At 42.4% G+C, this 115,779-nt stretch overlaps 1 protein-coding gene and 323 pseudogenes across 1 annotated transcript; all 324 read left to right on the top strand.

Annotated features, from left to right (window-relative positions):
* Positions 1–101: 101 nt before the first annotated feature.
* Positions 102–220, top strand: LOC142725219 (5S ribosomal RNA; annotated as a pseudogene).
* A 67-nt stretch (positions 221–287) lies between these two features.
* LOC142725242 (5S ribosomal RNA) lies at positions 288–406 on the top strand (annotated as a pseudogene).
* A 67-nt stretch (positions 407–473) lies between these two features.
* LOC142725013 (5S ribosomal RNA) lies at positions 474–592 on the top strand (annotated as a pseudogene).
* Positions 593–659: 67 nt separating this feature from the next.
* LOC142725069 (5S ribosomal RNA) lies at positions 660–778 on the top strand (annotated as a pseudogene).
* Positions 779–844: 66 nt separating this feature from the next.
* LOC142725031 (5S ribosomal RNA) lies at positions 845–963 on the top strand (annotated as a pseudogene).
* Positions 964–1,030: 67 nt separating this feature from the next.
* On the top strand, positions 1,031–1,149 carry LOC142725220 (5S ribosomal RNA; annotated as a pseudogene).
* A 67-nt stretch (positions 1,150–1,216) lies between these two features.
* LOC142725148 (5S ribosomal RNA) lies at positions 1,217–1,335 on the top strand (annotated as a pseudogene).
* Positions 1,336–1,402: 67 nt separating this feature from the next.
* On the top strand, positions 1,403–1,521 carry LOC142725086 (5S ribosomal RNA; annotated as a pseudogene).
* A 67-nt stretch (positions 1,522–1,588) lies between these two features.
* Positions 1,589–1,707, top strand: LOC142725065 (5S ribosomal RNA; annotated as a pseudogene).
* Positions 1,708–1,774: 67 nt separating this feature from the next.
* Positions 1,775–1,893, top strand: LOC142725005 (5S ribosomal RNA; annotated as a pseudogene).
* Positions 1,894–1,960: 67 nt separating this feature from the next.
* On the top strand, positions 1,961–2,079 carry LOC142725014 (5S ribosomal RNA; annotated as a pseudogene).
* Positions 2,080–2,146: 67 nt separating this feature from the next.
* Positions 2,147–2,265, top strand: LOC142725117 (5S ribosomal RNA; annotated as a pseudogene).
* Positions 2,266–2,332: 67 nt separating this feature from the next.
* LOC142724980 (5S ribosomal RNA) lies at positions 2,333–2,451 on the top strand (annotated as a pseudogene).
* A 4,450-nt stretch (positions 2,452–6,901) lies between these two features.
* Positions 6,902–7,020, top strand: LOC142725098 (5S ribosomal RNA; annotated as a pseudogene).
* A 67-nt stretch (positions 7,021–7,087) lies between these two features.
* LOC142725206 (5S ribosomal RNA) lies at positions 7,088–7,206 on the top strand (annotated as a pseudogene).
* A 67-nt stretch (positions 7,207–7,273) lies between these two features.
* Positions 7,274–7,392, top strand: LOC142725128 (5S ribosomal RNA; annotated as a pseudogene).
* A 253-nt stretch (positions 7,393–7,645) lies between these two features.
* On the top strand, positions 7,646–7,764 carry LOC142725169 (5S ribosomal RNA; annotated as a pseudogene).
* A 67-nt stretch (positions 7,765–7,831) lies between these two features.
* On the top strand, positions 7,832–7,950 carry LOC142725163 (5S ribosomal RNA; annotated as a pseudogene).
* A 253-nt stretch (positions 7,951–8,203) lies between these two features.
* On the top strand, positions 8,204–8,322 carry LOC142725210 (5S ribosomal RNA; annotated as a pseudogene).
* A 67-nt stretch (positions 8,323–8,389) lies between these two features.
* LOC142725018 (5S ribosomal RNA) lies at positions 8,390–8,508 on the top strand (annotated as a pseudogene).
* A 67-nt stretch (positions 8,509–8,575) lies between these two features.
* Positions 8,576–8,694, top strand: LOC142725061 (5S ribosomal RNA; annotated as a pseudogene).
* A 67-nt stretch (positions 8,695–8,761) lies between these two features.
* LOC142725009 (5S ribosomal RNA) lies at positions 8,762–8,880 on the top strand (annotated as a pseudogene).
* Positions 8,881–9,319: 439 nt separating this feature from the next.
* Positions 9,320–9,438, top strand: LOC142725237 (5S ribosomal RNA; annotated as a pseudogene).
* Positions 9,439–9,504: 66 nt separating this feature from the next.
* LOC142725286 (5S ribosomal RNA) lies at positions 9,505–9,623 on the top strand (annotated as a pseudogene).
* Positions 9,624–9,690: 67 nt separating this feature from the next.
* Positions 9,691–9,809, top strand: LOC142725261 (5S ribosomal RNA; annotated as a pseudogene).
* A 67-nt stretch (positions 9,810–9,876) lies between these two features.
* Positions 9,877–9,995, top strand: LOC142725226 (5S ribosomal RNA; annotated as a pseudogene).
* Positions 9,996–10,062: 67 nt separating this feature from the next.
* LOC142725247 (5S ribosomal RNA) lies at positions 10,063–10,181 on the top strand (annotated as a pseudogene).
* A 67-nt stretch (positions 10,182–10,248) lies between these two features.
* Positions 10,249–10,367, top strand: LOC142725130 (5S ribosomal RNA; annotated as a pseudogene).
* Positions 10,368–10,434: 67 nt separating this feature from the next.
* LOC142725282 (5S ribosomal RNA) lies at positions 10,435–10,552 on the top strand (annotated as a pseudogene).
* Positions 10,553–10,619: 67 nt separating this feature from the next.
* LOC142724992 (5S ribosomal RNA) lies at positions 10,620–10,738 on the top strand (annotated as a pseudogene).
* A 253-nt stretch (positions 10,739–10,991) lies between these two features.
* LOC142725301 (5S ribosomal RNA) lies at positions 10,992–11,110 on the top strand (annotated as a pseudogene).
* Positions 11,111–11,177: 67 nt separating this feature from the next.
* On the top strand, positions 11,178–11,296 carry LOC142725202 (5S ribosomal RNA; annotated as a pseudogene).
* A 67-nt stretch (positions 11,297–11,363) lies between these two features.
* Positions 11,364–11,482, top strand: LOC142725184 (5S ribosomal RNA; annotated as a pseudogene).
* Positions 11,483–11,549: 67 nt separating this feature from the next.
* On the top strand, positions 11,550–11,668 carry LOC142725264 (5S ribosomal RNA; annotated as a pseudogene).
* Positions 11,669–11,734: 66 nt separating this feature from the next.
* On the top strand, positions 11,735–11,853 carry LOC142725060 (5S ribosomal RNA; annotated as a pseudogene).
* A 253-nt stretch (positions 11,854–12,106) lies between these two features.
* Positions 12,107–12,225, top strand: LOC142725010 (5S ribosomal RNA; annotated as a pseudogene).
* A 67-nt stretch (positions 12,226–12,292) lies between these two features.
* Positions 12,293–12,411, top strand: LOC142725239 (5S ribosomal RNA; annotated as a pseudogene).
* A 66-nt stretch (positions 12,412–12,477) lies between these two features.
* LOC142725149 (5S ribosomal RNA) lies at positions 12,478–12,596 on the top strand (annotated as a pseudogene).
* Positions 12,597–12,663: 67 nt separating this feature from the next.
* LOC142725231 (5S ribosomal RNA) lies at positions 12,664–12,782 on the top strand (annotated as a pseudogene).
* A 439-nt stretch (positions 12,783–13,221) lies between these two features.
* On the top strand, positions 13,222–13,340 carry LOC142725032 (5S ribosomal RNA; annotated as a pseudogene).
* A 67-nt stretch (positions 13,341–13,407) lies between these two features.
* LOC142725105 (5S ribosomal RNA) lies at positions 13,408–13,526 on the top strand (annotated as a pseudogene).
* Positions 13,527–13,593: 67 nt separating this feature from the next.
* Positions 13,594–13,712, top strand: LOC142725103 (5S ribosomal RNA; annotated as a pseudogene).
* A 67-nt stretch (positions 13,713–13,779) lies between these two features.
* On the top strand, positions 13,780–13,898 carry LOC142725084 (5S ribosomal RNA; annotated as a pseudogene).
* Positions 13,899–13,965: 67 nt separating this feature from the next.
* Positions 13,966–14,084, top strand: LOC142725050 (5S ribosomal RNA; annotated as a pseudogene).
* Positions 14,085–14,523: 439 nt separating this feature from the next.
* Positions 14,524–14,642, top strand: LOC142725080 (5S ribosomal RNA; annotated as a pseudogene).
* Positions 14,643–14,709: 67 nt separating this feature from the next.
* LOC142725048 (5S ribosomal RNA) lies at positions 14,710–14,828 on the top strand (annotated as a pseudogene).
* A 67-nt stretch (positions 14,829–14,895) lies between these two features.
* LOC142725087 (5S ribosomal RNA) lies at positions 14,896–15,014 on the top strand (annotated as a pseudogene).
* Positions 15,015–15,080: 66 nt separating this feature from the next.
* Positions 15,081–15,199, top strand: LOC142725214 (5S ribosomal RNA; annotated as a pseudogene).
* A 67-nt stretch (positions 15,200–15,266) lies between these two features.
* LOC142725222 (5S ribosomal RNA) lies at positions 15,267–15,385 on the top strand (annotated as a pseudogene).
* Positions 15,386–15,452: 67 nt separating this feature from the next.
* On the top strand, positions 15,453–15,571 carry LOC142725204 (5S ribosomal RNA; annotated as a pseudogene).
* A 67-nt stretch (positions 15,572–15,638) lies between these two features.
* LOC142725159 (5S ribosomal RNA) lies at positions 15,639–15,757 on the top strand (annotated as a pseudogene).
* A 67-nt stretch (positions 15,758–15,824) lies between these two features.
* On the top strand, positions 15,825–15,943 carry LOC142725263 (5S ribosomal RNA; annotated as a pseudogene).
* A 67-nt stretch (positions 15,944–16,010) lies between these two features.
* LOC142725152 (5S ribosomal RNA) lies at positions 16,011–16,129 on the top strand (annotated as a pseudogene).
* Positions 16,130–16,196: 67 nt separating this feature from the next.
* Positions 16,197–16,315, top strand: LOC142725215 (5S ribosomal RNA; annotated as a pseudogene).
* A 67-nt stretch (positions 16,316–16,382) lies between these two features.
* On the top strand, positions 16,383–16,501 carry LOC142725131 (5S ribosomal RNA; annotated as a pseudogene).
* Positions 16,502–16,753: 252 nt separating this feature from the next.
* LOC142725213 (5S ribosomal RNA) lies at positions 16,754–16,872 on the top strand (annotated as a pseudogene).
* A 67-nt stretch (positions 16,873–16,939) lies between these two features.
* Positions 16,940–17,058, top strand: LOC142725097 (5S ribosomal RNA; annotated as a pseudogene).
* A 67-nt stretch (positions 17,059–17,125) lies between these two features.
* Positions 17,126–17,244, top strand: LOC142725110 (5S ribosomal RNA; annotated as a pseudogene).
* Positions 17,245–17,311: 67 nt separating this feature from the next.
* LOC142725249 (5S ribosomal RNA) lies at positions 17,312–17,429 on the top strand (annotated as a pseudogene).
* Positions 17,430–17,497: 68 nt separating this feature from the next.
* On the top strand, positions 17,498–17,616 carry LOC142725122 (5S ribosomal RNA; annotated as a pseudogene).
* A 67-nt stretch (positions 17,617–17,683) lies between these two features.
* LOC142724988 (5S ribosomal RNA) lies at positions 17,684–17,802 on the top strand (annotated as a pseudogene).
* Positions 17,803–17,869: 67 nt separating this feature from the next.
* On the top strand, positions 17,870–17,988 carry LOC142725294 (5S ribosomal RNA; annotated as a pseudogene).
* A 67-nt stretch (positions 17,989–18,055) lies between these two features.
* LOC142725134 (5S ribosomal RNA) lies at positions 18,056–18,174 on the top strand (annotated as a pseudogene).
* A 67-nt stretch (positions 18,175–18,241) lies between these two features.
* LOC142725241 (5S ribosomal RNA) lies at positions 18,242–18,360 on the top strand (annotated as a pseudogene).
* Positions 18,361–18,427: 67 nt separating this feature from the next.
* LOC142725227 (5S ribosomal RNA) lies at positions 18,428–18,546 on the top strand (annotated as a pseudogene).
* Positions 18,547–18,613: 67 nt separating this feature from the next.
* LOC142725011 (5S ribosomal RNA) lies at positions 18,614–18,732 on the top strand (annotated as a pseudogene).
* Positions 18,733–18,799: 67 nt separating this feature from the next.
* On the top strand, positions 18,800–18,918 carry LOC142725161 (5S ribosomal RNA; annotated as a pseudogene).
* A 66-nt stretch (positions 18,919–18,984) lies between these two features.
* Positions 18,985–19,103, top strand: LOC142725150 (5S ribosomal RNA; annotated as a pseudogene).
* A 253-nt stretch (positions 19,104–19,356) lies between these two features.
* LOC142725033 (5S ribosomal RNA) lies at positions 19,357–19,475 on the top strand (annotated as a pseudogene).
* A 253-nt stretch (positions 19,476–19,728) lies between these two features.
* On the top strand, positions 19,729–19,847 carry LOC142725094 (5S ribosomal RNA; annotated as a pseudogene).
* A 252-nt stretch (positions 19,848–20,099) lies between these two features.
* Positions 20,100–20,218, top strand: LOC142724997 (5S ribosomal RNA; annotated as a pseudogene).
* A 67-nt stretch (positions 20,219–20,285) lies between these two features.
* Positions 20,286–20,404, top strand: LOC142725082 (5S ribosomal RNA; annotated as a pseudogene).
* A 67-nt stretch (positions 20,405–20,471) lies between these two features.
* On the top strand, positions 20,472–20,590 carry LOC142725146 (5S ribosomal RNA; annotated as a pseudogene).
* A 67-nt stretch (positions 20,591–20,657) lies between these two features.
* Positions 20,658–20,776, top strand: LOC142725160 (5S ribosomal RNA; annotated as a pseudogene).
* A 67-nt stretch (positions 20,777–20,843) lies between these two features.
* LOC142724956 (5S ribosomal RNA) lies at positions 20,844–20,962 on the top strand (annotated as a pseudogene).
* Positions 20,963–21,029: 67 nt separating this feature from the next.
* On the top strand, positions 21,030–21,148 carry LOC142725168 (5S ribosomal RNA; annotated as a pseudogene).
* A 66-nt stretch (positions 21,149–21,214) lies between these two features.
* Positions 21,215–21,333, top strand: LOC142725017 (5S ribosomal RNA; annotated as a pseudogene).
* Positions 21,334–21,400: 67 nt separating this feature from the next.
* On the top strand, positions 21,401–21,519 carry LOC142725164 (5S ribosomal RNA; annotated as a pseudogene).
* A 67-nt stretch (positions 21,520–21,586) lies between these two features.
* LOC142725004 (5S ribosomal RNA) lies at positions 21,587–21,705 on the top strand (annotated as a pseudogene).
* Positions 21,706–21,772: 67 nt separating this feature from the next.
* Positions 21,773–21,891, top strand: LOC142725267 (5S ribosomal RNA; annotated as a pseudogene).
* A 67-nt stretch (positions 21,892–21,958) lies between these two features.
* On the top strand, positions 21,959–22,077 carry LOC142725176 (5S ribosomal RNA; annotated as a pseudogene).
* Positions 22,078–22,144: 67 nt separating this feature from the next.
* LOC142725187 (5S ribosomal RNA) lies at positions 22,145–22,263 on the top strand (annotated as a pseudogene).
* A 439-nt stretch (positions 22,264–22,702) lies between these two features.
* On the top strand, positions 22,703–22,821 carry LOC142725212 (5S ribosomal RNA; annotated as a pseudogene).
* Positions 22,822–22,888: 67 nt separating this feature from the next.
* LOC142725106 (5S ribosomal RNA) lies at positions 22,889–23,007 on the top strand (annotated as a pseudogene).
* Positions 23,008–23,074: 67 nt separating this feature from the next.
* LOC142725104 (5S ribosomal RNA) lies at positions 23,075–23,193 on the top strand (annotated as a pseudogene).
* Positions 23,194–23,260: 67 nt separating this feature from the next.
* On the top strand, positions 23,261–23,379 carry LOC142725047 (5S ribosomal RNA; annotated as a pseudogene).
* A 253-nt stretch (positions 23,380–23,632) lies between these two features.
* Positions 23,633–23,751, top strand: LOC142725034 (5S ribosomal RNA; annotated as a pseudogene).
* A 67-nt stretch (positions 23,752–23,818) lies between these two features.
* Positions 23,819–23,937, top strand: LOC142725068 (5S ribosomal RNA; annotated as a pseudogene).
* Positions 23,938–24,004: 67 nt separating this feature from the next.
* LOC142724989 (5S ribosomal RNA) lies at positions 24,005–24,123 on the top strand (annotated as a pseudogene).
* A 67-nt stretch (positions 24,124–24,190) lies between these two features.
* LOC142725158 (5S ribosomal RNA) lies at positions 24,191–24,309 on the top strand (annotated as a pseudogene).
* A 67-nt stretch (positions 24,310–24,376) lies between these two features.
* Positions 24,377–24,495, top strand: LOC142724964 (5S ribosomal RNA; annotated as a pseudogene).
* Positions 24,496–24,562: 67 nt separating this feature from the next.
* LOC142725171 (5S ribosomal RNA) lies at positions 24,563–24,681 on the top strand (annotated as a pseudogene).
* A 67-nt stretch (positions 24,682–24,748) lies between these two features.
* On the top strand, positions 24,749–24,867 carry LOC142724986 (5S ribosomal RNA; annotated as a pseudogene).
* A 67-nt stretch (positions 24,868–24,934) lies between these two features.
* On the top strand, positions 24,935–25,053 carry LOC142724968 (5S ribosomal RNA; annotated as a pseudogene).
* Positions 25,054–25,120: 67 nt separating this feature from the next.
* Positions 25,121–25,239, top strand: LOC142725165 (5S ribosomal RNA; annotated as a pseudogene).
* Positions 25,240–25,306: 67 nt separating this feature from the next.
* Positions 25,307–25,425, top strand: LOC142725217 (5S ribosomal RNA; annotated as a pseudogene).
* Positions 25,426–25,492: 67 nt separating this feature from the next.
* On the top strand, positions 25,493–25,611 carry LOC142724995 (5S ribosomal RNA; annotated as a pseudogene).
* Positions 25,612–25,678: 67 nt separating this feature from the next.
* Positions 25,679–25,797, top strand: LOC142725072 (5S ribosomal RNA; annotated as a pseudogene).
* A 67-nt stretch (positions 25,798–25,864) lies between these two features.
* Positions 25,865–25,983, top strand: LOC142725028 (5S ribosomal RNA; annotated as a pseudogene).
* Positions 25,984–26,050: 67 nt separating this feature from the next.
* On the top strand, positions 26,051–26,169 carry LOC142725000 (5S ribosomal RNA; annotated as a pseudogene).
* A 253-nt stretch (positions 26,170–26,422) lies between these two features.
* On the top strand, positions 26,423–26,541 carry LOC142725081 (5S ribosomal RNA; annotated as a pseudogene).
* A 67-nt stretch (positions 26,542–26,608) lies between these two features.
* LOC142725208 (5S ribosomal RNA) lies at positions 26,609–26,727 on the top strand (annotated as a pseudogene).
* Positions 26,728–26,794: 67 nt separating this feature from the next.
* On the top strand, positions 26,795–26,913 carry LOC142725312 (5S ribosomal RNA; annotated as a pseudogene).
* A 67-nt stretch (positions 26,914–26,980) lies between these two features.
* Positions 26,981–27,099, top strand: LOC142725035 (5S ribosomal RNA; annotated as a pseudogene).
* Positions 27,100–27,166: 67 nt separating this feature from the next.
* On the top strand, positions 27,167–27,285 carry LOC142725043 (5S ribosomal RNA; annotated as a pseudogene).
* Positions 27,286–27,352: 67 nt separating this feature from the next.
* Positions 27,353–27,471, top strand: LOC142725243 (5S ribosomal RNA; annotated as a pseudogene).
* Positions 27,472–27,538: 67 nt separating this feature from the next.
* LOC142724982 (5S ribosomal RNA) lies at positions 27,539–27,657 on the top strand (annotated as a pseudogene).
* Positions 27,658–27,724: 67 nt separating this feature from the next.
* Positions 27,725–27,843, top strand: LOC142725088 (5S ribosomal RNA; annotated as a pseudogene).
* Positions 27,844–28,096: 253 nt separating this feature from the next.
* LOC142725300 (5S ribosomal RNA) lies at positions 28,097–28,215 on the top strand (annotated as a pseudogene).
* A 67-nt stretch (positions 28,216–28,282) lies between these two features.
* Positions 28,283–28,401, top strand: LOC142725304 (5S ribosomal RNA; annotated as a pseudogene).
* A 67-nt stretch (positions 28,402–28,468) lies between these two features.
* On the top strand, positions 28,469–28,587 carry LOC142725120 (5S ribosomal RNA; annotated as a pseudogene).
* A 67-nt stretch (positions 28,588–28,654) lies between these two features.
* LOC142725275 (5S ribosomal RNA) lies at positions 28,655–28,773 on the top strand (annotated as a pseudogene).
* Positions 28,774–28,840: 67 nt separating this feature from the next.
* On the top strand, positions 28,841–28,959 carry LOC142725147 (5S ribosomal RNA; annotated as a pseudogene).
* A 254-nt stretch (positions 28,960–29,213) lies between these two features.
* LOC142725037 (5S ribosomal RNA) lies at positions 29,214–29,332 on the top strand (annotated as a pseudogene).
* A 67-nt stretch (positions 29,333–29,399) lies between these two features.
* On the top strand, positions 29,400–29,518 carry LOC142725099 (5S ribosomal RNA; annotated as a pseudogene).
* A 67-nt stretch (positions 29,519–29,585) lies between these two features.
* Positions 29,586–29,704, top strand: LOC142724977 (5S ribosomal RNA; annotated as a pseudogene).
* A 67-nt stretch (positions 29,705–29,771) lies between these two features.
* On the top strand, positions 29,772–29,890 carry LOC142724969 (5S ribosomal RNA; annotated as a pseudogene).
* A 253-nt stretch (positions 29,891–30,143) lies between these two features.
* Positions 30,144–30,262, top strand: LOC142725108 (5S ribosomal RNA; annotated as a pseudogene).
* A 67-nt stretch (positions 30,263–30,329) lies between these two features.
* On the top strand, positions 30,330–30,448 carry LOC142725305 (5S ribosomal RNA; annotated as a pseudogene).
* Positions 30,449–30,515: 67 nt separating this feature from the next.
* On the top strand, positions 30,516–30,634 carry LOC142725121 (5S ribosomal RNA; annotated as a pseudogene).
* Positions 30,635–30,887: 253 nt separating this feature from the next.
* On the top strand, positions 30,888–31,006 carry LOC142725145 (5S ribosomal RNA; annotated as a pseudogene).
* Positions 31,007–31,073: 67 nt separating this feature from the next.
* Positions 31,074–31,192, top strand: LOC142724990 (5S ribosomal RNA; annotated as a pseudogene).
* A 67-nt stretch (positions 31,193–31,259) lies between these two features.
* Positions 31,260–31,378, top strand: LOC142725170 (5S ribosomal RNA; annotated as a pseudogene).
* A 67-nt stretch (positions 31,379–31,445) lies between these two features.
* LOC142725232 (5S ribosomal RNA) lies at positions 31,446–31,564 on the top strand (annotated as a pseudogene).
* Positions 31,565–31,631: 67 nt separating this feature from the next.
* LOC142725298 (5S ribosomal RNA) lies at positions 31,632–31,750 on the top strand (annotated as a pseudogene).
* Positions 31,751–31,817: 67 nt separating this feature from the next.
* LOC142724970 (5S ribosomal RNA) lies at positions 31,818–31,936 on the top strand (annotated as a pseudogene).
* Positions 31,937–32,003: 67 nt separating this feature from the next.
* LOC142725166 (5S ribosomal RNA) lies at positions 32,004–32,122 on the top strand (annotated as a pseudogene).
* Positions 32,123–32,375: 253 nt separating this feature from the next.
* LOC142725183 (5S ribosomal RNA) lies at positions 32,376–32,494 on the top strand (annotated as a pseudogene).
* Positions 32,495–32,561: 67 nt separating this feature from the next.
* LOC142725307 (5S ribosomal RNA) lies at positions 32,562–32,680 on the top strand (annotated as a pseudogene).
* Positions 32,681–32,747: 67 nt separating this feature from the next.
* Positions 32,748–32,866, top strand: LOC142724991 (5S ribosomal RNA; annotated as a pseudogene).
* Positions 32,867–32,933: 67 nt separating this feature from the next.
* LOC142725167 (5S ribosomal RNA) lies at positions 32,934–33,052 on the top strand (annotated as a pseudogene).
* Positions 33,053–33,305: 253 nt separating this feature from the next.
* LOC142725266 (5S ribosomal RNA) lies at positions 33,306–33,424 on the top strand (annotated as a pseudogene).
* Positions 33,425–33,676: 252 nt separating this feature from the next.
* On the top strand, positions 33,677–33,795 carry LOC142725021 (5S ribosomal RNA; annotated as a pseudogene).
* Positions 33,796–33,862: 67 nt separating this feature from the next.
* On the top strand, positions 33,863–33,981 carry LOC142725038 (5S ribosomal RNA; annotated as a pseudogene).
* Positions 33,982–34,048: 67 nt separating this feature from the next.
* Positions 34,049–34,167, top strand: LOC142725044 (5S ribosomal RNA; annotated as a pseudogene).
* A 67-nt stretch (positions 34,168–34,234) lies between these two features.
* Positions 34,235–34,353, top strand: LOC142725244 (5S ribosomal RNA; annotated as a pseudogene).
* A 67-nt stretch (positions 34,354–34,420) lies between these two features.
* LOC142724971 (5S ribosomal RNA) lies at positions 34,421–34,539 on the top strand (annotated as a pseudogene).
* A 253-nt stretch (positions 34,540–34,792) lies between these two features.
* On the top strand, positions 34,793–34,911 carry LOC142725109 (5S ribosomal RNA; annotated as a pseudogene).
* Positions 34,912–34,978: 67 nt separating this feature from the next.
* Positions 34,979–35,097, top strand: LOC142725308 (5S ribosomal RNA; annotated as a pseudogene).
* A 67-nt stretch (positions 35,098–35,164) lies between these two features.
* On the top strand, positions 35,165–35,283 carry LOC142725113 (5S ribosomal RNA; annotated as a pseudogene).
* Positions 35,284–35,350: 67 nt separating this feature from the next.
* LOC142725276 (5S ribosomal RNA) lies at positions 35,351–35,469 on the top strand (annotated as a pseudogene).
* Positions 35,470–35,536: 67 nt separating this feature from the next.
* On the top strand, positions 35,537–35,655 carry LOC142725197 (5S ribosomal RNA; annotated as a pseudogene).
* Positions 35,656–35,909: 254 nt separating this feature from the next.
* On the top strand, positions 35,910–36,028 carry LOC142725039 (5S ribosomal RNA; annotated as a pseudogene).
* A 67-nt stretch (positions 36,029–36,095) lies between these two features.
* LOC142725309 (5S ribosomal RNA) lies at positions 36,096–36,214 on the top strand (annotated as a pseudogene).
* A 67-nt stretch (positions 36,215–36,281) lies between these two features.
* LOC142725188 (5S ribosomal RNA) lies at positions 36,282–36,400 on the top strand (annotated as a pseudogene).
* Positions 36,401–36,653: 253 nt separating this feature from the next.
* Positions 36,654–36,772, top strand: LOC142725123 (5S ribosomal RNA; annotated as a pseudogene).
* A 253-nt stretch (positions 36,773–37,025) lies between these two features.
* LOC142725254 (5S ribosomal RNA) lies at positions 37,026–37,144 on the top strand (annotated as a pseudogene).
* A 440-nt stretch (positions 37,145–37,584) lies between these two features.
* Positions 37,585–37,703, top strand: LOC142725256 (5S ribosomal RNA; annotated as a pseudogene).
* Positions 37,704–37,956: 253 nt separating this feature from the next.
* LOC142725272 (5S ribosomal RNA) lies at positions 37,957–38,075 on the top strand (annotated as a pseudogene).
* A 253-nt stretch (positions 38,076–38,328) lies between these two features.
* LOC142724957 (5S ribosomal RNA) lies at positions 38,329–38,447 on the top strand (annotated as a pseudogene).
* A 67-nt stretch (positions 38,448–38,514) lies between these two features.
* Positions 38,515–38,633, top strand: LOC142725040 (5S ribosomal RNA; annotated as a pseudogene).
* Positions 38,634–38,700: 67 nt separating this feature from the next.
* LOC142725045 (5S ribosomal RNA) lies at positions 38,701–38,819 on the top strand (annotated as a pseudogene).
* Positions 38,820–38,886: 67 nt separating this feature from the next.
* On the top strand, positions 38,887–39,005 carry LOC142725216 (5S ribosomal RNA; annotated as a pseudogene).
* Positions 39,006–39,258: 253 nt separating this feature from the next.
* Positions 39,259–39,377, top strand: LOC142725100 (5S ribosomal RNA; annotated as a pseudogene).
* Positions 39,378–39,444: 67 nt separating this feature from the next.
* Positions 39,445–39,563, top strand: LOC142724978 (5S ribosomal RNA; annotated as a pseudogene).
* A 67-nt stretch (positions 39,564–39,630) lies between these two features.
* Positions 39,631–39,749, top strand: LOC142725092 (5S ribosomal RNA; annotated as a pseudogene).
* A 253-nt stretch (positions 39,750–40,002) lies between these two features.
* Positions 40,003–40,121, top strand: LOC142725111 (5S ribosomal RNA; annotated as a pseudogene).
* A 67-nt stretch (positions 40,122–40,188) lies between these two features.
* LOC142725016 (5S ribosomal RNA) lies at positions 40,189–40,307 on the top strand (annotated as a pseudogene).
* Positions 40,308–40,374: 67 nt separating this feature from the next.
* LOC142725124 (5S ribosomal RNA) lies at positions 40,375–40,493 on the top strand (annotated as a pseudogene).
* A 67-nt stretch (positions 40,494–40,560) lies between these two features.
* On the top strand, positions 40,561–40,679 carry LOC142725277 (5S ribosomal RNA; annotated as a pseudogene).
* Positions 40,680–40,746: 67 nt separating this feature from the next.
* Positions 40,747–40,865, top strand: LOC142725198 (5S ribosomal RNA; annotated as a pseudogene).
* A 440-nt stretch (positions 40,866–41,305) lies between these two features.
* On the top strand, positions 41,306–41,425 carry LOC142725139 (5S ribosomal RNA; annotated as a pseudogene).
* A 67-nt stretch (positions 41,426–41,492) lies between these two features.
* LOC142725285 (5S ribosomal RNA) lies at positions 41,493–41,611 on the top strand (annotated as a pseudogene).
* A 67-nt stretch (positions 41,612–41,678) lies between these two features.
* On the top strand, positions 41,679–41,797 carry LOC142725066 (5S ribosomal RNA; annotated as a pseudogene).
* Positions 41,798–41,864: 67 nt separating this feature from the next.
* On the top strand, positions 41,865–41,983 carry LOC142725195 (5S ribosomal RNA; annotated as a pseudogene).
* A 67-nt stretch (positions 41,984–42,050) lies between these two features.
* LOC142725070 (5S ribosomal RNA) lies at positions 42,051–42,169 on the top strand (annotated as a pseudogene).
* A 67-nt stretch (positions 42,170–42,236) lies between these two features.
* LOC142725001 (5S ribosomal RNA) lies at positions 42,237–42,355 on the top strand (annotated as a pseudogene).
* Positions 42,356–42,422: 67 nt separating this feature from the next.
* LOC142725180 (5S ribosomal RNA) lies at positions 42,423–42,541 on the top strand (annotated as a pseudogene).
* A 67-nt stretch (positions 42,542–42,608) lies between these two features.
* LOC142725119 (5S ribosomal RNA) lies at positions 42,609–42,727 on the top strand (annotated as a pseudogene).
* Positions 42,728–42,980: 253 nt separating this feature from the next.
* On the top strand, positions 42,981–43,099 carry LOC142725234 (5S ribosomal RNA; annotated as a pseudogene).
* A 253-nt stretch (positions 43,100–43,352) lies between these two features.
* On the top strand, positions 43,353–43,471 carry LOC142725083 (5S ribosomal RNA; annotated as a pseudogene).
* Positions 43,472–43,538: 67 nt separating this feature from the next.
* LOC142725228 (5S ribosomal RNA) lies at positions 43,539–43,657 on the top strand (annotated as a pseudogene).
* Positions 43,658–43,724: 67 nt separating this feature from the next.
* LOC142725053 (5S ribosomal RNA) lies at positions 43,725–43,843 on the top strand (annotated as a pseudogene).
* Positions 43,844–43,910: 67 nt separating this feature from the next.
* LOC142724966 (5S ribosomal RNA) lies at positions 43,911–44,029 on the top strand (annotated as a pseudogene).
* Positions 44,030–44,096: 67 nt separating this feature from the next.
* LOC142725287 (5S ribosomal RNA) lies at positions 44,097–44,215 on the top strand (annotated as a pseudogene).
* Positions 44,216–44,282: 67 nt separating this feature from the next.
* LOC142724958 (5S ribosomal RNA) lies at positions 44,283–44,401 on the top strand (annotated as a pseudogene).
* A 67-nt stretch (positions 44,402–44,468) lies between these two features.
* On the top strand, positions 44,469–44,587 carry LOC142725116 (5S ribosomal RNA; annotated as a pseudogene).
* A 67-nt stretch (positions 44,588–44,654) lies between these two features.
* On the top strand, positions 44,655–44,773 carry LOC142725101 (5S ribosomal RNA; annotated as a pseudogene).
* Positions 44,774–44,840: 67 nt separating this feature from the next.
* On the top strand, positions 44,841–44,959 carry LOC142725022 (5S ribosomal RNA; annotated as a pseudogene).
* Positions 44,960–45,026: 67 nt separating this feature from the next.
* LOC142725023 (5S ribosomal RNA) lies at positions 45,027–45,145 on the top strand (annotated as a pseudogene).
* Positions 45,146–45,212: 67 nt separating this feature from the next.
* On the top strand, positions 45,213–45,331 carry LOC142725125 (5S ribosomal RNA; annotated as a pseudogene).
* A 67-nt stretch (positions 45,332–45,398) lies between these two features.
* Positions 45,399–45,517, top strand: LOC142725278 (5S ribosomal RNA; annotated as a pseudogene).
* Positions 45,518–45,584: 67 nt separating this feature from the next.
* On the top strand, positions 45,585–45,703 carry LOC142725199 (5S ribosomal RNA; annotated as a pseudogene).
* Positions 45,704–46,143: 440 nt separating this feature from the next.
* LOC142725141 (5S ribosomal RNA) lies at positions 46,144–46,263 on the top strand (annotated as a pseudogene).
* Positions 46,264–46,330: 67 nt separating this feature from the next.
* On the top strand, positions 46,331–46,449 carry LOC142725230 (5S ribosomal RNA; annotated as a pseudogene).
* A 75-nt stretch (positions 46,450–46,524) lies between these two features.
* Positions 46,525–46,643, top strand: LOC142725054 (5S ribosomal RNA; annotated as a pseudogene).
* A 67-nt stretch (positions 46,644–46,710) lies between these two features.
* On the top strand, positions 46,711–46,829 carry LOC142725302 (5S ribosomal RNA; annotated as a pseudogene).
* Positions 46,830–46,896: 67 nt separating this feature from the next.
* Positions 46,897–47,015, top strand: LOC142725062 (5S ribosomal RNA; annotated as a pseudogene).
* A 67-nt stretch (positions 47,016–47,082) lies between these two features.
* Positions 47,083–47,201, top strand: LOC142725002 (5S ribosomal RNA; annotated as a pseudogene).
* Positions 47,202–47,268: 67 nt separating this feature from the next.
* Positions 47,269–47,387, top strand: LOC142725181 (5S ribosomal RNA; annotated as a pseudogene).
* A 67-nt stretch (positions 47,388–47,454) lies between these two features.
* LOC142725193 (5S ribosomal RNA) lies at positions 47,455–47,573 on the top strand (annotated as a pseudogene).
* A 253-nt stretch (positions 47,574–47,826) lies between these two features.
* On the top strand, positions 47,827–47,945 carry LOC142724960 (5S ribosomal RNA; annotated as a pseudogene).
* A 67-nt stretch (positions 47,946–48,012) lies between these two features.
* LOC142724972 (5S ribosomal RNA) lies at positions 48,013–48,131 on the top strand (annotated as a pseudogene).
* A 67-nt stretch (positions 48,132–48,198) lies between these two features.
* On the top strand, positions 48,199–48,317 carry LOC142725025 (5S ribosomal RNA; annotated as a pseudogene).
* Positions 48,318–48,570: 253 nt separating this feature from the next.
* Positions 48,571–48,689, top strand: LOC142725200 (5S ribosomal RNA; annotated as a pseudogene).
* Positions 48,690–48,756: 67 nt separating this feature from the next.
* LOC142725055 (5S ribosomal RNA) lies at positions 48,757–48,875 on the top strand (annotated as a pseudogene).
* A 67-nt stretch (positions 48,876–48,942) lies between these two features.
* Positions 48,943–49,061, top strand: LOC142724967 (5S ribosomal RNA; annotated as a pseudogene).
* A 67-nt stretch (positions 49,062–49,128) lies between these two features.
* On the top strand, positions 49,129–49,247 carry LOC142725288 (5S ribosomal RNA; annotated as a pseudogene).
* Positions 49,248–49,314: 67 nt separating this feature from the next.
* On the top strand, positions 49,315–49,433 carry LOC142724959 (5S ribosomal RNA; annotated as a pseudogene).
* A 67-nt stretch (positions 49,434–49,500) lies between these two features.
* On the top strand, positions 49,501–49,619 carry LOC142725042 (5S ribosomal RNA; annotated as a pseudogene).
* Positions 49,620–49,686: 67 nt separating this feature from the next.
* Positions 49,687–49,805, top strand: LOC142725102 (5S ribosomal RNA; annotated as a pseudogene).
* A 67-nt stretch (positions 49,806–49,872) lies between these two features.
* LOC142725020 (5S ribosomal RNA) lies at positions 49,873–49,991 on the top strand (annotated as a pseudogene).
* A 67-nt stretch (positions 49,992–50,058) lies between these two features.
* LOC142725026 (5S ribosomal RNA) lies at positions 50,059–50,177 on the top strand (annotated as a pseudogene).
* A 67-nt stretch (positions 50,178–50,244) lies between these two features.
* On the top strand, positions 50,245–50,363 carry LOC142725126 (5S ribosomal RNA; annotated as a pseudogene).
* Positions 50,364–50,430: 67 nt separating this feature from the next.
* LOC142725279 (5S ribosomal RNA) lies at positions 50,431–50,549 on the top strand (annotated as a pseudogene).
* A 67-nt stretch (positions 50,550–50,616) lies between these two features.
* Positions 50,617–50,735, top strand: LOC142725192 (5S ribosomal RNA; annotated as a pseudogene).
* A 67-nt stretch (positions 50,736–50,802) lies between these two features.
* On the top strand, positions 50,803–50,921 carry LOC142725077 (5S ribosomal RNA; annotated as a pseudogene).
* Positions 50,922–51,175: 254 nt separating this feature from the next.
* Positions 51,176–51,295, top strand: LOC142725142 (5S ribosomal RNA; annotated as a pseudogene).
* A 67-nt stretch (positions 51,296–51,362) lies between these two features.
* LOC142725289 (5S ribosomal RNA) lies at positions 51,363–51,481 on the top strand (annotated as a pseudogene).
* A 75-nt stretch (positions 51,482–51,556) lies between these two features.
* Positions 51,557–51,675, top strand: LOC142725056 (5S ribosomal RNA; annotated as a pseudogene).
* A 67-nt stretch (positions 51,676–51,742) lies between these two features.
* Positions 51,743–51,861, top strand: LOC142725303 (5S ribosomal RNA; annotated as a pseudogene).
* Positions 51,862–51,928: 67 nt separating this feature from the next.
* On the top strand, positions 51,929–52,047 carry LOC142725064 (5S ribosomal RNA; annotated as a pseudogene).
* Positions 52,048–52,114: 67 nt separating this feature from the next.
* Positions 52,115–52,233, top strand: LOC142725003 (5S ribosomal RNA; annotated as a pseudogene).
* A 67-nt stretch (positions 52,234–52,300) lies between these two features.
* On the top strand, positions 52,301–52,419 carry LOC142725182 (5S ribosomal RNA; annotated as a pseudogene).
* Positions 52,420–52,486: 67 nt separating this feature from the next.
* LOC142725194 (5S ribosomal RNA) lies at positions 52,487–52,605 on the top strand (annotated as a pseudogene).
* Positions 52,606–52,858: 253 nt separating this feature from the next.
* LOC142724961 (5S ribosomal RNA) lies at positions 52,859–52,977 on the top strand (annotated as a pseudogene).
* A 67-nt stretch (positions 52,978–53,044) lies between these two features.
* LOC142724973 (5S ribosomal RNA) lies at positions 53,045–53,163 on the top strand (annotated as a pseudogene).
* A 67-nt stretch (positions 53,164–53,230) lies between these two features.
* Positions 53,231–53,349, top strand: LOC142725027 (5S ribosomal RNA; annotated as a pseudogene).
* A 253-nt stretch (positions 53,350–53,602) lies between these two features.
* Positions 53,603–53,721, top strand: LOC142725201 (5S ribosomal RNA; annotated as a pseudogene).
* Positions 53,722–54,160: 439 nt separating this feature from the next.
* LOC142725057 (5S ribosomal RNA) lies at positions 54,161–54,279 on the top strand (annotated as a pseudogene).
* Positions 54,280–54,346: 67 nt separating this feature from the next.
* Positions 54,347–54,465, top strand: LOC142725073 (5S ribosomal RNA; annotated as a pseudogene).
* A 67-nt stretch (positions 54,466–54,532) lies between these two features.
* On the top strand, positions 54,533–54,651 carry LOC142725093 (5S ribosomal RNA; annotated as a pseudogene).
* A 253-nt stretch (positions 54,652–54,904) lies between these two features.
* LOC142725112 (5S ribosomal RNA) lies at positions 54,905–55,023 on the top strand (annotated as a pseudogene).
* Positions 55,024–55,090: 67 nt separating this feature from the next.
* On the top strand, positions 55,091–55,209 carry LOC142725075 (5S ribosomal RNA; annotated as a pseudogene).
* A 67-nt stretch (positions 55,210–55,276) lies between these two features.
* Positions 55,277–55,395, top strand: LOC142725127 (5S ribosomal RNA; annotated as a pseudogene).
* A 67-nt stretch (positions 55,396–55,462) lies between these two features.
* On the top strand, positions 55,463–55,581 carry LOC142725280 (5S ribosomal RNA; annotated as a pseudogene).
* Positions 55,582–55,648: 67 nt separating this feature from the next.
* On the top strand, positions 55,649–55,767 carry LOC142725203 (5S ribosomal RNA; annotated as a pseudogene).
* A 67-nt stretch (positions 55,768–55,834) lies between these two features.
* Positions 55,835–55,953, top strand: LOC142725046 (5S ribosomal RNA; annotated as a pseudogene).
* A 254-nt stretch (positions 55,954–56,207) lies between these two features.
* On the top strand, positions 56,208–56,327 carry LOC142725274 (5S ribosomal RNA; annotated as a pseudogene).
* Positions 56,328–56,394: 67 nt separating this feature from the next.
* Positions 56,395–56,513, top strand: LOC142725248 (5S ribosomal RNA; annotated as a pseudogene).
* Positions 56,514–56,580: 67 nt separating this feature from the next.
* LOC142725058 (5S ribosomal RNA) lies at positions 56,581–56,699 on the top strand (annotated as a pseudogene).
* Positions 56,700–56,766: 67 nt separating this feature from the next.
* On the top strand, positions 56,767–56,885 carry LOC142725071 (5S ribosomal RNA; annotated as a pseudogene).
* Positions 56,886–56,952: 67 nt separating this feature from the next.
* On the top strand, positions 56,953–57,071 carry LOC142724993 (5S ribosomal RNA; annotated as a pseudogene).
* A 253-nt stretch (positions 57,072–57,324) lies between these two features.
* LOC142725290 (5S ribosomal RNA) lies at positions 57,325–57,443 on the top strand (annotated as a pseudogene).
* A 253-nt stretch (positions 57,444–57,696) lies between these two features.
* On the top strand, positions 57,697–57,815 carry LOC142724976 (5S ribosomal RNA; annotated as a pseudogene).
* A 67-nt stretch (positions 57,816–57,882) lies between these two features.
* On the top strand, positions 57,883–58,001 carry LOC142725115 (5S ribosomal RNA; annotated as a pseudogene).
* A 67-nt stretch (positions 58,002–58,068) lies between these two features.
* LOC142725051 (5S ribosomal RNA) lies at positions 58,069–58,187 on the top strand (annotated as a pseudogene).
* Positions 58,188–58,254: 67 nt separating this feature from the next.
* On the top strand, positions 58,255–58,373 carry LOC142725246 (5S ribosomal RNA; annotated as a pseudogene).
* Positions 58,374–58,811: 438 nt separating this feature from the next.
* LOC142725235 (5S ribosomal RNA) lies at positions 58,812–58,930 on the top strand (annotated as a pseudogene).
* A 67-nt stretch (positions 58,931–58,997) lies between these two features.
* Positions 58,998–59,116, top strand: LOC142725089 (5S ribosomal RNA; annotated as a pseudogene).
* Positions 59,117–59,555: 439 nt separating this feature from the next.
* On the top strand, positions 59,556–59,674 carry LOC142725223 (5S ribosomal RNA; annotated as a pseudogene).
* Positions 59,675–59,741: 67 nt separating this feature from the next.
* Positions 59,742–59,860, top strand: LOC142725310 (5S ribosomal RNA; annotated as a pseudogene).
* Positions 59,861–59,927: 67 nt separating this feature from the next.
* On the top strand, positions 59,928–60,046 carry LOC142725224 (5S ribosomal RNA; annotated as a pseudogene).
* Positions 60,047–60,113: 67 nt separating this feature from the next.
* LOC142725311 (5S ribosomal RNA) lies at positions 60,114–60,232 on the top strand (annotated as a pseudogene).
* Positions 60,233–60,299: 67 nt separating this feature from the next.
* On the top strand, positions 60,300–60,418 carry LOC142725133 (5S ribosomal RNA; annotated as a pseudogene).
* A 67-nt stretch (positions 60,419–60,485) lies between these two features.
* Positions 60,486–60,604, top strand: LOC142725135 (5S ribosomal RNA; annotated as a pseudogene).
* A 260-nt stretch (positions 60,605–60,864) lies between these two features.
* LOC142725114 (5S ribosomal RNA) lies at positions 60,865–60,983 on the top strand (annotated as a pseudogene).
* A 67-nt stretch (positions 60,984–61,050) lies between these two features.
* LOC142725012 (5S ribosomal RNA) lies at positions 61,051–61,169 on the top strand (annotated as a pseudogene).
* A 252-nt stretch (positions 61,170–61,421) lies between these two features.
* On the top strand, positions 61,422–61,540 carry LOC142725236 (5S ribosomal RNA; annotated as a pseudogene).
* Positions 61,541–61,607: 67 nt separating this feature from the next.
* On the top strand, positions 61,608–61,726 carry LOC142725132 (5S ribosomal RNA; annotated as a pseudogene).
* A 67-nt stretch (positions 61,727–61,793) lies between these two features.
* LOC142725186 (5S ribosomal RNA) lies at positions 61,794–61,912 on the top strand (annotated as a pseudogene).
* Positions 61,913–61,979: 67 nt separating this feature from the next.
* Positions 61,980–62,098, top strand: LOC142725189 (5S ribosomal RNA; annotated as a pseudogene).
* Positions 62,099–62,165: 67 nt separating this feature from the next.
* Positions 62,166–62,284, top strand: LOC142725225 (5S ribosomal RNA; annotated as a pseudogene).
* A 67-nt stretch (positions 62,285–62,351) lies between these two features.
* On the top strand, positions 62,352–62,470 carry LOC142724983 (5S ribosomal RNA; annotated as a pseudogene).
* Positions 62,471–62,537: 67 nt separating this feature from the next.
* Positions 62,538–62,656, top strand: LOC142725153 (5S ribosomal RNA; annotated as a pseudogene).
* Positions 62,657–62,723: 67 nt separating this feature from the next.
* On the top strand, positions 62,724–62,842 carry LOC142725255 (5S ribosomal RNA; annotated as a pseudogene).
* Positions 62,843–62,909: 67 nt separating this feature from the next.
* On the top strand, positions 62,910–63,028 carry LOC142725209 (5S ribosomal RNA; annotated as a pseudogene).
* Positions 63,029–63,095: 67 nt separating this feature from the next.
* Positions 63,096–63,214, top strand: LOC142724962 (5S ribosomal RNA; annotated as a pseudogene).
* A 67-nt stretch (positions 63,215–63,281) lies between these two features.
* On the top strand, positions 63,282–63,400 carry LOC142725177 (5S ribosomal RNA; annotated as a pseudogene).
* A 67-nt stretch (positions 63,401–63,467) lies between these two features.
* LOC142725258 (5S ribosomal RNA) lies at positions 63,468–63,586 on the top strand (annotated as a pseudogene).
* A 67-nt stretch (positions 63,587–63,653) lies between these two features.
* LOC142725221 (5S ribosomal RNA) lies at positions 63,654–63,772 on the top strand (annotated as a pseudogene).
* Positions 63,773–63,839: 67 nt separating this feature from the next.
* On the top strand, positions 63,840–63,958 carry LOC142725233 (5S ribosomal RNA; annotated as a pseudogene).
* A 67-nt stretch (positions 63,959–64,025) lies between these two features.
* On the top strand, positions 64,026–64,144 carry LOC142725245 (5S ribosomal RNA; annotated as a pseudogene).
* Positions 64,145–64,211: 67 nt separating this feature from the next.
* LOC142724975 (5S ribosomal RNA) lies at positions 64,212–64,330 on the top strand (annotated as a pseudogene).
* A 67-nt stretch (positions 64,331–64,397) lies between these two features.
* LOC142725143 (5S ribosomal RNA) lies at positions 64,398–64,516 on the top strand (annotated as a pseudogene).
* A 67-nt stretch (positions 64,517–64,583) lies between these two features.
* Positions 64,584–64,702, top strand: LOC142725156 (5S ribosomal RNA; annotated as a pseudogene).
* Positions 64,703–64,769: 67 nt separating this feature from the next.
* On the top strand, positions 64,770–64,888 carry LOC142725178 (5S ribosomal RNA; annotated as a pseudogene).
* A 67-nt stretch (positions 64,889–64,955) lies between these two features.
* Positions 64,956–65,074, top strand: LOC142725259 (5S ribosomal RNA; annotated as a pseudogene).
* Positions 65,075–65,141: 67 nt separating this feature from the next.
* Positions 65,142–65,260, top strand: LOC142725190 (5S ribosomal RNA; annotated as a pseudogene).
* Positions 65,261–65,512: 252 nt separating this feature from the next.
* On the top strand, positions 65,513–65,631 carry LOC142725179 (5S ribosomal RNA; annotated as a pseudogene).
* Positions 65,632–65,698: 67 nt separating this feature from the next.
* On the top strand, positions 65,699–65,817 carry LOC142725260 (5S ribosomal RNA; annotated as a pseudogene).
* A 67-nt stretch (positions 65,818–65,884) lies between these two features.
* LOC142725191 (5S ribosomal RNA) lies at positions 65,885–66,003 on the top strand (annotated as a pseudogene).
* A 252-nt stretch (positions 66,004–66,255) lies between these two features.
* LOC142725268 (5S ribosomal RNA) lies at positions 66,256–66,374 on the top strand (annotated as a pseudogene).
* Positions 66,375–66,442: 68 nt separating this feature from the next.
* On the top strand, positions 66,443–66,561 carry LOC142725257 (5S ribosomal RNA; annotated as a pseudogene).
* A 67-nt stretch (positions 66,562–66,628) lies between these two features.
* On the top strand, positions 66,629–66,747 carry LOC142725269 (5S ribosomal RNA; annotated as a pseudogene).
* A 67-nt stretch (positions 66,748–66,814) lies between these two features.
* Positions 66,815–66,933, top strand: LOC142725281 (5S ribosomal RNA; annotated as a pseudogene).
* Positions 66,934–67,000: 67 nt separating this feature from the next.
* On the top strand, positions 67,001–67,119 carry LOC142724987 (5S ribosomal RNA; annotated as a pseudogene).
* Positions 67,120–67,372: 253 nt separating this feature from the next.
* On the top strand, positions 67,373–67,491 carry LOC142725154 (5S ribosomal RNA; annotated as a pseudogene).
* A 67-nt stretch (positions 67,492–67,558) lies between these two features.
* Positions 67,559–67,677, top strand: LOC142725067 (5S ribosomal RNA; annotated as a pseudogene).
* Positions 67,678–67,744: 67 nt separating this feature from the next.
* LOC142725250 (5S ribosomal RNA) lies at positions 67,745–67,863 on the top strand (annotated as a pseudogene).
* A 67-nt stretch (positions 67,864–67,930) lies between these two features.
* LOC142725024 (5S ribosomal RNA) lies at positions 67,931–68,049 on the top strand (annotated as a pseudogene).
* A 252-nt stretch (positions 68,050–68,301) lies between these two features.
* On the top strand, positions 68,302–68,420 carry LOC142725090 (5S ribosomal RNA; annotated as a pseudogene).
* Positions 68,421–68,487: 67 nt separating this feature from the next.
* Positions 68,488–68,606, top strand: LOC142725172 (5S ribosomal RNA; annotated as a pseudogene).
* A 67-nt stretch (positions 68,607–68,673) lies between these two features.
* Positions 68,674–68,792, top strand: LOC142725059 (5S ribosomal RNA; annotated as a pseudogene).
* Positions 68,793–68,859: 67 nt separating this feature from the next.
* LOC142725270 (5S ribosomal RNA) lies at positions 68,860–68,978 on the top strand (annotated as a pseudogene).
* A 67-nt stretch (positions 68,979–69,045) lies between these two features.
* Positions 69,046–69,164, top strand: LOC142725291 (5S ribosomal RNA; annotated as a pseudogene).
* A 67-nt stretch (positions 69,165–69,231) lies between these two features.
* LOC142725292 (5S ribosomal RNA) lies at positions 69,232–69,350 on the top strand (annotated as a pseudogene).
* A 67-nt stretch (positions 69,351–69,417) lies between these two features.
* Positions 69,418–69,536, top strand: LOC142725293 (5S ribosomal RNA; annotated as a pseudogene).
* A 67-nt stretch (positions 69,537–69,603) lies between these two features.
* Positions 69,604–69,722, top strand: LOC142725136 (5S ribosomal RNA; annotated as a pseudogene).
* A 67-nt stretch (positions 69,723–69,789) lies between these two features.
* LOC142725238 (5S ribosomal RNA) lies at positions 69,790–69,908 on the top strand (annotated as a pseudogene).
* Positions 69,909–69,975: 67 nt separating this feature from the next.
* On the top strand, positions 69,976–70,094 carry LOC142725015 (5S ribosomal RNA; annotated as a pseudogene).
* A 67-nt stretch (positions 70,095–70,161) lies between these two features.
* LOC142725252 (5S ribosomal RNA) lies at positions 70,162–70,280 on the top strand (annotated as a pseudogene).
* Positions 70,281–70,347: 67 nt separating this feature from the next.
* Positions 70,348–70,466, top strand: LOC142725036 (5S ribosomal RNA; annotated as a pseudogene).
* Positions 70,467–70,718: 252 nt separating this feature from the next.
* Positions 70,719–70,837, top strand: LOC142725091 (5S ribosomal RNA; annotated as a pseudogene).
* Positions 70,838–70,904: 67 nt separating this feature from the next.
* Positions 70,905–71,023, top strand: LOC142725175 (5S ribosomal RNA; annotated as a pseudogene).
* Positions 71,024–71,090: 67 nt separating this feature from the next.
* LOC142725137 (5S ribosomal RNA) lies at positions 71,091–71,209 on the top strand (annotated as a pseudogene).
* Positions 71,210–71,276: 67 nt separating this feature from the next.
* Positions 71,277–71,395, top strand: LOC142724981 (5S ribosomal RNA; annotated as a pseudogene).
* Positions 71,396–71,462: 67 nt separating this feature from the next.
* Positions 71,463–71,581, top strand: LOC142724965 (5S ribosomal RNA; annotated as a pseudogene).
* Positions 71,582–71,648: 67 nt separating this feature from the next.
* On the top strand, positions 71,649–71,767 carry LOC142724979 (5S ribosomal RNA; annotated as a pseudogene).
* Positions 71,768–71,834: 67 nt separating this feature from the next.
* LOC142725299 (5S ribosomal RNA) lies at positions 71,835–71,953 on the top strand (annotated as a pseudogene).
* Positions 71,954–72,206: 253 nt separating this feature from the next.
* Positions 72,207–72,325, top strand: LOC142725211 (5S ribosomal RNA; annotated as a pseudogene).
* Positions 72,326–72,392: 67 nt separating this feature from the next.
* Positions 72,393–72,511, top strand: LOC142724994 (5S ribosomal RNA; annotated as a pseudogene).
* A 67-nt stretch (positions 72,512–72,578) lies between these two features.
* On the top strand, positions 72,579–72,697 carry LOC142725205 (5S ribosomal RNA; annotated as a pseudogene).
* Positions 72,698–72,764: 67 nt separating this feature from the next.
* On the top strand, positions 72,765–72,883 carry LOC142725155 (5S ribosomal RNA; annotated as a pseudogene).
* A 67-nt stretch (positions 72,884–72,950) lies between these two features.
* LOC142725296 (5S ribosomal RNA) lies at positions 72,951–73,069 on the top strand (annotated as a pseudogene).
* Positions 73,070–73,136: 67 nt separating this feature from the next.
* Positions 73,137–73,255, top strand: LOC142725079 (5S ribosomal RNA; annotated as a pseudogene).
* A 67-nt stretch (positions 73,256–73,322) lies between these two features.
* Positions 73,323–73,441, top strand: LOC142724999 (5S ribosomal RNA; annotated as a pseudogene).
* Positions 73,442–73,508: 67 nt separating this feature from the next.
* On the top strand, positions 73,509–73,627 carry LOC142725144 (5S ribosomal RNA; annotated as a pseudogene).
* Positions 73,628–73,880: 253 nt separating this feature from the next.
* Positions 73,881–73,999, top strand: LOC142725297 (5S ribosomal RNA; annotated as a pseudogene).
* Positions 74,000–74,066: 67 nt separating this feature from the next.
* Positions 74,067–74,185, top strand: LOC142725253 (5S ribosomal RNA; annotated as a pseudogene).
* Positions 74,186–74,252: 67 nt separating this feature from the next.
* Positions 74,253–74,371, top strand: LOC142725095 (5S ribosomal RNA; annotated as a pseudogene).
* A 67-nt stretch (positions 74,372–74,438) lies between these two features.
* On the top strand, positions 74,439–74,557 carry LOC142725283 (5S ribosomal RNA; annotated as a pseudogene).
* A 66-nt stretch (positions 74,558–74,623) lies between these two features.
* On the top strand, positions 74,624–74,742 carry LOC142725271 (5S ribosomal RNA; annotated as a pseudogene).
* Positions 74,743–74,809: 67 nt separating this feature from the next.
* On the top strand, positions 74,810–74,928 carry LOC142725078 (5S ribosomal RNA; annotated as a pseudogene).
* A 67-nt stretch (positions 74,929–74,995) lies between these two features.
* LOC142725029 (5S ribosomal RNA) lies at positions 74,996–75,114 on the top strand (annotated as a pseudogene).
* A 67-nt stretch (positions 75,115–75,181) lies between these two features.
* LOC142725076 (5S ribosomal RNA) lies at positions 75,182–75,300 on the top strand (annotated as a pseudogene).
* Positions 75,301–75,553: 253 nt separating this feature from the next.
* On the top strand, positions 75,554–75,672 carry LOC142724984 (5S ribosomal RNA; annotated as a pseudogene).
* A 67-nt stretch (positions 75,673–75,739) lies between these two features.
* LOC142725157 (5S ribosomal RNA) lies at positions 75,740–75,858 on the top strand (annotated as a pseudogene).
* A 253-nt stretch (positions 75,859–76,111) lies between these two features.
* On the top strand, positions 76,112–76,230 carry LOC142724998 (5S ribosomal RNA; annotated as a pseudogene).
* Positions 76,231–76,297: 67 nt separating this feature from the next.
* On the top strand, positions 76,298–76,416 carry LOC142725049 (5S ribosomal RNA; annotated as a pseudogene).
* Positions 76,417–76,483: 67 nt separating this feature from the next.
* Positions 76,484–76,602, top strand: LOC142725138 (5S ribosomal RNA; annotated as a pseudogene).
* Positions 76,603–87,014: 10,412 nt separating this feature from the next.
* Positions 87,015–87,133, top strand: LOC142725006 (5S ribosomal RNA; annotated as a pseudogene).
* A 254-nt stretch (positions 87,134–87,387) lies between these two features.
* Positions 87,388–87,506, top strand: LOC142725265 (5S ribosomal RNA; annotated as a pseudogene).
* Positions 87,507–94,640: 7,134 nt separating this feature from the next.
* Positions 94,641–96,989, top strand: LOC142724955 (uncharacterized). Its single transcript, XM_075848969.1, has 4 exons — positions 94,641–94,697; positions 95,477–95,618; positions 95,895–96,048; positions 96,683–96,989. Exons 1-4 carry the CDS (start codon positions 94,641–94,643, stop codon positions 96,987–96,989), a joined length of 660 nt encoding a protein of 219 aa, XP_075705084.1.
* The last annotated feature ends 18,790 nt before the right edge of the window (positions 96,990–115,779 follow it).

Here is a 115,779-nt window from a genome sequence, read left to right on the forward strand (position 1 = left end):
GGAGACTGTCTGGGAATCCGTGGTGCGGTTGACTTTTTATTATGTTGTTTAGATTTTGTTTCACAATAGATTAAATAGGACTATAGATTAAGGCTTTTAATGTCAATGGCCATTCTAAGCTGAGTGTGCCTGCTCTCGTCAGATCGCAGAAGATACACAGCTTAAGGCCTCGCTAGTACCAGTGTGGGAGACTGTCTGTGAATCCGTGGTGCGGTTGACTTCTTATTATGTCGTTTAGATTTTGTTTCACAATCGATTAAAAAGGACTATGGATTAAAGCATTTAATGTCAATGGCCATTCTAAGCTGAATGTGCCTGCTCTCGTTAGATCGCAGAAATTACATAGCTTAACGCCTCGCTAGTACCAGTGTGGGAGACTGTCTGGGAATCCGTGGTGCGGTTGACTTCTTATTATGTCGTTTAGATTTTGTTTCACAATAGATTAAATAGGACTATGGATTAAAGCATTTACCGTCAATGGCCATTCTAAGCTGAATGTGCCTGCTCTCGTCAGATCGCAGAAGTTACACAGCTTAAGGCCTCGCTAGTACCAGTGTGGGAGACTGTCTGGGAATCCGTGGTGCGGTTGAATTTTTATTATGTCGTTTAGATTTTGTTTCACAATCGATTAAAAAGGACTATGGATTAAAGCATTTAATGTCAATGGCCATTCTAAGCTGAATGCCCCTGCTCTCGTCAGATCGCAGAAGTTACACAGCCTAAGGCCTCGCTAGTACCAGTGTGGGAGACTGTCTGGGAATCCGTGGCGCGGTTGACTTTTTATCATGTCGTTTAGATTTTGTTTCACAATCGATTAAAAGGACTATGGATTAAAGCATTTAGTGTCAATGGCCATTCTAAGCTGAATGTCCCTGCTTTCGTCAGATCGCAGAAGTTACACAGCTTAAGGCCTCGCTAGTACCAGTGTGGGAGACTGTCTGGGAATCCGTGGTGCGGTTGACTTTTTATTATGTCGTTTAGATTTTGTTTCACAATAGATTAAATAGGACTATGGATTAAAGCATTTAACGGCAATGGCCATTCTAAGCTGAATGTGCCTGCTCTCGTCAGAACGCAGAAGTTACACAGCTTAAGGCCTCGCTCGTACCAGTGTGGGAGACTGTCTGGGAATCCGTGGTGCGGTTGAATTTTTATTATGTCGTTTAGATTTTGTTTCACAATCGATTAAAAAGGACTATGGATTAAAGCATTTAATGTCAATGGCCATTCTAAGCTGAATGTGCCTGCTCTCGTCAGATCGCAGAAGTTACACAACTTAAGGCCTCGCTAGTACGAGTGTGGGAGACTGTCTGGGAATCCGTGGTGCGGTTGACTTCTTATTATGTTGTTTAGATTTTGTTTCACAATAGATTAAATAGGACTATGGATTAAGGCTTTTAATGTCAATGGCCATTCTAAGCTGAATGTGCCTGCTCTCGTCAGATCGCAGAAGTTACACAGCTTAAGGCCTCGCTAGTACCAGTGTGGGAGACTGTCTGGGAATCCGTGGTGCGGTTGACTTTTTATTATGTCGTTTAGATTTTGTTTCACAATCGATTAAAAAGGACTATGGATTAAAGCATTTAATGTCAATGGCCATTCTAAGCTGAATGTCCCTGCTCTCGTCAGATCGCAGAAGTTACACAGCTTAAGGCCTCGCTAGTACCAGTCTGGGAGACTGTCTGGGAATCCGTGGTGTGGTTGACTTTTTATTATGTCGTTTAGATTTTGTTTCACAATCGATTAAAAAGGACTATGGATTAAAGCATTTAATGTCAATGGCCATTCTAAGCTGAATGTGCCTGCTCTCGTCAGATCGCAGAAGTTACACAGCTTAAGGCCTCGCTAGTACCACTGTGGGAGACTGTCTGGGAATCCGTGGTGTGGTTGACTTTTTATTATGTCGTTTAGATTTTGTTTCACAATCGATTAAAAAGGACTATGGATTAAAGCATTTAATGTCAATGGCCATTCTAAGCTGAATGTGCCTGCTCTCGTCAGATCGCAGAAGTTACACAGCTTAAGGCCTCGCTAGTACCAGTGTGGGAGACTGTCTGGGAATCCGTGGTGCGGTTGAATTTTTATTATGTCGTTTAGATTTTGTTTCACAATCGATTAAAAAGGACTATGGATTAAAGCATTTATTGTCAATGGCCATTCTAAGCTGAATGTCCCTGCTCTCGTCAGATCGCAGAAGTTACACAGCTTAAGGCATCGCTAGTACCAGTGTGGGAGACTGTCTGGGAATCCGTGGTGCGGTTGACTTTTTATTATGTTGTTTAGATTTTGTTTCACAATAGATTAAATAGGACTATGGATTAAGGCTTTTAATGTCAATGGCCATTCTAAGCTGAGTGTGCCTGCTCTCGTCAGATCGCAGAAGTTACACAGCTTAAGGCCTCGCTAGTACCAGTGTGGGAGACTGTCTGGGAATCCGTGGTGCGGTTGACTTCTTATTATGTCGTTTAGATTTTGTTTCACAATCGATTAAAAAGGACTATGGATTAAAGCATTTAACCCCTTAAGGACGCAGCCTAGTTTGGGCCTTAAGGCTCAGAGCCCATTTTTCAAATCTGACATATTTCACTTTATGTGGTAATAACGTCGGAATGCTTAAACCTATCCAAGCGATTCTGAGATTGTTTTCTCGTGACACTTTGGGCTTCATGTTCGTGGTAAAATTTGGTCGATATATTCAGTCTTTATTTGTGAAAAATTGCAAAATTTAGAGAAAATTTACAAAAAATAGCATTTTTCAGAATTTAAATGCATCTGCTTGAAAAACAGACGGTTATACCACCCAAAATAGTTACTAGTTCACATTTCCCATATGTCTACTTTAGATTGGCATCGTTTTTTGAACATTATTTTATTTTTCTTGGACGTTACAAGGTTTAGAACATAAACAGCAATTTCTCATATTCTTAAGAAAATTTCAAAAGCCTTTTTTTGAAGGTGCCAGTTCAGTTCTGAAGTGGATTTGAGGGGCCTATGTATTAGAAACCCCCATAAAACACCCCATTTTAAAAACTAGACCCCTCAAAGTATTCAAAACAGCATATAGAAAGTTTTTTAACCCTTCAGGCATTTCACAGGAATTAAAGCAAAGTGGAAATGAAATTTGCAAATTTCATTTTTTCTGCTGAATTTCAATTTTATTCAATTTTTTTTTAGTAACAGAGAAGGTTTTACCAGAGAAACACTACTAAATATGTATTGTCCAGATTCTGCAGTTTTTAGAAATGTCCCACATGTGGCCCTATTGCGCTCGTGGACTAAAACACAAGCCCTAGAAGCAAAGAAGCACCTAGTGCATTTTGAGGCCTCTTTTTTATTAGAATATATTTTAGGCAGCATGCCAGGTTTGAAGAGGCGTTGAGGTATCAAAACAATGGAAACCCACCAGAAGTGACCCCATTTTGGAAATTACACCCCTCAAGGAATTCATTTATGGTTTTTGTTATCATTTTGACCGCACAGTTTTTTCACAGCACCTATTTGAATTGGGCTGTGAAATGAAAAAAATGATATTTTTTCCAATATGATGTCATTTTTGATCAAAATTTCTTATTTTCACAAGGAACAACATACCCCATTTTGTTGCCCAATTTGTCCTTAGTGCGGCAATCCCCCATTTGTGGTGATAAACTGCCGTTTGGGCCCATGGGAGGGCTCAGAAGGAAAGGAGCGCTATGTGTTTGTTGGAGTCCAGATTTTGCTGGATTGGTTTTCGGGTGCCATGTCGCATTTGCAGAGCCCCAGAGGTATCAAAGCAATGGAAACCCACCAGAAGTGACCCCATTTTGGAAACTACACCCCTCAAGGAATTCATTTATGGTTTTTGTTATCATTTTGACCGCACAGTTTTTTCACAGCACCTATTTGAATTGGGCTGTGAAATGAAAAAAATGATATTTTTTCCAATAGGATGTCATTTTTGATCAAAATTTCTTATTTTCACAAGGAACAACATACCCCATTTTGTTGCCCAATTTGTCCTTAGTGCGGCAATACCCCATTTGTGGTGATAAACTGCCCTTTGGGCCCATGGGAGGGCTCAGAAGGAAAGGACCACCATTTGGCCTACTGGAGCTTTTCTGGTGCTAAGTCATGTGTGCAGAAGCCCCTGAGGTACCAGTACAGTTGAAACCCCCGAGAAGTGACCCCATTTTAAAAACTACACCTCTTAAGACATTCATCTAGAGGTGTAGTGAGCATTTTGACCCCACAGGTACTGTGTAAAAGATAATGCGCAGCAGATGGTGCAGTGTGAGATTTGCAATTTTATATATGTATATGCCATTTCAGTGTCCAATATAGTGTGCCCAGCATGCGCCACCGGAGATATACACCCCTTAAATTGTAATGTGGGTTCTCCTGGGTACGACAATACCCTACATGTGGCTGCTATCAGCTGCCTGGGCATACGGCAGGGCTCAGAAGGGAAAGATGAGGGGGGTAAGCTGTGCGGAGTGCATCAGGGTAAATTAAAAATCAAGGGATGTATGATACATTTTAAAACAATCTTTTATACAGAGCCCTGGTTTTTCGGGACACGTGTCACATTGGTATATTGTGTTCTTCCTTATCCCCCTCTTATAGCAGACTCTGCACCTCTTTTGACTCTTTCCCTTTCCACCGGTTTGGGGACCTTCTCCTGGAAAGTGTTGCCCTGGTACGATGCGTGTGGCCTCGCTTCCAGAAGTACTGGGTGCCCCCCCTTCCTGGTCCCTAAAGATTAGATCTTGAAATTCCAGGAAAGTTCCCCTCTGGCCTGCACATCGACGTAGCACATACGCATTGTACAAAGCCATCTGTATGATGTGCCCGGCCAGCTTCTTATACCACACCGCATGGCGCTGTAGGGCTTCAGGACTTGATTTGACAAGTCCATCCCTCCCATGTACCTATTGTAGTCCAGGATGCAGTCTGGTTTGGGGGTGGCCTTTCCTTCATATATCCTAAACCTGTAGGTATACCCTGATGCACTCTCGCAGCTTATACATCTTCACGCCATACCTTGCCCTCTTACCCGGCAGGTACTCGCGGAATTGAACCCTCCCTTTAAAATGTACCAGGGACTCATCAATAGAAAAACACTTCTCGGGGGTGTATGCTTGGGAAAACCGGGCACTGGAACGGTCTAATAGGGGTCTCCGTTTATACAAACGGTCAAAACTGGGGTCATCTCGGAGTGGGCACGGCTCATTATCAGTATAATGTAAGAAGCGAAGTATTGCCTCATTTATTTATTTTTTTAGGTTCCAGTTCATTTCTGAAGTTGCTTTGAGGGGCCCATATATTAGAAACCCCTATCAAACACCCCATTTTAGAAACTAGACCCCTCAAAGTATTCACAACAGCATTTAGAAAGTTTATGAACCCTTTAGGTGTTTCACAGAAATTTAGAGCAAAGTAGAGGTGAAATTTACTCTTTTTATACAATTTTTTTTATAACACAAAAGGATTTATCAGAGAAACGCAACTCAATACTTATTGCCCAGATTCTGCAGTTTAGAGAAATATCCCACATGTTGCCCTCGGGCGGTAATGGACTGAAGCACCGGCCTCCGAAGCAAAGGAGCACCTAGCGGATTTTGAGCCCTCTTTTTTATTAGGCACCATGTCCGGTTTGAAGAGGTCTTGTGGTGCCAAAACATTGGAAACCCCCCAAAAGTGACCCCAATTTGGAAACTAGACCCCTTGAGGAATCCATTGTAGTTTTCTTGGGGTGCATGCGGCTTTTTGATCAGTTTTTATTCCATTTTTAGGTGGCGTGGTGACTAATAAACAGCAATTCTACTATTGTTTTTGTATACTTTTTTTTTTACAGCGTTCACCGTGCGCTATAAATGATATATTAACTTTATTCTGCGGGGCGATACGATCACGGCGATACCAGATGTTTATAGTTTTTTTTTATGTCTTATGGCGTTTGCACAATAAAATACGTTTTGTAAACAATCATTCACTTTTTGTGTTACCTTATTCTAAGAGCCATAACGTTTTTATTTTTCAATCAATAAAGCCGTGCGAGGACTTATTTTTTGCGTAACGAACTGTATTTTCCATCAGTACCATTTTTAGGTACATGCGACTTTTTGATCTCTTTTTATTCCATTTTTTGGGAGGTGAAGTGACCAAACAATTGTGATTGTGGTACGGTTTATTAATATTTTTTTTTACGGCGTTCACCGTGCGGGATAAATAACAAAATAATTTTGTAGTTCAGGCCGTTACGGACGCGGCGATACCAATTATGTATATTTTATTTGTTTGTTTATATATTTTTATTAATAATAAAGGCCTGATAAGGGAAAAAGTGGGACTTTTACTTTTATTACTTTTAAAACTTTTATTTTCTTATTTTTACACATCTTTTTTTAACTTTTTTTTTACTTTATTACTTTGTCCCACTAGGGGACATGAGGGCAGGAGGCCCTGATCGCTATTCTAATACACTGCACTACATGCGTAGTGCAGTGTATTAGAACTGTCAGCTACTCACTGACAGCAAGCATAGTGGGTCCTGACGTTGTCAGGACCCACTAGGCTTCCGTCTATGGCATAGCCGGACGCCATTGTTTGGTGTCCGGTTGCCATAGTCACCATCGCCGGCCGCTATCGCGTAGCAGGCCGGCGATGGCAGCTTAACCCCTAAAAAGCCGCGATCTCTATAGAACGCGGCTTTTAAGGGGTTAATCAGCGGGGACACAGCGATCGGTCCCCGCTGTAGGAGCTGTGACAGCTGCTGAACAAGACAGCAGCGTCACAGCTCCTGTATGTGTCGGGAGGACGGCCGAAACGGCCGTTACTCCCGAGACGTACTATTACGGCATGGAGCGCGAACGATACAGCTGCCATGACGTAATAGTACGTCAAGGAGCGGGAAGGGGTTAATGTCAATGGCCATTCTAAGCTGAATGTGCCTGCTCTCGTCAGATCGCAGAAGTTACACAGCTTAAGGCCTCGCTAGTACCAGTGTGGGAGACTGTCTGGGAATCCGTGGTGCGGTTGACTTTTTATTATGTCGTTTAGATTTTGTTTCACAATAGATTAAATAGGACTATGGATTAAAGCGTTTAAAGTAAATGGCCATTCTAAGCTGAATGTGCCTGCTCTCGTCAGAACGCAGAAATTACACAGCTTAACGCCTCGCTAGTACCAGTGTGGGAGACTGTCTGGGAATCCGTGGTGCGGTTGACTTTTTATTATGTCATTTAGATTTTGTTTCACAATAGATTAAATAGGACTATGGATTAAAGCATTTAACGTCAATGGCCATTCTAAGCTGAATGTGCCTGCTCTCGTCAGATCGCAGAAGTTACACAGCTTAAGGCCTCGCTAGTACCAGTGTGGGAGACTGTCTGGGAATCCGTGGTGCGGTTGCATTTTTATTATGTCGTTTAGATTTTGTTTCACAATCGATTAAAAAGGACTATGGATTAAAGCATTTAATGTCAATGGCCATTCTAAGGTGAATGTCCCTGCTCTCGTCAGATCGCAGAAGTTACACAACTTAAGGCCTCGCTAGTACGAGTGTGGGAGACTGTCTGGGAATCCGTGGTGCGGCTGCCTTTTTATTATGTTGTTTAGATTTTGTTTCACAATAGATTAAATAGGACTATGGATTAAGGCTTATAATGTAAATGGCCATTCTAAGCTGAATGTGCCTGCTCTTGTCAGATCGCAGAAGTTACACAGCTTAAGGCCTCGCTAGTACCAGTGTGGGAGACTGTCTGGGAATCCGTGGTGCGGTTGACTTTTTATTATGTCGTTTAGATTTTGTTTCACAATCGATTAAAAAGGACTATGGATTAAAGCATTTAATGTCAATGGCCATTCTAAGCTGAATGTGCCTGCTCTCGTTAGATCGCAGAAGTTACACAGCTTAACGCCTCGCTAGTACCAGTGTGGGAGACTGTCTGGGAATCCGTGGTGCGGTTGACTTTTTATTATGTCGTTTAGATTTTGTTTCACAATAGATTAAATAGGACTATGGATTAAAGCATTTAACGTCAATGGCCATTCTAAGCTGAATGTGCCTGAGCTCGTCAAATCACAGAAGTTACACAGCTTAAGGCCTCGCTAGTACCAGTGTGGGAGACTGTCTGGGAATCCGTGGTGCGGCTGAATTTTTATTATGTCGTTTAGATTTTGTTTCACAATAGATTAAATAGGACTATGGATTAAAGCATTTAACGTCAATGGCCATTCTAAGCTGAATCTGCCTGCGCTCGTCAGATCGCAGAAGTTACACAGCTTAAGGCCTCGCTAGTACCAGTGTGGGAGACTGGCTGGGAATCCGTGGTGCGGTTGACTTTTTATTATGTCGTTTAGATTTTGTTTCACAATCGATTAAAAAGGACTATGGATTAAAGCATTTAATGTCAATGGCCATTCTAAGCTGAATGTCCCTGCTCTCGTCAGATCGCAGAAGTTACACAGCTTAAGGCCTCGCTAGTACCAGTGTGGGAGACTGTCTGGGAATCCGTGGTGCGGTTGCCTTTTTATTATGTCGTTTAGATTTTGTTTCACAATAGATTAAATAGGACTATGGATTAAAGCATTTAACGTCAATGGCCATTCTAAGCTGAATGTGCCTGCGCTCGTCAGATCGCAGAAGTTACACAGCTTAAGGCCTCGCTAGTACCAGTGTGGGAGACTGTCTGGGAATCCGTGGTGCGGTTGACTTTTTATTATGTCGTTTAGATTTTGTTTCACAATAGATTAAATAGGACTATGGATTAAAGCATTTAACGTCAATGGCCATTCTAAGCTGAATGTGCCTGCTCTCGTCAGATTGCAGAAGTTACACAGCTTAAGGCCTCGCTAGTACCAGTGTGGGAGACTGTCTGGGAATCCGTGGTGCGGTTGACTTTTTATTATGTCGTTTAGATTTTGTTTCACAATCGATTAAAAAGGACTATGGATTAAAGTTTTTAATGTCAATGGCCATTCTAAGCTGAATGTGCCTGCTCTCGTTAGATTGCAGAAGTTACACAGCTTAAGGCCTCGCTAGTAACAGAGTGGGAGACTGTTTGGGAATCCGTGGTGCGGTTGAATTTTTATTATGTCGTTTATATTTTGTTTCACAATAGATTAAATAGGACTATGGATTAAAGCATTTAATGTCAATGGCCATTCTAAGCTGAATGTGCCTTCTCTCGTCAGATCGCAGAAGTTACACAGCTTAAGGCCTCGCTAGTACCAGTGTGGGAGAATATCTGGGAACCCGTGGTGCGGTTGAATTTTTATTATGTCGTTTAGATTTTGTTTCATAATAGATTAAATAGGACTATGGATTAAAGCATTTAACGTCAATGGCCATTCTAAGCTGAATGTGCCTCCTCTCGTCAGATCGCAGAAGTTACACAGCTTAAGGCCTCGCTAGTACCAGTGTGGGAGACTGTCTGGGAATCCGTGGTGTGGTTGACTTTTTATTATGTTGTTTAGATTTTGTTTCACAGTAGATTAAATAGGACTATGGATTAAGGCTGTAATGTTAATGGCCATTCTAAGCTGAATGTCCCTGCTCTCGTCAGATCGCAGAAGTTACACAGCTTAATGCCTCGCTAGTACCAGTGTGGGAGACTGTCTGGGAATACGTGGTGCGGTTGAATTTTTATTATGTCGTTTAGATTTTGTTTCACAATCGATTAAAAAGGACTATGGATTAAAGCATTTAATGTCAATGGCCATTCTAAGCTGAATGTCACTGCTCTCGTCAGATCGCAGAAGTTACACAGCTTAAGGCCTCGATTGTACGAGTGTGGGAGACTGTCTGGGAATCCGTGGTGCGGTTGACTTTTTATTATGTTGTTTAGATTTTGTTTCACAATAGATTAAATAGGACTATGGATTAAGGCTTTTAATGTCAATGGCCATTCTAAGCTAAATGTTCCTGCTCTCGTCAGATCGCAGAAGTTACACAGCTTAAGACCTCGCTAGTACCAGTGTGGGAGACTGTCTGGGAATACGTGGTGCGGTTGAATTTTTATTATGTCGTTTAGATTTTGTTTCACAATCGATTAAAAAGGACTATGGATTAAAGCATTTAATGTCAATGGCCATTCTAAGCTGAATGTGCCTGCTCTCGTTAGATCGCAGAAGTTACACAGCTTAAGGCCTCGCTAGTATGAGTGTGGGAGACTGTCTGGGAATCCGTGGTGCGGTTGCCTTTTTATTATGTCGTTTAGATTTTGTTTCACAATAGATTAAATAGGACTATGGATTAAAGCATTTAACGTCAATGGCCATTCTAAGCTGAATGTCCCTGCTCTCGTCAGATCGCAGAAGTTACACAGCTTAAGGCCTTGCTAGTACGAGTGTGGGAGACTGTCTGGGAATCCGTGGTGCGGTTGACTTTTTATTATGTTGTTTAGATTTTGTTTCACAATAGATTAAATAGGACTATGGATTAAGGCTTTTAATGTCAATGGCCATTCTAAGCTGAGTGTGCCTGCTCTCGTTAGATCGCAGAAGTTACACAGCTTAAGGCCTCGCTAGTACCAGTGTGGGAGACTGTCTGGGAATCCGTGGTGCGTTGAATTTTTATTATGTCGTTTAGATTTTGTTTCACAATCGATTAAAAAGGACTATGGATTAAAGCATTTAATGTCAATGGCCATTCTAAGCTGAATGCCCCTGCTCTCGTCAGATCGCAGAAGTTACACAGCCTAAGGCCTCGCTAGTACCAGTGTGGGAGACTGTCTGGGAATCCGTGGTGCGGTTGACTTTTTATTATGTTGTTTCGATTTTGTTTCACAATCGATTAAAAAGGACTATGGATTAAAGCATTTAACGTCAATGGCCATTCTAAGCTGAATGTGCCTGCTCTCGTCAGAACGCAGAAGTTACACAGCTTAAGGCCTCGCTAGTACCAGTGTGGGAGACTGTCTGGGAATCTGTGGTGCGCTTGCCTTTTTATTATGTCGTTTAGATTTTGTTTCACAATCGATTAAAAAGGACTATGGATTAAAGCATTTAATGTCAATGGCCATTCTAAGCTGAATGTGCCTGCTCTCGTCAGATCGCAGAAGTTACACAGCTTAAGGCCTCGCTAGTACCAGTGTGGGAGACTGTTTGGGAATCCGTGGTGCGGTTGACTTTTTATTATGTCGTTTAGATTTTGTTTCACAATAGATTAAATAGGACTATGGATTAAAGCATTTAACGTCAATGGCCATTCTAAGCTGAATGTGCCTGCTCTCGTCAGAACGCAGAAATTACACAGCTTAAGGCCTCGCTAGTACCAGTGTGGGAGACTGTCTGGGAATCCGTGGTGCGGTTGACTTTTTATTATGTCGTTTAGATTTTGTTTCACAATCGATTAAAAAGGACTATGGATTAAAGCATTTAATGTCAATGGCCATTCTAAGCTGAATGTGCCTGCTCTCGTCAGATCACAGAAGTTACACAGCTTAAGGCCTCGCTAGTACCAGTGTGGGAGACTGTCTGGGAATCCGTGGTGCGGCTGACTTTTTATTATGTCGTTTAGATTTTGTTTCACAATAGATTAAATAGGACTATGGATTAAAGCACTTAACGTCAATGGCCATTCTAAGCTGAATGTGCCTACTCTCGTCAGATCGCAGAAGTTACACAGCTTAAGGCCTCGCTAGTACAAGTGTGGGAGACTGTCTGGGAATCCGTGGTGTGGTTGACTTTTTATTATGTTATTTAGATTTTGTTTCACAGTAGATTAAATAGGACTATGGATTAAGGCTTTAATGTCAATGGCCATTCTAAGCTGAATGTCCCTGCTCTCATCAGATCGCAGAAGTTACACAGCTTAAGGCCTCGCTAGTACCAGTGTGGGAGACTGTCTGGGAATTCGTGGTGCGGTTGACTTTTTATTATGTCGTTTAGATTTTGTTTCACAATCGATTAAAAAGGACTATGGATTAAAGCATTTAATGTCAATGGCCATTCTAAGCTGAATGTGCCTGCTCTCGTTAGATCGCAGAAGTTACACAGCTTAACGCCTCGCTAGTACCAGTGTGGGAGACTGTCTGGGAATCCGTGGTGCGGTGGCCTTTTTATTATGTCGTTTAGATTTTGTTTCACAATAGATTAAATAGGACTATGGATTAAAGCATTTAACGTCAATGGCCATTCTAAGCTGAATGTGCCTGCTCTCGTCAGATTGCAGAAGTTACACAGCTTAAGGCCTCGCTAGTACCAGTGTGGGAGACTGTCTGGGAATCCGTGGTGCGGTTGACTTTTTATTATGTCGTTTAGATTTTGTTTCACAATAGATTAAATAGGACTATGGATTAAAACATTTAACGTCAATGGCAATTCTAAGCTGAATGTGCCTGCTCTCGTCAGAACGCAGAAGTTACACAGCTTAATGCCTCGCTAGTACCAGTGTGGGAGACTGTCTGGGAATACGTGGTGCAGTTGAATTTTATTATGTCGTTTAGATTTTGTTTCACAATCGATTAAAAAGGACTATGGATTAAAGCATTTAATGTCAATGGCCATTCTAAGCTGAATGTCCCTGCTCTCGTCAGATCGCAGAAGTTACACAGCTTAAGGCCTCGCTTGTACGAGTGTGGGAGACTGTCTGGGAATCCGTGGTGCGGTTGACTTTTTATTATGTTGTTTAGATTTTGTTTCACAATAGATTAAATAGGACTATGGATTAAGGCTTTTAATGTCAATGGCCATTCTAAGCTGAATGTGCCGGCTCTCGTCAGATCGCAGAAGTTACACAGCTTAAGGCCTTGCTAGTACCAGTGTGGGAGACTGTCTGGGAATCCGTGGTGCGGTTTACTTTTTATTATGTCGTTTAGATTTTGTTTCACAATCGATTAAAAAGGACTATGGATTAAAGCATTTAACGTCAATGGCCATTCTAAGCTGAATGTGCCTGCTCTCGTCAGAACGCAGAAGTTACACAGCTTAAGGCCTCGCTAGTACCAGTGTGGGAGACTGTCTGGGAATCCGTGGTGCACTTGACTTTTTATTATGTTGTTTAGATTTTGTTTCACAATAGATTAAATAGGACTATGGATTAAAGCATTTAAAGTCAATGGTCGTTCTAAACTGAATGTGCCTGCTCTTGTCAAAACGCAGAAATTACACAGCTTAAGGCCTCGCTAGTACCAGTGTGGGAGACTGTCTGGGAATCCGTGGTGCAGTTGACTTTTTATTATGTCGTTTAGATTTTGTTTCACAATCGATTAAAAATGACTATGGATTAAAGCATTTAATGTCAATGGCCATTCTAAGCTGAATGTGCCTGCTCTCGTCAGATCGCAGAAGTTACACAGCTTAAGCCCTCGCTAGTACCAGTGTGGGAGACTGTCTGGGAATTCGTGGTGCGGTTGACTTTTTATTATGTCGTTTAGATTTTGTTTCACAATCGATTAAAAAGGACTATGGATTAAAGCATTTAATGTCAATGGCCATTCTAAGCTGAATGCCCCTGCTCTCGTCAGATCGCAGAAGTTACACAGCCTAAGGCCTCGCTAGTACCAGTGTGGGAGACTGTCTGGGAATCCGTGGAGCGGTTGACTTTTTATTATGTTGTTTCGATTTTGTTTCACAATCGATTAAAAAGGACTATGGATTAAAGCATTTAATGTCAATGGCCATTCTAAGCTGAATGTCCCTGCTCTCGTCAGATCGCAGAAGTTACACAGCTTAAGGCCTCACTAGTACCAGTGTGGGAGACTGTCTGGGAATCCGTGGTGCGGTTGAATTTTTATTATGTCGTTTAGATTTTGTTTCACAATCGATTAAAAAGGACTATGGATTAAGGCTTTTAATGTCAATGGCCATTCTAAGCTGAATGTGCCTGCTCTCGTCAGATCGCAGAAGTTACAGAGCTTAAGGCCTCGCTAGTACCAGTGTGGGAGACTGTCTGGGAATCCGTGGTGCAGTTGACTTTTTATTATGTCGTTTAGATTTTGTTTCACAATCGATTAAAAAGGACTATGGATTAAAGAATTTGATGTCAATGGCCATTCTAAGCTGAATGTCCCTGCTCTCGTCAGATCGCAGAAGTTACACAGCTTAAGGCCTCGCTAGTACGAGTGTGGGAGACTGTCTGGGAATCCGTGGTGCGGTTGACTTTTTATTATGTTGTTTAGATTTTGTTTCACAATAGATTAAATAGGACTATGGATTAAGGCTTTTAAAGTCAATGGCCATTCTAAGCTGAGTGTGCCTGCTCTCGTCAAATCGCAGAAGTTACATAGCTTAACGCCTCGCTAGTACTAGTGTGGGAGACTGTCTGGGAATCCGTGGTGCGGTTGACTTTTTATTATGTCGTTTAGATTTTGTTTCACAATCGATTAAAAAGGACTATGGATTAAAGCATTTAATTTCAATGGCCATTCTAAGCTGAATGCCCCTTCTCTCGTCAGATCGCAGAAGTTACACAGCCTAAGGCCTCGCTAGTTCCAGTGTGGGAGACTGTCTGGGAATCCGTGGTGTGGTTGACTTTTTATTATGTTGTTTCGATTTTGTTTCACAATAGATTAAATAGGACTATGGATTAAGGCTTTTAATGTCAATGGCCATTCTAAGCTAAATGTGCCTGCTCTCGTCAGATCGCAGAAGTTACACAGCTTAAGGCCTCGCTAGTACCAGTGTGGGAGACTGGCTGGGAATCCGTGGTGCGGTTGACTTTTTATTATGTCGTTTAGATTTTGTTTCACAATCGATTAAAAAGGACTATGGATTAAAGCATTTAATGTCAATGGCCATTCTAAGCTGAATGTGCCTGCTCTCGTCAGATCGCAGAAGTTACACAGCTTAAGGCCTCGCTAGTACTAGTGTGGGAGACTGTCTGGGAATCCGTGGTGCGGTTGACTTTTTATTATGTTGTTTAGATTTTGTTTCACAATAGATTAAATAGGACTATGGATTAAGGCTTTTAATGTCAATGGCCATTCTAAGCTGAATGTGCCTGCTCTCGTCAGATCGCAGAAGTTACACAGCTTAAGGCCTCGCTAGTACGAGTGTGGGAGACTGTCTGGGAATCCGTGGTGTGGTTGACTTTTTACTATGTTGTTTAGATTTTGCTTCACAGTAGATTAAATAGGACTATGGATTAAGGCTTTAGTGTTAATGGCCATTCTAAGCTGAATCTCCCTGCTCTCGTCAGATCGCAGAAGTTACACAGCTTAAGGCCTCGCTAATACCAGTGTGGGAGACTGTCTGGGAATTCGTGGTGCGGTTGACTTTTTATTATGTCGTTTAGATTTTGTTTCACAATCGATTAAAAAGGACTATGGATTAAAGCATTTAATGTCAATGGCCATTCTAAGCTGAATGTGCCTGCTCTCGTTAGATCGCAGAAGTTACACAGCTTAACGCCTCGCTAGTACTAGTGTGGGAGACTGTCTGGGAATCCGTGGTGTGGTTGACTTTTTATTATGTCGTTTAGATTTTGTTTCTCAATAGATTAAATAGGACTATGGATTAAAGCATTTAACGTCAATGGCCATTCTAAGCTGAATGTGCCTGCTCTCGTCAGATTGCAGAAGTTACACAGCTTAAGGCCTCGCTAGTTCCAGTGTGGGAGACTGTCTGGGAATCCGTGGTGCGGTTGACTTTTTATTATGTCGTTTAGATTTTGTTTCACAATAGATTAAATAGGACTATGGATTAACGCATTTAACGTCAATGGCCATTCTAAGCTGAATGTGCCTGCTCTCGTCAGAACGCAGAAGTTACACAGCTTAATGCCTCGCTAGTACCAGTGTGGGAGACTGTCTGGGAATACGTGGTGCGGTTGAATTTTTATTATGTCGTTTAGATTTTGTTTCACAATCGATTAAAAAGGACTATGGATTAAAGCATTTAATGTCAATGGCCATTCTAAGCTGAATGTCACTGCTCTCGTCAGATCGCAGAAGTTACACAGCTTAAGGCCTCGATTGTACGAGTGTGGGAGACTGTCTGGGAATCCGTGGTGCGGTTGACTTTTTATTATGTTGTTTAGATTTTGTTTCACAATAGATTAAATAGGACTATGGATTAAGGCTTTTAATGTCAATGGCCATTCTAAGCTAAATGTGCCTGCTCTCGTCAGATCGCAGAAGTTACACAGCTTAAGGCCTCGCTAGTACGAGTGTGGGAGACTGTCTGGGAATCCGTGGTGCGGTTGACTTTTTATTATGTCGTTTAGATTTTGTTTCACAATAGATTAAATAGGACTATGGATTAAAGCATTTAACGTCAATGGCCATTCTAAGCTAAATGTGCCTGCTCTCGTCAGATCGCAGAAGTTACACAGCTTAAGCCCTCGCTAGTACCAGTGTGGGAGACTGTCTGGGAATCCGTGGTGCAGTTGACTTTTTATTATGTCGTTTAGATTTTGTTTCACAATTGATTAAAAAGGACTATGGATTAAAGAATTTAATGTCAATGGCCATTCTAAGCTGAATGTCCCTGCTCTCGTCAGATCGCAGAAGTTACACAGCTTAAGGCCTTGCTAGTACGAGTGTGGGAGACTGTCTGGGAATCCGTGGTGCGGTTGACTTTTTATTATGTTGTTTAGATTTTGTTTCACAATAGATTAAATAGGACTATGGATTAAGGCTTTTAATGTCAATGGCCATTCTAAGCTGAGTGTGCCTGCTCTCGTTAGATCGCAGAAGTTACACAGCTTAAGGTCTCGCTAGTACCAGTGTGGGAGACTGTCTGGGAATCCGTGGTGCGTTGAATTTTTATTATGTCGTTTAGATTTTGTGTCACAATCGATTAAATAGGACTATGGATTAAAGCATTTAATGTCAATGGCCATTCTAAGCTGAATGCCCCTGCTCTCGTCAGATCGCAGAGGTTACACAGCCTAAGGCCTTGCTAGTACCAGTGTGGGAGACTGTCTGGGAATCCGTGGTGCGGTTGACTTTTTATTATGTTGTTTCGATTTTGTTTCACAATCGATTAAAAAGGACTATGGATTAAAGCATTTAATGTCAATGGCCATTCTAAGCTGAATGTCCCTGCTCTCGTCAGATCGCAGAAGTTACACAGCTTAAGGCCTCACTAGTACCAGTGTGGGAGACTGTCTGGGAATCCGTGGTGCGGTTAACTTTTTATTATGTCGTTTAGATTTTGTTTCACAATCGATTAAAAAGGACTATGAATTAAAGCATTTAATGTCAATGGCCATTCTAAGCTGAATGTGCCTGCTCTCGTCAGATCGCAGAAGTTACACAGCTTAAGGCCTCGCTAGTACCAGTGTGGGAGACTGTCTGGGAATCCGTGGTGCGGTTGACTTTTTATTATGTCGTTTAGATTTTGTTTCACAATAGATTAAATAGGACTATGGATTAAAGCATTTAACGTCAATGGCCATTCTAAGCTGAATGTGCCTGCTCTCGTCAGAACGCAGAAGTTACACAGCTTAAGGCCTCGCTAGTACCAGTGTGGGAGACTGTCTGGGAATCCGTGGTGCGCTTGCCTTTTTATTATGTCGTTTAGATTTTGTTTCACAATCGATTAAAAAGGACTATGGATTAAAGCATTTAATGTCAATGGCCATTCTAAGCTGAATGTGCCTGCTCTCGTCAGATCGCAGAAGTTACACAGCTTAAGGCCTCGCTAGTACCAGTGTGGGAGACTGTCTGGGAATCCGTGGTGCGGTTGACTTTTTATTATGTCGTTTAGATTTTGTTTCACAATCGATTAAAAAGGACTATGGATTAAAGCATTTAATGTCAATGGCCATTCTAAGCTGAATGTGCCTGCTCTCGTCAGATCGCAGAAGTTACACAGCTTAAGGCCTCGCTAGTACCAGTGTGGGAGACTGTCTGGGAATCCGTGGTGCGGTTGCCTTTTTATTATGTCGTTTAGATTTTGTTTCACAATAGATTAAATAGGACTATGGATTAAAGCATTTAATGTCAATGGCCATTCTAAGCTGAATGTGCCTGCTCTCGTCAGAACGCAGAAATTACACAGCTTAAGGCCTCGCTAGTACCAGTGTGGGAGACTGTCTGGGAATCCGTGGTGCGGTTGACTTTTTATTATGTCGTTTAGATTTTGTTTCACAATCGATTAAAAAGGACTATGGATTAAAGCATTTAATGTCAATGGCCATTCTAAGCTGAATGTGCCTGCTCTCGTCAGATCGCAGAAGTTACACAGCTTAAGGCCTCGCTAGTACCAGTGTGGGAGACTGTCTGGGAATCCGTGGTGCGGTTGACTTTTTATTATGTCGTTTAGATTTTGTTTCACAATAGATTAAATAGGACTATGGATTAAAGCATTTAACGTCAATGGCCATTCTAAGCTGAATGTGCCTACTCTCGTCAGATCGCAGAAGTAACACAGTTTAAGGCCTCGCTAGTACCAGTGTGGGAGACTGTCTGGGAATCCGTGGTGCGGTTGACTTTTTATTATGTCGTTTAGATTTTGTTTTACAATCGATTAAAAAGGACTATGGATTAAAGCATTTATTGTCAATGGCCATTCTAAGCTGAATGTGCCTGCTCTCGTTAGAGCGCAGAAGTTACACAGCTTAACGCCTCGCTAGTACCAGTGTGGGAGACTGTCTGGGAATCCGTGGTGCGGTTGACTTTTTATTATGTCGTTTAGATTTTGTTTCACAATAGATTAAATAGGACTATGGATTAAAGCATTTAACGTCAATGGCCATTCTAAGCTGAATGTGCCTGCTCTCGTCAGATTGCAGAAGTTACACAGCTTAAGGCCTCGCTAGTACCAGTGTGGGAGACTGTCTGGGAATCCGTGGTGCGGTTGACTTTTTATTATGTCGTTTAGATTTTGTTTCACAATAGATTAAATAGGACTATGGATTAAAGCATTTAACGTCAATGGCCATTCTAAGCTGAATGTGCCTGCTCTCGTCAGAACGCAGAAGTTACACAGCTTAATGCCTCGCTAGTACCAGTGTGGGAGACTGTCTGGGAATACGTGGTGCAGTTGAATTTTATTATGTCGTTTAGATTTTGTTTCACAATCGATTAAAAAGGACTATGGATTAAAGTGTTTAATGTCAATGGCCATTCTAAGCTGAATGTCCCTGCTCTCGTCAGATCGCAGAAGTTACACAGCTTAAGGCCTCGCTTGTACGAGTGTGGGAGACTGTCTGGGAATCCGTGGTGCGGTTGACTTTTTATTATGTTGTTTAGATTTTGTTTCACAATAGATTAAATAGGACTATGGATTAAGGCTTTTTATGTCAATGGCCATTCTAAGCTAAACGTGCCTGCTCTCGTCAGATCGCAGAAGTTACACAGCTTAAAGCCTCGCTAGTACCAGTGTGGGAGACTGTCTGGGAATACGTGGTGCGGTTGAATTTTTATTATGTCGTTTAGATTTTGTTTCACAATCGATTAAAAAGGACTATGGATTAAAGCATTTAATGTCAATGGCCATTCTAAGCTGAATGTGCCTGCTCTCGTTAGATCGCAGAAGTTACACAGCTTAAGGCCTCGCTAGTACGAGTGTGGGAGACTGTCTGGGAATCCGTGGTGCGGTTGACTTTTTATTATGTCGTTTAGATTTTGTTTCACAATAGATTAAATAGGACTATGGATTAAAGCATTTAACGTCAATGGCCATTCTAAGCTGAATGTGCCTGCTCTCGTCAGATCGCAGAAGTTACACAGCTTAAGCCCTCGCTAGTACCAGTGTGGGAGACTGTCTGGGAATCCGTGGTGCAGATGACTTTTTATTATGTCGTTTAGATTTTGTTTCACAATTGATTAAAAAGGACTATGGATTAAAGAATTTAATGTCAATGGCCATTCTAAGCTGAATGTCCCTGCTCTCGTCAGATCGCAGAAGTTACACAGCTTAAGGCCTTGCTAGTACGAGTGTGGGTGACTGTCTGGGAATCCGTGGTGCGGTTGACTTTTTATTATGTTGTTTAGATTTTGTTTCACAATAGATTAAATAGGACTATGGATTAAGGCTTTTAATGTCAATGGCCATTCTAAGCTGAGTGTGCCTGCTCTCGTTAGATCGCAGAAGTTACACAGCTTAAGGCCTCGCTAGTACCAGTGTGGGAGACTGTCTGGGAATCCGTGGTGCGTTGAAATTTTATTATGTCGTTTAGATTTTGTTTCACAATCGATTAAAAAGGACTATGGATTAAAGCATTTAATGTCAATGGCCATTCTAAGCTGAATGCCCCTGCTCTCGTCAGATCGCAGAAGTTACACAGCCTAAGGCCTCGCTAGTACCAGTGTGGGAGACTGTCTGGGAATCCGTGGTGCAGTTGACTTTTTATTATGTTGTTTCGATTTTGTTTCACAATCGATTAAAAAGGACTATGGATTAAAGCATTTAATGTCAATGGCCATTCTAAGCTGAATGTCCCTGCTCTCGTCAGATCGCAGAAGTTACACAGCTTAAGGCCTCACTAGTACGAGTGTGGGAGACTGTCTGGGAATCCGTGGTGCGGTTGACTTTTTATTATGTCGTTTAGATTTTGTTTCACAATCGATTAAAAAGGACTATGAATTAAAGCATTTAATGTCAATGGCCATTCTAAGCTGAATGTGCCTGCTCTCGTCAGATCGCAGAAGTTACACAGCTTAAGGCCTCGCTAGTACCAGTGTGGGAGACTGTCTGGGAATCCGTGGTGCGGTTGACTTTTTATTATGTCGTTTAGATTTTGTTTCACAATCGATTAAAAAGGACTATGGATTAAAGCATTTAATGTCAATGGCCATTCTAAGCTGAATGTGCCTACTCTCGTCAGATCGCAGAAGTTACACAGCTTAAGGCCTTGCTAGTACCAGTGTGGGAGACTGTCTGGGAATCCGTGGTGCGGTTGACTTTTTATTATGTCGTTTAGATTTTGTTTCACAATCGATTAAAAAGGACTATGGATTAAAGCATTTAATGTCAATGGCCATTCTAAGCTGAATGTGCCTGCTCTCGTCAGATCGCAGAAGTTACACAGCTTAAGGCCTCGCTAGTACCAGGGTGGGAGACTGTCTGGGAATCCGTGGTGCGGTTGACTTTTTATTATGTCGTTTAGATTTTGTTTCACAATAGATTAAATAGGACTATGGATTAAAGCATTTAACGTCAATGGCCATTCTAAGCTGAATGTGCCTACTCTCGTCAGATCGCAGAAGTTACACAGCTTAAGGCCTCGCTAGTACCAGTGTGGGAGACTGTCTGGGAATCCGTGGTGTGGTTGACTTTTTATTATGTTGTTTAGATTTTGTTTCACAGTAGATTAAATAGGACTATGGATTAAGGCTTTAATGTCAATGGCCATTCTAAGCTGAATGTCCCTGATCTCGTCAGATCGCAGAAGTTACACAGCTTAAGGCCTCGCTAGTACCAGTGTGGGAGACTGTCTGGGAATTCGTGGTGCGGTTGACCTTTTATTATGTCGTTTAGATTTTGTTTCACAATCGATTAAAAAGGACTATGGATTAAAGCATTTAATGTCAATGGCCATTCTAAGCTGAATGTGCCTGCTCTCGTTAGATCGCAGAAGTTACACAGCTTAACGCCTCGCTAGTACCAGTGTGGGAGACTGTCTGGGAATCCGTGGTGCGGTTGACTTTTTATTATGTCGTTTAGATTTTGTTTCACAATAGATTAAATAGGACTATGGATTAAAGCATTTAACGTCAATGGCCATTCTAAGCTGAATGTGCCTGCTCTCGTCAGATCGCAGAAGTTACACAGCTTAAGGCCTCGCTAGTACCAGTGTGGGAGACTGTCTGGGAATCCGTGGTGCGGTTTACTTTTTATTATGTCGTTTAGATTTTGTTTCACAATCGATTAAAAAGGACTATGGATTAAAGCATTTAATGTCAATGGCCACTCTAAGCTGAATGTGCCTGCTCTCGTTAGATCGCAGAAGTTACACAGCTTAACGCCTCACTAGTACCAGTGTGGGAGACTGTCTGGGAATCCGTGGTGCGGTTGACTTTTTATTATGTTGTTTAGATTTTGTTTCACAATAGATTAAATAGGACTATGGATTAAAGCATTTAACGTCAATGGCAATTCTAAGCTGAATGTGCCTGCTCTCGTCAGATCGCAGAAGTTACACAGCTTAAGGCCTCGCTAGTACCAGTGTGGGAGACTGTCTGGGAATCTGTGGTGCAGTTAACTTTTTATTATGTCGTTTAGATTTTGTTTCACAATCGATTAAAAAGGACTATGGATTAAAGAATTTAATGTCAATGGCCATTCTAAACTGAATGTCCCTGCTCTCGTCAGATCGCAGAAGTTACACAGCTTAAGGCCTCGCTAGTACAAGTGTGGGAGACTGTCTGGGAATCCGTGGTGCGGTTGACTTTTTATTATGTTGTTTAGATTTTGTTTCACAATAGATTAAATAGGACTATGGATTAAGGCTTTTAATGTCAATGGCCATTCTAGGCTGAGTGTGCCTGCTCTCGTCAGATCGCAGAAGTTACACAGCTTAAGGCCTCGCTAGTACCAATGTGGGAGACTGTCTGTGAATCCGTGGTGGGGTTGACTTCTTATTATGTCGTTTAGATTTTGTTTCACAATCGATTAAAAAGGACTATGGATTAAAGCATTTAATGTCAATGGCCATTCTAAGCTGAATGTGCCTGCTCTCGTTAGATCGCAGAAGTTACATAGCTTAACGCCTCGCTAGTACCAGTGTGGTAGACTGTCTGGGAATCCGTGGTGCGGTTGACTTTTTATTATGTCGTTTAGATTTTGTTTCACAATAGATTAAATAGGACTATGGATTAAAGCATTTACCGTCAATGGCCATTCTAAGCTGAATGTGCCTGCTCTCGTCAGATCGCAGAAGTTACACAGCTTAAGCCCTCGCTAGTACCAGTGTGGGAGACTGTCTGGGAATCCGTGGTGCGGTTGAATTTTTATTATGTCGTTTAGATTTTGTTTCACAATCGATTAAAAAGGACTATGGATTAAAGCATTTAATGTCAATGGCCATTCTAAGCTGAATGCCCCTGCTCTCGTCAGATCGCAGAAGTTACACAGCCTAAGGCCTCGCTAGTACCAGTGTGGGAGACTGTCTGGGAATCCGTGGAGCGGTTGACTTTTTATTATGTTGTTTCGATTTTGTTTCACAATCGATTAAAAAGGACTATGGATTAAAGCATTTAATGTCAATGGCCATTCTAAGCTGAATGTCCCTGCTCTCGTCAGATCGCAGAAGTTACACAGCTTAAGGCCTCACTAGTACCAGTGTGGGAGACTGTCTGGGAATCCGTGGTGCGGTTGAATTTTTATTATGTCGTTTAGATTTTGTTTCACAATCGATTAAAAAGGACTATGGATTAAAGCATTTAACGTCAATGGCCATTCTAAGCTGAATGTGCCTGCTCTCGTCAGAACGCAGAAGTTACACAGCTTAATGCCTCGCTAGTACCAGTGTGGGAGACTGTCTGGGAATCCGTGGTGCGGTTGACTTTTTATTATGTTGTTTAGATTTTGTTTCACAATCGATTAAAAAGGACTATGGATTAAAGCCTTTAATGTCAATGGCCATTCTAAGCTGAATGTCCCTGCTCTTGTTAGATCGCAGAAGTTACACAGCTTAACGCCTCGCTAGTACCAGTGTGGGAGACTGTCTGGGAATCCATGGTGCGGTTGACTTTTTATTATGTCGTTTAGATTTTGTTTCACAATAGATTAAATAGGACTATGGATTAAAGCATTTAATGTCAATGGCCATTCTAAGCTGAATGTGCCTGCTCTCGTCAGATCGCAGAAGTTACACAGCTTAAGGCCTCGCTAGTACCAGTGTGGGAGACTGTCTGGGAATCCATGGTGCGGTTGACTTTTTATTATGTCGTTTAGATTTTGTTTCACAATAGATTAAATAGGACTATGGATTAAAGCATTTAACGTCAATGGCCATTCTAAGCTGAATGTGCCTGCTCTCGTCAGAACGCAGAAGTAACACAGCTTAAGGCCTCGCTAGTACCAGTGTGGGAGACTGTCTGGGAATCCGTGGTGCGGTTGAATTTTTATTATGTCGTTTAGATTTTGTTTCACAATCGATTAAAAAGGACTATGGATTAAAGCATTTAATGTCAATGGCCATTCTAAGCTGAAGGTCCCTGCTCTCGTCAGATCGCAGAAGTTACACAGCTTAAGGCCTCGCTAGTACCAGTGTGGGAGACTGTCTGGGAATCCGTGGTGCGGTTGACTTTTTACTATGTTGTTTAGATTTTGTTTCACAATAGATTAAATAGGACTATGGATTAAGGCTTTTAATGTCAATGGCCATTCTAAGCTGAATGTGCCTGCTCTCGTCAGATCGCAGAAGTTACACAGCTTAAGGCCTCGCTAGTACCAGTGTGGGAGACTGTCTGGGAATCCGTGGTGCGGTTGACTTTTTATTATGTCGTTTAGATTTTGTTTCACAATAGATTAAATAGGACTATGGATTAAGGCTTTTAATGTTAATGGCCATTCTAAGCTGAATGTGCCTGCTCTCGTCAGATCGCAGAAGTTACACAGCTTAAGGCCTCGCTAGTACCAGTGTGGGAGACTGTCTGGGAATCCGTGGTGCGGTTGACTTTTTATTATGTAGTTTAGATTTTGTTTCACAATCGATTAAAAAGGACTATGGATTAAGGCTTTTAATGTTAATGGCCATTCTAAGCTGAATGTGCCTGCTCTCGTCAGATCGCAGAAGTTACACAGCTTAAGGACTCGCTAGTACCAGTGTGGGAGACTGTCTGGGAAGCCGTGGTGCGGTTGACTTTTTATTATGTCGTTTAGATTTTGTTTCACAATCGATTAAAAAGGACTATGGATTAAAGCATTTAATGTCAATGGCCATTCTAAGCTGAATGTCCCTGCTCTCGTCAGATCGCAGAAGTTACACAGCTTAAGGCCTCGCTAGTACCAGTCTGGGAGACTGTCTGGGAATCCGTGGTGCGGTTGACTTTTTATTATGTCGTTTAGATTTTGTTTCACAATCGATTAAAAAGTACTATGGATTAAAGCATTTAATGTCAATGGCCATTCTAAGCTGAATGTGCCTGCTCTCGTCAGATCGCAGAAGTTACACAGCTTAAGGCCTCGCTAGTACCAGTGTGGGAGACTGTCTGGGAATCCGTGGTGTGGTTGACTTTTGATTATGTCGTTTAGATTTTGTTTCACAATAGATTAAATAGGACTTTGGATTAAAGCATTTAACGTCAATGGCCATTCTAAGCTGAATGTGCCTGCTCTCGTTAGATCGCAGAAGTTACACAGCTTAACGCCTCGCTAGTACCAGTGTGGGAGACTGTCTGGGAATCCGTGGTGCGGTTGACTTTTTATTATGTCGTTTAGATTTTGTTTCACAATAGATTAAATAGGACTATGGATTAAAGGATTTAACGTCAATGGCCATTCTAAGCTGAATGTGCCTGCTCTCGTCAGATCGCAGAAGTTACACAGCTTAAGTCCTCGCTAGTACCAGTGTGGGAAACTGTCTGGGAATCCGTGGAGCGGTTGAATTTTTATTATGTCGTTTAGATTTTGTTTCACAATCGATTAAAAAGGACTATGGATTAAAGCATTTAATGTCAATGGCCATTCTAAGCTGAATGTGCCTGCTCTCGTCAGATCGCAGAAGTTACACAGCTTAAGGCCTCGCTGGTACCAGTGTGGGAGACTGTCTGGGAATCCGTGGTGCGGTTGACTTTTTATTATGTCGTTTAGATTTTGTTTCACAATAGATTAAATAGGACTATGGATTAAAGCATTTAACGTCAATGGCCATTCTAAGCTGAATGTGCCTGCTCTCGTCAGAACGCAGAAGTTACACAGCTTAAGGCCTCGCTAGTACCATTGTGGGAGACTGTCTGGGAATCCGTGGTGCGGTTGACTTTTTATTATGTCGTTTAGATTTTGTTTCACAATCGATTAAAAAGGACTATGGATTAAAGCATTTAATGTCAATGGCCATTCTAAGCTGAATGTGCCTGCTCTCGTCAGATCGCAGAAATTACACAGCTTAAGGCCTCGCTAGTACCAGTGTGGGAGACTGTCTGGGAATCCATGGTGCGGTTGACTTTTTATTATGTCGTTTAGATTTTGTTTCACAATAGATTAAATAGGACTATGGATTAAAGCATTTAACGTCAATGGCCATTCTAAGCTGAATGTGCCTGCTCTCGTCAGAACGCAGAAGTTACACAGCTTAAGGCCTCGCTAGTACCAGTGTGGGAGGCTGTCTGGGAATCCGTGGTGCGGTAGACTTTTTATTATGTCGTTTAGATTTTGTTTCACAATCGATTAAAAAGGACTATGGATTAAAGCATTTAATGTCAATGGCAATTCTAAGCTGAATGTGCCTGCTCTCGTTAGATCGCAGAAGTTACACAGCTTAAGCCCTCGCTAGTACCAGTGTGGGAGAGTGTCTGGGAATCCGTGGTGCGGTTGACTTTTTATTATGTCGTTTAGATTTTGTTTCACAATAGATTAAATAGGACTATGGATTAAAGCATTTAACGTCAATGGCCATTCTAAGCTGAATGTGCCTGCTCTCGTCAGATCGCAGAAGTTACACAGCTTAAGGCCTCGCTAGTACCAGTGTGGGAGACTGTCTGGGAATCTGTGGTGCGGTTGAATTTTTATTATGTCGTTTAGATTTTGTTTCACAATCGATTAAAAAGGACTATGGATTAAAGCATTTAATGGCAATGGCCATTCTAAGCTGAATGTCCCTGCTCTCGTCAGATCGCAGAAGTTACACAGCTTAAGGCCTTGCTAGTACCAGTGTGGGAGACTGTCTGGGAATCCGTGGTGCGGTTGTGTTTTTATTATGTTGTTTAGATTTTGTTTCACAATCGATTAAAAAGGACTATGGATTAAAGCATTTAATGTCAATGGCCATTCTAAGCTGAATGTGCCTGCTCTCGTCAGACCGCAGAAGTTACACAGCTTAAGGCCTCGCTAGTACCAGTGTGGGAGACTGTCTGGGAATCCGTGGTGCGGTTGACTTTTTATTATGTCGTTTAGATTTTGTTTCACAATCGATTAAAAAGGACTATGGATTAAAGCATTTAATGTCAATGGCCATTCTAAGCTGAATGTGCCTGCTCTCGTCAGATCGCAGAAGTTACACAGCTTAAGGCTTTGCTAGTACCAGTGTGGGAGACTGTCTGGGAATCCGTGGTGCGGTTGACTTTTTATTATGTCGTTTAGATTTTGTTTCACAATAGATTAAATAGGACTATGGATTAAAGCATTTAACGTCAATGGCCATTCTAAGCTGAATGTGCCTGCTCTCGTCAGAACGCAGAAGTTACACAGCTTAAGGCCTCGCTAGTACCAGTGTGGGAAACTGTCTGGGAATCCGTGGTGCGGTTGAATTTTTATTATGTCGTTTAGATTTTGTTTCACAATCGATTAAAAAGGACTATGGATTAAAGCATTTAATGTCAATGGCCATTCTAAGCTGAATGTGCCTCCTCTCGTCAGACCGCAGAAGTTACACAGCTTAAGGCCTCGCAAGTACCAGTGTGGGAGACTGTCTGGGAATCCGTGGTGCGGTTGACTTTTTATTATGTCGTTTAGATTTTGTTTCACAATCGATTAAAAAGGACTATGGATTAAAGCATTTAATGTCAATGGCCATTCTAAGCTGAATGTCCCTGTTCTCGTCAGATCGCAGAAGTTACACAGCTTAAGGCCTCGCTAGTACCAGTGTGGGAGACTGTCTGGGAATACGTGGTGCAGTTGACTTTTTATTATGTTGTTTAGATTTTGTTTCACAATAAATTAAATAGGACTATGGATTAAGGCTTTTAATGTCAATGGCCATTCTAAGCTGAATGTGCCTGCTCTCGTCAGATCGCAGAAGTTACACAGCTTAAGGCCTCGCTAGTATCAGTGTGGGAGACTGTCTGGGAATCCGTGGTGTGGTTGACTTTTTATTATGTCGTTTAGATTTTGTTTCACAATCGATTAAAAAGGACTATGGATTAAAGCATTTAAAGTCAATGGCCATTCTAAGCTGAATGTGCAAGCTCTCGTTAGATTGCAGAAGTTACACAGCTTAACGCCTCGCTAGTACCAGTGTGGGAGACTGTCTGGGAATCCGTGGTGCGGTTGACTTTTTATTATGTCGTTTACATTTTGTTTCACAATAGATTAAATAGGACTATGGAGTAAAGCATTTAACGTCAATGGCCATTCTAAGCTGAATGTGCCTGCTCTCGTCAGATCGCAGAAGTTAAACAGCTTAAGGCCTCGCTAGTACCAGTGTGGGAGACTGTCTGGGAATCCGTGGTGTGGTTGAATTTTTATTATGTCGTTTAGATTTTGTTTCACAATCGATTAAAAAGGACTATGGATTAAAGCATTTGATGTCAATGGCCATTCTAAGCTGAATGTCCCTGCTCTCGTCAGATCGCAGAAGTTACACAGCTTAAGGCCTCGCTAGTACCAGTGTGGGAGACTGTCTGGGAATCCGTGGTGCGGTTGACTTTATATTATGTTGTTTAGATTTTGTTTCACAATCGATTAAAAAGGACTATGGATTAAAGCATTTAATGTCTATGGCCATTCTAAGCTGAATGTGCCTGCTCTCGTCAGATCGCAGAAGTTACACAGCTTAAGGCCTCGCTAGTACCAGTGTGGGAGACTGTCTGGGAATCCGTGGTGCGGCTGACTTTTTATTATGTCGTTTAGATTTTGTTTCACAATAGATTAAATAGGACTATGGATTAAAGCATTTAACGTCAATGGCCATTCTAAGCTCAATGTGCCTGCTCTCGTCAGAACGCAGCAGTTACACAGCTTAAGGCCTCGCTAGTACCAGTGTGGGAGACTGTCTTGGAATCCGTGGTGCGGTTGAATTTTTATTATGTCGTTTAGATTTTGTTTCACAATCGATTAAAAAGGACTATGGATTAAAGCATTTAATGTCAATGGACATTCTAAGCTGAATGTCCCTGCTCTCATCAGATCGCAGAAGTTACACAGCTTAAGACCTCGCTAGTACCAGTGTGGGAGACTGTCTGGGAATCCGTGGTGCGGTTGACTTTTTATTATGTTGTTTAGATTTTGTTTCACAATAGATTAAATAGGACTATGGATTAAGGCTTTTAATGTCAATGGCCATTCTAAGCTGAATGTGCCTGCTCTGGTCAGAACGCAGAAGTTACACAGCTTAAGGCCTCGCTAGTACCAGTGTGGGAGACTGTCTGGGAATCCGTGGTGCGGTTGACATTTTTATTGTGTCGTTTAGATTTTGTTTCACAATCGATTAAAAAGGACTATGGATTAAAGCATTTAATGTCAATGGCCATTCTAAGCTGAATGTGCCTGCTCTCGTCAGATCGCAGAAGTTACACAGCTTAAGGCTTTGCTAGTACCAGTGTGGGAGACTGTCTGGGAATCCGTGGTGCGGTTGACTTTTTATTATGTCGTTTAGATTTTGTTTCACAATAGATTAAATAGGACTATGGATTAAAGCATTTAACGTCAATGGCCATTCTAAGCTGATTGTGCCTGCTCTCGTCAGAACGCAGAAGTTACACAGCTTAAGGCCTCGCTAGTACCAGTGTGGGAAACTGTCTGGGAATCCGTGGTGCGGTTGAATTTTTATTATGTCGTTTAGATTTTGTTTCACAATCGATTAAAAAGGACTATGTATTAAAGCATTTAATGTCAATGGCCATTCTAAGCTGAATGTCCCTGTTCTCGTCAGATCGCAGAAGTTACACAGCTTAAGGCCTCGCTAGTACCAGTGTGGGAGACTGTCTGGGAATACGTGGTGCGGTTGACTTTTTATTATGTTGTTTAGATTTTGTTTCACAATAAATTAAATAGGACTATGGATTAAGGCTTTTAATGTCAATGGCCATTCTAAGCTGAATGTGCCTGCTCTCGTCAGATCGCAGAAGTTACACAGCTTAAGGCCTCGCTAGTACCAGTGTGGGAGACTGTCTGGGAATCCGTGGTGTGGTTGACTTTTTATTATGTCGTTTAGATTTTGTTTCACAATCGATTAAAAAGGACTATGGATTAAAGCATTTAATGTCAATGGCCATTCTAAGCTGAATGTGCAAGCTCTCGTTAGATTGCAGAAGTTACACAGCTTAACGCCTCGCTAGTACCAGTGTGGGAGACTGTCTGGGAATCCGTGGTGCAGTTGACTTTTTATTATGTCGTTTACATTTTGTTTCACAATAGATTAAATAGGACTATGGAGTAAAGCATTTAACGTCAATGGCCATTCTAAGCTGAATGTGCCTGCTCTCGTCAGATCGCAGAAGTTACACAGCTTAAGGCCTCGCTAGTACCAGTGTGGGAGACTGTCTGGGAATCCGTGGTGTGGTTGAATTTTTATTATGTCGTTTAGATTTTGTTTCACAATCGATTAAAAAGGACTATGGATTAAAGCATTTGATGTCAATGGCCATTCTAAGCTGAATGTCCCTGCTCTCGTCAGATCGCAGAAGTTACACAGCTTAAGGCCTCGCTAGTACCAGTGTGGGAGACTGTCTGGGAATCCGTGGTGCGGTTGACTTTATATTATGTTGTTTAGAATTTGTTTCACAATCGATTAAAAAGGACTATGGATTAAAGCATTTAATGTCTATGGCCATTCTAAGCTGAATGTGCCTGCTCTCGTCAGATCGCAGAAGTTACACAGCTTAAGGCCTCGCTAGTACCAGTGTGGGAGACTGTCTGGGAATCCGTGGTGCGGCTGACTTTTTATTATGTCGTTTAGATTTTGTTTCACAATAGATTAAATAGGACTATGGATTAAAGCATTTAACGTCAATGGCCATTCTAAGCTCAATGTGCCTGCTCTCGTCAGAACGCAGCAGTTACACAGCTTAAGGCCTCGCTAGTACCAGTGTGGGAGACTGTCTTGTAATCCGTGGTGCGGTTGAATTTTTATTATGTCGTTTAGATTTTGTTTCACAATAGATTAAATAGGACTATGGATTAAAACATTTAACGTCAATGGCAATTCTAAGCTGAATGTGCTTGCTCTCGTCAGAACGCAGAAGTTACACAGCTTAAGGCCTCGCTAGTACCAGTGTGGGAGACTGTCTGGGAATCCGTGGTGCGGTTGAATTTTTATTATGTCGTTTAGATTTTGTTTCACAATCGATTAAAAAGGACTATGGATTAAAGCATTTAATGTCAATGGCCATTCTAAGCTGAAGGTCCCTGCTCTCGTCAGATCGCAGAAGTTACACAGCTTAAGGCCTCGCTAGTACCAGTGTGGGAGACTGTCTGGGAATCCGTGGTGCGGTTGACTTTTTACTATGTTGTTTAGATTTTGTTTCACAATAGATTAAATAGGACTATGGATTAAGGCTTTTAATGTCAATGGCCATTCTAAGCTGAATGTGCCTGCTCTCGTCAGATCGCAGAAGTTACACAGCTTAAGGCCTCGCTAGTACCAGTGTGGGAGACTGTCTGGGAATCCGTGGTGCGGTTGACTTTTTATTATGTAGTTTAGATTTTGTTTCACAATCGATTAAAAAGGACTATGGATTAAGGCTTTTAATGTTAATGGCCATTCTAAGCTGAATGTGCCTGCTCTCGTCAGATCGCAGAAGTTACTCAGCTTAAGGACTCGCTAGTACCAGTGTGGGAGACTGTCTGGGAATCCGTGGTGCGGTTGACTTTTTATTATGTCGTTTAGATTTTGTTTCACAATCGATTAAAAAGGACTATGGATTAAAGCATTTAATGTCAATGGCCATTCTAAGCTGAATGTTCCTGCTCTCGTCAGATCGCAGAAGTTACACAGCTTAAGGCCTCGCTAGTACCAGTGTGGGAGACTGTCTGGGAATCCGTGGTGCGGTTGACTTTTTATTATGTCGTTTAGATTTTGTTTCACAATCGATTAAAAAGTACTATGGATTAAAGCGTTTAATGTCAATGGCCATTCTAAGCTGAATGTGCCTGCTCTCGTCAGATCGCAGAAGTTACACAGCTTAAGGCCTCGCTAGTACCAGTGTGGGAGACTGTCTGGGAATCCGTGGTGTGGTTGACTTTTGATTATGTCGTTTAGATTTTGTTTCACAATAGATTAAATAGGACTTTGGATTAAAGCATTTAACGTCAATGGCCATTCTAAGCTGAATGTGCCTGCTCTCGTTAGATCGCAGAAGTTACACAGCTTAACGCCTCGCTAGTACCAGTGTGGGAGACTGTCTGGGAATCCGTGGTGCGGTTGACTTTTTATTATGTCGTTTAGATTTTGTTTCACAATAGATTAAATAGGACTATGGATTAAAGGATTTAACGTCAATGGCCATTCTAAGCTGAATGTGCCTACTCTCGTCAGATCGCAGAAGTTACACAGCTTAAGTCCTCGCTAGTACCAGTGTGGGAGACTGTCTGGCAATCCGTGGAGCGGTTGAATTTTTATTATGTCGTTTAGATTTTGTTTCACAATCGATTAAAAAGGACTATGGATTAAAGCATTTAATGTCAATGGCCATTCTAAGCTGAATGTGCCTGCTCTCGTCAGATCGCAGAAGTTACACAGCTTAAGGCCTCGCTAGTACCAGTGTGGGAGACTGTCTGGGAATCCGTGGTGCGGTTGACTTTTTATTATGTCGTTTAGATTTTGTTTCACAATAGATTAAATAGGACTATGGATTAAAGCATTTAACGTCAATGGCCATTCTAAGCTGAATGTGCCTGCTCTCGTCAGAACGCAGAAGTTACACAGCTTAAGGCCTCGCTAGTACCAGTGTGGGAGACTGTCTGGGAATCCGTGGTGCGGTTGACTTTTTATTATGTCGTTTAGATTTTGTTTCACAATCGATTAAAAAGGACTATGGATTAAAGCATTTAATGTCAATGGCCATTCTAAGCTGAATGTGCCTGCTCTCATCAGATCGCAGAAATTACACAGCTTAAGGCCTCGCTAGTACCAGTGTGGGAGACTGTCTGGGAATCCATGGTGCGGTTGACTTTTTATTATGTCGTTTAGATTTTGTTTCACAATAGATTAAATAGGACTATGGATTAAAGCATTTAACGTCAATGGCCATTCTAAGCTGAATGTGCCTGCTCTCGTCAGAACGCAGATGTTACACAGCTTAAGGCCTCGCTAGTACCAGTGTGGGAGGCTGTTTGGGAATCCGTGGTGCGGTAGACTTTTTATTATGTCGTTTAGATTTTGTTTCACAATCGATTAAAAAGGACTATGGATTAAAGCATTTAATGTCAATGGCAATTCTAAGCTGAATGTGCCTGCTCTCGTTAGATCGCAGAAGTTACACAGCTTAAGCCCTCGCTAGTACCAGTGTGGGAGAGTGTCTGGGAATCCGTGGTGCGGTTGACTTTTTATTATGTCGTTTAGATTTTGTTTCACAATAGATTAAATAGGACTATGGATTAAAGCATTTAACGTCAATGGCCATTCTAAGCTGAATGTACCTGCTCTCGTCAGAACGCAGCAGTTACACAGCTTAAGGCCTCGCTAGTACCAGTGTGGGAGACTGTCTTGTAATCCGTGGTGCGGTTGAATTTTTATTATGTCGTTTAGATTTTGTTTCACAATCGATTAAAAAGGACTATGGATTAAAGCATTTAATGTCAATGGACATTCTAAGCTGAATGTCCCTGCTCTCGTCAGATCGCAGAAGTTACACAGCTTAAGACCTCGCTAGTACCAGTGTGGAGACTGTCTGGGAATCCGTGGTGCGGTTGACTTTTTATTATGTTGTTTAGATTTTGTTTCACAATAGATTAAATAGGACTATGGATTAAAGCATTTAATGTCAATGGCCATTCTAAGCTGAATGTGCCTGCTCTCGTCAGACCGCAGAAGTTACACAGCTTAAGGCCTCGCTAGTACCAGTGTGGGAGACTGTCTGGGAATCCGTGGTGCGGTTGCCTTTTTATTATGTCGTTTAGATTTTGTTTCACAATCGATTAAAAAGGACTATGGATTAAAGCATTTAATGTCAATGGCCATTCTAAGCTGAATGTGCCTGCTCTCGTCAGATCGCAGAAGTTACACAGCTTAAGGCTTTGCTAGTACCAGTGTGGGAGACTGTCTGGGAATCCGTGGTGCGGTTGACTTTTTATTATGTCGTTTAGATTTTGTTTCACAATAGATTAAATAGGACTATGGATTAAAGCATTTAACGTCAATGGCCATTCTAAGCTGAATGTGCCTGCTCTCGTCAGAACGCAGAAGTTACACAGCTTAAGGCCTCGCTAGTACCAGTGTGGGAAACTGTCTGGGAATCCGTGGTGCGGTTGAATTTTTATTATGTCGTTTAGATTTTGTTTCACAATCGATTAAAAAGGACTATGGATTAAAGCATTTAATGTCAATGGCCATTCTAAGCTGAATGTGCCTCCTCTCGTCAGACCGCAGAAGTTACACAGCTTAAGGCCTCGCAAGTACCAGTGTGGGAGACTGTCTGGGAATCCGTGGTGCGGTTGACTTTTTATTATGTCGTTTAGATTTTGTTTCACAATCGATTAAAAAGGACTATGGATTAAAGCATTTAATGTCAATGGCCATTCTAAGCTGAATGTGCCTGCTCTCGTCAGATCGCAGAAGTTACACAGCTTAAGGCCTCGCTAGTACCAGTGTGGGAGACTGTCTGGGAATCCGTGGTGTGGTTGACTTTTTATTATGTCGTTTAGATTTTGTTTCACAATCGATTAAAAAGGACTATGGATTAAAGCATTTAATGTCAACGGCCATTCTAAGCTGAATGTGCAAGCTCTCGTTAGATTGCAGAAGTTACACAGCTTAACGCCTCGCTAGTACCAGTGTGGGAGACTGTCTGGGAATCCGTGGTGCGGTTGACTTTTTATTATGTTGTTTACATTTTGTTTCACAATAGATTAAATAGGACTATGGAGTAAAGCATTTAACGTCAATGGCCATTCTAAGCTGAATGTGCCTGCTCTCGTCAGATCGCAGAAGTTACACAGCTTAAGGCCTCGCTAGTACCAGTGTGGGAGACTGTCTGGGAATCCGTGGTGTGGTTGAATTTTTATTATGTCGTTTAGATTTTGTTTCACAATCGATTAAAAAGGACTATGGATTAAAGCATTTGATGTCAATGGCCATTCTAAGCTGAATGTCCCTGCTCTCGTCAGATCGCAGAAGTTACACAGCTTAAGGCCTCGCTAGTACCAGTGTGGGAGACTGTCTGGGAATCCGTGGTGCGGTTGACTTTATATTATGTTGTTTAGATTTTGTTTCACAATCGATTAAAAAGGACTATGGATTAAAGCCTTTAATGTCTATGGCCATTCTAAGCTGAATGTGCCTGCTCTCGTCAGATCGCAGAAATTACACAGCTTAAGGCCTCGCTAGTACCAGTGTGGGAGACTGTCTGGGAATCCGTGGTGCGGCTGACTTTTTATTATGTCGTTTAGATTTTGTTTCACAATAGATTAAATAGGACTATGGATTAAAGCATTTAACGTCAATGGCCATTCTAAGCTCAATGTGCCTGCTCTCGTCAGAACGCAGCAGTTACACAGCTTAAGGCCTCGCTAGTACCAGTGTGGGAGACTGTCTTGGAATCCGTGGTGCGGTTGAATTTTTATTATGTCGTTTAGATTTTGTTTCACAATCGATTAAAAAGGACTATGGATTAAAGCATTTAATGTCAATGGACATTCTAAGCTGAATGTCCCTGCTCTCGTCAGATCGCAGAAGTTACACAGCTTAAGACCTCGCTAGTACCAGTGTGGGAGACTGTCTGGGAATCCGTGGTGCGGTTGACTTTTTATTATGTTGTTTAGATTTTGTTTCACAATAGATTAAATAGGACTATGGATTAAGGCTTTTAATATCAATGGCCATTCTAAGCTGAATGTGCCTGCTCTGGTCAGAACGCAGAAGTTACACAGCTTAAGGCCTCGCTAGTACCAGTGTGGGAGACTGTCTGGGAATCAGTGGTGCGGTTGACATTTTTATTGTGTCGTTTAGATTTTGTTTCACAATCGATTAAAAAGGACTATGGATTAAAGCATTTAATGTCAATGGCCATTCTAAGCTGAATGTGCCTGCTCTCGTCAGATCGCAGAAGTTACACAGCTTAAGGCTTTGCTAGTACCAGTGTGGGAGACTGTCTGGGAATCCGTGGTGCGGTTGACTTTTTATTATGTCGTTTAGATTTTGTTTCACAATAGATTAAATAGGACTATGGAGTAAAGCATTTGATGTCAATGGCCATTCTAAGCTGAATGTCCCTGCTCTCGTCAGATCGCAGAAGTTACACAGCTTAAGGCCTCGCTAGTACCAGTGTGGGAGACTGTCTGGGAATCCGTGGTGCGGTTGACTTTATATTATGTTGTTTAGATTTTGTTTCACAATCGATTAAAAAGGACTATGGATTAAAGCATTTAATGTCTATGGCCATTCTAAGCTGAATGTGCCTGCTCTCGTCAGATCGCAGAAGTTACACAGCTTAAGGCCTCGCTAGTACCAGTGTGGGAGACTGTCTGGGAATCCGTGGTGTGGTTGAATTTTTATTATGTCGTTTAGATTTTGTTTCACAATCGATTAAAAAGGACTATGGATTAAAGCATTTGATGTCAATGGCCATTCTAAGCTGAATGTCCCTGCTCTCGTCAGATCGCAGAAGTTACACAGCTTAAGGCCTCGCTAGTACCAGTGTGGGAGACTGTCTGGGAATCCGTGTTGCGGTTGACTTTATATTATGTTGTTTAGATTTTGTTTCACAATCGATTAAAAAGGACTATGGATTAAAGCATTTAATGTCTATGGCCATTCTAAGCTGAATGTGCCTGCTCTCGTCAGATCGCAGAAGTTACACAGCTTAAGGCCTCGCTAGTACCAGTGTGGGAGACTGTCTGGGAATCCGTGGTGCGGCTGACTTTTTATTATGTCGTTTAGATTTTGTTTCACAATAGATTAAATAGGACTATGGATTAAAGCATTTAACGTCAATGGCCATTCTAAGCTCAATGTGCCTGCTCTCGTCAGAACGCAGCAGTTACACAGCTTAAGGCCTCGCTAGTACCAGTGTGGGAGACTGTCTTGTAATCCGTGGTGCGGTTGAATTTTTATTATGTCGTTTAGATTTTGTTTCACAATCGATTAAAAAGGACTATGGATTAAAGCATTTAATGTCAATGGACATTCTAAGCTGAATGTCCCTGCTCTCGTCAGATCGCAGAAGTTACACAGCTTAAGACCTTGCTAGTACCAGTGTGGGAGACTGTCTGGGAATCCGTGGTGCAGTTGACTTTTTATTATGTTGTTTAGATTTTGTTTCACAATAGATTAAATAGGACTATGGATTAAGGCTTTTAATGTCAATGGCCATTCTAAGCTGAATGTGCCTGCTCTGGTCAGAACGCAGAAGTTACACAGCTTAAGGCCTCGCTAGTACCAGTGTGGGAGACTGTCTGGGAATCCGTGGTGCGGTTGACATTTTTATTGTGTCGTTTAGATTTTGTTTCACAATCGATTAAAAAGGACTATGGATTAACGCCTTTAATGTCAATGGCCATTCTAAGCTGAATGTCCCTGCTCTTGTTAGATCGCAGAAGTTACACAGCTTAACGCCTCGCTAGTACCAGTGTGGGAGACTGTCTGGGAATCCGTGGTGCGGTTGACTTTTTATTATGTCGTTTAGATTTTGTTTCACAATAGATTAAATAGGACTATGGATTAAAGCATTTAACGTCAATGGCCATTCTAAGCTGAATGTGCCTGCTCTGGTCAGAACGCAGAAGTTACACAGCTTAAGGCCTCGCTAGTACCAGTGTGGGAGACTGTCTGAGAATCCGTGGTGCGGTTGAATTTTTATTGTGTCGTTTAGATTTTGTTTCACAATCGATTAAAAAGGACTATGGATTAAAGCCTTTAATGTCAATGGCCATTCTAAGCTGAATGTCCCTGCTCTTGTTAGATCGCAGAAGTTACACAGCTTAACGCCTTGCTAGTACCAGTGTGGGAGACTGTCTGGGAATCCGTGGTGCGGTTGACTTTTTATTATGTCGTTTAGATTTTGTTTCACAATAGATTAAATAGGACTATGGATTAAGGCTTTTAATGTTAATGGCCATTCTAAACTGAATGTGCCTGCTCTCGTCAGATCGCAGAAGTTACACAGCTTAAGGCTTCGCTAGTACCAGTGTGGGAGACTGTCTGGGAATCCGTGGTGCGGTTGAATTTTTATTGTGTCGTTTAGATTTTGTTTCACAATCGATTAAAAAGGACTATGGATTAAAGCCTTTAATGTCAATGGCCATTCTAAGCTGAATATCCCTGCTCTTGTTAGATCGCAGAAGTTACACAGCTTAACGCCTCGCTAGTACCAGTGTGGGAGACTGTCTGGGAATCCGTGGTGCGGTTGTGTTTTTATTATGTTGTTTAGATTTTGTTTCACATTCGATTAAAAAGGACTATGGATTAAAGCATTTAATGTCAATGGCCATTCTAAGCTGAATGTGCCTGCTCTCGTCAGACCGCAGAAGTTACACAGCTTAAGGCCTCGCTAGTACCAGTGTGGGAGACTGTCTGGGAATCCGTGGTGCGGTTGACTTTTTATTATGTCGTTTAGATTTTGTTTCACAATCGATTAAAAAGGACTATGGATTAAAGCATTTAATGTCAATGGCCATTCTAAGCTGAATGTGCCTGCTCTCGTCAGATCGCAGAAGTTACACAGCTTAAGGCTTTGCTAGTACCAGTGTGGGAGACTGTCTGGGAATCCGTGGTGCGGTTGACTTTTTATTATGTCGTTTAGATTTTGTTTCACAATAGATTAAATAGGACTATGGATTAAAGCATTTAACGTCAATGGCCATTCTAAGCTGAATGTGCCTGCTCTCGTCAGAACGCAGAAGTTACACAGCTTAAGGCCTCGCTAGTACCAGTGTGGGAAACTGTCTGGGAATCCGTGGTGCGGTTGAATTTTTATTATGTCGTTTAGATTTTGTTTCACAATCGATTAAAAAGGACTATGGATTAAAGCATTTAATGTCAATGGCCATTCTAAGCTGAATGTGCCTCCTCTCGTCAGACCGCAGAAGTTACACAGCTTAAGGCCTCGCTAGTACCAGTGTGGGAGACTGTCTGGGAATCCGTGGTGCGGTTGACTTTTTATTATGTCGTTTAGATTTTGTTTCACAATCGATTAAAAAGGACTATGGATTAAAGCATTTAATGTCAATGGCCATTCTAAGCTGAATGTGCCTGCTCTCGTCAGATCGCAGAAGTTACACAGCTTAAGGCTTTGCTAGTACCAGTGTGGGAGACTGTCTGGGAATCCGTGGTGCATTTGACTTTTTATTATGTCGTTTAGATTTTGTTTCACAATAGATTAAATAGGACTATGGATTAAAGCATTTAACGTCAATGGCCATTCTAAGCTGATTGTGCCTGCTCTCGTCAGAACGCAGAAGTTACACAGCTTAAGGCCTCGCTAGTACCAGTGTGGGAAACTGTCTGGGAATCCGTGGTGCGGTTGAATTTTTATTATGTCGTTTAGATTTTGTTTCACAATCGATTAAAAAGGACTATGTATTAAAGCATTTAATGTCAATGGCCATTCTAAGCTGAATGTCCCTGTTCTCGTCAGATCGCAGAAGTTACACAGCTTAAGGCCTCGCTAGTACCAGTGTGGGAGACTGTCTGGGAATACGTGGTGCGGTTGACTTTTTATTATGTTGTTTAGATTTTGTTTCACAATAAATTAAATAGGACTATGGATCAAGGCTTTTAATGTCAATGGCCATTCTAAGCTGAATGTGCCTGCTCTCGTCAGATCGCAGAAGTTACACAGCTTAAGGCCTCGCTAGTACCAGTGTGGGAAACTGTCTGGGAATCCGTGGTGCGGTTGAATTTTTATTATGTCGTTTAGATTTTGTTTCACAATCGATTAAAAAGGACTATGGATTAAAGCATTTAATGTCAATGGCCATTCTAAGCTGAATGTGCAAGCTCTCGTTAGATTGCAGAAGTTACACAGCTTAACGCCTCGCTAGTACCATTGTGGGAGACTGTCTGGGAATCCGTGGTGCGGTTGACTTTTTATTATGTCGTTTACATTTTGTTTCACAATAGATTAAATAGGACTATGGAGTAAAGCATTTAACGTCAATGGCCATTCTAAGCTGAATGTGCCTGCTCTCGTCAGATCGCAGAAGTTACACAGCTTAAGGCCTCGCTAGTACCAGTGTGGGAGACTGTCTGGGAATCCGTGGTGTGGTTGAATTTTTATTATGTCGTTTAGATTTTGTTTCACAATCGATTAAAAAGGACTATGGATTAAAGCATTTGATGTCAATGGCCATTCTAAGCTGAATGTCCCTGCTCTCGTCAGATCGCAGAAGTCACACAGCTTAAGGCCTCGCTAGTACCAGTGTGGGAGACTGTCTGGGAATCCGTGGTGCGGTTGACTTTATATTATGTTGTTTAGATTTTGTTTCACAATCGATTAAAAAGGACTATGGATTAAAGCATTTAATGTCTATGGCCATTCTAAGCTGAATGTGCCTGCTCTCGTCAGATCGCAGAAGTTACACAGCTTAAGGCCTCGCTAGTACCAGTGTGGGAGACTGTCTGGGAATCCGTGGTGCGGCTGACTTTTTATTATGTCGTTTAGATTTTGTTTCACAATAGATTAAATAGGACTATGGATTAAAGCATTTAACGTCAATGGCCATTCTAAGCTCAATGTGCCTGCTCTCGTCAGAACGCAGCAGTTACACAGCTTAAGGCCTCGCTAGTACCAGTGTGGGAGACTGTCTTGGAATCCGTGGTGCGGTTGAATTTTTATTATGTCGTTTAGATTTTGTTTCACAATCGATTAAAAAGGACTATGGATTAAAGCATTTAATGTCAATGGACATTCTAAGCTGAATGTCCCTGCTCTCGTCAGATCGCAGAAGTTACACAGCTTAAGACCTCGCTAGTACCAGTGTGGGAGACTGTCTGGGAATCCGTGGTGCGGTTGACTTTTTATTATGTTGTTTAGATTTTGTTTCACAATAGATTAAATAGGACTATGGATTAAGGCTTTTAATGTCAATGGCCATTCTAAGCTGAATGTGCCTGCTCTGGTCAGAACGCAGAAGTTACACAGCTTAAGGCCTCGCTAGTACCAGTGTGGGAGACTGTCTGGGAATCCGTGGTGCGGTTGACATTTTTATTGTGTCGTTTAGATTTTGTTTCACAATCGATTAAAAAGGACTATGGATTAAAGCCTTTAATGTCAATGGCCATTCTAAGCTGAATGTCCCTGCTCTTGTTAGATCGCAGAAGTTACACAGCTTAACGCCTCGCTAGTACCAGTGTGGGAGACTGTCTGGAAATCCGTGGTGCGGTTGACTTTTTATTATGTCGTTTAGATTTTGTTTCACAATAGATTAAATAGGACTATGGATTAAAGCATTTAACGTCAATGGCCATTCTAAGCTGAATGTGCCTGCTCTCGTCGAGATCGCAGAAGTTACACAGCTTAAGGCCTCGCTAGTACCAGTGTGGGAGACTGTCTGGGAATCCGTGGTGCGGTTGAATTTTTATTATGTCGTTTAGATTTTGTTTCACAATCGATTAAAAAGGACTATGGATTAAAGCATTTAATGTCAATGGCCATTCTAAGCTGAATGTCCTTACTCTCGTCAGATCGCAGAAGTTACACAGCTTAAGGCCTCGCTAGTACCAGTGTGGGAGACTGTCTGGGAATCCGTGGTGCGGTTGCCTTTTTATTATGTCGTTTAGATTTTGTTTCACAATCGATTAAAAAGGACTATGGATTAAAGCATTTAATGTCAATGGCCATTCTAAGCTGAATGTTCCTGCTCTCGTCAGATCGCAGAAGTTACACAGCTTAAGGCCTCGCTAGTACCAGTGTGGGAGACTGTCTGGGAATCCGTAGTGCGGTTGACTTTTTATTATGTCGTTTAGATTTTGTTTCACAATCGATTAAAAAGGACTATGGATTAAAGCATTTAATGTCAATGGCCATTCTAAGCTGAATGTGCCTGCTCTCGTCAGATCGCAGAAGTTACACAGCTTAAGGCCTCGCTAGTACCAGTGTGGGAGACTGTCTGGGAATCCGTGGTGCGGTTGACTTTTTATTATGGCGTTTAGATTTTGTTTCACAATCGATTAAAAAGGACTATGGATTAAAGCATTTAATGTCAATGGCCATTCTAAGCTGAATGTGCCTGCTCTCGTTAGATCACAGAAGTTACACAGCTTAAGGCCTCGCTAGTACCAGTGTGGGAGACTGTCTGGGAATCCGTGGTGCGGTTGACTTCTTATTATGTCGTTTAGATTTTGTTTCACAATAGATTAAATAGGACTATGGATTAAAGCATTTATCGTCAATGGCCATTCTAAGCTGAATGTGCATGCTCTCGTCAGAACGCAGAAGTTACACAGCTTAAGGCCTCGCTAGTACCAGTGTGGGAGACTGTCTGGGAATCCGTGGTGCGGTTGACTTTTTATTATGTTGTTTAGCTTTTGTTTCACAATAGATTAAATAGGACTATGGATTAAGGCTTTTAATGTCAATGGCCATTCTAAGCTGAATGTGCCTGCTCTCGTCAGATCGCAGAAGTTACACAGCTTAAGCCCTCGCTAGTACCAGTGTGGGAGATTGTCTGGGAATCCGTGGTGCGGTTGACTTTTTATTATGTTGTTTAGATTTTGTTTCACAATCGATTAAAAAGGACTATGGATTAAAGCATTTAATGTCAATGGCCATTCTAAGCTGAATGTGCCTGCTCTCGTCAGATCGCAGAAGTTACACAGCTTAAGGCCTCGCTAGTACCAGTGTGGGAGACTGTCTGGGAATCCGTGGTGTGGCTGACTTTTTATTATGTCGTTTAGATTTTGTTTCACAATAGATTAAATAGGACTATGGATTAAAGCATTTAACGTCAATGGCCATTCTAAGCTCAATGTGCCTGCTCTCGTCAGAACGCAGCAGTTACACAGCTTAAGGCCTCGCTAGTACCAGTGTGGGAGACTGTCTTGGAATCCGTGGCGCGGTTGAATTTTTATTATGTCGTTTAGATTTTGTTTCACAATCGATTAAAAAGGACTATGGATTAAAGCATTTAATGTCAATGGACATTCTAAGCTGAATGTCCCTGCTCTCGTCAGATCGCAGAAGTTACACAGCTTAAGGCCTCGCTAGTACCAGTGTGGGAGACTGTCTGGGAATCCGTGGTGCGGTTGAATTTTTATTGTGTCGTTTAGATTTTGTTTCACAATCGATTAAAAAGGACTATGGATTAAAGCCTTTAATGGCAATGGCCATTCTAAGCTGAATGTCCCTGCTCTTGTTAGATCGCAGAAGTTACACAGCTTAACGCCTCGCTAGTACCAGTGTGGGAGACTGTCTGGGAATCCGTGGTGCGGTTGACTTTTTATTATGTCGTTTAGATTTTGTTTCACAATAGATTAAATAGGACTATGGATTAAAGCATCTAACGTCAATGGCTATTCTAAGCTGAATGTGCCTGCTCTCGTCAGATCGCAGAAGTTACACAGCTTAAGGCCTCGCTAGTACCAGTGTGGGAGACTGTCTGGGAATCCGTGGTGCGGTTGAATTTTTATTTTTTCGTTTAGATTTTGTTTCACAATCGATTAAAAAGGACTATGGATTAAAGCATTTAATGTCAATGGCCATTCTAAGCTGAATGTCCCTACTCTCGTCAGATCGCAGAAGTTACACAGCTTAAGGCCTCGCTAGTACCAGTGTGGGAGACTGTCTGGGAATCCGTGGTGCGGTTGCCTTTTTATTATGTCGTTTAGATTTTGTTTCACAATCGATTAAAAAGGACTATGGATTAAAGCATTTAATGTCAATGGCCATTCTAAGCTGAATGTGCCTGCTCTCGTCAGATCGCAGAAGTTACACAGCTTAAGGCCTCGCTAGTACCAGTGTGGGAGACTGTCTGGGAATCCGTAGTGCGGTTGACTTTTTATTATGTCGTTTAGATTTTGTTTCACAATCGATTAAAAAGGACTATGGATTAAAGCATTCAATGTCAATGGTCATTCTAAGCTGAATGTGCCTGCTCTCGTCAGATCGCAGAAGTTACACAGCTTAAGGCCTCGCTAGTACCAGTTTGGGAGACTGTCTGGGAATCCGTGGTGCGGTTGACTTCTTATTATGTCGTTTAGATTTTGTTTCACAATAGATTAAATAGGACTATGGATTGAAGCATTTATCGTCAATGGCCATTCTAAGCTGAATGTGCATGCTCTCGTCAGAACGCAGAAGTTACACGGCTTAAGGCCTCGCTAGTACCAGTGTGGGAGACTGTCTGTGAATCCGTGGTGCGGTTGAATTTTTATTATGTCGTTTAGATTTTGTTTCACAATCGATTAAAAAGGACTATGGATTAAAGCATTTAATGTCAATGGCCATTCTAAGCTGAATGTGCCTGCTCTCGTCAGACCGCAGAAGTTACACAGCTTAAGGCCTCGCTAGTACCAGTGTGGGAGACTGTCTGGGAATCCGTGGTGCGGTTGACTTTTTATTATGTCGTTTAGATTTTGTTTCACAATCGATTAAAAAGGACTATGGATTAAAGCATTTAATGTCAATGGCCATTCTAAGCTGAATGTGCCTGCTCTCGTCAGAGCGCAGAAGTTACACAGCTTAAGGCTTTGCTAGTACCAGTGTGGGAGACTGTCTGGGAATCCGTGGTGCGGTTGACTTTTTATTATGTCGTTTAGATTTTGTTTCACAATAGATTAAATAGGACTATGGATTAAAGCATTTAACGTCAATGGCCATTCTAAGCTGATTGTGCCTGCTCTCGTCAGAACGCAGAAGTTACACAGCTTAAGGCCTCGCTAGTACCAGTGTGGGAAACTGTCTGGGAATCCGTGGTGCGGTTGAATTTTTATTATGTCGTTTAGATTTTGTTTCACAATCGATTAAAAAGGACTATGTATTAAAGCATTTAATGTCAATGGCCATTCAAAGCTGAATGTCCCTGTTCTCGTCAGATCACAGAAGTTACACAGCTTAAGGCCTCGCTAGTACCAGTGTGGGAGACTGTCTGGGAATACGTGGTGCGGTTGACTTTTTATTATGTTGTTTAGATTTTGTTTCACAATAAATTAAATAGGACTATGGATTAAGGCTTTTAATGTCAATGGCCATTCTAAGCTGAATGTGCCTGCTCTCGTCAGATCGCAGAAGTTACACAGCTTAAGGCCTCGCTAGTACCAGTGTGGGAGACTGTCTGGGAATCCGTGGTGCGGCTGACTTTTTATTATGTCGTTTAGATTTTGTTTCACAATCGATTAAAAAGGACTATGGATTAAAGCATTTAATGTCTATGGCCATTCTAAGCTGAATGTGCCTGCTCTCGTCAGATCGCAGAAGTTACACAGCTTAAGGCCTCGCTAGTACCAGTGTGGGAGACTGTCTGGGAATCCGTGGTGCGGCTGACTTTTTATTATGTCGTTTAGATTTTGTTTCACAATAGATTAAATAGGACTATGGATTAAAGCATTTAACGTCAATGGCCATTCTAAGCTCAATGTGCCTGCTCTCGTCAGAACGCAGCAGTTACACAGCTTAAGGCCTCGCTAGTACCAGTGTGGGAGACTGTCTTGGAATCCGTGGTGCGGTTGAATTTTTATTATGTCGTTTAGATTTTGTTTCACAATCGATTAAAAAGGACTATGGATTAAAGCATTTAATGTCAATGGACATTCTAAGCTGAATGTCCCTGCTCTCGTCAGATCGCAGAAGTTACACAGCTTAAGACCTCGCTAGTACCAGTGTGGGAGACTGTCTGGGAATCCGTGGTGCGGTTGACTTTTTATTATGTTGTTTAGATTTTGTTTCACAATAGATTAAATAGGACTATGGATTAAGGCTTTTAATGTCAATGGCCATTCTAAGCTGGATGTGCCTGCTCTGGTCAGAACGCAGAAGTTACACAGCTTAAGGCCTCGCTAGTACCATTGTGGGAGACTGTCTGGGAATCCGTGGTGCGGTTGACATTTTTATTGTGTCGTTTAGATTTTGTTTCACAATCGATTAAAAAGGACTATGGATTAAAGCCTTTAATGTCAATGGCCATTCTAAGCTGAATGTCCCTGCTCTTGTTAGATCGCAGAAGTTACACAGCTTAACGCCTCGCTAGTACCAGTGTGGGAGACTGTCTGGGAATCCGTGGTGCGGTTGACTTTTTATTATGTCGTTTAGATTTTGTTTCACAATAGATTAAATAGGACTATGGATTAAAGCATTTAACGTCAATGGCCATTCTAAGCTGAATGTGCCTGCTCTCGTCGAGATCGCAGAAGTTACACAGCTTAAGGCCTCGCTAGTACCAGTGTGGGAGACTGTCTGGGAATCCGTGGTGCGGTTGAATTTTTATTATGTCGTTTAGATTTTGTTTCACAATCGATTAAAAAGGACTATGGATTAAAGCATTTAATGTCAATGGCCATTCTAAGCTGAATGTCCCTACTCTCGTCAGATCGCAGAAGTTACACAGCTTAAGGCCTCGCTAGTACCAGTGTGGGAGACTGTCTGGGAATCCGTGGTGCGGTTGCCTTTTTATTATGTCGTTTAGATTTTGTTTCACAATCGATTAAAAAGGACTATGGATTAAAGGATTAAAGCATTTAATGTCAATGGCCATTCTAAGCTGAATGTGCCTGCTCTCGTCAGATCGCAGAAGTTACACAGCTTAAGGCCTCGCTAGTACCAGTGTGGGAGACTGTCTGGGAATCCGTAGTGCGGTTGACTTTTTATTATGTCGTTTAGATTTTGTTTCACAATCGATTAAAAAGGACTATGGATTAAAGCATTTAATGTCAATGGCCATTCTAAGCTGAATGTGCCTGCTCTCGTCAGATCGCAGAAGTTACACAGCTTAAGGCCTCGCTAGTACCAGTTTGGGAGACTGTCTGGGAATCCGTGGTGCGGTTGACTTTTTATTATGGCGTTTAGATTTTGTTTCACAATCGATTAAAAAGGACTATGGATTAAAGCATTTAATGTCAATGGCCATTCTAAGCTGAATGTGCCTGCTCTCGTTAGATCACAGAAATTACACAGCTTAAGGCCTCGCTAGTACCAGTGTGGGAGACTGTCTGGGAATCCGTGGTGCGGTTGACTTCTTATTATGTCGTTTAGATTTTGTTTCACAATAGATTAAATAGGACTATGGATTAAAGCATTTATCGTCAATGGCCATTCTAAGCTGAATGTGCATGCTCTCGTCAGAACGCAGAAGTTACACAGCTTAAGGCCTCGCTAGTACCAGTGTGGGAGACTGTCTGGGAATCCGTGGTGCGGTTGACTTTTTATTATGTTGTTTAGCTTTTGTTTCACAATAGATTAAATAGGACTATGGATTAAGGCTTTTAATGTCAATGGCCATTCTAAGCTGAATGTGCCTGCTCTCGTCAGATCGCAGAAGTTACACAGCTTAAGCCCTCGCTAGTACCAGTGTGGGAGATTGTCTGGGAATCCGTGGTGCGGTTGACTTTTTATTATGTCGTTTAGATTTTGTTTCACAATCGATTAAATAGGACTATGGATTAAAGCATTTAACGTCAATGGCCATTCTAAGCTGAATGTGCATGCTCTCGTCAGATCGCAGAAGTTACACAGCTTAAGGCCTCGCTAGTACCAGTGTGGGAGACTGTCTGGGAATCCGTGGTGCGGTTGAATTTTTATTATGTCGTTTAGATTTTGTTTCACAATCGATTAAAAAGGACTATGGATTAAGCCATTTAATGTCAATGCCCATTCTAAGCTGAATGTCCATGCTCTCGTCAGATCGCAGAAGTTACACAGCTTAATGCCTCGCTAGTACCAGTGTGGGAGACTGTCTGTGAATCCGTGGTGCGGTTGACTTTTTATTATGTCGTTTAGATTTTGTTTCACAATCGATTAAAAAGGACTATGGATTAAAGCATTTAATGTCAATGGCCATTCTAAGCTGAATGTGCCTGCTCTCGTCAGATCGCAGAAGTTACACAGCTTAAGGCCTCGCTAGTACCAGTGTGGGAGACTTTCTGGGAATCCGTGGTGTGGTTGACTTTTTATTATGTCGTTTAGATTTTGTTTCACAATCGATTAAAAAGGACTATGGATTAAAGCATTTAATGTCAATGGCCATTCTAAGCTGAATGTGCCTGCTCTCGTCAGATCGCAGAAGTTACACAGCTTAAGGCCTCGCTAGTACCAGTGTGGGAGACTGTCTGGGAATCCGTGGTGTGGTTGACTTTTTATTATGTCGTTTAGATTTTGTTTCACAATCGATTAAAAAGGACTATGGATTAAAGCATTTAATGTCAATGGCCATTCTAAGCTGAATGTGCCTGCTCTCGTCAGATCGCAGAAGTTACACAGCTTAAGGCCTCGCTAGTACCAGTGTGGGAGACTGTCTGGGAATCCGTGGTGCGGCTGACTTTTTATTATGTCGTTTAGATTTTGTTTCACAATAGATTAAATAGGACTATGGATTAAAGCATTTAACGTCAATGGCCATTCTAAGCTCAATGTGCCTGCTCTCGTCAGAACGCAGCAGTTACACAGCTTAAGGCCTCGCTAGTACCAGTGTGGGAGACTGTCTTGGAATCCGTGGCGCGGTTGAATTTTTATTATGTCGTTTAGATTTTGTTTCACAATCGATTAAAAAGGACTATGGATTAAAGCATTTAATGTCAATGGACATTCTAAGCTGAATGTCCCTGCTCTCGTCAGATCGCAGAAGTTACACAGCTTAAGACCTCGCTAGTACCAGTGTGGGAGACTGTCTGGGAATCCGTGGTGCGGTTGACTTTTTATTATGTTGTTTAGATTTTGTTTCACAATAGATTAAATAGGACTATGGATTAAGGCTTTTAATGTCAATGGCCATTCTAAGCTGAATGTGCCTGCTCTCGTCAGATCGCAGAAGTTACACAGCTTAAGGCCTCGCTAGTACCAGTGTGGGAGACTGTCTGGGAATCCGTAGTGCGGTTGACTTTTTATTATGTCGTTTAGATTTTGTTTCACAATCGATTAAAAAGGACTATGGATTAAAGCATTCAATGTCAATGGTCATTCTAAGCTGAATGTGCCTGCTCTCGTCAGATCGCAGAAGTTACACAGCTTAAGGCCTCGCTAGTACCAGTTTGGGAGACTGTCTGGGAATCCGTGGTGCGGTTGACTTCTTATTATGTCGTTTAGATTTTGTTTCACAATAGATTAAATAGGACTATGGATTGAAGCATTTATCGTCAATGGCCATTCTAAGCTGAATGTGCATGCTCTCGTCAGAACGCAGAAGTTACACGGCTTAAGGCCTCGCTAGTACCAGTGTGGGAGACTGTCTGTGAATCCGTGGTGCGGTTGAATTTTTATTATGTCGTTTAGATTTTGTTTCACAATCGATTAAAAAGGACTATGGATTAAAGCATTTAATGTCAATGGCCATTCTAAGCTGAATGTGCCTGCTCTCGTCAGACCGCAGAAGTTACACAGCTTAAGGCCTCGCTAGTACCAGTGTGGGAGACTGTCTGGGAATCCGTGGTGCGGTTGACTTTCTATTATGTCGTTTAGATTTTGTTTCACAATCGATTAAAAAGGACTATGGATTAAAGCATTTAATGTCAATGGCCATTCTAAGCTGAATGTGCCTGCTCTCGTCAGATCGCAGAAGTTACACAGCTTAAGGCTTTGCTAGTACCAGTGTGGGAGACTGTCTGGGAATCCGTGGTGCGGTTGACTTTTTATTATGTCGTTTAGATTTTGTTTCACAATAGATTAAATAGGACTATGGATTAAAGCATTTAACGTCAATGGCCATTCTAAGCTGATTGTGCCTGCTCTCGTCAGAACGCAGAAGTTACACAGCTTAAGGCCTCGCTAGTACCAGTGTGGGAAACTGTCTGGGAATCCGTGGTGCGGTTGAATTTTTATTATGTCGTTTAGATTTTGTTTCACAATCGATTAAAAAGGACTATGTATTAAAGCATTTAATGTCAATGGCCATACAAAGCTGAATGTCCCTGTTCTCGTCAGATCGCAGAAGTTACACAGCTTAAGGCCTCGCTAGTACCAGTGTGGGAGACTGTCTGGGAATACGTGGTGCGGTTGACTTTTTATTATGTTGTTTAGATTTTGTTTCACAATAAATTAAATAGGACTATGGATTAAGGCTTTTAATGTCAATGGCCATTCTAAGCTGAATGTGCCTGCTCTCGTCAGATCGCAGAAGTTACACAGCTTAAGGCCTCGCTAGTACCAGTGTGGGAGACTGTCTGGGAATCCGTGGTGCGGCTGACTTTTTATTATGTCGTTTAGATTTTGTTTCACAATCGATTAAAAAGGACTATGGATTAAAGCATTTAATGTCTATGGCCATTCTAAGCTGAATGTGCCTGCTCTCGTCAGATCGCAGAAGTTACACAGCTTAAGGCCTCGCTAGTACCAGTGTGGGAGACTGTCTGGGAATCCGTGGTGCGGCTGACTTTTTATTATGTCGTTTAGATTTTGTTTCACAATAGATTAAATAGGACTATGGATTAAAGCATTTAACGTCAATGGCCATTCTAAGCTCAATGTGCCTGCTCTCGTCAGAACGCAGCAGTTACACAGCTTAAGGCCTCGCTAGTACCAGTGTGGGAGACTGTCTTGGAATCCGTGGTGCGGTTGAATTTTTATTATGTCGTTTAGATTTTGTTTCACAATCGATTAAAAAGGACTATGGATTAAAGCATTTAATGTCAATGGACATTCTAAGCTGAATGTCCCTGCTCTCGTCAGATCGCAGAAGTTACACAGCTTAAGACCTCGCTAGTACCAGTGTGGGAGACTGTCTGGGAATCCGAGGTGCGGTTGACTTTTTATTATGTTGTTTAGATTTTGTTTCACAATAGATTAAATAGGACTATGGATTAAGGCTTTTAATGTCAATGGCCATTCTAAGCTGGATGTGCCTGCTCTGGTCAGAACGCAGAAGTTACACAGCTTAAGGCCTCGCTAGTACCATTGTGGGAGACTGTCTGGGAATCCGTGGTGCGGTTGACATTTTTATTGTGTCGTTTAGATTTTGTTTCACAATCGATTAAAAAGGACTATGGATTAAAGCCTTTAATGTCAATGGCCATTCTAAGCTGAATGTCCCTGCTCTTGTTAGATCGCAGAAGTTACACAGCTTAACGCCTCGCTAGTACCAGTGTGGGAGACTGTCTGGGAATCCGTGGTGCGGTTGACTTTTTATTATGTCGTTTAGATTTTGTTTCACAATAGATTAAATAGGACTATGGATTAAAGCATTTAACGTCAATGGCCATTCTAAGCTGAATGTGCCTGCTCTCGTCGAGATCGCAGAAGTTACACAGCTTAAGGCCTCGCTAGTACCAGTGTGGGAGACTGTCTGGGAATCCGTGGTGCGGTTGAATTTTTATTATGTCGTTTAGATTTTGTTTCACAATCGATTAAAAAGGACTATGGATTAAAGCATTTAATGTCAATGGCCATTCTAAGCTGAATGTCCCTACTCTCGTCAGATCGCAGAAGTTACACAGCTTAAGGCTTCGCTAGTACCAGTGTGGGAGACTGTCTGGGAATCCGTGGTGCGGTTGCCTTTTTATTATGTCGTTTAGATTTTGTTTCACAATCGATTAAAAAGGACTATGGATTAAAGGATTAAAGCATTTAATGTCAATGGCCATTCTAAGCTGAATGTGCCTGCTCTCGTCAGATCGCAGAAGTTACACAGCTTAAGGCCTCGCTAGTACCAGTGTGGGAGACTGTCTGGGAATCCGTAGTGCGGTTGACTTTTTATTATGTCGTTTAGATTTTGTTTCACAATCGATTAAAAAGGACTATGGATTAAAGCATTTAATGTCAATGGCCATTCTAAGCTGAATGTGCCTGCTCTCGTCAGATCGCAGAAGTTACACAGCTTAAGGCCTCGCTAGTACCAGTTTGGGAGACTGTCTGGGAATCCGTGGTGCGGTTGACTTTTTATTATGGCGTTTAGATTTTGTTTCACAATCGATTAAAAAGGACTATGGATTAAAGCATTTAATGTCAATGGCCATTCTAAGCTGAATGTGCCTGCTCTCGTTAGATCACAGAAATTACACAGCTTAAGGCCTCGCTAGTACCAGTGTGGGAGACTGTCTGGGAATCCGTGGTGCGGTTGACTTCTTATTATGTCGTTTAGATTTTGTTTCACAATAGATTAAATAGGACTATGGATTAAAGCATTTATCGTCAATGGCCATTCTAAGCTGAATGTGCATGCTCTCGTCAGAACGCAGAAGTTACACAGCTTAAGGCCTCGCTAGTACCAGTGTGGGAGACTGTCTGGGAATCCGTGGTGCGGTTGACTTTTTATTATGTTGTTTAGCTTTTGTTTCACAATAGATTAAATAGGACTATGGATTAAGGCTTTTAACGTCAATGGCCATTCTAAGCTGAATGTGCCTGCTCTCGTCAGATCGCAGAAGTTACACAGCTTAAGCCCTCGCTAGTACCAGTGTGGGAGATTGTCTGGGAATCCGTGGTGCGGTTGACTTTTTATTATGTCGTTTAGATTTTGTTTCACAATCGATTAAATAGGACTATGGATTAAAGCATTTAACGTCAATGGCCATTCTAAGCTGAATGTGCATGCTCTCGTCAGATCGCAGAAGTTACACAGCTTAAGGCCTCGCTAGTACCAGTGTGGGAGACTGTCTGGGAATCCGTGGTGCGGTTGAATTTTTATTATGTCGTTTAGATTTTGTTTCACAATCGATTAAAAAGGACTATGGATTAAGCCATTTAATGTCAATGCCCATTCTAAGCTGAATGTCCATGCTCTCGTCAGATCGCAGAAGTTACACAGCTTAATGCCTCGCTAGTACCAGTGTGGGAGACTGTCTGTGAATCCGTGGTGCGGTTGACTTTTTATTATGTCGTTTAGATTTTGTTTCACAATCGATTAAAAAGGACTATGGATTAAAGCATTTAATGTCAATGGCCATTCTAAGCTGAATGTGCCTGCTCTCGTCAGATCGCAGAAGTTACACAGCTTAAGGCCTCGCTAGTACCAGTGTGGGAGACTTTCTGGGAATCCGTGGTGTGGTTGACTTTTTATTATGTCGTTTAGATTTTGTTTCACAATCGATTAAAAAGGACTATGGATTAAAGCATTTAATGTCAATGGCCATTCTAAGCTGAATGTGCCTGCTCTCGTCAGATCGCAGAAGTTACACAGCTTAAGGCCTCGCTAGTACCAGTGTGGGAGACTGTCTGGGAATCCGTGGTGTGGTTGACTTTTTATTATGTCGTTTAGATTTTGTTTCACAATCGATTAAAAAGGACTATGGATTAAAGCATTTAATGTCAATGGCCATTCTAAGCTGAATGTGCCTGCTCTCGTCAGATCGCAGAAGTTACACAGCTTAAGGCCTCGCTAGTACCAGTGTGGGAGACTGTCTGGGAATCCGTGGTGCGGCTGACTTTTTATTATGTCGTTTAGATTTTGTTTCACAATAGATTAAATAGGACTATGGATTAAAGCATTTAACGTCAATGGCCATTCTAAGCTCAATGTGCCTGCTCTCGTCAGAACGCAGCAGTTACACAGCTTAAGGCCTCGCTAGTACCAGTGTGGGAGACTGTCTTGGAATCCGTGGCGCGGTTGAATTTTTATTATGTCGTTTAGATTTTGTTTCACAATCGATTAAAAAGGACTATGGATTAAAGCATTTAATGTCAATGGACATTCTAAGCTGAATGTCCCTGCTCTCGTCAGATCGCAGAAGTTACACAGCTTAAGACCTCGCTAGTACCAGTGTGGGAGACTGTCTGGGAATCCGTGGTGCGGTTGACTTTTTATTATGTTGTTTAGATTTTGTTTCACAATAGATTAAATAGGACTATGGATTAAGGCTTTTCATGTCAATGGCCATTCTAAGCTGTATGTGCCTGCTCTGGTCAGAACGCAGCAGTTACACAGCTTAACGCCTCGCTAGTACCAGTGTGGGAGACTGTCTGGGAATCCGTGGTGCGGTTGACTTTTTATTATGTCGTTTAGATTTTGTTTCACAATAGATTAAATAGGACTATGGATTAAAGCATTTAACGTCAATGGCTATTCTAAGCTGAATGTGCCTCCTCTCGTCAGATCGCAGAAGTTACACAGCTTAAGGCCTCGCTAGTACCAGTGTGGGAGACTGTCTGGGAATCCGTGGTGCGGTTGAATTTTTATTATGTCGTTTAGATTTTGTTTCACAATCGATTAAAAAGGACTATGGATTAAAGCATTTAATGTCAATGGCCATTCTAAGCTGAATGTGCCTGCTCTCGTCAGATCGCAGAAGTTACACAGCTTAAGGCCTCGCTAGTACCAGTGTGGGAGACTGTCTGGGAATCCGTAGTGCGGTTGACTTTTTATTATGTCGTTTAGATTTTGTTTCACAATCGATTAAAAAGGACTATGGATTAAAGCATTCAATGTCAATGGTCATTCTAAGCGGAATGTGCCTGCTCTCGTCAGATCGCAGAAGTTACACAGCTTAAGGCCTCGCTAGTACCAGTGTGGGAGACTGTCTGGGAATCCGTGGTGCGGTTGACTTCTTATTATGTTGTTTAGCTTTTTTTTCACAATAAATTAAATAGGACTATGGATTAAGGCTTTTAATGTCAATGGCCATTCTAAGCTGAATGTGCCTGCTCTCGTCAGATCGCAGAAGTTACACAGCTTAAGGCCGCGCTAGTACCAGTGTGGGAGACTGTCTGGGAATCCGTGGTGTGGTTAACTTTTTATTATGTCGTTTAGATTTTGTTTCACAATCGATTAAAAAGGACTATGGATTAAAGCATTTGATGTCAATGGCCATTCTAAGCTGAATGTGCAAGCTCTCGTTAGATTGCAGAAGTTACACAGCTTAACGCCTCGCTAGTACCAGTGTGGGAGACTGTCTGGGAATCCGTGGTGCGGTTGACTTTTTATTATGTCGTTTACATTTTGTTTCACAATAGATTAAATAGGACTATGGAGTAAAGCATTTAACGTCAATGGCCATTCTAAGCTGAATGTGCCTGCTCTCGTCAGATCGCAGAAGTTACACAGCTTAAGGCCTCGCTAGTACCAGTGTGGGAGACTGTCTGGGAATCCGTGGTGTGGTTGAATTTTTATTATGTCGTTTAGATTTTGTTTCACAATCGATTAAAAAGGACTATGGATTAAAGCATTTGATGTCAATGGCCATTCTAAGCTGAATGTCCCTGCTCTCGTCAGATCACAGAAGTTACACAGCTTAAGGCCTCGCTAGTACCAGTGTGGGAGACTGTCTGGGAATCCGTGGTGCGGTTGACTTTATATTATGTTGTTTAGATTTTGTTTCACAATCGATTAAAAAGGACTATGGATTAAAGCATTTAATGTCTATGGCCATTCTAAGCTGAATGTGCCTGCTCTCGTCAGATCGCAGAAGTTACACAGCTTAAGGCCTCGCTAGTACCAGTGTGGGAGACTGTCTGGGAATCCGTGGTGCGGCTGACTTTTTATTATGTCGTTTAGATTTTGTTTCACAATAGATTAAATAGGACTATGGATTAAAGCATTTAACGTCAATGGCCATTCTAAGCTCAATGTGCCTGCTCTCGTCAGAACGCAGCAGTTACACAGCTTAAGGCCTCGCTAGTACCAGTGTGGGAGACTGTCTTGGAATCCGTGGTGCGGTTGAATTTTTATTATGTCGTTTAGATTTTGTTTCACAATCGATTAAAAAGGACTATGGATTAAAGCATTTAATGTCAATGGACATTCTAAGCTGAATGTCCCTGCTCTCGTCAGATCGCAGAAGTTACACAGCTTAAGACCTCGCTAGTACCAGTGTGGGAGACTGTCTGGGAATCCGTGGTGCGGTTGACTTTTTATTATGTTGTTTAGATTTTGTTTCACAATAGATTAAATAGGACTATGGATTAAGGCTTTTAATGTCAATGGCCATTCTAAGCTGAATGTGCCTGCTCTGGTCAGAACGCAGAAGTTACACAGCTTAAGGCCTCGCTAGTACCAGTGTGGGAGACTGTCTGGGAATCCGTGGTGCGGTTGACATTTTTATTGTGTCGTTTAGATTTTGTTTCACAATCGATTAAAAAGGACTATGGATTAAAGCCTTTAATGTCAATGGCCATTCTAAGCTGAATGTCCCTGCTCTTGTTAGATCGCAGAAGTTACACAGCTTAACGCCTCGCTAGTACCAGTGTGGGAGACTGTCTGGGAATCCGCGGTGCGGTTGACTTTTTATTATGTCGTTTAGATTTTGTTTCACAATAGATTAAATAGGACTATGGATTAAAGCATTTAACGTCAATGGCCATTCTAAGCTGAATGTGCCTGCTCTCGTCGAGATCGCAGAAGTTACACAGCTTAAGGCCTCGCTAGTACCAGTGTGGGAGACTGTCTGGGAATCCATGGTGCGGTTGAATATTTATTATGTCGTTTAGATTTTGTTTCACAATCGATTAAAAAGGACTATGGATTAAAGCATTTAATGTCAATGGCCATTCTTAGCTGAATGTCCCTACTCTCGTCAGATCGCAGAAGTTACACAGCTTAAGGCCTCGCTAGTACCAGTGTGGGAGACTGTCTGGGAATCCGTGGTGCGGTTGCCTTTTTATTATGTCGTTTAGATTTTGTTTCACAATCGATTAAAAAGGACTATGGATTAAAGCATTTAATGTCAATGGCCATTCTAAGCTGAATGTGCCTGCTCTCGTCAGATCGCAGAAGTTACACAGCTTAAGGCCTCGCTAGTACCAGTGTGGGAGACTGTCTGGGAATCCGTAGTGCGGTTGACTTTTTATTATGTCGTTTAGATTTTGTTTCACAATCGATTAAAAAGGACTATCGATTAAAGCATTTAATGTCAATGGCCATTCTAAGCTGAATGTGCCTGCTCTCGTTAGATCACAGAAGTTACACAGCTTAAGGCCTCGCTAGTACCAGTGTGGGAGACTGTCTGGGAATCCGTGGTGCGGTTGACTTCTTATTATGTCGTTTAGATTTTTTTTCACAATAGATTAAATAGGACTATGGATTAAGGCATTTATCGTCAATGGCCATTCTAAGCTGAATGTGCATGCTCTCGTCAGAACGCAGAAATTACACAGCTTAAGGCCTCGCTAGTACCAGTGTGGGAGACTGTCTGGGAATCCGTGGTGCGGTTGACTTTTTATTATGTTGTTTAGCTTTTGTTTCACAATAGATTAAATAGGACTATGGATTAAGGCTTTTAATGTCAATGGCCATTCTAAGCTGAATGTGCCTGCTCTCGTCAGATCGCAGAAGTTACACAGCTTAATCCCTCGCTAGTACCAGTGTGGGAGATTGTCTGGGAATCCGTGGTGCGGTTGACTTTTTATTATGTCGTTTAGATTTTGTTTCACAATCGATTAAATAGGACTATGGATTAAAGCATTTAACGTCAATGGCCATTCTAAGCTGAATGTGCATGCTCTCGTCAGATCGTAGAAGTTACACAGCTTAAGGCCTCGCTAGTACCAGTGTGGGAGACTGTCTGGGAATCCGTGGTGCGGTTGAATTTTTATTATGTCGTTTAGATTTTGTTTCACAATCGATTAAAAAGGACTATGGATTAAGGCATTTAATGTCAATGCCCATTCTAAGCTGAATGTCCATGCTCTCGTCAGATCGCAGAAGTTACACAGCTTAAGGCCTCGCTAGTACCAGTGTGGGAGACTGTCTGTGAATCCGTGGTGCGGTTGACTTTTTATTATGTCGTTTAGATTTTGTTTCACAATCGATTAAAAAGGACTATGGATTAAAGCATTTAAAGTCAATGGCCATTCTAAGCTGAATGTGCCTGCTCTCGTCAGATCGCAGAAGTTACACAGCTTAAGGCCTCGCTAGTACCAGTGTGGGAGACTGTCTGGGAATCCGTGGTGTGGTTGACTTTTTATTATGTCGTTTAGATTTTGTTTCACAATCGATTAAAAAGGACTATGGATTAAAGCATTTAATGTCAATGGCCATTCTAAGCTGAATGTGCCTGCTCTCGTCAGATCGCGGAAGTTACACAGCTTAAGGCCTCGCTAGTACCAGTGTGGGAGACTGTCTGGGAATCCGTGGTGCGGCTGACTTTTTATTATGTCGTTTAGATTTTGTTTCACAATAGATTAAATAGGACTATGGATTAAAGCATTTAACGTCAATGGCCATTCTAAGCTCAATGTGCCTGCTCTCGTCAGAACGCAGCAGTTACACAGCTTAAGGCCTCGCTAGTACCAGTGTGGGAGACTGTCTGGGAATCCGTGGTGCGGTTGACTTTTTATAATGTTGTTTAGATTTTGTTTCACAATAGATTAAATAGGACTATGGATTAAGGCTTTTAATGTCAATGGCCATTCTAAGCTGTATGTGCCTGCTCTGGTCAGAACGCAGCAGTTACACAGCTTAAGGCCTCGCTAGTACCAGTGTGGGAGACTGTCTGGGAATCCGTGGTGCGGTTGAATTTTTATTGTGTCGTTTAGATTTTGTTTCACAATCGATTAAAAAGGACTATGGATTAAAGCCTTTAATGTCAATGGCCATTCTAAGCTGAATGTCCCTGCTCTTGTTAGATCGCAGAAGTTACACAGCTTAACGCCTCGCTAGTACCAGTGTGGGAGACTGTCTGGGAATCCGTGGTGCGGTTGACTTTTTATTATGTCGTTTAGATTTTGTTTTACAATAGATTAAATAGGACTATGGATTAAAGCATTTAACGTCAATGGCTATTCTAAGCTGAATGTGCCTGCTCTCGTCAGATCGCAGAAGTTACACAGCTTAACGCCTCGCTAGTACCAGTGTGAGAGACTGTCTGGGAATCCGTGGTGCGGTTGACTTTTATTATGTCGTTTAGATTTTGTTTCACAATCGATTAAAAAGGACTATGGATTAAAGCATTTAATGTCAATGGCCATTCTAAGCTGAATGTCCCTGTTCTCGTCAGATAGCAGAAGTTACACAGCTTAAGGCCTCGCTAGTACCAGTGTGGGAGACTGTCTGGGAATCCGTGGTGCGGTTGATTTTTTATTATGTCGTTTAGATTTTGTTTCACAATCGATTAAAAAGGACTATGGATTAAAGCATTTAATGTCAATGGCCATTCTAAGCTGAATGTGCCTGCTCTCGTCAGATCGCAGAAGTAACACAGCTTAAGGCCTCGCTAGTACCAGTGTGGAAGACTGTCTGGGAATCCGTGGTGCGGTTGACTTTTTATTATGTCGTTTAGATTTTGTTTCACAATAGATTAAATAGGACTATGGATTAAAGCATTTAACGTCAATGGCCATTCTAAGCTGAATGTGCCTGCTCTCGTCAGCTCGCAGAAGTTACACAGCTTAAGGCCTCGCTAGTACCAGTGTGGGAGACTGTCTGGGTATCCGTGGTGCGGTTGAATTTTTATTATGTTGTTTAGATTTTGTTTCACAATCGATTAAAAAGGACTATGGATTAAAGCATTTAATGTCAATGGCCATTCTAAGCTGAATGTGCCTGCTCTCGTCAGATCGCAGAAGTTACACTGCTTAAAGCCTCGCTAGTACCATTGTGGGAGACTGTCTGGGATACCGTGGTGCGGTTGACTTTTTATTATGTTGTTTAGATTTTGTTTCACAATAGATTAAATAGGACTATGGATTAAGGCTTTTAATGTCAATGGCCATTCTAAGCTGAATGTGCCTGCTCTCGTTAGATCGCAGAAGTTACACAGCTTAAGGCCTCGCTAGTACCAGTGTGGGAGACTGTCTGGGTATCCGTGGTGCGGTTGAATTTTTATTATGTCGTTTAGATTTTGTTTCACAATCGATTAAAAAGGACTATGGATTAAAGCATTTAATGTCAATGGCCATTCTAAGCTGAATGTCCCTGCTCTCGTCAGATCGCAGAAGTTACACAGCTTAAGGCCTCGCTAGTACCAGTGTGGGAGACTGTCTGGGAATCCGTGGTGCGGTTGACTTTTTATTATGTTGTTTAGATTTTGTTTCACAATAGATTAAATAGGACTATGGATTAAGGCTTTTAATGTCAATGGCCATTCTAAGCTGAATGTGCCTGCTCTCGTTAGATCGCAGAAGTTACACAGCTTAAGGCCTCGCTAGTACCAGTGTGGGAGACTGTCTGGGTATCCGTGGTGCGGTTGAATTTTTATTATGTCGTTTAGATTTTGTTTCACAATCGATTAAAAAGGACTATGGATTAAAGCATTTAATGTCAATGGCCATTCTAAGCTGAATGTCCCTGCTCTCGTCAGATCGCAGAAGTTACACAGCTTAAGGCCTCGCTAGTACCAGTGTGGGAGACTGTCTGGGAATCCGTGGTGCGGTTGACTTTTTATTATGTCGTTTAGATTTTGTTTCACAATCGATTAAAAAGGACTATGGATTAAAGCATTTAATGTCAATGGCCATTCTAAGCTGAATGTGCCTGCTCTCGTCAGATCACAGAAGTTACACAGCTTAAGGCCTCGCTAGTACCAGTGTGGGAGACTGTCTGGGAATCCGTGGTGCGGTTGCCTTTTTATTATGTCGTTTAGATTATGTTTCACAATAGATTAAATAGGACTATGGATTAAGGCATTTAACGTCAATGGCCATTCTAAGCTGAATGTGCCTGCTCTCGTCAGAACGCAGAAGTTACACAGCTTAAGGCCTCGCTAGTACCAGTGTGGGAGACTGTCTGGGTATCCGTGGTGCGGTTGAATTTTTATTATGTCGTTTAGATTTTGTTTCACAATCGATTAAAAAGGACTATGGATTAAAGCATTTAATGTCAATGGCTATTCTAAACTGAATGTCCCTGCTCTCGTCAGATCTCAGATCTCAGAGGTTACACAGCTTAAGGCCTCGCTAGTACCAGTGTGGGAGACTGTCTGGGAATCCGTGGTGCGGTTGACTTTTTATTATGTCGTTTAGATTTTGTTTCACAATCGATTAAAAAGGACTATGGATTAAAGCATTTAATGTCAATGGCCATTCTAAGCTGAGTGTGCCTGCTCTCGTCAGATCGCAGAAGTTACACAGCTTAAGGCCTCGCTAGTACCAGTGTGGGAGACTGTCTGGGAATCCGTGGTGCGGTTGAATTTTTATTATGTCGTTTAGATTTTGTTTCACAATCGATTAAATAGGACTATGGATTAAAGCATTTAATGTCAATGGCCATTCTAAGCTGAATGTGCCTGCTCTCGTCAGATCGCAGAAGTTACACAGCTTAAGGCCTCGCTAGTACCAGTGTGGGTGACTGTCTGGGAATCCGTGGTGCGGTTGACTTTTTATTATGTTGTTTAGATTTTGTTTCACAATAGATTAAATAGGACTATGGATTAAGGCTTTTAATGTCAATGGCCATTCTAAGCTGAATGTGCCTGCTCTCGTTAGATCGCAGAAGTTACACAGCTTAACGCCTCGCTAGTACCAGTGTGAGAGACTGTCTGGGAATCCGTGGTGCGGTTGACTTTTATTATGTCGTTTAGATTTTGTTTCACAATCGATTAAAAAGGACTATGGATTAAAGCATTTAATGTCAATGGCCATTCTAAGCTGAATGTCCCTGTTCTCGTCAGATAGCAGAAGTTACACAGCTTAAGGCCTCGCTAGTACCAGTGTGGGAGACTGTCTGGGAATCCGTGGTGCGGTTGATTTTTTATTATGTCGTTTAGATTTTGTTTCACAATCGATTAAAAAGGACTATGGATTAAAGCATTTAATGTCAATGGCCATTCTTAGCTGAATGTGCCTGCTCTCGTCAGATCGCAGAAGTAACACAGCTTAAGGCCTCGCTAGTACCAGTGTGGAAGACTGTCTGGGAATCCGTGGTGCGGTTGACTTTTTATTATGTCGTTTAGATTTTGTTTCACAATAGATTAAATAGGACTATGGATTAAAGCATTTAACGTCAATGGCCATTCTAAGCTGAATGTGCCTGCTCTCGTCAGATCGCAGAAGTTACACAGCTTAAGGCCTCGCTAGTACCAGTGTGGGAGACTGTCTGGGTATCCGTGGTGCGGTTGAATTTTTATTATGTCGTTTAGATTTTGTTTCACAATCGATTAAAAAGGACTATGGATTAAAGCATTTAATGTCAATGGCCATTCTAAGCTGAATGTGCCTGCTCTCGTCAGATCGCAGAAGTTACACTGCTTAAAGCCTCGCTAGTACCAGTGTGGGAGACTGTCTGGGAATCCGTGGTGCGGTTGACTTTTTATTATGTTGTTTAGATTTTGTTTCACAATAGATTAAATAGGACTATGGATTAAGGCTTTTAATGTCAATGGCCATTCTAAGCTGAATGTGCCTGCTCTCGTTAGATCGCAGAAGTTACACAGCTTAAGGCCTCGCTAGTACCAGTGTGGGAGACTGTCTGGGTATCCGTGGTGCGGTTGAATTTTTATTATGTCGTTTAGATTTTGTTTCACAATCGATTAAAAAGGACTATGGATTAAAGCATTTAATGTCAATGGCCATTCTAAGCTGAATGTCCCTGCTCTCGTCAGATCGCAGAAGTTACACAGCTTAAGGCCTCGCTAGTACCAGTGTGGGAGACTGTCTGGGAATCCGTGGTGCGGTTGGCTTTTTATTATGTTGTTTAGATTTTGTTTCACAATAGATTAAATAGGACTATGGATTAAGGCTTTTAATGTCAATGGCCATTCTAAGCTGAATGTGCCTGCTCTCGTCAGATCACAGAAGTTACACTGCTTAAGGCCTCGCTAGTACCAGTGTGGGAGACTGTCTGGGAATCCGTGGTGCGGTTGACTTTTTATTATGTCGTTTAGATTTTGTTTCACAATCGATTAAAAAGGACTATGGATTAAAGCATTTAATGTCAATGGCCATTCTAAGCTGAATGTCCCTGCTGTCGTCAGATCGCAGAAGTTACACAGCTTAAGGCCTCGCTAGTACCAGTGTGGGAGACTGTCTGGGAATCTGTGGTGCGGTTGACTTTTTGTTATGTCGTTTAGATTTTGTTTCACAATAGATTAATTAGGACTATGGATTAAAGCATTTAACGTCAATGGCCATTCTAAGCTGAATGTGCCTGCTCTCGTCAGATCGCAGAAGTTACACAGCTTAAGGCCTCGCTAGTACCAGTGTGGGAGACTGTCTGGGAATCCGTGGTGCGGTTGACTTTTTATTATGTCGTTTAGATTTTGTTTCACAATAGATTAAATAGGACTATGGATTAAAGCATTTAACGTCAATGGCCATTCTAAGCTGAATGTGCCTGCTCTCGTCAGAACGCAGAAGTTACACAGCTTAAGGCCTCGCTAGTACCAGTGTGGGAGACTGTCTGGGAATCCGTGGTGCGGTTGACTTTTTATTATGTCGTTTAGATTTTGTTTCACAATCGATTAAAAAGGACTATGGATTAAAGCATTTAATGTCAATGGCCATTCTAAGCTAAATGTGCCGGCTCTCGTCAGATCGCAGAAGTTACACAGCTTAAGGCCTCGCTAGTACCAGTGTGGGAGACTGTCTGGGAATCCGTGGTGCGGTTGACTTTTTATTATGTCGTTTAGATTTTGTTTCACAATCGATTAAAAAGGACTATGGATTAAAGCATTTAGTGTCAATGGCCATTCTAAGCTGAATGTCCCTGCTCTCTTCAGATCGCAGAAGTTAGACAGCTTAAGGCCTCGCTAGTACCAGTGTGGGAGACTGTCTGGGTATCCGTGGTGCGGTTGAATTTTTATTATGTCGTTTAGATTTTGTTTCACAATCGATTAAAAAGGACTATGGATTAAAGCATTTAATGTCAATGGCCATTCTAAGCTGAATGTGCCTGCTCTCGTCAGATCGCAGAAGTTACACAGCTTAAGGCCTCGCTAGTACCAGTGTGGGAGACTGTCTGGGAATCCGTGGTGCGGTTGACTTTTTATTATGTCGTTTAGATTTTGTTTCACAATCGATTAAAAAGGACTATGGATTAAAGCATTTAATGTCAATGGCCATTCTAAGCTGAATGTGCCTGCTCTCGTCAGATCGCAGAAGTTACACAGCTTAAGGCCTCGCTAGTACCAGTGTGGGAGACTGTCTGGGAATCCGTGGTGCGGTTGACTTTTTATTATGTCGTTTAGATTTTGTTTCACAATCGATTAAAAAGGACTATGGATTAAAGCATTTAATGTCAATGGCCATTCTAAGCTGAATGTGCCTGCTCTCGTCAGATCGCAGAAGTTACACAGCTTAAGGCCTCGCTAGTACCAGTGTGGGAGACTGTCTGGGAATCCGTGGTGCGGTTGACTTTTTATTATGTCGTTTAGATTTTGTTTCACAATAGATTAAATAGGACTATGGATTAAGGCATTTAATGTCAATGGCCATTCTAAGCTGAATGTGCCTGCTCTCGTCAGAACGCAGAAGTTACACAGCTTAAGGCCTCGCTAGTACCAGTGTGGGAGACTGTCTGGGAATCCGTGGTGCGGTTGACTTTTTATTATGTCGTTTAGATTTTGTTTCACAATAGATTAAATAGGACTATGGATTAAAGCATTTAACGTCAATGGCCATTCTAAGCTGAATGTGCCTGCTCTCGTCAGAACGCAGAAGTTACACAGCTTAAGGCCTCGCTAGTACCAGTGTGGGAGACTGTCTGGGTATCCGTGGTGCAGTTGAATTTTTATTATGTCGTTTAGATTTTGTTTCACAATCGATTAAAAAGGACTATGGATTAAAGCATTTAATGTCAATGGCTATTCTAAGCTGAATGTCCCTGCTCTTGTCAGATCGCAGAAGTTACACAGCTTAAGGCCTCGCTAGTACCAGTGTGGGAGACTGTCTGGGAATCCGTGGTGCGGTTGACTTTTTATTATGTCGTTTAGATTTTGTTTCACAATCGATTAAAAAGGACTATGGATTAAAGCATTTAATGTCAATGGCCATTCTAAGCTAAATGTGCCGGCTCTCGTCAGATCGCAGAAGTTACACAGCTTAAGGCCTCGCTAGTACCAGTGTGGGAGACTGTCTGGGAATCCGTGGTGCGGTTGACTTTTTATTATGTCGTTTAGATTTTGTTTCACAATCGATTAAAAAGGACTATGGATTAAAGCATTTAATGTCAATGGCCATTCTAAGCTGAATGTCCCTGCTCTCTTCAGATCGCAGAAGTTAGACAGCTTAAGGCCTCGCTAGTACCAGTGTGGGAGACTGTCTGGGTATCCGTGGTGCGGTTGAATTTTTATTATGTCGTTTAGATTTTGTTTCACAATCGATTAAAAAGGACTATGGATTAAAGCATTTAATGTCAATGGCCATTCTAAGCTGAATGTGCCTGCTCTCGTCAGATCGCAGAAGTTACACTGCTTAAAGCCTCGCTAGTACCAGTGTGGGAGACTGTCTGGGAATCCGTGGTGCGGTTGACTTTTTATTATGTTGTTTAGATTTTGTTTCACAATAGATTAAATAGGACTATGGATTAAGGCATTTAATGTCAATGGCCATTCTAAGCTGAATGTGCCTGCTCTCGTTAGATCGCAGAAGTTACACAGTTTAACGCCTCGCTAGTACCAGTGTGAGAGACTGTCTGGGAATCCGTGGTGCGGTTGACTTTTATTATGTCTTTTAGATTTTGTTTCACAATCGATTAAAAAGGACTATGGATTAAAGCATTTAATGTCAATGGCCATTCTAAGCTAAATGTGCCGGCTCTCGTCAGATCGCAGAAGTTACACAGCTTAAGGCCTCGCTAGTACCAGTGTGGGAGACTGTCTGGGAATCCGTGGTGCGGTTGACTTTTTATTATGTCGTTTAGATTTTGTTTCACAATCGATTAAAAAGGACTATGGATTAAAGCATTTAATGTCAATGGCCATTCTAAGCTGAATGTCCCTGCTCTCTTCAGATCGCAGAAGTTAGACAGCTTAAGGCCTCGCTAGTACCAGTGTGGGAGACTGTCTGGGTATCCGTGGTGCGGTTGAATTTTTATTATGTCGTTTAGATTTTGTTTCACAATCGATTAAAAAGGACTATGGATTAAAGCATTTAATGTCAATGGCCATTCTAAGCTGAATGTGCCTGCTCTCGTCAGATCGCAGAAGTTACACTGCTTAAAGCCTCGCTAGTACCAGTGTGGGAGACTGTCTGGGAATCCGTGGTGCGGTTGACTTTTTATTATGTTGTTTAGATTTTGTTTCACAATAGATTAAATAGGACTATGGATTAAGGCATTTAACGTCAATGGCCATTCTAAGCTGAATGTGCCTGCTCTCGTTAGATCGCAGAAGTTACACAGTTTAACGCCTCGCTAGTACCAGTGTGAGAGACTGTCTGGGAATCCGTGGTGCGGTTGACTTTTATTATGTCTTTTAGATTTTGTTTCACAATCGATTAAAAAGGACTATGGATTAAAGCATTTAATGTCAATGGCCATTCTAAGCTGAATGGCCCTGCTCTCGTCAGATAGCAGAAGTTACACAGCTTAAGGCCTCGCTAGTACCAGTGTGGGAGACTGTCTGGGAATCCGTGGTGCGGTTGATTTTTTTATTATGTCGTTTAGATTTTGTTTCACAATCGATTAAAAAGGACTATGGATTAAAGCATTTAATGTCAATGGCCATTCTAAGCTGAATGTGCCTGCTCTCGTCAGATCGCAGAAGTTACACAGCTTAAGGCCTCGCTAGTACCAGTGTGGGAGACTGTCTGGGAATCCGTGGTGCGGTTGACTTTTTATTATGTCGTTTAGATTTTGTTTCACAATCGATTAAAAAGGACTATGGATTAAAGCATTTAATGTCAATGGCCATTCTAAGCTGAATGTGCCTGCTCTCGTCAGATCGCAGAAGTTACACAGCTTAAGGCCTCGCTAGTACCAGTGTGGGAGACTGTCTGGGAATCCGTGGTGCGGTTGACTTTTTATTATGTCGTTTAGATTTTGTTTCACAATCGATTAAAAAGGACTATGGATTAAAGCATTTAATGTCAATGGCCATTCTAAGCTGAATGTGCCTGCTCTCGTCAGATCGCAGAAGTTACACAGCTTAAGGCCTCGCTAGTACCAGTGTGGGAGACTGTCTGGGAATCCGTGGTGCGGTTGACTTTTTATTATGTCGTTTAGATTTTGTTTCACAATAGATTAAATAGGACTATGGATTAAGGCATTTAACGTCAATGGCCATTCTAAGCTGAATGTGCCTGCTCTCGTCAGAACGCAGAAGTTACACAGCTTAAGGCCTCGCTAGTACCAGTGTGGGAGACTGTCTGGGAATCCGTGGTGCGGTTGACTTTTTATTATGTCGTTTAGATTTTGTTTCACAATAGATTAAATAGGACTATGGATTAAAGCATTTAACGTCAATGGCCATTCTAAGCTGAATGTGCCTTCTCTCGTCAAAACGCAGAAGTTACACAGCTTAAGGCCTCGCTAGTACCAGTGTGGGAGACTGTCTGGGTATCCGTGGTGCGGTTGAATTTTTATTATGTCGTTTAGATTTTGTTTCACAATCGATTAAAAAGGACTATGGATTAAAGCATTTAATGTCAATGGCTATTCTAAACTGAATGTCCCTGCTCTCGTCAGATCTCAGAAGTTACACAGCTTAAGGCCTCGCTAGTACCAGTGTGGGAGACCGTCTGGGAATCCGTGGTGCGGTTGACTTTTTATTATGTCGTTTAGATTTTGTTTCACAATCGATTAAAAAGGACTATGGATTAAAGCATTTAATGTCAATGGCCATTCTAAGCTGAATGTGCCTGCTCTCGTCAGATCGCAGAAGTTACACAGCTTAAGGCCTCGCTAGTACCAGTCTGGGAGACTGTCTGGGAATCCGTGGTGCGGTTGAATTTTTATTATGTCGTTTAGATTTTGTTTCACAATCGATTAAATAGGACTATGGATTAAAGCATTTAATGTCAATGGCTATTCTAAACTGAATGTCCCTGCTCTCGTCAGATCTCAGAAGTTACACAGCTTAAGGCCTCGCTAGTACCAGTGTGGGAGACTGTCTGGGAATCCGTGGTGCGGTTGACTTTTTATTATGTCGTTTAGATTTTGTTTCACAATCGATTAAAAAGGACTATGGATTAAAGCATTTAATGTCAATGGCCATTCTAAGCTGAATGTGCCTGCTCTCGTCAGATCGCAGAAGTTACACAGCTTAAGGCCTCGCTAGTACCAGTGTGGGTGACTGTCTGGGAATCCGTGGTGCGGTTGACTTTTTATTATGTTGTTTAGATTTTGTTTCACAATAGATTAAATAGGACTATGGATTAAAGCTTTTAATGTCAATGGCCATTCTAAGCTGAATGTGCCTGCTCTCGTTAGATCGCAGAAGTTACACAGCTTAACGCCTCGCTAGTACCAGTGTGAGAGACTTTCTGGGAATCCGTGGTGCGGTTGACTTTTATTATGTCGTTTAGATTTTGTTTCACAATCGATTAAAAAGGACTATGGATTAAAGCATTTAATGTCAATGGCCATTCTAAGCTGAATGTGCCTGCTCTCGTCAGATCGCAGAAGTAACACAGCTTAAGGCCTCGCTAGTACCAGTGTGGAAGACTGTCTGGGAATCCGTGGTGCGGTTGACTTTTTATTATGTCGTTTAGATTTTGTTTCACAATAGATTAAATAGGACTATGGATTAAAGCATTTAACGTCAATGGCCATTCTAAGCTGAATGTGCCTGCTCTCGTCAGAACGCAGAAGTTACACAGATTAAGGTCTCGCTAGTACCAGTGTGGGAGACTGTCTGGGAATCCGTGGTGCGGTTGATTTTTTATTATGTCGTTTAAATTTTGTTTCACAATCGATTAAAAAGGACTATGGATTAAAGCATTTAATGTCAATGGCCATTCTAAGCTGAATGTGCCTGCTCTCGTCAGATCGCAGAAGTTACACAGCTTAAGGCCTTGCTAGTACCAGTGTGGGAGACTGTCTGGGAATCCGTGGTGCGGTTGCCTTTATATTATGTCGTTTAGATTTTGTTTCACAATCGATTAAAAAGGACTATGGATTAAAGCATTTAATGTCAATGGCCATTCTAAGCTGAATGGCCCTGCTCTCGTCAGATAGCAGAAGTTACACAGCTTAAGGCCTCGCTAGTACCAGTGTGGGAGACTGTCTGGGAATCCGTGGTGCGGTTGATTTTTTATTATGTCGTTTAGATTTTGTTTCACAATCGATTAAAAAGGACTATGGATTAAAGCATTTAATGTCAATGGCCATTCTAAGCTGAATGTGCCTGCTCTCGTCAGATCGCAGAAGTTACACAGCTTAAGGCCTCGCTAGTACCAGTGTGGGAGACTGTCTGGGAATCCGTGGTGCGGTTGACTTTTTATTATGTCGTTTAGATTTTGTTTCACAATCGATTAAAAAGGACTATGGATTAAAGCATTTGATGTCAATGGCCATTCTAAGCTGAATGTGCCTGCTCTCGTCAGATCGCAGAAGTTACACAGCTTAAGGCCTCGCTAGTACCAGTGTGGGAGACTGTCTGGGAATCCGTGGTGCGGTTGACTTTTTATTATGTCGTTTAGATTTTGTTTCACAATCGATTAAAAAGGACTATGGATTAAAGCATTTAATGTCAATGGCCATTCTAAGCTGAATGTGCCTGCTCTCGTCAGATCGCAGAAGTTACACAGCTTAAGGCCTCGCTAGTACCAGTGTGGGAGACTGTCTGGGAATCCGTGGTGCGGTTGACTTTTTATTATGTCGTTTAGATTTTGTATCACAATAGATTAAATAGGACTATGGATTAAGGCATTTAACGTCAATGGCCATTCTAAGCTGAATGTGCCTGCTCTCGTCAGAACGCAGAAGTTACACAGCTTAAGGCCTCGCTAGTACCAGTGTGGGAGACTGTCTGGGTATCCGTGGTGCGGTTGAATTTTTATTATGTCGTTTAGATTTTGTTTCACAATCGATTAAAAAGGACTATGGATTAAAGCATTTAATGTCAATGGCTATTCTAAACTGAATGTCCCTGCTCTCGTCAGATCTCAGAAGTTACACAGCTTAAGGCCTCGCTAGTACCAGTGTGGGAGACCGTCTGGGAATCCGTGGTGCGGTTGCCTTTTTATTATGTCGTTTAGATTTTGTTTCACAATCGATTAAAAAGGACTATGGATTAAAGCATTTAATGTCAATGGCCATTCTAAGCTGAATGTGCCTGCTCTCGTCAGATCGCAGAAGTTACACAGCTTAAGGCCTCGCTAGTACCAGTGTGGGAGACTGTCTGGGAATCCGTGGTGCGGTTGAATTTTTATTATGTCGTTTAGATTTTGTTTCACAATCGATTAAATAGGACTATGGATTAAAGCATTTAATGTCAATGGCTATTCTAAACTGAATGTCCCTGCTCTCGTCAGATCTCAGAAGTTACACAGCTTAAGGCCTCGCTAGTACCAGTGTGGGAGACTGTCTGGGAATCCGTGGTGCGGTTGACTTTTTATTATGTCGTTTAGATTTTGTTTCACAATCGATTAAAAAGGACTATGGATTAAAGCATTTAATGTCAATGGCCATTCTAAGCTGAATGTGCCTGCTCTCGTCAGATCGCAGAAGTTACACAGCTTAAGGCCTCGCTAGTACCAGTGTGGGTGACTGTCTGGGAATCCGTGGTGCGGTTGACTTTTTATTATGTTGTTTAGATTTTGTTTCACAATAGATTAAATAGGACTATGGATTAAGGCTTTTAATGTCAATGGCCATTCTAAGCTGAATGTGCCTGCTCTCGTTAGATCGCAGAAGTTACACAGCTTAACGCCTCGCTAGTACCAGTGTGAGAGACTGTCTGGGAATCCGTGGTGCGGTTGACTTTTATTATGTCGTTTAGATTTTGTTTCACAATCGATTAAAAAGGACTATGGATTAAAGCATTTAATGTCAATGGCCATTCTAAGCTGAATGTGCCTGCTCTCGTCAGATCGCAGAAGTAACACAGCTTAAGGCCTCGCTAGTACCAGTGTGGAAGACTGTCTGGGAATCCGTGGTGCGGTTGACTTTTTATTATGTCGTTTAGATTTTGTTTCACAATAGATTAAATAGGACTATGGATTAAAGCATTTAACGTCAATGGCCATTCTAAGCTGAATGTGCCTGCTCTCGTCAGAACGCAGAAGTTACACAGATTAAGGTCTCGCTAGTACCAGTGTGGGAGACTGTCTGGGAATCCGTGGTGCGGTTGATTTTTTATTATGTCGTTTAGATTTTGTTTCACAATCGATTAAAAAGGACTATGGATTAAAGCATTTAATGTCAATGGCCATTCTAAGCTGAATGTGCCTGCTCTCGTCAGAACGCAGAAGTTACACAGCTTAAGGTCTTGCTAGTACCAGTGTGGGAGACTGTCTGGGAATCCGTGGTGCGGTTGCCTTTTTATTATGTCGTTTAGATTTTGTTTCACAATCGATTAAAAAGGACTATGGATTAAAGCATTTAATGTCAATGGCCATTCTAAGCTGAATGTGCCTGCTCTCGTCAGATCGCAGAAGTTACACAGCTTAAGGCCTCGCTAGTACCAGTGTTGGAGACTGTCTGGGAATCCGTGGTGCGGTTGACTTTTTATTATGTCGTTTAGATTTTGTTTCACAATAGATTAAATAGGACTATGGATTAAAGCATTTAATGTCAATGGCCATTCTAAGCTGAATGTGCCTGCTCTCGTCAGATCGCAGAAGTTACACAGCTTAAGGCCTTGCTAGTACCAGTGTGGGAGACTGTCTGGGAATCCGTGGTGCGGTTGACTTTTTATTATGTCGTTTAGATTTTGTTTCACAATAGATTAAATAGGACTATGGATTAAAGCATTTAACGTCAATGGCCATTCTAAGCTGAATGTGCCTGCTCTCGTCAGAACGCAGAAGTTACACAGATTAAGGCCTCGCTAGTACCAGTGTGGGAGACTGTCTGGGAATCCGTGGTGCGGTTGACTTTTTATTATGTCGTTTAGATTTTGTTTCACAATCGATTAAAAAGGACTATGGATTAAAGCATTTAATGTCAATGGCCATTCTAAGCTGAATGTTCCTGCTCTCGTCAGATCGCAGAAGTTACACAGCTTAAGGCCTCGCTAGTACCAGTGTGGGAGACTGTCTGGGAATCCGTGGTGCGGTTGACTTTTTATTATGTCGTTTAGATTTTGTTTCACAATCGATTAAAAAGGACTATGGATTAAAGCATTTAATGTCAATGGCCAGTCTAAGCTGTATGTGCCTGCTCTTGTTAGATCGCAGAACTTACACAGCTTAACGCCTCGCTAGTACCAATGTGGGAGACTGTCTGGGAATCCGTGGTGCGGTTGACTTTTTATTATGTCGTTTAGATTTTGTTTCACAATAGATTAAATAGGACTATGGATTAAAGCATTTAACGTCAATGGCCATTCTAAGCTGAATGTGCCTGCTCTCGTCACATCGCAGAAGTTACACAGCTTAAGGCCTCGCTAGTACCAGTGTGGGAGACTGTCTGGGAATCCGTGGTGCGGTTGACTTTTTAGTATGTCGTTTAGATTTTGTTTCACAATCGATTAAAAAGGACTATGGATTAAAGCATTTAATATCAATGGCCATTCTAAGCTGAATGTGCCTGCTCTCGTCAGATCGCAGAAGTTACACAGCTTAAGGCCTCGCTAGTACCAGTGTGGGAGACTGTCTGGGAATCCGTGGTGCGGTTGACTCTTTATTATGTCGTTTAGATTTTGTTTCACAATCGATTAAAAAGGACTATGGATTAAAGCATTTATTGTCAATGGCCATTCTAAGCTGAATGTGCCTGCTCTCGTCAGATCGCAGAAGTTACACAGCTTAAGGCCTTGCTAGTACCAGTGTGGGAGACTGTCTGGGAATCCGTGGTGCGGTTGCATTTTTATTATGTCGTTTAGATTTTGTTTCACAATCGATTAAAAAGGACTATGGATTAAAGCATTTAATGTCAATGGCCATTCTAAGCTGAATGTCCCTGCTCTTGTCAGATCGCAGAAGTTACACAGCTTAAGGCCTCGCTAGTACCAGTGTGGGAGACTGTCTGGGAATCTGTGGTGCGGTTGACTTTTTGTTATGTCGTTTAGATTTTGTTTCACAATAGATTAATTAGGACTATGGATTAAAGCATTTAACGTCAATGGCCATTCTAAGCTGAATGTGCCTGCTCTCGTCAGATCGCAGAAGTTACACAGCTTAAGGCCTCGCTAGTACCAGTGTGGGAGACTGTCTGGGAATCCGTGGTGCGGTTGACTTTTTATTATGTCGTTTAGATTTTGTTTCACAATAGATTAAATAGGACTATGGATTAAAGCATTTAATGTCAATGGCCATTCTAAGCTGAATGCGCCTGCTCTCGTCAGATCGCAGAAGTTACACAGCTTAAGGCCTCGCTAGTACCAGTGTGGGAGACTGTCTGGGAATCCGTGGTGCGGTTGACTTTTTATTATGTCGTTTAGATTTTGTTTCACAATAGATTAAATAGGACTATGGATTAAAGCATTTAACGTCAATGGCCATTCTAAGCTGAATGTGCCTGCTCTCGTCAGAACGCAGAAGTTACACAGCTTAAGGCCTCGCTAGTACCAGTGTGGGAGACTGTCTGGGAATCCGTGGTGCGGTTGACTTTTTATTATGTCGTTTAGATTTTGTTTCACAATAGATTAAATAGGACTATGGATTAAAGCATTTAACGTCAATGGCCATTCTAAGCTGAATGTGCCTGCTCTCGTCAGAACGCAGAAGTTACACAGCTTAAGGCCTCGCTAGTACCAGTGTGGGAGACTGTCTGGGTATCCGTGGTGCAGTTGAATTTTTATTATGTCGTTTAGATTTTGTTTCACAATCGATTAAAAAGGACTATGGATTAAAGCATTTAATGTCAATGGCTATTCTAAGCTGAATGTCCCTGCTCTTGGCAGATCGCAGAAGTTACACAGCTTAAGGCCTCGCTAGTACCAGTGTGGGAGACTGTCTGGGAATCCGTGGTGCGGTTGACTTTTTATTATGTCGTTTAGATTTTGTTTCACAATCGATTAAAAAGGACTATGGATTAAAGCATTTAATGTCAATGGCCATTCTAAGCTGAATGTGCCTGCTCTCGTCAGATCGCAGAAGTTACACAGCTTAAGGCCTCGCTAGTACCAGTGTGGGAGACTGTCTGGGAATCCGTGGTGCGGTTGACTTTTTATTATGTCGTTTAGATTTTGTTTCACAATCGATTAAAAAGGACTATGGATTAAAGCATTTAATGTCAATGGCCATTCTAAGCTGAATGTCCCTGCTCTCTTCAGATCGCAGAAGTTAGACAGCTTAAGGCCTCGCTAGTACCAGTGTGGGAGACTGTCTGGGTATTCGTGGTGCGGTTGAATTTTTATTATGTCGTTTAGATTTTGTTTCACAATCGATTAAAAAGGACTATGGATTAAAGCATTTAATGTCAATGGCCATTCTAAGCTGAATGTGCCTGCTCTCGTCAGATCGCAGAAGTTACACTGCTTAAGGCCTCGCTAGTACCAGTGTGGGAGACTGTCTGGGAATCCGTGGTGCGGTTGCCTTTTTATTATGTTGTTTAGATTTTGTTTCACAATAGATTAAATAGGACTATGGATTAAGGCTTTTAATGTCAATGGCCATTCTAAGCTGAATGTGCCTGCTCTCATTAGATCGCAGAAGTTACACAGCTTAACGCCTCGCTAGTACCAGTGTGAGAGACTGTCTGGGAATCCGTGGTGCGGTTGACTTTTATTATGTCGTTTAGATTTTGTTTCACAATCGATTAAAAAGGACTATGGATTAAAGCATTTAATGTCAATGGCCATTCTAAGCTGAATGGCCCTGCTCTCGTCAGATAGCAGAAGTTACACAGCTTAAGGCCTCGCTAGTACCAGTGTGGGAGACTGTCTGGGAATCCGTGGTGCGGTTGATTTTTTATTATGTCGTTTAGATTTTGTTTCACAATCGATTAAAAAGGACTATGGATTAAAGCATCTAATGTCACTGGCCATTCTAAGCTGAATGTGCCTGCTCTCGTCAGATCGCAGAAGTTACACAGCTTAAGGCCTCGCTAGTACCAGTGTGGGAGACTGTCTGGGAATCCGTGGTGCGGTTGACTTTTTATTATGTCGTTTAGATTTTGTTTCACAATCGATTAAAAAGGACTATGGATTAAAGCATTTAATGTCAATGGCCATTCTAAGCTGAATGTGCCTGCTCTCGTCAGATCGCAGAAGTTACACAGCTTAAGGCCTCGCTAGTACCAGTGTGGGAGACTGTCTGGGAATCCGTGGTGCGGTTGAGTTTTTATTATGTCGTTTAGATTTTGTTTCACAATCGATTAAAAAGGACTATGGATTAAAGCATTTAATGTCAATGGCCATTCTAAGCTGAATGTGCCTGCTCTCGTCAGATCGCAGAAGTTACACAGCTTAAGGCCTCGCTAGTACCAGTGTGGAAGACTGTCTGGGAATCCGTGGTGCGGTTGTCTTTTTATTATGTCGTTTAGATTTTGTTTCACAATAGATTAAATAGGACTATGGATTAAAGCATTTAACGTCAATGGCCATTCTAAGCTGAATGTGCCTGCTCTCGTCAGAATGCAGAAGTTACACAGATTAAGGTCTCGCTAGTACCAGTGTTGGAGACTGTCTGGGAATCCGTGGTGCGGTTGAATTTTTATTATGTCGTTTAGATTTTGTTTCACAATCGATTAAAAAGGACTATGGATTAAAGCGTTTAATGTCAATGGCCATTCTAAGCTGAATGTCCCTGCTCTCGTCAGATCGCAGAAGTTACACAGCTTAAGGCCTCGCTAGTACCAGTGTGGGAGACTGTCTGGGAATCCGTGGTGCGGTTGGCTTTTTATTATGTTGTTTAGATTTTGTTTCACAATAGATTAAATAGGACTATGGATTAAGGCTTTTAATGTCAATGGCCATTCTAAGCTGAATGTGCCTGCTCTCGTCAGATCACAGAAGTTACACAGCTTAAGGCCTCGCTAGTACAAGTGTGGGAGACTGTCTGGGAATCCGTGGTGCGGTTGACTTTTTATTATGTCGTTTAGATTTTGTTTCACAATAGATTAAAAAGGACTATGGATTAAAGCATTTAATGTCAATGGCCATTCCAAGCTGAATGTCCCTGCTCTCGTCAGATCGCAGAAGTTACACAGCTTGAAACCTCGCTAGTACCAGTGTGAGAGACTGTCTGTGAATCCTTGGTGTGGTTGACTTTTTATTATGTCGTTTAGATTTTGTTTCACAATCGATTAAAAAGGACTATGGATTAAAGCATTTAATGTCAATGGCCATTCTAAGCTGAATGTGCCTGCTCTCGTCAGATCGCAGAAGTTACACAGCTTAAGGCCTCGCTAGTACCAGTGTGGGAGACTGTCTTGGAATCCGTGGTGCGGTTGACTATTTATTATGTCGTTTAGATTTTGTTTCACAATCGATTAAAAAGGACTATGGATTAAAGCATTTAATGTCAATGGCCATTCAAAGCTGAATGTGCCTGCTCTCGTCAGATCGCAGAAGTTACACAGCTTAAGGCCTCACTAGTACCAGTGTGGGAGACTGTCTGGGAATCTGTGGTGCGGTTGACTTTTTATTATGTCGTTTAGATTTTGTTTCACAATAGATTAAATAGGACTATGGATTAAAGCATCTAACGTCAATGGCCATTCTATGCTGAATGTGCCTGCTCTCGTCAGAACGCAGAAGTTACACAGCTTAAGGCCTCGCTAGTACCAATGTGGGAGACTGTCTGGGAATCCGTGGTGCGGTTGAATTTTTATTATGTCGTTTAGATTTTGTTTCACAATAGATTAAAAAGGACTATGGATTAAAGCATTTAATGTCAATGGCCATTCTAAGCTGAATGTCCCTTCTCTCGTCAGATAGCAGAAGTTACACAGCTTAAGGCCTCGCTAGTACCAGTGTGGGAGACTGTCTGGGAATCCGTGGTGCGGTTGACTTTTTATTATGTCGTTTAGATTTTGTTTCACAATAGATTAAAAAGGACTATGGATTAAAGCATTTAATGTCGATGGCCATTCTAAGCTGAATGTCCCTTCTCTCGTCAGATCGCAGAAGTTACACAGCATAAAACCTCGCTAGTACCAGCGTGAGAGACTGTCTGGGAATCCGTGGTGTGGTTGACTTTTTATTATGTCGTTTAGATTTTGTTTCACAATCGATTAAAAAGGACTATGGATTAAAGCATTTAATGTCAATGGCCATTCTAAGCTGAATGTGCCTGCTCTCGTCAGATCGCAGTAGTTACACGGCTTAAGGCCTTACTAGTGTGGGAGACTGTCTGGGAATCCGTGGTGCTGATGACCTATTGTTATGCTGTTTAGATTTTGTTTCACAATCAATTAAAAATAAAAATAGACTAAAGCTTTAAAAGTTAATGGCCATTCTAAGCTGAAATGTGCCTTTTCTCGTCAAATCGCAGAAGATTAACACTTTAAGACCTCGCTAGTACCAGTGTGGGAGACTGTCTGGCAATCCGTGGTGCTGTTGACCTAACGCTTTGTTGTTTAGATTTTGTTTCACAACGGATTAAAAATAAAAATAGACTAAAGCTTTAAACGTTAACGTCTATTCTAAGCTAAAATGTGCCTTTTCTCGTCAAATCGCAGAAGAATAACACTTTAAGACCTCGCTAGTACCAGTGTGGGAGACTGTCTGGGAATCCGTGGTGCTGTTGACTTATTATAATGTTGTTTAGCTTTTGTTTCACAATCAATTAAAAAAGGACTATGGACTAAAGCTTAAGATGTCAATGGCCATTCTAAGTTGAATGTGCCTGCTCTCATCAGATTGCAGTACTCACGTGGCTTTGGGGCTCGCTAGTACCAGTGTGGGATTCTGTGGTGCTGTTGACCTATTGTTATGCTGTTTAGATTTTGTTTCACAATATATTAAAAATAAAAATAGACTAAAGCTTTAAAAGTTAATGACCATTCTAAGCTGAAATGTGCCTTTTCTCGTCAAATCGCAGAAGAATAACACTTTAAGACCTCGCTAGTACCAGTGTGAGAGACTGTCTGGGAATCCGTGGTGTGGTTTACTTATTACTATGTCGTTTAGATTATGTTTCATAATCGATTAAAAAAAGGACTATGGACTAAAGCTTAAAGGGAATGTGTTGCCAGAAAAACATGTTTTTTTAAAAAAAATTAAACATTTAGTGTGTGGGTGATTAAACATTGTTCAAATTTTTTTTATTTTTTTCACAAGTCAGGAAATATTATAAATTAATTCTAATTTATAATACTACCCATTTTTGGTCACTAGATGGAGCTATTCCCGAAATTGCAGCTTTGCAAAATTGGGTAAAAAGCCCTCGCTCTAGTGAGCTCTCAGCATCCCCCCCTCCTTTATCCTGGCTAGTGCCGGGATAAATGAGGGGTTTGAACGGTGTAACCTCCTACACTGTGTGTCGCCATTTTTTGAGCTAACACACAGTGTAGTAGGTTTACATACAGTAGTAAACACACACAAACACGAACATACATTGAAATCTCTTACCTGCTCCTGCCGCCGCGGCTCCCTCCGGCCCGTCCGCTCCGTTTGCTGCCGCTGGTCCAAGTGCACAAATCCGGAAGCCGCGACCGGAAGTAGTAATATTACTGTCCGGCCGCGACTTCCGGTCCACAGGAAAATGGCGCCGGACGGCGCCAATTTCGAATTGGACTGTGTGGGAGCGGCGCATGCGCAGTTCCCACACAGACGCCGTACACTGAAGTCAATGGGACGGGAGCCGTTCGCAGTCCCTATGGGACTGTGGCTGCCGTATTCCATGTCTGTATGTGTCGTTAATCGACACACACAGAAATGGAACAAAAAATGGCAGCCCCCATAGGGAAGAAAAAGTGTAAAAATAAGAAAAAGTAAAACACAAACACACAAATGAATATAAACGTTTTTAATAAAGCACTAACATCTTTAACATATAAAAAAATAATTTGTGATGACACTGTTCCTTTAAGGTGTCAGTAGACATTCTAAGCTGAATGTGCCTTCTCTCATCAGATTGCAGAAATTACACAGCTTAACACCTTGCCAGTACCAGTGTGGGAGACTGTCTGTTGTGCTGTTGACCTATTGTTATGCAGTTTAGATTTTGTTTCACAATCGACTTAAAAGGACTATGGACAAAAGTTTCAAAAGTTTCAAAAGCGAATGGCCATTCTAAGCTGAATTTGCCTGCTGTTGTCAGAACGCAGTAGTTACAGTGTGGGAGTCTGTCTGGGAATCCTTGGTGCTGTTGACCTATTGTTATGTCTGTTTAGATTTTGTTTCACAATCGATAAAAAAGGACTATGGACTAAAGTCTTAAAAGTCAATGGCCATTCTAAGCTGTATGTGCCTGCTCTCGTCAGATCGCAGTAGTTACATGTCTTTAGGCCTCTTTAGTACCAGCGTGGGAATCCGTTGACCTATTGTTATGCAATTTAGATTTTGTTTTACAATCGATTAAAAAAGGAATATGGAGTAACACTTTTAATGTCAATGGCCATTCTAAGCTGAAAGTGCCTGCTCTCGTCACATCGCAGAAGTTTCATGGCTTAAGACCTTGCTAGTACCAGCGTGGGAGGCTGTCTGCTAATCCGTGGTGCTGTTGACCTATAGTTATGCTGTTTAGATTTTGTTTCACAATCGATTAAAGAAGGACTATGGACTAAAGCTTTAAAAGGTAACAGCCATTCTAAGCTGAACGTGCTTGCTCTTGTCATGTCTCAAAAGCTACATGTTTTAAAGCATCGCAATTTCGAGTGTGGGAGCCTGTCTGGGATTACGTGGCGCTGTTGACCTATTTTTATACTGTTTAGCATTTGTTTCACAATCGATTAAAATAGGACTATGGACTAAATCTTTAAAAGTCAATGGCCTTTCTAAGCTGAATGTGCTTGCTCTTGTCAGAGCACAGTAGTTACACAACTTAAGGACTTGCTAGTACCAGTGTGGGAGACGGTCTGGGAATCCGTGGTGCGGTTGACCTTTAGTTATGCAGTTTAGATTTTTTTTCACAATCGATTGAAAAGGAATATGAACTAAAGTTTTAAACGTTAATGGCCATTCTAAGCTGAATGTGCCTGTGTTCGTTAGATCACAGTAGTTCCTTGGCTTAATACCTTGCTAGTACTAGTGTGGGAGATAGTGTGCGGATCCATGGTGCTGTTGACCTCCAACTATGTTGTTCAGATTTTGTTTCACAATCGATTAAAAAAAAACTATGGACTAAAGCTTTAAATGTCAATGGCCATTCTAAGCTAAATGTGCCTTCTCTCGTCAGATCGCAGAAGTTACATATATTAAGACCACGCTAGTACCAGTGTGGGAGACTGTCTGGGAATCCGTGGTGCGGTTGACTTTTTATTATGTTTAGATTTTGTTTCACAATCGATTAAAAAGGACTATGGATTAAAGCATTTTATGTCAATGGCCGTTCTAAAATTAATGTTCCTTCTCTCGTCAGATTGCAGAAGTTGCACAGCTTAAGCCCTCGCTAGTACCCGTGTGGGAGACTGTCTGGGAATCCGTGGTGCGGTTGACTTTTCATTATGTCGTTTAGATTTTGTTTCACAATCGATTAAAAAGGACTATGGATTAAAGCATTTAATGTCAATGGCAATGCTATGCTGAATGTGCCTGCTCTCGTCAGGTCGCAGAAGTTACACAGCTTAAGGCCTTGCTAGTACCAGTGTCTGGGAATCTGTGGTGTGGTTGACTTTTTATTATATTGTTTAGAATTTGTTTCACAATCGATTAAAAAGGACTATGGATTAAAGCATTTAATGGCAATGGCCATTCTATGCTGTATGTGTCTGCTCTCTTCAGATCTCCAGAAGTTACACAGCTTAAGGCCTCGCTAGTACCAGTGTGGGAAGCTATCTGTGAATCCGTGGTGGGGTTGCCTTTTTATTATGTAGTTTAGATTTTGTTTCACAATCGATTAAAAAGGACTATGAGATAAAGCATTTAATGTCAATGGCCATTCTAAGCTGAATGTGCCTGCTCTTGTCTCATTGCAAAAGTTACTCAGCTTAAGGCCTCGCTAGTACCAGTGTGGGAGACTGACTGGGAATCCGTGGTGTGGTTGACCTTTTGTTATGCAGTTTAGAGTTTGTTTCACAATCGATTGAAAAGGACTATGAACTAAAGTTTTAAAAGTTAATGGCCATTCTAAGCTGAATGTGCCTGTGTTCGTTAGATCACAGTAGTTACCTGGCTTAATACATTGCTAGTACTAGTGTGGGAGATAGTGTGTGGATCCATGGTGCTGTTGACCTCCAACTTTATTCTTCAGATTTTGTTTCACAATCGATTAAAAAAGGACTATGGACTAAAGCTTTAAATGTCAATGGCCATTCTAAGCTAAATGTGCATTCTCTCGTCAGATCGCAGAAGTTACACATATTAAGACCTCGCTAGTACCAGGGTGGGAGGCTGTCTGGGAATCTGTTTTGCTGTAGACCTAGTGTTTGACGTTTAGATTTTGTTTCACAATCGATTAAAAAAGGACTATGGATAAAAGGTTTTGAAGTCAATGGCCATTCTAAGCTGAATGTGCCTGCTCTTGTCAGATCACAGTAGTTTAATGGCTTAAGGCCTCTCTAGTATCAGTGTGGGAGACTGTCTGGGAATCCGTGGTACTGTTGACCTATTGTTATGCAGTTTAGATTTTGTTTCACAATCGATTAAAAAGGACTATGGACTTAAGTTTTAAAAGTCAATGTCCATTCTAAGCTGAATGTGCATGCTTGCATTAGATCACAGTAGTTACCCGGCTTAAATCCTCACTTGTACCAGTGTGGGAGACTGTCTAGGAATCTGTGGTACTGTTGACCTAAAGCTATGTTGTTTAGATTTTGTTTCACAATCGATTAAAAAAGGACTATGGAATAAAGCTTTAAGGCTGGATTCATACGACCATGTTATGTCCGTAATGGACGGAATGTATTTAGTCCGGAAGTCCCGGACCGAACACAGTGCAGGGAGCCGGGCTCCTAGCATCATAGTTATATACGATGCTAGGAGTCCCTGCCTCGCTGCAGGACAACTGTCCCGTACTGTAATCATGTTTTCAGTACGGGACAGTAGTTCCACGGAGAACCAATTGTAGACCAATTGTTTGCCGTTTAGATTTTTTTTCACAATCGATTTAAAAAGGACTATGGATTAAAGCTTTAAATGTCAATGGCCATTCTAAGCTGTAAGTGCCTGCTCTTGTCAGTTTGCAGAAGTTATATAGCTTAAGCCCTTGCTAGTACCAGTGTGGGAGACTGGGAATCCGTGGTGCGGTTGACATATTATTGTGTTGTTTAGATTTTGTTTCACGATTTTTTAAAAAAGGAATATGGGCTAAAGTTTTCTGTCTATGGCTATTCTAAGCTGAATGTGCCTGCTCTCATCACATCGCAGAAGTTACACGGCTTAAGACCTTACTATTACCAGCGTGGGAGACTGTCTGGTTATCCATGGTGCTGTTGAACTAATGTTATGCAGTTTAGATTTTATTTCACAATCGACCAAAAAGGACTAAAGTTTTAAAAGACAAAGGTCATTCTATGCTGAATGTACCTGCTCTCCCTGCTCTTGTCTGATCATAGAAGTTACCTGGCTTAAGACCCTGCTAGTAGTCGTGTGGGAGACCGTCTAGGAATCCGTGGTGCTGTTGACCTATTGTTATGCTGTTTAGCTTTTGTTTCACAATCGATTAAAAAAGGATTATGGACTAACGCTAAAGATGTCAATGGCCATTCTAAGCTGAGAGTGCCTGCTCTCGTCTGATTATAGTAGTTACATGGCTTAAGCCCTCGCTAGTGCTAGTGTGGGAGACTGTCTTGGAATCCGTGGTGCTGTAGACTTGTTGTTTGCCGTTTAGGTTTTGTTTCACCATCGATTAAAAAAGTACTAAAAATTTAAAAGTCTATGGTCATTCCAATCTGAATGTGCCTGCTCTTGACAGATAGCAGAAGATACACAGCTTAAGACCTTCCTAGTACCAGTGTGGGAGACTGTCTTGGAATCCGTGGTGCAGTTAACCTATTGTCATGCAGTTTAAATTTTGTTTCACAATCGATTCGAAAAGGACTATGGACTAAAGCATCAAATGTCAAGGGCCATTCTAAGCTGAACATGCCTGCTCTCGTCAGATTGCATAAATTGCACAGCTTAAGGCTTTGCTAGTACCAGTCCAGGAATCCGTGGCGCTGTTCACATATTGTTATGCCGTTTAGATTTTGTTTCAGAATCGATTAAAAAGGACTATAGACTAAAGACTAAAGCTTTAAAAGTCAAAGGCCGTTCTAAGCTGAATGTGCCTTCTGTCGTCAAACCGCAGAAGAATAACGCCTTAAGATCTCGCTAGTACCAGTGTGGGAGGCCTATTGTTTGCTGTTTAAATTTTGTTTCACAATCGATTAAAAAAGGACTATGGACTAACTCTTTAAAAGTCAATGTCCATTCTAAGCTGAATATACCTGCTCTCATCAGTTCATAAAAGTTATATGCCTTAAGACCCTGCTTGTACCAGTGTGGGAGTCTGTCTTAGAATCCATAGTACTGTTGACCTATAGTTATGCCATTTAAATTTTGTTTCACAATCTATTAAAGAAGGACTATGGACTAAAGCATTAAAAGGTAATGGCCATTCTAAGCTGAATGTACCTGCTCTTGTTACTTCATAGAAGTTACATGGCTTAAGACTTTGCTAGTACTAGTGTGGGAAACTGTCTTGGAATCCGTGGTGCTGTTGAACTATTGTTATGCCGTCTAGATCTTGTTTCACAATCTATTAAAAAGGACTATAGACTAAAGCTTTACTAGTCAATGACCATTCTAAGCTGAATGTGCCTTCTCTCATCATATTGCAGAAGTAATGCTCCTTAAGGCCTCTCTAGTACCTATGTGGGAGACTGTCTGGGAATCCACGGTGCTGTAGACCTATTGTTTGCCGTTTAGATTTTGTTTCACAATCGATTTAAAATTTTAGTCCATAGTCCTTTTTTTGGCTAATCTAAGCTGAATGTACCTGCTCTCGTCAGATCGCAGTAGTTACATGGCTTAAGGCCTTGCTAGTACTAGTGTGGGAGACTGTCTGGGTATCTATGGTGCTGTTGACCTCCAGCTATGTTGTTTAGATTTTGTTTCACAATCGATTAAAAAAGGACTATGGACTAAAGCTTTAAATGTCAATGGCCATTCTAAGCTGAATGTGCCTGCCCTCGTCAGATTGCAGAAGTTACACATATTAAGACCTCGCTAGTACTAGTGTGGGAGGCTGTCTGGGAATCTGTTTTGTTGTAGACCTATTGTTTGGCGTTTAGATTTTGTTTTCACAATCTATTAAAAAAGGACTATGGATAAAATCTTTTAAAGTCAATGGCCATTCTAAGCTGAATATTCCTGCTCTTGTCAGATCACAGAAGTTACACAGCTTTAGGCCTCGTTAGTACCAGTGTGGGAGACTGTCTGGGAATCCGTAGTGCGGTTGATATATTATGTCTTTTAGATTTTGTTTCACAATCGATTAAAAAAGGACTAAGGATTAAAGGAACAGTGTCATCACAAATAAATTTTTTATATGTTAAAGATGTTAGTGCTTTAATAAAAACGTTTATATTCATTTGTGTGTTTGTGTTTTACTGTTTCTTATTTTTACACTTTTTCTTCCCTATGGGGGCTGCCATTTTTTGTTCCATTTCTGTGTGTGTCGATTAACGACACACACAGACATGGAATACGGCAGCCACAGTCCCATAGGGACTGCGAACGGCTCCCGTCCCATTGACTGCCGTGTACGGCGTCTGTGTGGGAACTGCGCATGCGCCGCTCCCACACAGTCCTATTCGAAATCCGGCGCCATTTTCCTGTGGACCGGAAGTCGCGGCCGGACAGTAATATTACTACTTCCGGTCGCGGCTTCCGGACTTGTGCACATGGAACAGCGGCAGCAAAGGGAGCGGACGGGCCGGAGGGAGCCGCGGCGGCAGGAGCAGGTAAGAGATTTCAATGTATGTTAGTGTTTGTGTGTGTTTACTACTGTATGTAAACCTACTACACTGTGGGTTACCTCAAAAAATGGCGACACACAGTGTAGGAGGTTAAACCTTTCAAACCCCTCGTTTATCCCGGCACTAGCCAGGATAAAGGAGGGGGGGATGCTGAGAGCTCACTAGAGCGAGGGCTTTTAACCCAATGTTGCAATGCTGCAATTTTGGGAACTAGCTCCATCTAGTGACCAAAAATGGGTAGTATTATAAATTAGAAAAAATTTATAATATTTCCTGACTCGCGAAAAAAAAAAAAAAAATTTGAACAATGTTTAATCACCCACACACTAAATGTTTAATTTTTAAAAAAAAAACATGTTTTTCTGGCAACACATTCCCTTTAAAGCAGTAGATGTCAATGCCCATTCTAAGCCAAATGTGCATGCTCATCACATCGCTGAAGTTACACAGCTTAAGATCTTGCTAGTACCAGTGTGGTAGGCTGGCTGGGAAACCGTGGTAATGTAGACCTGTTTGCTGTTTAGATTTTATTTCACAATCTACTAAAAAGGACTATGCACTAAAGTTTTAAAAGTCAATGGCCATTCTAAGCTAAACGTACCTGCTTTCCTTAGATCACAGAAGTTACCCGGCTTAAGGCCTTGCTAGTACCAGTGTGGAAGACTGGGAATCTGTGGTGCTGTTGAACTATAGCCATGTTTAGAGTTTGTTTCACACTCTATTAATTAAGGACTATGGACTAAAGCTATAAATGTCAATGGCCATTCTAAGCTGAATGTGCTTTCTCTCATCAGATCGCAGAAATTACACAGATTAAGACCTTGCTAGTACCAGTGTGGGAGGCTGTCTGAAAATCCATATTGCTGTAGACCTGTTTGCCGTTTAGATTTTGTTTCACAATCGATAAACTGACTTTGGACTAAAACATTAAAAGTTAATGGCCATACTATGCTGAATGTTCCTGCTCTCGTCAGAGCGCAGAAGTTACACAGTTTAAGCCCTCGCTAGTACCAATGTGGGAGCCTGTTCTGGAATTTGTGGTGCTGTTGACTTATTGTTATACTGCTTAGATTTTGTTTCACAATCGATTTAAAAAGGGACTTTGGACTAAAGCAATAAAAGTCAATGGCCACTCTAAGCTAAATGTGCATGCTCTCGTCAGAATGCTGAAGTCACACAGCTTAAGACCTTGCTAGTACCAGTGTGGGAGACTGTCTGGGAATCCGTGGTGCTGTTGACCTGTTATGCGCTTTAGATTTTGTTTCACAATCGATTAAAAAGGACTATTGATTAAAGCATTAATAGTCAATAGCCATTCTAAGCTGAAATGTGCCTTCTCTCTTTAAATCGCAGTAGAACAACACCTTAAGGCTGGATTCACACGAACGTTGCGTTTTTGCGCGCGTGAAAAATGCGCCGTTTCGGTTGCGTTGGAGTAGCGTGTGGCATCCGTTTGGGCAGCGTGATAGCGTATTTAACGCGCGTATGGCATGCGTTTTTTACGCGCGTCAAAACAATGGAGGGTAGAGTAATGGAGAGGGCAGCCTACAAAAAGACACCTTCTCCAACACCTGCTTGCTGTGAGCACATGTTCGCATCAAGATTTCACGTTACCTCACACTTTGGCCCGTGTTTGATGTTTTTGGGTGGTTTTACAGGTTAAAAAACTACTATTGCTGCAGATGTCAGTTTAAACTGTGCGCATGTGCTCAGAAAGTGAAAAGCCACTTCCTGGTTTGTAGTTGTTTTGTCTAGTCTGCTCAACTCATTTACATAGACTTAACAAGTGTTGCGTGAAAAACGCTGTGCGTACGGAGGTGCTTCCGTGTGCCCTGCGTTGTTTTCACGCACCCATTGACTTCAATGGGTGCGTGATGCGTTGAAAACGCTGAATCAACGGACATGTCGTGCCTTTTTGGCAACGGAGCAACGCTGCGCAAAAACCACGCACATGTCTGCACAGCCCCATAGACTAATATAGGTTCGGGCAACGCGCATGAAAATCACGCGCGTTGCACGCGCGTATTTTACGTTCGTCTGAATATAGCCTTAGACCTATCTAGTATCAGTGTGGGAGCCTGTCTGGGAATCCGTGGTGCTCTAGACCAATTGTCATGCAGGTTCGATTTTGTTTCACAATCGATTAAAAAGGACTATGGACTAAAGCATTAAAAGTCAATGGCCATTCTAAGCTGAATGTCCCTGCTCTCGTCAGATCGCAGAAGTTACACAGCTTAAGGCCTCGCTAGTACCAGTGTGGGAGACTGTCTGGGAATCCGTGGTGCGGTTGATTTTTTATTATGTCGTTTAGATTTTGTTTCACAATCGATTAAAAAGGACTATGGACTAAAGCATTAAAAGTCAATGGCCATTCTAAGCTGAATGTGCCTGCTCCCGCCAGATTGCAGAAGTAACCCGCCTTAAGGTCTCACTAGTTCCATTGTGGGAGGCTGTCTAGGAATCCGAAGAGCTGTTGACCTATTGTTATGCCATTTAGATTTTGTTTCACAATCGATTAAATAAGGACAATGGACTAAAGTTTCAAATGTCAATGGCCTTTCTAAGCTGAATGTGCCTGCTTTCATCAGATTGCAGAAGTTACACAGCTTAAGTCCTTGCTAGTACCAGTGTGGGAGACTGTCTGGGAAGCAATGGTGCTGTTGACTTTTTATTATGTCGTTTAGATTTTGTTTCACAATCGATTAAAAAAGGAGTTTGGATTAAAAGTCAATGGCCATTCTATGCTGAATGTGATCTGACGAGAGAAGGTACATTCAGCATAGAATGGCCATTGACTTTTAACAGGTTCCCGACCGCTGGCCGTAAATATACGGCCAGCGGCCAGGGTCTCTAAAGTCCGGCGTATAGTATATATACGGCCGCACTTCAGAGACTGTGCACGCGCGATCGCGTGCACACAGCTCTATGCCCTGGCTGTTGCTAACAGCCATGGGCACTGGGCAGAATGTCAGGGGTCAATCTTTTGGCCCCTGAACATGTGATCGCTGTGACAACCAATCACAGCGATCACATGCATTTCTGCATAGAAAACAGTGTGCACGCGATCGCGTGCACACAGCCCTGTGCCCTCGCTGTTACCAACAGCTCTGGGCACTGGGCAGAGTATCAGGGACCAATCTGATGGTCCCTGATCATGTGGTCGCTGTGAAAACCTATCACAGCGACCACATTTGTTTTATTTTGACTTTTCTGGCAGTAAATCTCCTGCCTCTTTTCTTCTCCTCAAACATTGTTTCAGTTTGAGGAGAAGAAGAGACTCGGGAGAATTGCTGCCAGAAGAATACAGTGAAAAAAAATACAGTTACACTAAAACATTCTCTGTATAGATAGATTTCTATCTATCTATACAATCTATCTATCCATCTATCTTTTTTTCTATATATCTACCTTTCTATCTTTTATTCTATTAGAATAGGCAGGTAGGGAGTATATAATTATATATATATATCCACATATATATAATATATATAGCAATAGCGGTTTATTTTTTTGTTAGCGGTAGTGTAGATATATATAGCAGTTAGTTTGTGTGTTTTATAAAAAAAAAAAAAAAAAAAAAAATTTGTTTAGTTAGTGTTAGTGTTAGTTACGTTATGGCGAGGAAGTTGTTTAGCGCCGAGGAGGCATACGCCATGCTGTGGTCTGAGTCGGAGACCGCATCAGAGATGGCGTCCGAGATGGAACCTGTTTTAGGTAGTGACGATGACAGCGTCACTTCAGGTTCATCTTCAGGGGACGTTGTCCCTGATGCAGTCGAAACTGCAGAACATGAAAGCGCAGGGCCAAGTAGCGCTGTAGCACGGGACAGCCTGGTCCCTCCAGTCCAGGCTCTTGTATGGGCACCTGCCCCATCTTTTGGGCCTAGAATCCACGGATTTACGGCCACTCCTGGCATAACCGTGGACAATACAAATTTTGTCCAAATGGATTACTTCCATTTATTTATAACGGACGACATCCTAAATCAGATTGTCCACGAAACAAATTTATATGCCACGCAATATATAAGGCAGAAACCTTCATCCACCCATGCCAGAGATTGGACGCCCACCAATTTGCAGGAATTAAAAAATTTTTTGGGGCTCACCCTAAATATGGGTATTGTCAAAAAGCCCTCCATTAGGTCTTACTGGTCAACAAGACCCGCCCAAGCCACCCCAGTATATTCTGCAGTAATGCCCAGGTCTCGTTATGAGACAATAATGAGGTTCCTCCACTTCAATGACAACGCACAGGCCCCCCCAAGTACCGATGCAAACCGGGATCGGTTGTTCAAAATAAGACCGCTAATAAATTCCCTGAATAATTTATTTCTGCAACTCTACACCCCTGAGCAGAATGTAAGTGTGGACGAATCCCTCCTCAACTTCCATGGCAGACTTAGCTTTCGCCAATATCTACCTTCCAAAAGGGCAAGATATGGCGTTAAGCTCTACAAATTGTGTGAAAGCGGGTCAGGATATACCACCGCCTTCAGGATTTATGAAGGGCGGGACCGCACAATAAATGTTCCTGGATGCCCCCCTGATCTTTCCACCAGCAGTAAGATTGTGTGGGAGATAATGCAGCCTCTGCTTCACAAGGGGTACCACCTGTACTGTGATAATTTTTATTCCAGTGTGCCCCTGTTTAGGCATTTGCATGCTGCAAGGACTGGGGCATGTGGTACCATGCGCAAAAACAGAATTGGTTTTCCACAGCAATTAGTGGGGAAGCGCATGGTAAAGGGGGACTCCTGTGCTTATGCATCTGAGGAATTGCTGGCGGTCAAGTTCAGGGATCGCAAAGATGTGTATGTGCTAAGCACGATTCATACCGCAGGAACAGTGGCAGTGAGGGAAAGAGGGGCAACATCGGACAAGCACAAACCAGTGAGCGTGTCCGAATATAACAAGTACATGGGGGGGGTGGATTTAAGCGACCAGGTTTTACAGCCCTATTTAGTAAAACGCAAAACTAAAACCTGGTACAAAAAAGTGGCCATTTATTTGTTACAGGTGGCCATCCACAACTCATTTGTGCTCTATAAAAAAAACAGAGGCAGAGACACATACCTGGATTTCCAGGAGAAAATTATTGAAGGCCTCATTTTTGATGTTCAGGACACCCGAGAATGCCCCCAGTCTGAGGATGTCACGCGACTGACTGAAAGACACTTCGTCAGTCGGATTCCCCCAACAGCAACCAGAAGCAACCCCCAGAAAAAGTGCCGCGTCTGCAGAAAAGATGGGCACCGCAAAGATTCCCGATATTTCTGTCCCTCATGTCCCTCGCAACCAGGCCTGTGCATTGAGCCATGTTTTAAAAAATACCACACTGTTCTGAATTATTAGATTTTAGTTAATTTGTTGAAAATATATTTGCCCTACATTACTTTTTTATTTTTCCCCTGATTTTACTCCAAGGGTGAGGGAGGGAATGGGTGGGGGGTGGATGTCATGTTTGATGTTTTCTAAAGTTCATCTGCTGGAGAGCTCCATTTGCATTAACCTGAAATTTCTTATTTTAGAAAACCCCAAAAAATAAATTCCCATTATACCCCTAGATGAATATTTTGGGATTTCTGCTTCAAGAGCAGATATTTTGGAAGTGTTATAGAAACTCTGTTGAGTTTTGTAAAACCAGCTTTGAAAAAAAGCGATTTGTGAAATAATCTTCTTCTATCCTCCGCCCTCCTACATCTCTATGTGATAAATAAGGCCACATATTTGGTATCTCCGTGCACGGGAGAAGTGGCAGAATGTGAACGGAGATTAATTTTGTCCGTGGTCTATACCGTGTGTGAAAAATGCTGGTATAAACTGACGCATTTGCTAAAAAATTGCTAATTTTATTTTGATCCATCTTATTCAAGAAACTTTCAGAAGAAAACTGGACTGTCTAAAAATATGATAAACCCCTTGAAGGAAACCTTGTGGGGTCTACTTGTGTGAATGAAGTCGTTTATGGGGTGATTCTAATGTTTCAGCAGCATTAGGCCCCCCAGAAAACAGTATGCGGCTATAAAGTCAAGTGCAGAATTCCTGGACCGAAAAGGCCAAAAAGCCTCCTTTTATGCCAAGCCCTGGCACATGCCCGTGAATAAAGCACACATATTTGGTATCCCCATGCACGGGAGAAGTGGAAGAATGTGAAATGCGATGAATTTTGTCCGTGGTCCATTTTGTGTGTGAAAAAGCTAGCATAAACTGGCGCAATTGTTAAAAAAAAAAGGTAATTTTATTTTGTTCCATCTTATTCAAGAAACTTTCAGAAGAAAACTGGACTGTCTAAAAATATGATAAACCCCTTGAAGGAAACCTTGTGGGGTCTACTTGTGTGAATGAAGTCATTTATGGGGTGATTCTAATGTTTCAGCAGCATTACACACCCCAGAAAACAGTATGCTGCTATAAAATCAAATGCAAAATTCCTGGACCAAAAAGCCTCCTTTTATGCCAAGCCCTGGCACATGCCCGCACAGCGAATAAGGCACACATATTTGGTATCCCCATGCACGGGAGAAGTGGAAGAACGTGAAAGGAGATGAATTTTGGCCGTGGTCTATACCGTGTGTGAAAAATACTAGCCTAAACTGACGCATTTGCTAAAAAAGTGCTGATTTTATTTTGTTCCATCTTATTCAAGAAACTTTCAGAAGAAAACTGGACTTGCTAAAAATATGATAAACCCCTTGAAGGAAACCTTGTGGGGTCTACTTGTGTGAATGAAGTCATTTATGGGGTGATTCTAATGTTTCAGCAGCATTAGGCCCCCCAGAAAACAGTATGCGGCTCTAAAATCAAATGCAAAATTCCTGGACCGAAAATGCCAAAAAGCCTCCTTTTATGCCAAGCCCTGGCACATGCCCGCACAGCGAATAAGGCACACATATTTGGTATCCCCATGCACGGGAGAAGTGGAAGAACGTGAAAGGAGATGAATTTTGTCCGTGGTCTATACCGTGTGTGAAAAATACTAGCCTAAACTGACGCATTTGCTAAAAAAGTGCTGATTTTATTTTGTTCCATCTTATTCAAGAAACTTTCAGAAGAAAACTGGACTTGCTAAAAATATGATAAACCCCTTGAAGGAAACCTTGTGGGGTCTACTTGTGTGAATGAAGTCATTTATGGGGTGTTTCTAATGTTTCAGCAGCATTAGGCCCCCCAGAAAACAGTATGCGGCTCTAAAATCAAATGCAAAATTCCTGGACCGAAAATGCCAAAAAGCCTCCTTTTATGCCAAGCCCTGGCACATGCCCGCACAGTGAATAAGGCACACATATTTGGTATCCCCATGCACGGGAGAAGTGGAAGAACGTGAAAGGAGATGAATTTTGTCCGTGGTCTATACCGTGTGTGAAAAATACTAGCCTAAACTGACGCATTTGCTAAAAAAGTGCTGATTTTATTTTGTTCCATCTTATTCAAGAAACTTTCAGAAGATAACTGGACTTGCTAAAAATATGATAAACCCCTTGAAGGAAACCTTGTGGGGTCTACTTGTGTGAATGAAGTCATTTATGGGGTGTTTCTAATGTTTCAGCAGCATTAGGCCCCCCAGAAAACAGTATGCGGCTCTAAAATCAAATGCAAAATTCCTGGACCGAAAATGCCAAAAAGCCTCCTTTTATGCCAAGCCCTGGCACATGCCCGCACAGTGAATAAGGCACACATATTTGGTATCCCCATGCACGGGAGAAGTGGAAGAACGTGAAAGGAGATGAATTTTGGCCGTGGTCTATACCGTGTGTGAAAAATACTAGCCTAAACTGACGCATTTGCTAAAAAAGTGCTGATTTTATTTTGTTCCATCTTATTCAAGAAACTTTCAGAAGATAACTGGACTTGCTAAAAATATGATAAACCCCTTGAAGGAAACCTTGTGGGGTCTACTTGTGTGAATGAAGTCATTTATGGGGTGTTTCTAATGTTTCAGCAGCATTAGGCCCCCCAGAAAACAGTATGCGGCTCTAAAATCAAATGCAAAATTCCTGGACCGAAAAGGCCAAAAAGCCTCCTTTTATGCCAAGCCCTGGCACATGCCCGCACAGTGAATAAGGCACACATATTTGGTATCACCATGCACGGGAGAAGTGGAAGAACGTGAAAGGAGATGAATTTTGGCCGTGGTCTATACCGTGTGTGAAAAATACTAGCCTAAACTGACGCATTTGCTAAAAAAGTGCTGATTTTATTTTGTTCCATCTTATTCAAGAAACTTTCAGAAGATAACTGGACTTGCTAAAAATATGATAAACCCCTTGAAGGAAACCTTGTGGGGTCTACTTGTGTGAATGAAGTCATTTATGGGGTGTTTCTAATGTTTCAGCAGCATTAGGCCCCCCAGAAAACAGTATGCGGCTATAAAATCAAGTGCAGAATTCCTGGACCGAAAAGGCCAAAAAGCCTCCTTTTATGCCAAGCCCTGGCACATGCCCGCACAGTGAATAAGGCTCACATATTTGGTATCCCCATGCACGGGAGAAGTGGAAGAATGTGAAAGGAGATTAATTTTGGCCGTGGTTCATACCGTGTGTGAAAAATGCTAGCATAAACCGACGCAATTGTTAAATTCTTGCATTTTTTTCCAATTTTGCCCACTTTAGTGAAAAAAAAAAAAATGATATATACTGACAAATGCCACTAAAACAAAGCCCTATCTGTCCTTTAAAAAGAGTGTAAAATTCAAAGATGAACTTTATTCACCTGCTGAGTTATAGTCATGTAAAGAAGCGCATAGCAAAATTGTGAAATTTGCTCTGGTCATTTAGCTGTAAAACAGCCTAGTCCTTAACCGGTTAATGTTTTAGTCCAAACTCCTTTTTTAATCGATTGTGAAACAAAATCTAAATGGCAAACAACGAGTCTACAGCACCACGGAATCCCAGACTGTCTCCCACACTGGTACTAGCAATGTCTTAAGCTGTGTAATTTATGTGATCTGACGAGAGAAGTTACACAGCTTAAGACATTGCTAGTACCAGTGTGGGAGACTGTCTGGGAATCCGTGGAGCTGTTGAACTATTGTAATACCGTTCAGACTTTGTATTAAAATAGGACTTTGGACTAAAGCTTTAAAAGTCAATGTTCACACTAAGCTGAATGTAACTGCTCTCCCTGCTCTTTTCCGTTCATAGAAGTTACATGGCTTAAGACCGTGCTAGTACTAGTGTGGGAGACCGTCTGGGATTCCGTGGTGCTGTAGACTCGTTGTTTGCCATTTAGATTTTGTTTCACAATCTATTAAAAAGGGACTATGGACTAAAGCTTTTAATGTCAATGGCCATTCTAAGCTGAATGTGCCTGCTCTCATCCGATCACAGCAGTTACACAGCTTAAGGCTGGGTACACACACACTATTTACGGATGTAATTCGGGCATTTTACACCTCGAATTACGTCCGAAAATATGGCTCGACAGCGCCAGCAAACATCTGCCCATTGAAAGCAATGGGTTTTACATTGGTCTGTTCCCACGAGGCGTTAATTTACGCGTCGCTGTCAAAAGACGGCGCGTAAATAGACGGCTGCGTCAAAGAAGTGCCTGTCAATACTTGGGACGTAACCGACGCTCCGTAAAACCCATTGAAGTCAATGGTATTCTTCAGAAACACTTTTCAGGCGTTTGGACACACTTGCAGGGTATTTTGAGACGCCTGAAAAGACGCTTCAAATAACGTCTGAAAATGGCCAAACACTCCCCCAAGGGGTGTTGCCAATGCAGCCATTTTAAAAGGCCATTTTTGCCATTTTGATGCAAGGTGCTTAGGAATAACCCACATTTATCAGCTTCACCATGGCACCCCCAACCTACAGGAGGATGCATATAGATGTGGATGCCCTCATCTCTGAAGTAAGTAGCAAATGAAATCCCTAATGTTTGTTTGTTTTTGGAGGGGGGGGTGCGCAAAAATTCATTATTGTACACAGAAGACACTATGCAAGTGCAACCATATGTCTAGCCCCTGTTTTTACATTTGTCATGGCTTTATTTAATCTGCGTGTCTTTATATACATGGGCCAAATCTACCCGTACACAATGCAAAGTATGTAATGTTAACTTCGCTTCAGGAACATGCCATTTGTTTAGCAACATCTCCACGTGCGATTGCGCACAGACCTCACGGCGCATGTGTAGCTGTTATTAACTGTAAACTCTCTGTTGGAAAGTCCTCAATGTTAAATCTGGCTACATTGTTTTATTGTCCTTTTCTCTTTGTAGGCACATTCTTGGTACAATGTGCGCAGCATATTTGTATGTCATTTATGGTGTGTTCAAGGTCTGCCCCACATGTGCACTCTATGTGTGAATTTGCCTCGTTTCATTGCGGCCGGTTGATGTGCGTTTGGAGCACAGCAATGTGTAAACACCACACAATCCCTCCTGCCTTGCAATTCCTTGCATGTACAACCCCCGCGGCCCACATTATGCACTTTACCTCATGAAGTAACCTGAGTAGGTAGACTGTGTTCCCTTTTTTCGGGGATTGTGACTTGCAAAGAAAAGATTACCGTGTGTGTTTGTGTTTTGTCCCACTGCAAAAACGAAGCCATCTTGAGAATATAATGATCTTTCCTTACACTTGGATTTTAAAATAGATTTTTATTTTTTTTACTTGGTGTGTTGCAAAGGTGCAGGCCAGCCCAAATCTATGGGATAAGCAGGTAGCTGGCTATTCAAATCGTGCCCAGAGACAGGACTCCTGGGAGGAGATATGCGTGGCGCTGTACCCCGACTGGGTGAGGCATTCAAATAAGGAGCAGGGCGACATTGGTGAGTGTTTGTCATCTGGCCATGTAGGCTATTTGAATGATGATGTTTAGTTGTTATAAAGGGAAATGGTGTGTATCGCCACAAATGTTTTTCTCATGACAGTCGTAAATGCCTCAGAGGAGCAAGTACATTTTCCATGCAAAATAACCACATCTTAGCTGGGTTGGTGTGATGCAACAGTTAACTTTCTTTATAACCTCCAAACTGAGGTTACATTTCCTTTAAAGGGATAGTCTGATGTTTTGGGCCACAGTTCATGTTCCCTATTTTTTTCAGAAAAAGGCCTCCAGACATGCTGGAAGAGTATCCGCGACCGCTTCCAGAGATACCTGAAGAAGGCAGAGAGGAGTGGGTCCTCTCCCTCACAAGGGTCACCATGTCCGTTCCACCAGCAGCTGCTGTACCTCCTGCCCAACAGGGCACTCCACCAGTAAGTTGTTTCCCATCCATTTCGAAAGCACTACATGTTATGATGTCTTGCAGCTCATTGGTAGGCATACGTTTAGACACATATGTATTGTTCTCACATTTCAGGGCTCAGAGAGGCAACCCATTTAGCACAGCTTTTTGCATTTTTTGTTTCCTTCCTAATGGCTCCCTTGGAAGTGTGTCTACCCAACATGTACTATGTGTGTGTGTCAAGATGTGGGATTAGTGGTACCAAACATACTCATGTCACCCCCTAAATGCCATTTTCATGCGTACCTTGGTGTGACGGTAAACACAAGGTGAAACCCGTGTTCACATTGTACTACAACCATGGCAGTGTCATGAAGGCGCATCGGATTTGCTCGATAGAATAATTTGGATAACTAGTACGTTTGGCCCAACATTCGTCATGCCACTTGTAATGCTAGCAAACTACCATTTGCTGGTTCCTCTACGCTAGGTGTGTGCTTTTGGCTAGTATCTAAGTATTGATGAAGTAGCATGTTTTCGGTTGTAATTGTTGCTCTGGTGGGTGGGCCAAAAAGTTAGCGCACCAAGAAACATGGGTGTTGCAATAAAGGATGAGAGTGATCTCTGCTCCCAAAATACATCATATTCTCCTTGCTCATTCTCAGATCCTCTGGAAATGTTCGGCAACTGATGGAAGAGTGTCCCGCTGCAGTAGAGGAACAGCAGCTGAGGGAGAGGGACCCGAGTCCATCCACTTCTCGCGAGGACCCTCTGGAAGCGGAGCCTCACTTTCCATCAGACGCGGAACCTTCTGGCATGTCACCCTCCTCTGAAGTGGCGGAAGAAATTACTGCGCCACCTGCTGCCACCCAGGTGCCACTTGGCACACAACACGGCCGCCACACCCCACCTGCTCTCCTGGCATCCGACAGCGATCTCGGAGGACCCTCCGGACAATCAAGCGTCAACTAGAAGTTGAGACCAACGCCATGTCCTTTATCCGGAGGGTCGACGGCGATGAGGAGTATGATTTTTTTTTTTTTTTTTTTGGGCTACGCCGTTGCATCTCGCTGCCGCCAGATGCAACGGCATGTTGGCCAGACTTTCATGGCTTACACTCTAGCCGTGGGGGCAGCCTTCGAGATCGCAGTCCCTCTCCCACCCCTGGAGGAGCTGGTCTACAACCTCCATAGGACCACTGGCCTGAGGGAGGCATCCTCCAGAATGCCCCAGAGCCCACGACCTGTTAATGCATATACCGAGACACCAAACCGCCCTCCCAAGCCATTCCCTCAGCTGCATCCCAGTTCCTGGAAACAATCTACCCTTACCCACCCTCCCAATACACAACCTCTGGCTTCCGCCCAAATTATCCCCAACATTTCCCATCAAATTATCTCCCACCTTCCAATTATGACTCTCCTCCCCGTTTCACCCATATGTAGTCCCTTTATTTGTGTATTGTTTGCACAGATGCCACGTACATTTTTTTTTTGCCCTGTTTGTAAATGTCTTATTAGTGTTGGTTGACATAGCAATATTTGCAATGCTGTAATTGCAAATACGGAAATTCATGTGCCGAGTAAAGTGTTAAAGTTTTAATGCCTGGAACATGTGTTTTACATTAACAACAACATTACCACAAACACAAAGGGACACACGGACAAAGCAAAGCAAGTAACATTCTCTGATCCATTGACACAACACCTTTTTTGATGTGCATGCATATTTCCACCATTAATGCAGACTTTACAAAACAACAGTTCAAAAATTTCGACAGTTTGTACGCAGCTTACGGCATGCCACATAGTTCCAACACATAGTGTGTACTAAGGGGGGGGGGGGTATGTATGATCCGTGCACACCATTTTCTTCCCAAAAACAGAAACGTTGTCTTTGGCCTACTCCTGGATGGGATGCTGAACACTGCGGCTGGAATCCTGCCAGGACACTGTACCTTCGGGACTCATGAAGTAGTCAGTGAAGGCATCTCTCACCTGTACTCCACGGTTGGATGGTCTTCCTATATTCCAGTTGATGTGGGGGTCACGGAAAGCTGTCTGTGTCTCCACCTCCACGTCACCTCACTTGTGATCCCGAACGTAGTTGTGAAGAACACAGACAGCTTTAATGACCCCATCAACTGTGGACGCATCCAACTGAAGTGCACAGGTAAAGACCCTCTATTACTAACCATGATCCCAAAGGTGCACTCCACGAAGCGTCGTGCCCGGCTCAGCCTCTCATTGAAGACTCTCTTCCGGGCATCTAGTCTCCTCCGTGGGTATGGGCGCAGCAGGTTCTGCATCAGTGGAAAAGCCTCATCTGATACCATAACGAAGGGGACTGGATGTGTGGTACCCAGAAGAGGTTGGGGAGAAGGTAGAGTTAGCTGATCTGCCAGTATGTGTCGCCCTAAATGTGATGTCAGTAGCACGCGGGAGTCACCAGTGCTTCCATATGCGCCGACGTCAATAGCAACAAACTTAGCCGAGGCATCATCCAGCGCCATCAGGACTACAGAAAAATACTTCTTGTAGTTGAAGTAATGTGATCCTGACCGCGGTGGCTGCTGCACATGTACGTGCTTACCATCGTTGGCGCCTATGCAATTTGGGAAATTGCCCACAGATTGAAAGCCTGCTGCTACCTGCAACCAAATCTCCCGAGTCGGACTGGGCATCGCAATGGGCTGCAAATACTGCCAGATCACCTGGCATGTGCACCTGATTCCACTGATGGTGGATTTGCCAACACGGAATTGCAGGTGCAGGGATGAATAACTCTACCCTGTTGCAAGAAATCTGAAAAAAAAAGAAAAACAAACAAATATTACAATCGACTCATTACAAGGAACAACATCATGACTATAGCACTCATATTACAAAACCATACATGAGTTGTCATTACATTCACAACCTCAATACAGCACAATGTTGAAAACAAGCCTTCAAATACACCGCAATGTGATCAGCAGCCTCTCCACAAGAGGAATGGCCGTCCGCATGGCGCTATCCTGCCTCCAAAGGTGGAGCCCCGAGCATCTCGTCCAGGCTGTCAAAAGCCAGGATAGACATACGCACAAAATTATAGAATTTGTCGGGGTACCTGTAGAGACATACACAATATAAAGACATCCAGAGACGCAAAAAGGTAACAACATAGAGAACTAAGGTTGCCTAAAAAAGGGAGATGAAAAAGGCAAATACAATAACATAGCATGTGCAACATAAATCCATGATTGTTGTGAAAATGACCAAACAAAGCAGATATAGGTATAAGCAGGTATCATTGCTAAATGATAGCTAAACTACAGCACCAATATATAGGATAAGAACCACTGCTGGCAGTTAACTAATTATGCATAACTTGGTACACATGTGGCTTTCTAATGACAAATGCTGTCTGTTGCAGCAATTGTAGGCTGATGCAACACACCTGCCCACACAATTTAACCTAAAACGACCATTAGCAAATGAGGTTTGGCTAACAGATATCATCTATGTACTGTCGTTTAAAACGCCACAAAACAAACTCACCGTCTTAGCTCGTCATAAAGTTGCCCAATGTGTCCCCTTTCAGTGCGCAGCACATTTATGGGGTGCACCCAATATCTTCGGCGCCTTTCATGCTCCTGTGAAACAAAGTGTGACCATATGGTCCATTATAATGTGCAAGAACATCCATTCTAAAAACATTTTGAACACAATCCATTCTTGTCCAAACCTACCTGACGAATCCTTCTTCGGCGCATGACATTGAGTAAAATTTGCATCCAGACCGCCATATGGCGGCGGCGGCGCACTTTGCTGTGCCTATCTCCAACTTGGTCTCCCTGCTGGTATGGCCCTTCTAAGCTGCTGGAATTCATGTTGAAACCCCAAAAAACCAACAACCACTGATTATGGGAAAAAGGGAAGTTGGTGATGTTGGGTGTGCATTTTTATAGGCCTGAAATAAAAGTACAGCCCCTAGTGGGTTGGATTTTTGCTATGCATGGAAGACGCCTAAATAACGCTAGAAAAAACGCCTCGAATAACGGGGCGTTTACGCGTGCAATAACGCGCCAAAATACGGCTTGGAAAAAAAACGCGTGTAAATACGCTTCAAAAATGCCTGAAATTCAGAGGCCGAATCTCTCAAATCAGCTCTGTAAATTACGGAAGTTTTTGCCTCACCGTGTGTACATACCCTAAGGCCTTGCTAGTACTAGTGTGGGAGACTGTCTCGGAATCTGTGGTGCTGTCTAGATTTTGTTTCACAATCGATTAAAAAGGACTATAGACTAAAGCTTTAATAGTCAATGGCCATTCTAAGCTGAATGTGCCTGCTATCATCAGATCGCAGAAGTGACACAGCTTAAATACTCGCTAGTACCAGTGTGGGAGACTGTCTGGGATTCCGTGGTGCGGTTGCGTTTTATTATGTCGTTTAGATTTTGTTTCACAATCGATTAAAAAAGGACTTTGGACTAAAGCAATAAAAGTCAATTGCCATTCTAAGCTGAATGTACCTGCTCGTCTTACTTCTTAGAAGTTACATGGCTTAAGACCCTGCTAGTACCAGTGTGGGAGATTGTCTTGGAATCCGGGGTGCTGTTGACCTATCATTATGCGGTTTAGATTTTGTTTCACAATCTATTTAAAAGGACTACGGACTAAAGCTTTAAAAGTTAATGGCCATTCTAAGTTGAATGTGCCTTTTTCTCGTCAAAACGCAAAACAACAACACCTTAAGACCCCGCTAGTATTAGTGTGGGAGGCTGTCTGGGAATCCGGGGTGCTGTTGACCTATTGTTATGCCATCTAGATTTTGTTTCACAATCTATTAAAAAGTACTATAGACTAAAAGTTTAATAGTCAATGGCCATTCTAAGCTGAATGTGCCTTCTCTCCCTGCTCTTGTCAGATCATAGAAGTTACATGGCTTAAGACCCTGCTAGTACCAGTGGGAAAGACTGTCATGGAATCCGTGGGGCTGTAGACTTCTTGTTTTGCCGTTTTAGATTTTGTTTCACAATAGCTTAAAAACAGACTTTGGACTAAAACAAAAGTCAATGGCAATTCTATTCTTAACCCCTTAATGACCAGCCTATTTTAGACCTTAATGACCATGCCATTTTTACGTTTTTCCATCGTCTCATTCAAAGAGCTATAGCCTTTTCATTTTTCCGTTGGCATAGCTGTATAAGGTCTTGTTTTTTGCGGCACAAGTTGTAATTTTTAATAGCACCATTTTGGGGTACACAGAATTTATTGATTAACTTTTATGAACTTTTTTTTGGGGGGTGAATAGAAGAAAAACAGCAATTTCGCCACACTTTTGCATCCTAAATTTACGCCATTTACGTGTGGTATAAATAACACAATACCTTTTATTCAGTGGGTTGTTGCGATTGCAACGATACCAAATTTGTATCGTTTTTGTATGTTTTACTACTTTTACACAGTGTCGTAACGTTTTTATATTTTCGCCGATGCAATTGTAGGACGGCTGTTTTTTTGCGGAACAACTTGTAGTTTTTATCGGTATCATTTTGGAGTTGATGCGACTTTTTTATCACTTTTTCTCACTTTTTTTTTTAAGGCTGTATTCAAAGTAAACAGCAATTTTTGCGAGTTTTTTTTATTTTTTACGACGTTCACCGTGCGGAATAAACGATTTAATATCTTTATAGTTGGGGTCATTACGGACACGGCGATACCAAATATGTGTCAATTTTTATTTTGTTTGTTAATAAAGCGGTTTCTAAGGGGGAAAAGTGGGGTTTTCATTTTTTTTTTTATTTTTTTTTTTACTAGTCCCACTAGGGGACTTCACTATGCGATTATCCAATCGTATTTATAATACATTGCAATACTTCTATATTGCAGTGTATTGAGCCTGTCCGTGTAAAACGGACAGGCATCTGCTAGGTCATGCCAGAGGCATGATCTAGCAGGCATTCACGACAGGCAGACCTGGAGGCCTTTATTAGACCCCCGGCTGCCATCGGAGACACAGACACTCGGCGATCTTATCGCCGGGTGACAGTGGGATGAGAGGGAGCTCCCTCCAAAACCATTCAGATGCGGTGCACGCTATTCAGCACCGCATGTGAAGGGTTAAATGGGTGAGATCGATACTAATATCGATCTCACCCGGTCGAGCAGGGACGCCCCTAGCCCTCAGCTACCTCTGGCAGCTGAGAGCAGGGAGATTTAACGGCTCCCTGCTCTGTTTACTTATTCCGATGCAGTGACGTAAAAAGTCTATTTAATCGGAATAAGGCCCGTTAGTGACCGACGTAAAAACACTATGGGCCGGTCACTGACGGGTTAATGTTCCTGCTCTCGTCAGTTCGCAGAAGTTACGTGGCTTAAGGCCTCGCTAATGTCAGTGTGGGAGACTGTCTGGGAATCCGTGGTGCTGTTGACCTATTGTTATGCAGTTTAGATTTTGTTTCACAGTCTATTTAAAAGGACTATGGACTAAAGCTCTAAATGTCAACGGCCATTCTAGGCTGGATGTGCCTGCTCTCGTCAGATCGCAGAAGTTACACAGATTAAAAACTGAAATACCAGTAAAACCCAAAACAGAATAACTACCAAGCAAAATCTGCGCTCCGAAAGCCAAATTTCGCTCCCTGCCTTCTGAACCCTACAGCGTGCCCAACCGCCAGTTTACGTCCACATATATGGCATTGCCATACCCAGGAGAAGTGGCTTAACAGTTTATGCGATAATTGTCTTCAGTGGCACAAACTGGGCACTAAATTGGCATATCAGTGGAGAATTGCAATTTTCACTTTGCACCATCCGCTGGGCACTAATTTCTAATGTAGAATCACCTGTAGGGGTCAAAATGCTCACTACACCCTTAAAAAAACAGAAACCACTGCACTTGTTCATGTTGTATGCTTAATGCATTGTTATAAAAGGTACAAAAATTAACCATTTTTGGCGGCAGATGCCTGCCAGGGTTCATACATATAAGGTGGTAAAAGAAGAAGCAATGGCTATTGACAAGCCCTCAAAAAAATTGACCCTTTATGGTGGCAGATGCCTGCCGGGGTTCATCCATACATGGATGTAAAAGCAACAAGCAATGGCTTTTGACAAGCCCTCCAAAAATGTACCCTTTTTATTGGCAGATGCCTGCCGGGGTTCATCCATACATGGATGTAATGTAAAAGCAACAAGCAATAGCTTTTGACAAGCCCTCCGCGCCTGCTTGTAGCAGACGGGCAGCAGTGGAGGTGTATTGGTGGTAGTAGAGGTAGCCAACAGACCGCAAGGGTGGTAGTAGTAGTAGTAGTAGTAGTAGTAGATTAAAAAAAAGAGACGGGACGACAGTCACAGGACAAAGCCCTGTGGTGGGGCAGGCCTCAGGCCTGCTTGTAGCAGACAGGCGGCAGTGGAGGTGTATTGGTGGTAGTAAAGGTAGCCAACACAGACAGCAAGGGTGGTAGTAGTAGTAGTAGTAGTGGTAGCAGCACATAAAAAAAAAAGAGACTGAACAGTCACAGGACAAAGCCCTGTGGTGGGGTAGGCCTGCTTGTAGCAGACGGCACTGGGGGTGGATTGGTGGTAGAAGTAGTAGCAGCACCAACAGTGGCACATTAAAAAAAGAGTGGACAGGACAGAATCCTGTAGTAGCAGGCGGCAGTAGCAGGCGGCAGCAGCAGCAATGTCAGATCTAATCAGTGGCATCAGGCACAGGGGTTTTAAAATCCTCACCGATCCACGCTTGATTCATTTTCAGAAACGTGAGATTTTCCAAGCTGTTGGCGGACAATCTTGTTCGCTTAGGGGTGATGAAGCCCCCTGCTGCGCTGAATACCCTCTCTGACGCTACGCTGGAGGGTGAACAAGACAGTACACCCATGGCAAACTGGGCCAGTTCTTGCCAATGATCCAATCTGCTGACCCAGAAGTCCATGGGGTCTGGGATCAGCATTTCTGACGGAGAAAGGGCACAGTCCAGGTACGAGTGAACCTGATTGTTTAGGTGCTGCACCTGGTGATGGTGAACATCCCTTTGGTGATGTCAGGTCGGGGTATTGGATGTAAAAATGTTGTCATCATATTTTCCAAACGGAATTGGCTGCTGCTGCTGCCGCCGCCTATTGCAGAGGTAGCTCTGCCATAGGCGGTGGAACGATGAGACAGTGGGGAGCGGAGAGTGGCCCCCCCGGTCAGACATGCTTACAGCAGGTGTTTGCCGTTTGAAAGCTGTGACAAGCTGGCTGCATAGCTTCTCTCGATAATAAGCCAATTTTGCCTTCCTCTCGGAAGGCGCAAAAAACTCCCCCATTCTGGCTTTATACCGAGGGTCTAAAAGTGTGGCTATCCAGTACTCATCTCTTTGCTTCATGCTAACAATACGACAGTCAGCGTGCAAGTAACGAAGCATACAGCTCGCCATCCTGGCCAGCGTTTCAGAAGGCCCGGTTGGTTCCATCTCCACCCCATACTGCCATGGTTGTCCATCATCGAGTTCGTCGTCAGACTCGTCATCACCATCACTGTCATGTTGTGCGGCTGCCTCGTCCCCTATCCCTTCCTGTGATTCCATCTCCAAATCCAGCTTCTCTTCAGGTCCTGTATCCTCATCCTCATCCTCATCCTCCTCCTCCTCCTCCTCCTCAACATCCATAGCCAGATGTGATCCTTCCTCCATCCTTTGCTGAATCATCGCTGTGAGCATTTGCTCCATAATGAATATCAGCGGCATAACATCGTTCATTCCGCTAGCGTCACGGCTCACAAATCGTGTAGCCTCTTCAAAGGGCCTCAAAACGCGACATGCGTCTCTAACCAGAAGCCAGTGCCTGAGCTCGAAATTACACTGGCTCCAAACGCTGCCCGTCTGCTGCATCAGGAAATCATTCACGGCTTTCCGCTATTCGTCCAGACGGTCCAACATGTGCAGGGTGGAATTCCAGCGTGTTGGAACGTCGCAAATCAGGCTGTGTTCTGGGAGATTGTTTTGACGCTGCAAGTCCAGGAGGGCGTGCTTAAATGCATGCGAACGTCTAAAGCGAACGCAAACCCTCCTGGACATGGCCAGCACACCCTTCAAACCAACATATGACTTCAAGAAGCGTGTTATGACCAGATTGATCACATGTGCCATGCAAGGAGCGTGTGTCAGGTGACCTAGACGCAGTGCAGCCACAACGTTCTTCCCGTTGTCAGAGACAACATTGCCCAGTGTGAGTTTCAGAGGAGACAGCCAGCGTGCGATTTCCTCCTTGATGCACAGCAGCAGCTCCTGCCCTGTGTGGATTTTCTCGCCCAGGCTCAGCAGGTGTAAGACAGCATTGTGGCGCTTCACCTTGCACCTGTGAAAAGAGGAGGGAGGAGGAGTGGAAGAGACAAGGTGTCCTGTCTGGGACGGGAAGACCTCCAAGGAGGAAGGCGAGGAGGAGGAGGAGGATGGTAGGCGCCTGGTGTCCGGAGTTGAACCAGAAAGATACAAGCGTGGAGGTGGTAATGCCTGGCATTGCTGCGGTGGTGCATCGGACTGCAAAATATTGACCCAATGGGCCGTGAAAGACATGTACTGTCCCTGGCCATAGTTGCTGCTCCACGTGTCGACGGTGGCATGTACCCTGCTGCACACGGATAATTGCAAGGACTGGCACACCTTTTCCTCCACATGCTTGTGCAAGGCAGGGACAGCTGTTTTGGAGAAGTAATGTCGGCTAGGTATTCGCCACCTAGGCTGAGCGCACGCCATCAATTGCTTGAAGCTGGCGGAGTCGACCAGGTGGTACGGCAGCGACTGCACCACCGACAACTTAGCCAGGTGTGAATTAAGCCGCACGACAAGTGGATGACTGGGTATATATTGTTGCTTATTGGACAACGATTCCGTAATGGATAACTGATGGGACGTAGGAGGAGCACTAGATGACAGTGATGATGATGATGATGACAACGACATGGTGGACAAGGCCTGGCTACTACTTAGATGACAGGGATTCGGAGCAGCAGCAGCAGCGGCAGAGGGGTCTTCTTAGATGTACATGATGATGGTGGGGCATGTCGATTAGTTCCTACATTGCTGCCCTGCCCACACCTTACTTTCTGCTTGCAGATACGGCACTGTGCCATGTTTTCATCCTCGGGGAAGGTACAGAAAAATTGCCACACGGCAGAGTACCGTAAAGAGGTAGTACCACCACCACCACCACCACCCGAGCTTGCCCCTTGCCTGGCAATCTTTTTTCGGGAGCCTACACCAGCATCAGTGTCACCATCACCGGCTCCTGAGCTGACCCTACCGCTGCAACGTTTTGCAGATTGACTTCTGCCCCTACCTCGGCTTGGCTGTTTATCACGGCCAGTGCCGCCACTACTACCCTCCTCCTCTGACGCCATCATCACCTCGTCACCTGGTTCCCACGTCCTGTCTAAAACAACATCATCATAGCCTACCTCATCATCCCCGCCACGTCTGTCACTGTGTTGTGAATGTGATGTGACATCATGGCGGGCTCCATGCCCCCCCCTCATTACTGCGTCTGCCACCACGGCTACCACCACCAACACCCCCACTAATGCAGCTTATGCGTCTCGGACACCGCTTCCACCTCCACCACCGCCGCAACACACTCCGTTGGCTGACTCGCGGAAAACAAATCATCATCATCATCACCATGTTGTTCAGTATCTTCCTTCGCACCCGAAGAGATGTCTCTTAGGACTCTCAGGAAAGATGGCTTCCCGCTAGGAAGGGGGAGCGAAGACATAGATGATGGAATGGAAACGCTAGAAATACCTATATTACTACTGTCACTGTGCCAAGGAACTGTAGAGGATCTGGAATCCAACGAAACCTGGCTTGAAGCCAGATCGTCAGTCTTCCTGCTGAGATGACCACGAGCCAGCCAACCAGTCCACAATGGCCGTATTGTCTAATCACCAGAGGAGATAGACAAGTCTGGCTTGCTGATACTGCTACTACTATCAGCAGACACATGGCTGCTGCTACTAGTGGAACTGGGCACATGTCTTGTGCCACAAATGCTGGTACTGGGTCTGGCACCAACAGATCCAACATTTGGACTGGAAGAGGAGACGGCATGGGTGTTTCTTCCTCTACCCCGTCCTTTTTTTTACCAGACATTTCACGGCTGGAGTGCAGCAAGTTGAATCAAAACCCGGGGGATGAGCCCCTTCTAAAAGCGTATTCACACTGACACTAGCTTGGCAAATGGCAATGAATGAGAATTTCTATCAGCCACGCCGCAGTGCACTCAGGGAATGCTGGGCGTTGTAGTACTACGTCCACTACAAAGGCTGCCTGTATTGCAAGTTGGATTGTTTTTGTTTGTTATGTTAACGGCCGGGGATGAGCCCCTTCTAAAAGCGTATTCACACACTGACACTGGCTTGGCAAATGGCAATGAATGAGAATTTCTATCAGCCACTGTGCACTGACTCAGGGAATGCTGGGCGTTGTAGTACTACAAAGCCTGCCTGTATTGCAAGTTGGATGCAACGGGGATGAGCCCCTTATAAAAGCCTATTCACACACTGGCTGAGTAGTGAGTAGTGGATGAGCCCCTTCGATTGCTGGATTCCTGCCTTTTAGATTCCTAAAGCTTTCCCTTACTGCACAGAGATGCTATCCCTACAGCTCCTGTCTGTAAAATGGCCGCTGAGCTCCGTGCATAGACTTTTATTGCAGGCTTGAGCCTGCCCCTATGCTGCCTCCCGATTGGCTGGGAGAGCCGTTTGCAAGGCATTATGGGGTAGCCTGATGTCAGGTGATCTTGTGAAATCCTCCATTTTAGATGTAACATGTGGCAGGCGCCAAAATGTAGCCGGGTTCGGTCAAAACGGGTTCGGCCGAACCCGGTGAAGTTCGGATTCGCTGCAAACCGAACTTTTCCGGAAGTTCGGATTGAAACTGGGTTCGGTTGTCCCGGTTCGCTCATCTCTACTCTTCACTTCTGAGCCCTGTCTTGTCCAGGCAAATTATAAATGCCTTGAGGGGTGCAGTTTCCAAAATGGGGTCACTTCTTCGGGCATCAACTGTACTCTGGTACCTCAGGGGCTTTGCATACGTGACATGGTGGCCAAAAACAAATACAGCAAAATCTGCATGCCAAATAGTGCTTCTGCCATTCTGAGCCCTGCTGTGCGTTCAAACAGCGGATTATGACCACATGTGGGTATTGCCGTAATCGGGAGAAATTGCTTTACAAATGTTGGGGTGCTTTTTCTCCAGTATCCCTTGTGAAAATGAAGACATTCTACAATTTTGTGGAACAAAATGTAGATTTTCATTTTCACGGCCCAATTCCAATAAATTCTGCAAAAGATCTGTGGGGTTTAAATACTCACTATACCCTTAGATAGATTAATTGAGGGGTGTAGTTTCCCAAATGGTCACTTTTGGGGGGTTTCCACTGTTTTGGCCTCTCATGGGCTTTGCAAATTAAACATGGCACCTGAAAAACAATCAAGCAAAATTTGAGCTCCAAAAGCCAAATGGCGCTCCTTCCCTTCTGAGCCCTGCCGTGGGTCTAAACAGCAGTTTATTACCACATATAGGGTATTGCCGTACTCAGAGTTTTATTTACAAAAGTTGGGGTTCTTTTTCTCCTTTATTGTGAAAATGGAAAAATCTGAGCTAAAATGACATTTTATTAGAAAAAAAAACGTAGATTTTCGTAGCCTAATTACACTTAATTCAGCAAAATATCTGTGGGGTCAAAATGCTCACTATACCCCTTCATAAATGCCTTGAGGTGTGTAGTTTGCCAAATGGTGTGTTTTTTGAGGTGTTTTCTTTGTTTTGGCCCCTCAAGACCTCTTCAAACCCGACATGGTGCCTAAAATATATTTCAATAAAAATAAGGCCCCAATATCCACAAGGTGCTCCTTTGCTTCTGAGGCCTGTGTTTCCATCCAGTAGCACACTAGGGCTACATGTGGGATATTTCTAAAAACTGCAGATTCTGGGCAATAAATATTGAGTTGCGTTTTTCTGGTAAAACCTTCTGCAAAAAAAAAAAATGACATTTGTAAATTTCACCTTTGATTTGCTTTAATTCTTGTGAAACGCCTGAAGGGTTAAGAAACTTTGAACCCCTCAAAGTATTCAAAACAGCATTTACACTTTGTAAAATGGGGTGATTTATAGGGGGTTTATAGTATATAAGGCCCTAAAAACCAGTTTAGAACGGAGCCGGTCCCTAAAATAAGGCTTTTGAAATTTTCTTGGAAATGTGAGAAATTGCTGCGAAGTCTTGTAATGTCCCTGAAAAATAAAATGACATTCAAAAAACAATGCAGAGTAGATATATTGGAAATGTGAAATAGTAGCTATTTTGTGTGGTATTACTATCGGTCTTACAGATATCTCGGTCCATATCTTCACTATGTCCACCGGTATGTTTTACACTGTTTCTTTGGTAGATAGCTGCAATTGACTTCCATCTGTCTGCTTTCTGTCTGTTTGAGCCCATGTACTTTATACATTTGACATTCCAGTGTTCATCTTGCAGCATCCACATTATGGGTTGCGGTTCTCGTTAACCCTTTATGTCCACTCAGATAATTATTACGCTCACACGCCTATATGTAATTCATATCACATACCTTTACATAGGTGTACTGGATTGTATACATCTATTGGATGTCATTGGATGTTCTTCTGTCTTTTCACAAATTTACTGGGGCTCTATCAGACACAGCTGTGCACGAGACTATATACAATTCTCTTTTGCTGCTCCAACAATATGTATACCATTTATATACTCTCGTAACATTCATACCTGGTTTTTCGACCGATTTGATGTCTTTTTATTGAGTGACTCATTCCCTGTTCCACTTTTACTGTTTCATGTTTTTTATTCTAATAAAATTTTGTACATTGTTCTATAAATTTCATGTGCTTTAGTCGATCATATTTTCTTGGATTTATCTTATATCGGTCTTACAAGCAGATACATTTAAATTTTAAAAAATGCAAATTTTTCACAAAATTTTGGTGTTATTCATGAATAAATACTGAATGTGTCGACCAAATTTTATCACTAACTTAAAGTCCAATGTGTAGTTGTGTTCAGACAGCACTAGTTTTCTCAGGTGCTCGAAATAGGGTCCCAACCCAGTTATAGACCAAAATAATTGTATTCGGCACACATTTGGAGTATTTAGCGTAGATTTATTTCAAATTTTTCTTATTTCAATATATGCCAGTGGCTACATGTGCAACGTTTCGGTCGTGAGACCTTCGTCGGGCACTAAGGAAACATATATATGTAATTATGGCATATTATACAGGTTCCATACAAAAATACAATAATACAGGATGTGTCATACATAGACTGTATAGCAGATATATACAAAAAACAGGTACAATGTTGGTTATTAAAAAAGGAAGGAACAGTGTCAAGCATCTTGGGACAGTAAGCGCACCAAAAGGAATATTGGTCATATTATGTAAACACCAAGTGTTATGTATGTGTAGCTGCAACTATATGTTGATATATATATATATACCGTGTTCCAAATTATTATGCACATTGGATTTAAGTGTCAAACATTTAATTATTAGTTTTTCAATTAAACTCATGGATGGTATTGTCTTAGGGCTCTTTGGATCATTGTAATCAATCTCAGACACCTGTGATAATTAGTTTGCCAGGTGTGCCCAATCAAAGGAAAACTACTTAAGGACGTTCCACATTATTAAGCAGGCCACAGGTTTCAAGCAATATGGGAAAGAAAAAGGATCTCTCTGCTGCCGAAAAGCATGAAATAGTGCAATACCTTGGACAAGGTATGAAAACATTGGATATTTCAAGAAAACTTAAGCGTGATCATCGTACTGTGAAAAGATTTGTGGCGGATTCAAAGCACAGACGGGTTCGTTCAGATAAAGGCATAATGAGGAAGGTTTCTACCAGACAAATTAATAGTATTAGGAGAGCAGCTGCTAAAATGCCATTGCAAAGCAGCAAACAGGTATTTGAAGCCGCTGGTGTCCCGCGAACCTCAAGGTGTAGGATCCTCCAGAGGTTTGCAAGTGTGCATAAAGCTATTATTCGGCCACCCCTAAACAATGCTCACAAGCAGAAACGGTTGCAGTGGGCTCAGAAATACATGAAGACTAATTTTCAAACCGTGTTGTTTACTGATGAGTGCCGTGCAACCCTGGATGGTCCAGATGGATGGAGTAGTGGATGGTTGGTGAATGTCCACCATGTCCCAACAAGGCTGCGACGTCAGCAAGGAGGTGGCGGAGTCATGTTTTGGGCTGGAATCGTGGGGAGAGAGCTGGTAGGTCCCTGACTGTGTGAAAATGACCTCTGCAAAGTACGTAGAGTTTATGACTGACCACTTTCTTTCGTGGTACAAAAAGAAGAACCGTGCCTTCTGTAGCAAAATTATCTTCATGCATGACAATGCACCATCTCATGCTGCAAAGAATACCTCTGTGTCATTGGCTGCTATGGGCATGAAAGGAGAGAAACTCATGGGGTGGCCCCCATATCCCCCTGACCTCAACCCTATTGAGAACCTTTGGAGCAACCTCAAGCAAAATATCTATGAGAGTGGGAGGCAGTTCACATCAAAACAGAAGCTCTGGGAGGCTATTCTGACATCCTGCAAAGATATTCAAGCAGAAACTGTCCAAATACTCACAAATTCAATGGATGCAAGAATTGTGAAGGTGATATCAAAGAAGGAGTCCTATGTTAACAGGCCAAGTTACATGTTAAGTTTTTTTTGATTGAAAGAGCTTTTGATTTCTGTAAATATGACCTCCTGATGCTGCAAATTCAACAAATTACCATTTTAGTTCTCTTTACAACCTTTAAAATGTTTTGATCTCTGTTGTGCATAATAATTTGAAACAGTGCATTTTGAGATTTTTACTTCTAAAAAAAAAAACTTATCATTAGGAGATTTGTTCAATAAAATTTGCATTATACTCCAACGGTTGATGGCTTGAAGATTATACTGACTGTCATTTGCGTCGACTATTTAGTAAAATCAGCGAAAAATAACATTTGCATAATAATTTGGAACGCGGTGTAGTATAGAATACGTCTGCTCCATCTGGATGTCTTCTTTCAGGGTCAACAGGTGGGTCTAGATAGTACCTGTGGATCAGGGGTGACAAAGTATCAATTCTATATGCTCCATGAGGGTGGATATGGGTGTCCATGGCGAGCAGTTATCTAGGAGGCAGTTAAGAGAATATGACAATGTCTTAAATGAAAGGACTACAAGCTGCACATATGTGTAGCATATGAGCAAAGCCCACTGTGGACAGGATGGGACAGAGCTCAACCCTAAGGCTGGATACATGCATTTTAAATGGTACATATATGAATACATCAAAAGATTAAGTAGCAAATGGAATCATTATGCAAAGAGCAATGAAAAATTGATGCATTAAGAGATAAAGCAAACCGTATTGAAAATGGTTAGACACACCCGAGCCGCACTGGGTACTGGTTTAGCGATTCTGATGGCGTTGCTATGATAGAATATGGCGGCTCACCGCACTCTATGGCGCTGGTAATCCCTAATTGCATCCTACCTTATATACCCTGCAGGTAGGGAATATGGCGCCTATGTGTGTTGGGACGTCATATACGGCGTTGGCGCTTAGGCTGTGGAACGCTCGGCAAGATGGCCGTGCGTTCCACCGTGGAGTCAGTGGGAGGTGTGGAACGCATGCGCGTGCGCAGAGCAACATCTGGGCCGGCGTTGTCAAGGTGACGCCTGATACAGATCCGGGAGTCGTTGTTCTGTTACAGAAGCGACGATATAGGAGGAGAAACAGGTATTTGTGTATGTAGGCACACTTTGCATCTTAATTAAGACTATGTGAAACTTGGAGAAGATATTTTAAGGGAATTGTGATGGGCAATTTGGTAACAACATGTAGCCACACTATAGCGGTTACCCGCCAAGCAAGTGCCTGAGGAAGGTCATGGTATTGACCGAAACGTCGCACTGTCACTGGCTATAAAAGGAATAAATTATTTGTTTGGATAAATAACTCCATATTGGTGTGCATAATACTTTTTCTCTATTGGATCGGGTTGGGCCCCTACTATGCACCCACACCATTACCTAGCGCTATCCGAACCTTGTAACTAACATGTAGTGAACGTGACAGATGGTGGACCTAATGGGGTATAGCGGACAGTACAGATGGGATAAAAACTGGTTGGCTAGTATGCCCTACTATATAAAGGATACCATGTCAATGATGAATTGGTCAGATGGTCGTGAAAGCAGTCCCCCTTGTGGTACAGAAAGGCTCAGAGAGTTTCAGCGGGTCTGAGATGGGGAGAAAATGCAGATTATGTTATAAATGTCATTAACATTCAGATACAGTAAAGTAATAATCCATCATAGTACAATACGTCGCAGATGTACAAACCGCAAATTCTGGTAGATGGATTTAGAGGAAACTGCTAATCTCGTACTTCCTGTTAAGCCCCTTAGGTTCCATGGTCTGGAGTTTGTGTATCCAATACGCTTCCCTGCGTTTAAGTTGTTTTATTCTATCGCCCCCTCTTCTAGGTGCTGAAACATGTTCAATCACTTGGAACATTAACTGTGAAATATTGTGTTTGGCAAAATGTGCGGGAATGGGTAGTAACGTTTTGTCGCAGCGTATATTGGACTTATGTTTGCCAATCCTCTCTTTGATCCGTTGGGTGGTTTCCCCTACATATGCTAAACCACAGGGACATTTGATCATGTAGATAACATAATTGGTATTGCAATTAAAATGGTCTCGTATCGGGATGTTCTCGCCGGATAGAGGGTGATGGATTTTATCTCCTGTGATGATATGTGAACATTGTAAACAAGATCTGCATGGAAATGTACCCATCTTGGGTGTGTTCAGGAATGTTTGTCTGGATGGTTTCTTGGATGATCCGATGTCTGCTCTGATGATTTTGTCTCTGAGGTTTTTAGGTTTTTTAGAGCATGGTAAGAAGGGGGATTTAAATTCTGTGACTTGCGGGTAGGCCTCCCTAAGTAAGGGCCAGTGTTTCCTAATAATGTGATGAATCTTATATGCGTATGGGTGATATACATGAATGAAAGGGATGCGTTTTGGTTTTTCCCTGGTGTGGGGGGTGTTTGGCAATTGTGCTGCATCTAGGACTTTTTTAGGGTATCCTCTTTCTCGGAATTTGGTCGTCATGCTATCAATCCTGTGTTTGCGTAAGGATGGATTATCTACAATACGGTTAACCCGGGTACATTGTGATCTTGGTAAGGAATTTTTCGTTGCTAAGGGATGGCAACTGTAATAATGAAGCAGACCGTTTTTATCCGTTTCTTTGGTATAAAGATCTGTATTGAGTTTGCCATGTTATCCTTCTCGACAATTGTGTCAAGGAAACTAATTTTGGACATGTTGTGGCTAAGGGTAAATTGCAACTCTGGCCGATAACTGCAGTTTTTATTCTCAATAAAATGGTTAACGAGGGTTGTGTGGAATTTTTATTTCAATAAAATATTTTATCCATGTCTTTGTATTTGTTTAAACTTTATAACTACCACCTTAGTAATAGATGGTGGCTGATTGACAATGCCCATTACTAAGGGGGGGACCTAATGTTAGACATGAAGAGGTTAACACTAATTCCCATTATTACCCTGGTAGCCAGCGCCACCAGAGGTACCAAGAAGAGCCGGGGACGATCTAGTACCCGACCATCTTTAGTAACGGAGGGGCACTGGGGTGGCCGCAGGCTGGTAGTATTATTAGGCTGGGAAAGGCCAAAAACTGTGACCCTTCCCACCTTGGTAACGCTAGCCTACTGCTGCTATGTTATATCTGGCTGGTTATAAAAATGGAGGAACCCCACATCGTGCTGTCCAATTTATAAAAAAAAAAAAAAAATGATGTGAGGTCCCCCCCATTTTTCATAACTTAGTAATGGACGCTGTCAACCTGTCAGCAGCCATTAGTAAGTTGGTAGCGATAAAGTAAAAAAAAAAATACAAAAAGACACAGAAAAATTATATTTATTAAAATAAACCCCCCCCCCACACAACCCTCATTAACCATTTTATTGAGAATCAAAAATCCGTCATCGAATCCCATGTAGTCCAAAAACCGAACCTGTAAAAAAAAAAAAAAAACACAAAAGAAAACATTAGTGAGGGCCTGTTCACATCACCGCTGCCCTTCCATTGATGGGCTCCGTCGGGTTTTAACCCCTCAACAGAAAGGCAAACTGAAACCTCCACTTCCCTCACCATTGATCTCAATGGTGACGGAAACGTTGCTAAAGATTTCCGTTTCTCACCGTTGTGGCAGGATTCCGTTGTTTTGCATTGTCGACTGCGTTATTGATTCCGCCAAAACAACGGTACCTGTTCACAACGGTGACAAACGGAAACCATTAGCAAAGTTTCCATCACCATTGAGATCAATGGTGATGCAAACGGAAGCTTAGATACAGGGTCCAGCAGACAGTATTCTTATGCAGTATAAGCTGGGGCCCTGTATCGAAGCCTAACACATGGTAGGCTTTAAAGGTTGTCCAGTCCCTAAACATTGATGGCCTATCCTCAGTATAGGCCATGAATAGCTGATGGGTCGGGGTAAGACTCCCAGGACCCCCACCAATTCGCTGTTTAGAAGGGGTTGCAGCCGCTCGTACAAACCCTGCTTCCCCTTCATTTTCCTCACTTGCTCACACTGCGATTCGCTGACACGTCCCTGTCGGCGATTCAGTGTGAGAAAGTGACCGTAATGAAGGGGAAGTAGC

Source organism: Rhinoderma darwinii, unplaced genomic scaffold (genome assembly GCF_050947455.1).
Source record: "Rhinoderma darwinii isolate aRhiDar2 unplaced genomic scaffold, aRhiDar2.hap1 Scaffold_594, whole genome shotgun sequence".
NCBI classification, from domain to species: domain Eukaryota; kingdom Metazoa; phylum Chordata; class Amphibia; order Anura; family Rhinodermatidae; genus Rhinoderma; species Rhinoderma darwinii.

What these genes read in the sequence shown, in the direction of transcription:
- LOC142724955 (XM_075848969.1), top strand. Translation starts at nt 94,641, where the DNA reads ATGGCACCCCCAACCTACAGGAGGATGCATATAGATGTGGATGCCCTC. An exon ending in TGGATGCCCTCATCTCTGAA is followed by an intron (nt 94,698 to 95,476) that starts GTAAGTAGCAAA and finishes TGTGTTGCAAAG; the next exon opens with GTGCAGGCCAGCCCAAATCT. An exon ending in CCCAACAGGGCACTCCACCA is followed by an intron (nt 96,049 to 96,682) that starts GTAAGTTGTTTC and finishes GCTCATTCTCAG; the next exon opens with ATCCTCTGGAAATGTTCGGC.